This window comes from Primulina eburnea, chromosome 1, assembly GCF_022965805.1.
Source record: "Primulina eburnea isolate SZY01 chromosome 1, ASM2296580v1, whole genome shotgun sequence".
Lineage (NCBI taxonomy): Eukaryota > Viridiplantae > Streptophyta > Magnoliopsida > Lamiales > Gesneriaceae > Primulina > Primulina eburnea.
In genome coordinates, this window is record NC_133101.1 from 8,394,655 (window position 1) to 8,526,068 (window position 131,414).

Consider the following 131,414-nt stretch of genomic DNA (forward strand, 5'->3'; position numbering starts at 1 on the left):
ATGTGTGCATGGCAACAGGTGGGGCAGGATCTGGGTCTCGAGCTAGATGAGAGGTTGAGGATAGCGTGGAGATCTCGGGCGTTGAAGATTTCTAGTGTTTGCTTATTAGACTTGTACTACTGATATTTGTAGTTGGTATTTAAACACTAGCGTATGATTGTACTAGACAGACTTGTATGTACATTATGTTGTTTAATTAATATAGAGACATGTTATGCTTTAATTATACATTTGAGTTCATGTTAAAAGCAAAATTTTGACCCACATTTTCGAGCAAAGATCCAATAAATCCCAAAATAATTGAGTTAGAGCCCGGGTCCCCACAGTACAGTAGGTCCCTTCAACTCATATATCTTAATCGAACATGCAACCATTCATAGATTGATAATTGCAAATTATTTCGATAATGATGTGATATATCTTTGAGCAATAACAGTGACATGATATGTGCAACCGAGGAAATATCTTTCTAAAATGCACATGTCTTATAATGGTCAGAGATTCTTTACACTATTAACTCATCAGATCATATAAGATATTTTCACTCGTAGATGAGCAGTGAACCCCTGATTACAATACATTGACTCCTATGTATTTCGAAAATACACTCAATCTCGCGACCTGATGACCCTCAATGGAGTCGATACACGGATCAAAGTGCATGCTAGTACGTAGAGCCTCCACAGTATCTCGTTTCAATGGACTAATGGTGTACAACAACAATCATAGACTATTTCACTCGATAAATGATAACCACTTGAAAAGTTCGAGTGAGAGTTGTTTAGTGCATGATCAAATGATCACTCATCTGTATGAATAAACATCCACAAATCCTTATCAATGAAATATGACATTTACATCAACCGATTCCGATCTCAAATTCGAATGATCTTTCAAATTCGAACGATCTTTACCATTATTTTAGGCAGTTGAATCAATTAATAACCTTTAAAAATATACAGTATGCTTCCTAATGATTTTCATGATCTTACTTGAGAGACAGATATCATGGTACCTTTTGTATATTCAAAACCTTTATATATCCGCTTGCATTTTTATACAGATAAAGTAAATACCATAATTGAATAAAACGTCAAATATTATTAAAATAACGATTGTTTTTATATAAGCATCAATAAAACTCAAAGCAAAAGTTGGCTTACTGGACACTTATTTAAGAGAAGTGGCCAACTTAGCCATAAGAAACAAGAAACGTCAAAAGCGTATGAAATGCTTCGTGTACATGTTAGCATTCATCGTGTTCAAACATGCGTTTTTCTTATCTTTGGCCTCACCATTGTGAAAGTCCGGTCACCGAAATTCAGGGTCCGGTCCGCTACCTTTGACACATTCAAAGTCGCTACACTAGACCCAAACTCGTCGTAGATCATCAAAATGATATCCGAGTTGGGAGTCAAGAACCCAAACTTCGGCAAGTATATAATCACCAAAATAGCACGATCAAGTTCCACTATCATGGCGTGTATAAAGTTGGTGAGGCGGTCGTGCCTGGGGCAAGTGCTAAGTCCTGCTCGACTAGGAAATTCGAGGCCGCAATTGATTTGTCATTGCCGAACATGCCGTCGGTGGTGATCTCAGGCCAGTTCAGGTCTCGTGCTATATAATTCCATTGAATAGTCTATGTCGTGTGAAGGAATGGTGGAGATCATGAATTGATGAAGAAGAATAAGTCCTCTAATATGAATTGCACAATGGGCATCAATATATCTTCCAAGAATATCGAAAATCTCTCCTGCAAATGATTTTCCATATAATTCTGATTTATTTTTATAAAAGTTATTATATTTTGTTGTTTATTCATTCTTATTTTATATTATTTTATTTTTTTTGGTATTGATGTTAGTGTGATGTGTTCAGGCTGGCCTTTTTGATGTCTTGCACTTTAATTTTGTATTTATATGTTAATAAATAAGAAATGTAAATCTTTGTACAAAAAATAATTTTTATTCAGTAAATTGTTTTATTTTATTAAATTTTAGGTATAAATAACATAACATGTAAACTTAAGTCAATAGTGTATGGATTTGAATTTATTAAGCATTGTATAATGGATTTTTTCCTTTTTTAAAAAAATTGGTGCATGTATGCTAAATTTTTATAGGTATAGAATCTTATAAAAACTTAGATTAATTTATGGTATGGATAACAATTCCAAACAATTCTAATTTCAGGTTTTGGTAGACGTGTCAAAATGAGACACGACATATCAACCCGACGCGATTCGGGTCAACTAAATTTTAATTTTTTTAAAAAAATTTATAATTAATAAATATTACTTACATTTTTATATATTGTATGTCTGAAAAAATATTTATTGTATATTTATATCATAAATTTACATAATTTAATATTTATTTTGAGCTTTTTTTTATTTTTTAAACAAATGTTTATTTGACTTGGTAAACATACTTTATTTTTATGCGGTTAATATTTCAAATTTAAATCTTATATATGATGAAGATTTTTTATTATGTGTTTAAATTAAAATATATTTTTTTGAATGTTATTTAATTTTTTTTGTTTAAATTAAAATATATTTTTTTGAATTTTATTTAATTTTTTTAAAAAAAATTCAAAACCGGGTTGATCCGGGTTCGGGTTCAAATAAAGAGTTTTCGAGTTGGCTCGGATTCGAGGGTTAAGCAATTTTTGAATAGTACTATCGTTCAACCTGATCCAACACATCCGAATTAACACCCCTAGTTTTTTGGTTTCGATTTAAGCTCCTATTTTGGAACAAAAACTCGTTAAAAAAATTGGTTTGGCCTCTACTTTTTTAAATCATCATTTCCCAAAGCTTTATTGACGATATTATTGGATCAGCAACTAATATAATTGAATATATACTATGTTTTTATACCGAGGATGAAACTCACAACTACTATCTTTCGGTCTAAACACAGTAGCATGCAAATCACGTTAGTCAAATAAACCACACTGGAAAAATCATTTTCGACATGTTCACCCGATAAAGTGTCGATAGGAAAATAAAACTTATGATTATTGATAAAATCGCTCGCCTACTCTATGAACTTGAATAGTCACGTCATTTAATTAGTAGACATGATGACTAATGAAGAAATGGACATATATGGCTGATGAGTGTGAAGTGGATTGTTTCCTATAGTTTGCTTGTCTCACGGGTTGTGTCGCCCTTTTGCAAAAACTCGCTAATAATTGCTTCTGAGTTGTCTCTTGTGACAATATTGGTCGCCATGTCAACACTTTCACGTGAGATTTAAATTCTTTTAGCAGGATTAGTAGGGGCGAAGCTAAGATATTATATTTGGGTTATCAAGCGAAAAAATTAGTATGGTTTCAATTCATACTTAAATATAAAATATGTCTCGAAATTATGACTTAGGACAAAAGATATTTCGCTAACTCCCGCTTTTTTTTTTTAGATTTTTTTTTCAAGGTGAAAAATAAATTTCCTTCTGTGTTGCATGAAAAATCTGTGTCTAATAAATATATGTCACTCACTAGAACCAAAAAAATGGGAAAAAAATCTCCAAAATAGAGCAATCATACTACATATAGGACATAACGTTTGTCGCTTTATTAAAAATTATAATTAGTGGTAATTATCAAAAACTATAATCAATGGTAATTGTGCAACTCAAATATTTTAAATCGGATAGCAGCTCAAGCCACATGGTTCAACCGTTCTATTCAGCAGACAATTATTGCACATCAACAATCTCCCCCTCCCCCAATAATTATATTTCTTGCAATAAATGAGAATTGAACCCACGCATTTAGTTATGATACAATTGTAGGTTTGATCGATCTACTCACCAGAGACGATTATTTCACCTCAACAATACTAATCAAAGTCACGTACATTGGAGCAAATGTCGTGGTTTGATTAATGAATTTGCTGCCCCAATTATAATTTATGTGCTACGAGAAAAATCATTAATGGGATGGCCCGGTTGTATTGTCACTTTAGTCAATATGTTGCAATAATGTCTCCTCGGAGAATGTCACGCATCATGTTATATTAACTTGTCACTTACGAGAAGAGGATATTAAGGACAGGGAAAAAAAATTTATCCAGTCGTGTGTTATTTTGAGTTTTGGTTTATTAAATATTCAAATTTTGATTTGGTACAATAACTTTAATTTTATTTTTCCAGAGTCCTAACATGACAGTAGAAAATTGATGAGTTGAGGTTAGAAACAGACGACGTGTCTGGGCCATGTTAGTAATTAGATTAAAATAGTTAAAAGTTAGTATAACTGTAGACAAATATAATGAACTAATTAAAACTCGAAATACGATAAGTTGTTAGAGAGAAAAGTTATTTTTCATAAAAATTATATTGCTAAAAAATTATATATTTTATTATTCTATTAAATTAAAAGGGACGAAATTACAGCTTAAATGTTAAGAAATTATCATGAAATTTGAGAATTTTACGTCTAAATATTGGAAGTAATTAAACTACATCATAACCACTTGGCAACATGGCTTTTGTGTTTGATATAAAGAGAGACATGGAGAGCCCACTAAGATTTAAGATCACCAACATTTTGTCAAGTATAAGGTTTTATTAGGATTTTGAGTGTAAACAGGGACAGCTTTATTTCCTTAGTTGCGGTTTGCAAAAGGAAAATAAAAATATCATAAGTTCAATCACAAAAACTTTTCAAAAACGGTTTGACGTATCAATTTTGTAAAACGAATAAATCTATAAGACCATCTCGTAAGAAAACTACTAAAGTTTGATTCACCTTCACCTTTTTCTCTTTACTGTCTGTTTGTTTGGATAATAAACCAATTATGTCTATAAACCATTTGCTTGAGAGAGTGGGGATAGTTATAGTTTTTTTTTTTAATCCTTTTTGTGGCCCAAATTTTTTTTATCCTTCTTTTTTATATTTATAATATTATAGATCTGGTTCAGATATTTTTAGTCCCCAAAGTTAAGTATATATATAACATGAATATGTAACATAGGACTTTTGTATAATTATGGAGAGTATCTGCTCCCATTGGGCTAAAAAAACAACAAATATTATATATATTATAATTTTTAGATCAAATTTTTTAAATTTTACTCACTATTATTATAGGTCTAGCACCTTGCATTGGAATAAAAAACAATAATTTTTATTTTATTTTATAATTTTTAGGCCCAAATTTTAGGCTCAAAATTTTAAGTTTTTGAGTGCTATTACTGCCCAATAAATATTTATAATCTTCTTTGACTAACAATCATTTTAAGTTACATTACTTATTTTTTATCTTCCATATTCTCTGCAAAATTCAGAATCTCACCAAATTTTAGTTTCGCTTTTTTCCTTCTATGTTCATTGATCATTCAGTTGTTTTTAACAATTTGGTTGATTTAATATATCCTTGAAGAAATTAAAATTATTACACTAGTTTAAAAACTATATAATATAGCAGTCATTGAAACAATGATATTGTCATGGATTGGCCATACACGGGAGAATAAATTCTGTGCATCAATTAGGTCACATGAAATTTCGATAGATGTAGGCTCTCGTTTCCCTTGCATGCAACAAATTCGACGTCCCCTATGTTTTCGTGAGTGTAATAATTGTCACATTTTCGTTCCATTTGTAATCAATTTTGTCGTTGAATCATATGGTGCACGCTCCAAAATAAAGAGCAAACATCGTAAATTTGTTTCACCATAAATCTCGGGCACACGAACTTGTGGAGTTTGATACACTCCATTCATTTTGAAAGACAAAATTTGAATCTTTTTAATCGTATTTATCGTTAGAAGAAAACATATAGTTGATTTTAAAGATGTGACTCAAAGTTTTTAAATTTGAAAACCAAATGGAATACATCACATTCAAGTTACTTTGTCGATAGTGGCAATTGTTAATCACCATCAATCCATCTACTAATACTTTCTAGCTTCTAGTAACAATTGCATAACAAGACATTTTCTAGTTTTACCAAAATCTAGAAAAAAATTTAAACTATACTACAACTCAAATCTCATATATTTATTGTCGTACAAATCACATTTCGATTACATTCTCAAGAGACTCTTAAGTCAACATTATTTCACTAATAATTTGCTTGTTTCTAACTATACATTTTCTAGTTGCTGGAATCGTTTTAACAGAGTCTCCATGGGTGTAGCAGTAACGTCCATTGGATCCCCGGATGTGCTACCCTGTTCTGGTGCTGTGGGTCGCAAAGGCACGGCTGCTCTTCTAGGAGGCATGTATCTGATATTCAACAAATTAGTATACAATCTATACCAACTGTCTCAGCCCTCCTCTGATCATTTACCTCTGATCCAGAATCGGTTCTGATTCAGTCTTAACCAATACATGCTGCAATCAAATCAGATAACACAACACGTAATAATGAAAGCAATAAATCATGCTAGCACATCATAAGGCAAGGAAGAAGACTCGATCTATCCCGCTCATTCTATCTTATCGTAATCTAAAGGATCTATCGCTCTGATACCACCTGTTGTGGGGACCCGGGCTCTAACTCTGTTCTTTGGGATTAAATGGATCATTAATATAAAAAGTGGGTCAAATTTTTTTGCTTTACAACATTACTTCTAATGTATGTATACAAGCACAAGTCTTATTTATATTACAACATACAAGCATATCTTGTTCTAGTACATTCATCCAACTAGTGTTTAATACAAAAGAGCAAATACAAATAGTCCAAGTCTACTAAAACAACCACTAGTCCTCTGCTGTGCCCGTAGTCTCCACGCTATATCAATCTCGTCTCTGTCTCGACCCAGATCCTGCCCCACCTGTTGTTATGCACACATACAGACATAACAACAGCCGGAAACTCCGGTGAGAACAAATCCCAGTATAAACATGTATACATGCATATATCAAACTAAACATGAAACATGCTATAATGAATGTCATCCATATAAACATGCAATGCAATGCGAATCAAACCATGTCTGGACTCGACTCGACTAGAACTCTAGGGATCCCGGTGTGAATAAGACGATCTATCACCTACCCTCCCAATCGGGGTGACGGTATGTCTTATTCCTAGACTTCGGCCTGATCTGTATCCACATCTACAATAGGAGAATGATCTTCCCCTAAGCTGTGATAACACCGAACATCTAGAAGTTTGACGGATCTGTCAAGACTCCCTATCTTAAATGCAATGCACAACAATATGTAAACAATGCATAATCATCTCAAAAGATTTGAATACAAGTCTATAAACAAATCACAATCATAATTCAAGATAAACAATAAATCTAGTATGTGATTTTGGTTGGGAAACTCAAATGTGATCTCATTTGAGTTGTATCTCCCCAAACAAAACATGCATTATACCTTGCGTTGTTAAACCTGTATCAATGTCGAGGTCTCGGTGTCGAAGTGAGGCACAATGAATCTGAAATGGCAATGATCAATATACCTTCTATTAATTCTTAACCCAATTCAACACTTCTACAACGCACTAGTACATCTAAACACAATTTGACGGCATAACGACGTAGTTTCTCGAAACCGATCAGTCCAATTCTTAACATACATTAGTATCTATTTTCCACAATACATAATCAACCTCATAGAACATCATACTCTCAAAAATCTGCATAACTCAATACTACACATGCTGAAAAAATCATAACAATCACGTAACATATCCGTTTCTCGATCCCGTTCCGAATATATGATGCTTATAATCATAAGATCATATATCTACAAGCATATCCAAGTTTTCCCAACACCAGTATCTCAAATCATGTTGAAAATGAACAATACTTACATCACCTTGTAGCTTTGAGTGAGAGGAGCTCAAAACCGCAATCGAATTTAAATTTGGATGTATGAATCTTACAAAATCACAATTCTAAGTGATGGAGAAAACTTTGAAGCCTTTTTCTCTGAATTTCTCTCGGTTATCAGCTGAACAAGAGGAGAGGAAATAAGGCCAACACTATATATATCTTGCATGGTCTAGGACAAATGGCTTATCCTTTGGTGTACACGTCTCGCGCATATGCGCGACATCACCCGCGCATATGCGCGAGACCTACTGGTCTCGGCCAAGTTAATTACATCAACCCGCGCATATGCGCCAAAGCTTCTGGAGGTGTCGCGCATATGCGCGACTTATCTCGCGCATGTGCGCCAATGTCTCTGGACGTGTCGCGCATGTGCGCGCCTTTATTCGCGCATATGCGCCGATGCTACTGTAGTTCTCATGCATATGCGTGCATTTCTTCGCGCATATGCGCCATAGCTTCGGCCCTTAACATTTATTCTTAACATTTCTCATCTTTTCTCATGTCTTTCCTACTCCCATTCTACTTAGTTTTTCTTATGCAATGTCATGCACTCTCACATCTTCGAATATCGTATTAATGAAGACTAATAAATCTTGAGCCTTACATTTCTCCCCCTCTAAGAAATGATTTCGTCCTCGAAATCGCACACAATCTATCAATTCATACATGAAATGTAACATAAACAGAACTGAAAATTTACTTACATCATGTAAATAATTCGGGATATTTCTGTCACATATCCGCTTCTGTTTCCCAAGTCGCTTCTTCGATGCCATGACGACTCCATTGGACTTTCACTAACGGAATAGTCTTCGTCCTGAGCTTCTTTTCTTTCCGATCAAGAATTTGTATCGGTTGTTCAACATAGCTCAAGGTCTGATCAAGTTCAGCTTCGTCAGGCTGAATGACATGGGAAATATCTGGCATATACTTACGTAACATTGACACATGAAAGACATCATGTATCCCGGATAGCGAAGGAGGAAGAGCAAGTCGATAGGCTCGGTCGCCAATCTTCTCTAAGATCTCGTAAGGACCGACGTATCTAGGAGACAGCTTTCCACGCTTACCAAATCTGACAATGCCTCTGAATGGGGAAATCTTTAGAAATACTCGGTCTCCTTGCTCGAATATCAACGGTCTACGTCTGCATTTATCTATGAAACGTAGATAAATGTTTATAGCGTTCGGAAGGCGTATAACTTTAGCGAGGCTTAGTAAGAACATTGTTTGCATTTATCTATGAAACGTAGATTCTAATTAGGAATATTTGAATCGAAGTTGATAGATACACTTTATTCGTCACTTGGGAAAGGGGGAATAAAACAATCTAAGTGTTCTTGGCCATTAATTGATTGGAATTCAGGAATATAAATTAAACTGTGAATAATTATCGTGAAAACTTTGTGAAATCATTTCTCTAGATATTTTCTCTCATTATTATCTCTCAATTCGGTGACTTAATTAATTTATTGTTTTCAGTTAATTCTTTCAAACAAACCAACCGTTTATTCAATCTCTCTAAATAAAGTTGAGACTATTTTAATTACAAGAATTGATATACAATTTTACGCACACTCCTCGTGGGATCGATATATGTACTCTAACCAGTACTAAAACTTGACACCGTACACTTGCGGTAGGAAAACGCGTAACAATGATTCAAAGGTACTTGTGAGAGGAAAATTGGTATCGTTTGATTCTCAGACGATAAATACGATATATCAGATGCCGAGCCTCGAAGAGGACGAGTACAGTGCATTCTTAGACGATGGGGTCGATTATTCAGAGGTAATCCGGACTGTGTGTCAGGCAGGCGCCGTATGGAAGATGAGCGCGAGTGGTCCAATCTCACTGAAGAAATCCGAGATGACTCCTAATGCAAGTGCGTGGACGTCATTCGTGTTGGCTCTAGTTCTCCCATCCTCACATTACCATGACGTAACCAAAGACAAAGTTGCGCTTGTCTTTGCGATTTTGATGGGCAAATATGTGAACTTGGAAAAATAATATATGGATCGATCATGAGAGCTGGCATTGGATTATCTCCGGTCGCCCTGCCATGCCCCCACATTGTTACCGAACTCTGCAGACAGGCCGGCGTCTCTTGGTCACCCGATGAGCAAGTACTTAAGCCAAAGGCTCCCATCGTTGCGCCTTATCTGCCTTCCGTTGATTCAGATGACGAGGACCTGCCACAGGCACCGCTTCAACCACTACCACCACCGGCAGCAGCCAGAGAGCGCAGGGGAGACAGATTGAGGCGATTAGAGATGGAGATGCAGGAGCAGAGGAGATTACTAGTTGAGCAGCGCCAGGTGCTGGATTCGCTTCAGTACCGCACGGACTATGCCATGGGGTATATGATGGACTTCACGTCCGTTCTTGCTCAGCGGTTCCCACCTTTAGGTCCAGATGATCTCATGTTTCCCCAGACACCTGCTTGGCCACCACAGTATCCACCACCACCACCACAGTATCCAGGACCACCACCGCAGGCCCCACCCCAGCACATGGATGAGGACGTTGATGATGATGACGGCGAGCACTGACGCTCGTCGTGTGAGGTATGCTTCTCTAGTTTATTTCTTGTTTATACATTGAGGACAATGCATATTTTAAGTTTGGGGGGGTTGATTTTATCTGATGATCTGAGTAGATTATTTGCTTTAGTTTTTAATTTTGATGTTCATTTGTTCATTTTATTTAAAAAAAAATCGTTTATTTATTTTCATTACATGTTAGAATTGTTAGGACTAGTCATGGATAAGCTATTGTGAGGCCGATGATGAAAATAAAATCGTGAGTATGAAGCATGAATATATTCGTGACTACTTGGGAGTCACATTTTATTGCACTGTCATGTTTGTTGATATTGTTAGTGCTCCGAGACTATTTGCGTGCCTGTGATGCCAATTAAACAAGAGAAGTCTGATTTTAGTAACCCTTACATGACATTAACTGACACTTTTGCGAACACAGAAATGATCTAGGCATTCTTTCGCAATATCTTTGGGGCCTATCTTCTTTGCTCATTATCAATTGTTAGCCCATCGAGCTTCGAATAGATTGAGATGCTTAACTTTCCTTTGTGCACCTATATCATATATCATTTTGATTGAAAATTGCATGGGACTGGTTTGTATGAGTTAATTAATGGATTGACGAAATCTAGAACTTGTTTGCACACTTTTTGAGGTGAAATACGGATAATATGTGACATAGGAATGATTTAGGCGATCTTTGGAACCGTTCAAGCCTTCGAGCCTACCTAACGAACATGAAATATCCCTTGCGTGTTTTCACTACCGTAAGTATACGGTGTCAAGTTTTAGTACTGTATGAGTACAGATGTCGATCCCACGAGGAGTAATTATTCAAAGTTATATATTAATTACTATAATTGACATAGCTCAACTTTATTTAGACAAATCGAATAGTTGGTTTGTAATCAATTCAAACAAAATAGCAATTACTGTAATTCTAGCACGCAGTATAGAATTCACTGAAGAATTAAATCTAGAGATATGATTTCGTCTGGCTTCCCCTATGCTAACTCGGCATTAACTAACATGTTATTAAATTACATCGCGTTTATAACTAAGAACTCGCAATGTTTCTACTCTCTCTGTCGAGTGATAAATAGAACTGTATTACCTATAACCGATTTTAATATGTCTATTCAAAATCAAGCAATATGTAATAACTGCAACCAAGGTCCTCTTATGGATTCGTCAGAATTATACGTCTTTTGCATGTTATAAATATCTAACGATGTGATTTCTCATGTCCTAATTTTAATCTCCTCTTTCGAGTGTTAGATTTTAATTATTCAATCAATCGAATTATGGTCAGTAATCCAAAAGCATTAATAACAAGAAATCACAAATAAACACGACGAATTAATTAGATGAAAAGTTAAAAAGTCAATAACATAGGTTCAACCAAGACTACATCAATCTCTAGAAAATAGAATTAGTTCATACTCGTAATTAAATCAATACAAAACCTGTTTCTAATCATTAAAAACGTAAAAGTAAGAAACCGAATTAAGAACGTGTTGGCAAGAGATGGAAGTGCGTCTCCGTGTCCGGATTCAGCATCTTCTATCTTCGTTCTTCGCGTCCCGTGCTCCGTGCGCTCTCACTTTTTCTCCGCTCTGTCGAGTGGTGTGACGGCCGTCTCTGCAATATTTCGGAATGCCTTTTAAGATCAACCCCGAACCCTTTTTATTTCTGAATCTCGCGTCGCGCGCATATGCACGCCATGAGCGGCGCATATGTTCGCAGCTCTCGGCCAATGTTCTTGGGGCAACTCTCGCGCATATGCGCCACTCATGTCATGGTTTGTTTTCTGTAGATATATTTGATTATGACTTCCCAATCTCTATTCAAGAGATTCATAAGAAACTTTTCTAAAAAAAATAAAGAAAAAAAAAAGATTCCAACATTTTATATCGTGGATAAGGAAATATGTTGTTCATAATATATCTTTAAAAAAATTAAATTTTTAATTTTTAACATATTTTATGTGTTTTTTTTAAAAAATAAAATAAAATGATCCTTGTAGTTGTTGTCTATTTTGGATTGGATTGGGTGTTGAAGGAGTCGAGTCAAACCTTTAAATAAAGGCAAGACTCGTTCTGCCCGCCCACATTCCAAAGTCTGACCCCCACAGGATTTTTATTATTATCAATTTGATAGGGAAAGACAGGTAAAAAGCAAAGCTGGAAAGCACAAACACTCCACAATTTTTTCTTCGTTATTTCTTTAGTCCTTTCTCTTTTTGGCTCTTTTTTCACTTTCTTTTTGGAAGCATCCCATCACTTTTACCACTGTTTTTTTTTTTAAAAAAAATCAAATTAACAATCATATGCATTTTTAAAAAAAATTTGTGTGAGTTAGAAGAAAAAAATTATCAGGACATCTCGTTTGTAAACATGATTTTAGTTTGATTACATTAATTTCAATTGAAATAAATAAGAGAAATTCTATTTTTATGTTTAATGTTACTCACACGGTTTTTTTAAGGTTAAACACTAAATTTTAAATTATAAACTATCCCAAATGCACTTTAATTAAATCAATTTTTTAAAAAACTGCACTTCGAGTAATTTTATAATTTAAAAGTAGTGTGTTTTAGAAGATAATTTTATTTAATTAAATCATGCTTTTATTGATGTTTATAATTTTTTTTAAAAAAACCCTTCCTTAATTTAAGTCATTTTCAAGAATATTTTGGGGAAATGATCATCATATCATATAAGGCTTGTTTTTGGATGATGGTGAGAATTATTTGGGGAATAGGTATCTTCTGAGACGGTCTCACGAATTTTTATCTGTGAAATGGGTCAACTTTATCGATATTTACAATAAAAAGTAATAATCTTAGCATAAAAAGTAATATTTTTTCATTGATGACCCAAATAAAATATCTGTATAAAAAAATACGACTCGTGAGACCATCTCATACAAACTTTTGCGTGGAAGCATAGTCGTCAACCTAAACTGACCTAAAATTCAAAAGCCTGAGGATTGAGTCATACAGTGTTTGGCAACATCTTTTGTTTTCTCCAGATTTTTACTTTATTCTTATGTCTCACATGTTCTTCCTTCTTATCTGCATTCGTATACTTCCATATATGATATGTATACTTTTATATCAAATTATATTTAATTCTTTATTTTATTTTTGAAAAAATTGTTTTTTGTCCATCATATTTAATTTTTTTTCAATTTTAATCATATGTGATATTAAAATTGATTTTAGTAATACGTGTTCCATTTTTTGGCATTTTGGTAACTTTTTTTGCACAAAAATTCTTACATGATTTGAAACATCATCGTTATGCCAGTGCTAGATCTGTCACACAATACGATTAAAATTGTGAAAAAAATTCAAAATAGTGAATAAAAACATAAATGTGACCATATAAAATACTAAAATTTTCAGAAGACAAACATAAATGACCTACTATAGAATTTCCATTTTATTTTATATGTGACCGATAAAAATGGAATTTTTTAAAAATTATTGAATCTGAAAAATCATATGAGTAGTTCTTAAAATTATGTAAGATATGCACAATTCAAAATCAAAATAACTGAAATCACATTAAAATCGAACTAATCAAATCGAAATGCACAACAATTTAATTTTCACAAAATAAATTCGATGTATTCGAATTAATAAAATTGTCCAATTTTACAACACAAACCATTATATAAACCAATTAATTGATATTATAAAATGTGTATGTTATTTTATAACGACTTGCATCGATACCGTTCAATATGAATTAAGTAAACTCTTGGATTAATGTAGTAGGCAGTATGGTAAACAACACTTAGTAAACGTTATACAACACGCTCACATGATATAAATGTTAATATAACAAATCAAAATGATCATTGATCAAATACTCACATATTCTATAAACTTGAACATTTAATATGAACAAAATTTGTATAATAGTTGAATAAAATAATAAAATTAAATCAAATATGAGCACCTCAAAGTATTTAAATATACACAAAAATTCTTTTGAGACCATCTTATGAGTTAATTTTCTGAGACGAATTTTCAATCTGGTCCGACCTATGAAAAAAATTATTTTTATGTCAAAAATATCACTTCTCACTCCATATATGAACATAATCAACTCGTTACACATATACAGATTTGTGGTACTGTATTGAATGAGACCTACTTATAATAAATATATATGTGTTAGTCTCTTATGAAATAGTCCAATACAGTTATACGTTTGAAACCGATCAACCCAATTCAAACTATTGCGAAAATTAATGGTTTTGATATAAAAATAATAATTTTTTATAAATTAATTTTTTTTAATAATGAAATGACGTCACTGTATTTTTATATTTATATATAGTGGTGTTGGCTTTTCTTCAAGTCGTCTTTCAAACTATTGTCAGTAGCTTTTCTCCGTTTCTCTCTCTCTTCTCCATGGAAGGAATCGGGATTCTGAAATTCTGGCGGAATTCCTCCGCCGGAGACGAAGTTCATGACGCGGCATTCGTCACCGATGAAGAAGAAAATGATGAAGACGACTCATTCTTCGATTTGGTTTTCAAACCGCCTACCAGCAGCAAAGGAGGCAACGCCGGTTCGAAGAAGGATTTCGAGTTCATTGAATCTCCTAGAGATGTTTTTCTGAGCAAAAGTGAGTTCATGATCTCTAAGCCTCCGTCACAGGCGGTTACTCTCGTGCGATCGACACCGAAGTTCAGAGTCTTCATGTTAGGTTTCAAAAGAACTACGAAATGTGGGAAGGTTGATCAGCCCTGCAGCGAATCGAAGGCGAGTACGTCGAACTCGAATCAATCCTCGAAGCCTTCGAAAAACGAACGGGGAAATCGTTTCTCCGGAAAGTTCGGGGCGGAGGAAATGTCAATCGCGCCTGTTTTAGGTAGAGAGAACAGTTTGAGAAGCAGGCTGTTGAGAGACGAAGACGATGACGATGACGAAACTCTGTCCGTCGGTGCTTCCTCGGTGAAGTCGATTCCAAAGTATCTGAAACTGATTCGACCTTTCCAAATGAAGGCATCGAAGAAGGCGAAGGTTGCGAATTCCATAACGCCGTCGCAGTCTCCGGAGACAGCGCCGGTGAAATTTTCTCCAAGCAAATTCTCCGTGGGGAGCAGATCTGTCGGAAGTTTAAAGATCGCGGCAAGGAACTTGGTTAAGAGCCGATCAGTTTCAGCCACAGCTTCGACCATGTCTCTAGCTCCGCCTTCTGTCCGCCGTAGAGATGACTCGTTGCTGGAACAGCATGATGGCATCCAAGGCGCCATACTTCATTGTAAAAAATCCTATAATTCATCCAAAGGTACATTCATAATAATTCAATAAAAAAACTATATAAATTTTACTTACTAATTTAATTTCATCAAAATTCACTTCTCTGATATTAATTAATATTCTATAAAAAAAATTGCAGAATTTTCATAATTATTCTGGCCTCCAAAGTGGATATTTAAGAAAATGAAAAGTACAGTTATGTAACAAAATATCCTCGAAAGAAAGCCAAAAGGATGCAGCATTTAATTAACTGAACTTTGAACGAGCATAGAGAGAAGCAGCAGGGGCACACGAAGAATGCCTACCACGAGATGACGTCATATTTCAGAGAGCTATAATAATAATAATATCGTCTTTTTGTAAAAATCTGAAATGGCCGGTGGGCAATATTGAACATTCAACGAGTAGAGATAGGATTTTTTGTACAAAAAAGAAAAAGAAAAAAAAGAAATGCAAGTGATGTCGTTAAACTGAAGAGAATGATTATGGACTTTGTGATAATATCACCAATCATATTGATATATTTAAAATTGTTATGATAAAATAATGTAGGATGAATGATATTTATTTTTATTTTTAAACTTAGTCATACATTGATTGAACAAAAATGTGTTATATTATTTCACTTTTTTTAGTCAAAATACATAAGATGGATATGGACTTAAAGTTTCTTCATGTATTACGTTCTTAGCGAAATTATTTTCAAACTTTATTTTCTACAAGATACTATTATTATCTTTCACAGATATAGTTCACAAATGAGATTATTAAATATCTCGAAAAAAATAAATTCCTCTCGTTATAACATGAAATTACATTAAATATAAAACGCAAAAACTGATTGTCTGTCCTATCATATTCAGCATGTGAAAAAATTATATTTTTTTCACATGCTGATAACTTTTACATTCAAGCTGGATCGAGTTGACCTACCTCACGAACATGAGACTTAATCGATATAAACATCTTATGAAAGTGAAAAAGTGTTAAGATTGGAACTTAGACATAACTCAACTCAAGAGCTAGTTTAAGGGGGAATTGTCCAAGCCCATATATACAACTCCCAGGTTATTGATCCAACCGATGTGGGCCAATTAACACACCTCTCTCACGCCCTAGAATGAACATCTGGAGCGTGGAGTTTACAAATGACCCAATTATGGGCAAAACATGTGGCCTAATTATAGGTAGTCCAACACATAACGGTGAAACCTGGGCTCTGATATCATGTTAAGATTAGAACTTGGACTTAACTCAACTCCAAAAGCTAGCTAAAGGGGGGAGGATTGTCCAAGCTAATATATACAACTCTCAGGTTATTGATCCAACCAATGTGAGACAATTAACAAAAAATAAAGTATTTTTGAAGATTTTGTGATTGTGTGTGTGTGTTTTTCTTTTTAGAAAAAAATTGAAATCGGATGAGTTTGATTGTTATGGTAATTGAATAGTGTATATTCGAAGAAAAGCCACGATCATATCGTAGAGACCGACGGTGAAATGGTAAATATAGGCGTCGCGTCATCTATGAAGTCAAGTCTAAGTCGCTGTGCAAATGCAGGATTGAAAAATGCGTTTTTGATTGGGACTATTGTGGGAGAGAATCAGTCAAACGCGATTAATTACTTTTAGTTGAAATTTTGGTTGGATTTCAAATTCCAGGAAATTATTGGTTGTCTTTTTCGTGAATTTCACATAATTTTAATGGATCGAGGACTTTCCGGCCTAAATTCAAGAAAACAAAAGGAGAGTAAGTCTCTTATGAGACGGTCTCACGAATCTTTATTTGTGAGACGGTCAACCCTATCGATATTCACAATAAAAATTAATAATCTTAGCATAAAAATAATATTTTTTCATGAATGACTCAAATAAGATACCAGTCTCACAAAATACGATCTGTGAGATCGTCTCACACAAATTTTCGTCAAAAAAGGAATGTAACCTTGAATACTTTTCATTTTATATAGTCCATGCAAAAAAATTATTTCTATATATTTATTAAATTATAAATAAAAAACAATAAATGGGTGGAGGTTATATATTTTTGCGTTCCTTAACCCAAAATTTTGATTCTAATTTATTCTGTTTAATTCAAATTCATGAGTTGGTCTCAAGCAAATTCTAATTATTTAAAAATAATATGATGTTCTAATAAATAAATGAAATTTTTTTCACTCTTACGTTCAATATTAATTCAAAAATACATTTTACAACAATGCATCATTCAGATCTATCTTTCGGAAACACTTCAAAATGATTTTTGGTATTTTGATTTGTTTTCCACTTCATCAAAATCTATATATAAATTTAATCATTTCTCTAAAAACACAATCTTTAACAAATACCCATTTATTTGGTTTTCACAAGTTAAAATACCTTATTTTTATCTTTTAAATTTTATGAAAATTTCACTCTTCTATTTTACTAATTTTATTTATTTTTGAGTAGGTCTCTTGTGAGACGGTCGCACGAATCTTTATCTGTGAAACGGGTCAACACTACTGATATTCACAATAAAAGATAATACTCTTAGCATAAAAAGTAATATTTCTTCACAAATAACCCAAATAAGATATATGTCTCACAAAATACGACACGTGAGACCGTCTTACACAAGCTTTTGTCTTTACTTTAAAACCATTTTGTTTTTAAATGAACAAGATAATTTAATCATTTGAATAAGTTTGAATATATTATTAAATAAATTTTATTTGATTTTTTTAAAAAAGATAGACTTATAAATATATCCTTACATTTGCCATGAAGATAATTAATATAAGCTAATATAACATAAATTTTGGAATTATGGTTAAAAAATTAAATATTTTATTTTATATAAACAAAAGAGGTTTACTTAATTTATTATTATTATTATTATTGAATATGATATATTATATGTAGTTAACATGATAATCGTAATTATTTTAATCCGTGGCCCAATAAATGCTCCTCAAAATTCCGACCCAATAACATTATAGGCCCAATTCCGACTCAAAATTCAAACTTTATGCTGGTGGAAAATTTATGCAGAGAATATTAGGAGTGTGGTTGGAATTTCACGAGAATCTGTGGATTTTTTTTAAAAAAATTTATTGAAATAATAATTTGTAATTTATTTAATTTCAGGTGATAATAAGGAGAAAAACCCTATAGAATTAGGCCTACGAACTCCATAAAATAAAATAAAGGAGTGAGTATCATGTGAGACCGTCTCACGGGTCATAATCCGTGAGACGGGTCAACCCTACCCATATTCACAATAAAAAGTAATACTCTTTGCATAAAAAGTAATACTTTTTCATGGATGACCCAAATAAAAGATCCGTCTCACAAATACGACCCGTGAGACCGTCTCACACAAGTTTTTGCCAAAATTAAAGTTGCCAGAGGATCGAACTTGGATTGCCCAATAAATATAGGCAGGCTTCCTACATGATTTCGGGATTTTTTCCAGAGTGGCCCCCAATGAAATCAAGAAGAAACTATGTAATCATAGTCATTATCATGAAATAATAAAAACGATATTAAAAACAAGATTGATATGTAATCGGATCCAAAAAAATATTACTTTGATGTAAAAAATATTATTTTGATGATTTGATATTTATACCATAATAATATATAAACACGATATTAATTATATTGGCCAATATAGATAAATTGTATGTGTTACATTATAGATTGAATAAATTAAGTATATGTGTAAGAATGTATAAGTAATTAAATGCATTAAAAATGAATCATTACAAATATTTTGAAACCATATATTTGGATATTCAAAATAAATGGTAAAATTCGTTCCTTCTAAATGTATAGAGATATTTTCTTGGATAAGCTTGACTGGCCTTTGTTTTGAATGAATATATACTACTTATAAATATTTCCATGAAAGATGTGGAAACTCAATTCTAATATTTTTTTTTTTGTGATGATAAATTGATAATAATCGATATGTTATGTTCCCCTAAAATAATTATTCATAATTCATCACAGTTATTATGTATAATTATTCATAAAATTGAATTTGAGTTGTACTAATTAATTATCATGTCGAAATATAATCTCTCAAAAATAAACTTTGTTACTAAAGAACCTATAATTCCATCAATTACGAAATCGCGAATAGTTTCAGTCGCTTCCATCGTAGTATCTCCATAATTCCATCAAAAAGCTCTTCAAAATTCCAAATTACATACAGAAAATTTATCAAATTGGTTCCAATCGAGCAGGAAACACTCAAATTCAAGAATATTTTATTAATCACCTGTCGAGATGGATTATGATTTCAAAACCCTGACATACGATTCGCCAACCCCGTCGTTCAGTAGCCCAGCGTCCGGCCCGTCATCGGCCGCCGCCGCTCATCCCATGTATGGTCGACCATTATCTCTTTATCCCAAGATCGGAGGCGGATCAGCTCAATCTGCCGCCGGTCATGGAGGAGTACCGGCCCGGAACCCCCCGTTTCTGAACACCCCAGCTTCTCCATCTAGCTGTGTTATTCTTTTTCCTTTATGTTGTTTGAGGATTAATGCTGGAAAATTTTCAGCTTTAATTTGTTTTTTGATGGTATTTGTCCTGTTTTGGTGGTATTTAATTTGCAGCTGGAATTGGGATTAGGGTTGCTATAAAACCTGAGTATAAAATTACGCCGCCGGTATTTATTTCCTTGTCATCTGCTCACACTAAGACGTAGAAATTTTTGTAAAGTGTGCTTGAATTTGAGTTTCTACTGATTTATGATTTCTTAGCCTCCGTTGTTGCCTGGACTTGGGGAGATCCCTCGAAGCAATTTCCACTTTGATTTCGAATTTGAGAGATATGTTATAGCTGAAGCAGTGAAGGAAAACCCTAATTGGAGCAGACTTGGGTTGGAAAATTCCATGAACAAACCAACCGAAGCCGCATCTTCACATGTAAGTTTTGCTTTATTAGTTCATTTCAACAAATAAATAGTCAGATTGCTCAGTATTGTTATCTTTGTTTGAGTGAGTATTATGTGAGACCGTTTCACGGTTCTTAATTTGTGAAACGGGTCAATACTACCCATATTCACAATAAAAAATAATATTCTTATCATAAAAAATAATATTTTTTCATGGATAATCCAAATAAGAGATCCGTCTCACAAATATTATCCGTGAGACCGTCTCACACAAATTTTAGCATGGCAAAGTTTTATAGTTTATGAAGTACTACTCTGTATATTTGCGTATTCCAATGTTTATGTCTTGCAAAGTTCGGATACGCAGGCACTTGATATAAAAATTTGGTTTCTTAAAGAGTGGTTTTTTAAAAGAAAACAAAAAAAATGTATGCTTGGATACACCTGTAAAACAAGCTTTTATTATTTTTTTTAAGGTGAAACTGAAGAAAAAACGAGAAAAGTCCCATGTTTGGCATTTGATCATTTCTATAAAACATTATTATCGAAACGCGAATTATACTGAAACAAAAATGTTTTTAAAATCTGGCTTTATCCCTTAATAATTAACGGGTATGTGAAAAAATATTCGGAGAGACGTAAATGATTTGTTACTAATTGATATAGTGGAGAATATAGTCTCAAGTATAGTAGATAACTTGTCATATTTCAAATTTGAAAAATTGTTGTTGAGTTCAATGAGTTAGAATTAATTGTGTCGAAGGTTTTTTTTCACATCTCAGGAAAAATGCTACATGATTTTTGGTAAAAGATTTGGCATACTTATTTTGTACTTGAGTTGGATGAAAATGTTTTTCATAATCAAATTGATACCCCCAAAGGAGCCCGGGCCCGGGTAAAGCTCCGGACCCGGAAGGTTCTTGGACTCGGATAAGTGGAGAGCAGGGAGGAGATACCAAAGTATGGTTACATGCGGCGAGCCGGTGTGAAGGAAGGATCCCGGGTCTTCACTGGCCCGGCGAGTTGTGCACCACGTAGCAAGCGACTACCAGGGGAATAACCAGTCAGTACCCGGGGTTATAGCTTCCCGGTCCCAGAAGTTCCCGGGTAAATAATATCCGGGAAGAAAACCCAATCTCTCCCTGGTCACCACGTTCTCCGGAAAACTCGGAACATGTACTCCCACGTTCTGTGACCAAGCCAACATTCAACACGTGGCCCACTACTTTACAACGTGGCCCACCACCCACAATCGTGACCATCACCCGAACTTTGTGGGCAAGTCACTTACCCGATTCACCTATAAGTACCCATCGCAGGTATTCTCAAGGGGCATCGATCCTTTTCTCTAAAAAACACACAAGCACTCACGAAGATTCTTATTTTCTTCCCAAGTTTTCCTTTGCGTACGTCACTGACTTGAGCGTCGGAGTGGATACGCCGGAACAACTTCCGGCGCTCCCCTAACGTTCTGTGGTTTCAGGGTTATTACTCAAATCATCCCGGGCGTTGTCTTTCAGGTGACAGGGAGCTCAACCACCCCGGGCCATCAGTAACTCGCATTAACATTCGCACATATATCTAAACACTCGACTTGGCAAATCGCCCACCCGGCTACTACCCGATTTGCCCGGTTGACATCATTGGCGCCGTCTGTGGGATCCGAAGCTCGAGACGTAGATATGGTTTCCACTCGCAAAACTACTGGGAACAACTCTGGTCCTCAGAACCCTGGGGGGGTAGGGGAACTCAAGAAAATCCATTATTCAGTCACGTCCCCGAGGAGCTGTCACAACTAATTGCTGCCGCTGTCCAAAAAGCCCTCGATGAAAGGGTCCCACCCGAATCTAGCCAACCAAGGGACAGTGAGGCTATGGGAGAATCTCCTCTCGAGAAAGAAAGAGACAGGGAAGAAAGTTCTCAGACGTTTTCCAAAGCTCCTACATTCACTGTGGCCCAGGAGCTGAAGGATTTGAGAAAGAAAGTGAAAGAATTGGAGGCCAGGGCCGGGTCCTCTCATGCGATAACCCCGGTCAGCTCCCGGGGATGCCCTTTCTCCCCGGAGATTGTAAGCGAGCCCCTCCCCGCTCACTTCAAGATCACCAACATCCGGGAGTATGATGGAAATTCCGATCCCGAAGAACATCTCGCCCGGTTTGAAAATATGGCGATGTTGCACTGTTACCCTGACAAGATAAAATGCAAGGTATTCCTCACCACCTTGGTGGATTCTGCCCAGAAGTGGTTTGAAAAGTTGGAACCTCGGAGCATCCAATCTTTCGAAGGTTTCAGGGACACCTTTGTACATCACTTTAGCAGCAGCAAGAAATACAAGAAGACTGCCTTCAGCCTGTTCGAAATAAAGCAGTTAGGCGATGAATCTCTCCGGGCATATATTCGCCGGTTCAACAAAGCATCCCTGGAAGTCCCGGCTTGCGCCCCGGAGACCAAAACTACAGCATTCACTCAAGGGCTCAGAGAAGGAGATTTTTTCCAATCCCTGGTAAAGAAGCAGCCGGGGGATTTTGAAGATCTGTTGTCCCGGGCAGAAAAATACATAAACATGGAAGAAGCCCAGAGACAGAAAAGAGAATCTACCCGAAAAGAAAGAAATTTACCACCTGGAAAGCCAGACGATAAAACTCGGGGAAGTGATCTCGAGCGTTTTTCTCGATACACCCCAATGAGGTCACGTCGGGACGAAGGGGTCCATATATGTGACGGCGATCGGGGAGCCTTATCATCCCGGTCACCCCTAAATTTACCACCTGTCACCAAGATGTGCTCTTATCACGGAGAATGCGCACACAGTACAAATGAGTGCAGAAGATTGAAGAGGGCCCCTTCCCAGTCGGGCCCGGGTGAGCCATTACCATTAGCAAAGAAGTCCCGGGGACCACCGTGGATACCTAAAGATGCGAGGTGCAGGCCGGGGGATATAGGCCCGGTAAGAAAAGAGAAAAGGGATAGTCCCGGGCAAACATACCAGGGCCGAGTAATTAAGGACGGAGGAAGATCACCAGTCCTTGGGGTGATTAAAATGATTTCTGGGGGTTCAACAGATGGAGATTCTAACCGGGCCCGGAAAGCACATTCCCGGCATGAGAGTCTTGGGGTAGATAATACACCAGGAGATGATGTACCGGTCATCAGTTTTGGCCCCAGAGATCTTCAAGGAGTCAGCCTGCCGCACAATGATGCCTTAGTCATCCAGGCAAAAATAGCGAATTATGACATTCGCCGGGTCTTCGTCGATTCGGGGAGCTCGGTGAATGTTATTTTTCAGGAGGCCCTGGACCAAATGAAGTTAGAAGATTATCAGTTGCGACCGGTAGAAACAGCATTGTTTGGATTTGCTGGCCACACTGTCTACCCTCGGGGGGAAATCGTCCTACACCTCACTGTAGGAACCGAGGAGCTCAGAAAGACAGTGATGACGGTGTTCACTGTGGTAAGTGCCCCTACCTCTTATAATATCATTTTGGGCAGACCTGCTATGAATGCTCTCCGGGCCGTGGCTTCCGCCTATCACCAGAAGCTTAAGTTCCCGGTGAGGAACAGAGTGGGAGAAGTAAGGGGAGACCAGCCATCTTCCCGCGATTGCTATGCAGAAACTGTCCGGGTGGAAAATAAAAGAGCCCGGCGAAGCGGCGAAGACCGGAGGGCAGGGAAGGAGGAGGTACACTCTATCCAACAAGTACATGTGGTGGAAGGGGAGGAGCAGGAAGAAGTAAGCGTCTTACCCGGGCAGCCCGAGAGGACGATAAAAATAGCTCGAGATCTGGAGCCAATCACCCGGGCTCAGTTGATAAGGTGCCTAGAAGAGAACGTGGACATCTTCGCATGGCTTTCCTCAGAGTTGGTGGGGATCTCACCCCACATAGCAGAGCACAAGTTGAACATCGTCCCGGGTTCCCGGGCAGTGAAGCAGAAAAAGAGACACTTTGGTCCTGAAAAGGATAAAGTGATTGCCGACCATGTGGCAGAACTATTGAAGGCCGGGCAAATCAGAGAGGTTCAGTATCCCACCTGGCTATCCAATGTAGTCTTGGTTCCCAAATCGGCCGGCAAGTGGCGGATGTGCGTTGACTTCAGGGATTTGAACAAAGCTTGTCCAAAAGATTGCTACCCCCTACCCCGGATTGACCAGCTGGTAGACTCCACATCGGGGTATGAGCTACTGAGTTTCATGGACGCATACCAGGGGTACCACCAGATCCCCCTAGCCCGAGAGGATCAGGAGAAGGTTAGTTTCATTACCACGGGAGGAACCTTCTGCTATGTGGTCATGCCCTTCGGACTGAAGAATGCCGGGGCCACATACCAGAGATTAATGGACAAGATATTCACCAAGCAAGCCGGGCGGAATATTGAAGTTTATGTGGATGACATCTTGATAAAGTCCCGGGCACATACTGAGTTCATCCCTGATCTCGAGGAGACTTTCGCCACTCTCCGGGAGTATGGGGTTAAGCTGAACCCGTCCAAATGCACATTTGGGGTTAAAAGTGGCAAGTTCCTCGGGTTCATGGTCACCGAGAGAGGAATTGAAGTTAATCCGGAGAAAGTCCGGTCGATTACTGAAATGGCATCCCCAAAATCGGTCAGGGAGGTGCAGAGACTCACGGGGAGAATCGCCGCCCTGTCACGTTTCATTTCCCGATCTGCACACCGAAGCTACCCTTTCTTCCAGGCCCTGAGGAGGGCTAAAGAATTTGGCTGGGACGAAAAATGTGAAAAAGCTTTCGGGGAATTGAAGAATCATCTAGCCGGGCTCCCTGTCCTTGAGAAGCCCGGACCCGGGGAGAAGCTCTGGGTATACCTTTCTGCCACCGAGTATGCTGTCAGCTCTGTACTAATCCGAGAAGAAGATACGGATCAAAAACCGGTCTATTTTGTAAGTCATGCACTCAAAGGGCCAGAGATCAGGTATACAGAGGTAGAGAAAGTGGCCCTGGCCCTGGTTATCACAGCACGAAAACTACGCCCATACTTCTTGTCTCATCCTATCACTGTGTTGACTAACTCCCCTCTCGGGAGAATCATGACTCAACCCGAGGTCTCAGGAAGGTTGGTAAAGTGGACTGTGGAGTTGGGAGAATATGACATCGAGTACCAGCCCCGGCGGGCCATTAAGGCCCAGGCCTTGTCAGATTTCATCATTGAGATGGTGGTCCCCGATACCGGGGAAGTTTGGAGGGTATTTGTAGACGGGGCTTCCTGCAAAGAGGGTAGTGGCGTGGGGGTCCTGCTGATACCACCTACCGAAGAAAAAAATACGGTTGGCTGTCAGATTGGACTTCCGGGCCTCTAACAACGAAGCAGAGTACGAGGCTAATGTCAACGGGATAGAAGCAGCCCGGAATGCCGGAGCTAGCCGGGTCATTATCTATACGGATTCACAGTTGGTAGCCCAGCAGGTAAAAGGAGTGTATGAGACTCGGGAGGAAAAATTTGGGAAATATCTAGCTCTCATTAAAGATTTGTCAGCACATTTCACAGACTGGAGCATAGAGCAAATCCCCCGGGAGAAAAATACTGAAGCCGATGCCCTGGCAAAGATGGCAGCTTCACTTTCTGGTTGTCAAGAGCCAGACATATCTTACCACACCAACCTGGTCTCTTCAGTGGAGGCCGGGCCCCCTCCAGCCCGAGGAGAAGACTGGACTACCCCAATCCTTGACTATATCTCCCGATTTGGTCTACCGGAGGATGTTAAGGAGGCCAGTAAAATCAAAAGGAGAGCAGCTCGTTTTGTTGTAATCGGTGATAATCTATACCGACGATCTTTCCAGGGTCCCCTCCTCAAGTGCGTCGCCGGGGATGAATCCAATTATGTCTTGAGGGAGATCCATGAAGGCTGTTGTGGAGATCATATAGGGGCAACTTCCCTGGTCAGGAAGGCTTTGCTTGCCGGGTTCTGGTGGCCTACCATGCATCAAGATGCCACCCGGGTAGTCCACTCTTGCGAAGGATGCCAAAGGCATAGCAGCATTAACCACCACCCGACGGCCTTGATGAAGCCTATCTGGGCATCTTGCCCCTTTGACCAATGTGGCTTGGATATTGTGGGCTCTTTCCTTGTAGCCCGAGCCCAGAAGAAGTTCCTGCTGGTAGGGATTGACTACTTCTCTAAGTGGGTGGAAGCAGAGCCCCTGGCTAAGATTACTGAAGGAGAAGTTCTCAAATTTCTATGGAAAAATATTGTCTGCAGGTTTGGCATCCCCCGGAAGCTTGTCTCTGACAATGGCAGGCAATTCCAGGGGAATAAGGTCAGAGCTTGGTGCGAGGAGATGAAGATTACTCAAGCTTTCACCTCAGTTGCCTACCCCCAAGCCAATGGGCAGACTGAGGTGACCAACCGCACTATTGTCCAAGCTCTCAGAGCCCGATTATTTGGAGTTGGTAAGGATTGGGTGGAGGAGCTGCCTAGTGTTCTTTGGGCATACCGGACTACGCCTCGAACAGCTACTGGGGAAACACCATTCAGCTTAGTGTATGGATCTGAAGCAGTGCTCCCAGTAGAGATCGGGCAGACATCAGCCCGGATAGACACCTATCCGGAAGGCAATGACAACGCCCGTGCCAGTGAACTTGATTGCATTGAAGAAAGGAGAGAGAGAGCGGCGATCAGAATGGAGGCCTATCGACGCCGGGTGATGAAAGCTTATAATCAGAGGGTCCGACACCGAGAGTTTCAAATTGGAGACATGGTCCTCAAGAAAGCAAACCCGGCGGGAGATGTGGGCAAGCTTGAGGCCCGGTGGGAGGTCCTTACAAAGTAGTGCGCAGAGTTAGCTCAGACACCTATTATCTTGAAGATGGGCAGGGCCATCCTCTCAAAAGGCCCTGGAATGCTTTTCACCTTAAGAAATATTTTCCTTAAAAGTTCTTTTACATCTTTTAATTATTTGGTAATAAAGATCGTTCCTGGAAAGATCATTCTTAAAGCCCGGAAGGTCCGGAACTCCGGCACATATTAAGGGCCCGGGTGATACCATGCCCCGGCTTCCCTCCGATTTATTAAGGGCCCGGGTGATACCATGCCCCGGCTTCCCTCCGATTTATTAAGGGCCCGGGTGATACCATGCCCCGGCTTCCCTCCGATTTATTAAGGGCCCGGGTGATACCATGCCCCGGCTTCCCTCCGATTTATTAAGGGCCCAGGTGATACCATGCCCCGGCTTCTCTCCGATTTATTATTAAGGGCCCGGGTAATACCATGCCCCGGCTTCCCTTATTACTAAGCCTAAGGAACCGAAGTCTCGTTTGCCTATAAATTCAAGTTGATTGATCCCCTGGTACTTGGCGTTAAAATGTTATCGTTCAGATATTGTTAAAAGCCCGATTAACTTCCAACACTTGTGAATTTTTCTTATTGGCGAAGATAAGACAAAGACGCAGACGAGGTGAAGAAAATTTTTCATTAAAAGGGAGATTATTACAACTACCATAAGAAGAGAAAATATAAGAATTTAAGGGGCAGTCTCTGGCTCGGAGTCCTCCTCCACCTCGGACTCTTCCTCATTCGGGAGCTCTGCGCCGTCTTCCGGCAGGGAGCTAACAGCCCGGGCTAAGTCTATGGGGCTTTTCTTTCCCAGAGGCAGAAGGCCGGTTTCTTTCACTTGCCCTTTGCATTTGTTAAAGCCTGCCTTGAAATAAGGAAAGGCTTTATTAGTCACTAGCTGCTGGAATTCCGCAGTAGCAAGGAAAGCGGCCCGCCACTCCTCTTCTAAGGTGGCCCGAGCCGTAAGATTCGCCTCCAGTTCACTCACCCTCTCGGTGGCCAGCACGAAATTATCCAGGGCGTCCCGGGCATCCAAGTTTAGCTTTTCAGCTCGGGCCTCCGTCTTCTCCAGCTGAGCCTTCAAAGAAAGGATCTCTGCCCGGGCTTCTTCAAGCTGGCCCTGCAAGCCATTGATGGTAGCTTCCTGGCCCTGGAGTTCCCCCGCATGGAGGTTTTTAAGGTGAGCAATGCGGGCCAGGGAACCTTCATGAAGAGCGGTGACAGAGGCGACCCGAGCCTCTATGTTCTCTTGCAGGGCACCTATCTTCTCAAAGGCCACCCTAGCCAGCTGCCCGCTCTGTGAATAAACAAAGAGCACATAAGGAAAAGTATTACCGGTAGAACAAAGAAGTAGAAGTAGTGGAAGAAGAAACTTACAGCCAGCATAAGGTTGAGGCTCTCCAGCATGAGATCCCCGGCCTTCGAATCCTGAAGGATGGTCTCCTCGGCAGGAGTCACCACCTGCTTCAGTATTTGGAAGCCCATCTTCGAGCTCCCGGCCGAGAATATAGTCCCGGCTATTGCAGGAGGAGTAGGAATGATGGCAGGAAGGACCTGAGAGGATCCTCCAGGGGACACCGGGGGGACGGGCCCTGACCCCTGAACCACCCGGGGCTCAACACGAACCAGCTCCCGGGAAGCTTTCTTTTTTTTGGCAATCAGGAGGGGCTGATCCGAAGATTCGTCCTCCTCCTCAATTGTAATAACCCCGTGTTCCGGGGGCCCGGTGACTTTGGCAGCCCGGTGACTTTGGCAGCCCGGGCACTTGGAGGGGTACCAACCTGCCCCACCTCAGCAGGGGCCAGGTCTCCTTCTCACCAGGCACTGGGGGTACTGACTCCTCCCCAAACGGGCCTTCAGTAGCCATCCGGGATGAAGACCCCTGGCGCTCTCGGGCCTCTCTCTCAGCGGCGGCGGCCTTCCGGGCAGCCTTCTTAGCTGCCTTTTCCTCAGCCATTTTCCGGGCAAAGGCCTCTTTCATCTCGACGTCTGCAGAAAATCAAGCAACCCGTTAGTCACAGGTAAAGGGTGAGTTAAGGAAATATAAATGGCAAGCAGAGGAAACCTACCGGAGCGGGAGGGGTCGAACTCCTCGATGATGCGATCGGTAGGGTCCTCTACCCTGGGACTCAGCCCGAATGCCATCAGGAGCTTTTCACTAAGGAGGGCGGAGGAGCTATACACTTTTCCGCCCACCACCTCCTCGCTCAGGGTGTAAGAGTCTAGGGTGCGGTAATTTTCTGGGAGACCGGGCTGAGCAGGGAGGGCAGAAATAAACCCAGCCGGGCACTCGGGAAGACGGGGAAGACGGATATAAAAGAACCGGCGTTTCCAGTCCTTGACGGAGGAAGGGATATCTCCGAAAAGTTTGTGGTGAGACCGGGTCTTGAAGGAAAAGGCGTAATCGCCGATATAACAGATAAAGAAAAAATTGAAAAGGGAAGGCTCAAGGGCGATGTCAGGGTACATAGAAATAAGAGTAAAAAAGCAAGTCATCATCCTGATAGCATTAGGATGGAATTGGTTAAGGGGAATACTCAGAAGGGAGGATATCCCAACAAAGAAGGGGTGGAGGGGAAACTTGAGACCATTGGCCACCTGGTCTCGGAAGAAGGTTAGACACCCTTCTGGTGGCTGGTCAGCCCGGTTGCTAGGGCCCGGGATGATGATGTCAAAATTAGTAGGGATGGAGCCAAGGAGACGGATCTCCTCGGCTGATTTGGCTCGAAGGGAGCTGGCCATGGTGGAAAACCACGGCAGGGGGCCAGTAGCAGCAGCCTGGGCTGGAGAAGAAGCAGCCCGGGCTGAGGGTTTTGAAGAAGTTGCCTTCTTCTTTTTCTTCTGGGAGCTTGAAGACCCAGCCCCATGGGAAAATTTTAGTTTTTTGGGAGGAGGAGAGGAAATTGGATTTTGGGGGCGGAAAGCAGAAATGGGAGAAGCAGAAACCGGTGGGCTATCAAGCAGGGCCTCTTCCTCAAATTCCGAGGAGCCGTGGTAGATCCTACCCGACGTAGAAGAGGTATGAGAAGAAGACATGACGAAGAAATGGACTTACAAGGATTGTTTTTGAAGAAAAACGGTGGTCGGAACGCCGAGGATGCAGCAGAGTTTGTGCAGGGTTTCGAGACGCGAGAGCTTGAGTTTGCTAAAGAGTGGGGAGTGATGGAGAAGGAGACATATATATAGGAACGGGGAAACGATCTGGGCCGTAGATCTAGCCGTAATCCGAAGGTCCGCATTGGTTCAGAAGAATACACCCGGATCGTGGATCTCCGCCATTGATCTGAATGGATACGGACGAACGGGATGCACCTTGTCAGCTGTGCAGGGCAGGTGAAAGGACGTGTAATCATGAGGGTGTCAGACTGATCGGCTCCTCGGAATATGGAACATCGCCGACCGTTGGGATGAGAGAGAGGGGCACGTGTCATCAGGGCGGTCTGAGTAACATTCCAAGAAGAGAGCCAGCATGTCATCTTAAGCCCGGGAGGTTTAAGGCCCCGGCATGTTATTATCTTAAGCCCGGGAGGTTTAAGGCCCCGGCATGTTACCATCTTAAGCCCGGGAGGTTTAAGGCCCCGACATGTTATTATCTTAAGCCCGGGAGGTTTAAGGCCCCGGCATGTTATTATCTTAAGCCCGGGAGGTTTAAGGCCCCGGCATGTTACCATCTTAGGCCCGGGAGGTTTAAGGCCCCGGCATGTTATCATCTTAAGCCCGGGAGGTTTAAGGCCCCGGCATGTTATCTTAAGCCCGGGAGGTTTAAGGCCTCGGCATGTTACCATCTTAAGCCCGGGAGGTTTAAGGCCCCGGCATGTTATTATCTTAAGCCCGGGAGGTTTAAGGCCCCGGCATGTTACCATTTTAAGCCTAGGAGGTTTAAAGCCCTGGCATGTTACTTTAAGTTCAGGAGGTTTAGACCTCAGTATTTTATCTTAAAAGCCAGTGAAGTTTGAGGAAAATACAAACATGCGCGAAGCAAAATATTATTAATGAAACCGGTCCCATATTACAGCTGCCATCCTAGAGCCTACATGATCTTGCCACTCTGACATCCAACTGTGCAGCTCGGGAAGGGGAATAGAGGCAAAAGACTCGGTGGCAGCAAGCTTGTTCAGCTGATTCCACTCCTTCCGCAACATGGCCTGTAACAGAACTGGATCGGTGGCCAGCTCTGCCACGTGCGTCACGCGGAGTTCCCGCCTGTATCTCCGCGCCAGTGCCCTCTGGGGCCTGGTGAAAGCCAGGCCACCCTGGTATGATTGTATAAGATCCTGAATCTTATACCAAGTGGACATAACCCTCGTCAGAATAAGTTCCTCGACGGTTCTCTGCAGAGATTCTAGATGGGCACGCGTTGAGGGGGGCAGGTGTCCATACGGGCTGTACGGGCTGTTGCAGACAGTTGACTCACTTGAGCTCGACATGGCAGAATGATCGTTATCCTCTCATCTTCATCTATTTATAAGCAGATGAGATTCGAAACGGAAGAAGCCGAAAAGTTTCTGGGCAGACGAAGCGACTTCGCATTTATGCAGGAGAGAGGTTAAGTGCAGCCATCGATTTGAGCACACGTATGGGGTCAAGAGACGCCTAATAAATTGTTCCAGGTAGTCAAAGGGACGCGAACAAATATCAATGTCACAGTGTCATTATTACCTTGGGAAATGGAGCGTCCCTCGGCGGAACTTTAGTATCAAAAATCGAAATTTGTGTAAGGGACACCATACCAAGGGGCGGGGAGTCTTAGGGTATCGGCACTTATCCAAGCCCGGGAAACACGAGTCCCCGGCATTTCATGGAGCCCGGGAAGCACGAGGCCCCCGCAGGTGATTTACAGCCCGGGGAGCGCAAGGCCCCGGCACTGGGGTTAATCGCCCGGGAGATATCAAGTCCAGAAGTTTTTAGTAAATTATTTCAGATGGTTTTACGCAGTTCATGATGTGTCAGTGGATTTACAGTGGTTATAAGCCGAGTGGTGATAGAGAAAAAAGAACTAAAATAAATTCTTATTCAACCATATACATTGGTGCATACTACATCGTCATATTTCTCTTCTATAACAAGTACTCGCATCTTCAACCAAGCAGACAGAGGAGGAGTGGAGCCTTGCCAGAAACTGGGAGAACCGAAGATACGTTTCAGTAGCTTCAATTCTTTCCGGAGCATCAGCCGATAGACGCGGCCATCCGTGAAGATGTCCACCCACTCAGCTATGTGTAGTTGTCGGCGCACTGTCTTTAGTTTGGATACCAGGGCAGGGGTGGTGGCTTCCCCAGAATCATAAAGAAGTTTCAGCTTTTGAAGCTCTTCCCAATAGCGGAGAACTTCGTTGAGCACTTCATTTTCTATTATGGATTTTTGAGCTTCCAGGTATGGTTCCCTAAGCGCTTCAATCATCCCTGGAGTTCTTGAGCTGCTTGCGCCGGCCATGTCTATTGAAGTAATCAGCGAAGGATAATGGAAGGGTGGGAGGATATCATATATATAGGGAAGAGGAGTGAATCACAATCGTTGGTTCTCGAATATATCAACGGTGGGAATGAATATTGGAAGTTGCACCAAGCAGGCTAAAAGACAGGCGTAAATATCGAGGGAGCATAACAGTCCTCGAAACACGAAACCTTGCGGATAAGTTCGAATTTTAGGGTTTTGTAGCAGCACCAGCAATAGTGTCCATCTCTCTAAAATTTCTATAAGGCTTCGCTCAGGGTGTGTGGACCATTTCTTTTACTAATCGGGACAGCGAGATAGACTCTAGCCCGACTTTTTTAGGAGGGAGTGGTGATACCCCCAAAGGAGCCCGGGCCCGGGTAAAGCTCCGGACCCGGAAGGTTCTTGGACTCGGATAAGTGGAGAGCAGGGAGGAGATACCAAAGTATGGTTACATGCGGCGAGCCGGTGTGAAGGAAGGATCCCGGGTCTTCACTGGCCCGGCGAGTTGTGCACCACGTAGCAAGCGACTACCAGGGGAATAACCAGTCAGTACCCGGGGTTATAGCTTCCCGGTCCCAGAAGTTCCCGGGTAAATAATATCCGGGAAGAAAACCCAATCTCTCCCTGGTCACCACGTTCTCCGGAAAACTCGGAACCTGTACTCCCACGTTCTGTGACCAAGCCAACATTCAACACGTGGCCCACTACTTTACAACGTGGCCCACCACCCACAATCGTGACCATCACCCGAACTTTGTGGGCAAGTCACTTACCCGATTCACCTATAAGTACCCCTCGCAGGTATTCTCAAGGGGCATCGATCCTTTTCTCTAAAAAACACACAAGCACTCACGAAAATTCTTATTTTCTTCCCAAGTTTTCCTTTGCGTACGTCACAGACTTGAGCGTCGGAGTGGATACGCCGGAACAACTTCCGGCGCTCCCCTAACGTTCTGTGGTTTCAGGGTTATTACTCAAATCATCCCGGGCGTTGTCTTTCAGGTGACAGGGAGCTCAACCACCCCGGGCCATCAGTAACTCGCATTAACATTCGCACATATATCTAAACACTCGACTTGGCAAATCGCCCACCCGGCTACTACCCGATTTGCCCGGTTGACATCACAAATCATTATTAAATATTAAAATAATTTTTATTTATTATTTATCATTAATATTTTATTATTATTATTATTATTATTGTTATTAATGTTGCTGCTGTTAAATAAGAACTAATTTTATTTAATTTTGAAATATCATTATTAAATGATAATTTTAATATTATTATTTAATTTATTTATTATTATTAATTTCTTATCATTTATTTTTATCATCAAATAATAATAATAATAATAGTAGTTTATATTTACTTTTCTTATAAAATTATTGTTATCATTTTATTTACTAATATTATTTTTGCTACTATTTATTATTAGTATTATTTTATTATAATTGTTTATAAACAAAGATAAAATTTCTATTATTAAAAGATTTAAAAAATAAAAATGATAGAATATATTGATAAATATGTACAATAATAAATATGAAAAGTAAATAATAGGAAACTTTTCTATTTGAAAATTAAATTGGAAAGTTTGGAGGATGGGAATGGGTAAACTCAACCCAAAAAGGTAGGAATGCCTATTAGGAATGAGTATTCTCATTCCAATGGAGAACCAAGCATGGAAATGAGAATGAGGTTGGGAATGCCTATTCCATCCCACCTCATTCTCATGTACCAATCGTGCCCTTGGTGCTCAAATGTCATACATAGATCATTCAGTTTTGGTCATATATTAGAAAACCCTGACTTGGGGTGAAGTCATATCTTGTTGCGGCATAACAATTGGATTTGATGCAGGGTCCATCTGCAGATCCCATAGTGAGCAAATACATAGCAGCGGGTCTTAGCAGAGATGCTGTGCCACTTGCAGTAGCAAACTACGGAGACAATCCGACCAAGGTGATATATTCTTAAAGTTCTTATTATGTTTTCCTCAAGACTCATGGTTTGGATTCATTGAAGACATGTGAAATGAATAAAGAAAATTAAGAAATAAAGAAGTATATGGTTGTGTTAGCTTTACTTCTTGAGCTGAAAATTAGCCATGTCTATGCTTGTAACTGATGGCGATTGTTGCTCCTCAGGTTGAGGAATTTGCAAATGGATTTACTCTCCTGCGGGAGATGGGATTCTCATCAAACAATGTTGCAGAAGCATTGTTCATGAATGACAACGACACGGAGAAGGCTTTGGCTCACTTCCTTAACAATAATACATCTTGAAATACTTGGAACATTATGGATTTGCATCAAACTCAAGTTCATTTGGTAGCATAGTTAATACGGTTCTTGTACTTGTAAAGTTGATTTGTGAAGATACTTATTGTATTGTTTGTATAGAGATTTTGGTGAGTGACGACTGTTTGTTTTTTTCTTTCTTGTGTTCGATGTTTGGATGCTCCAATGTTGTTGCTGTCCGTTGAAAAGTTAAAATTTTGTTGCCATGACCATTGATAGTAAGCAACCTACACATTATTTATCATATGATATAGTTTCTTTTATGGTCTAAATTCAAAAACATGACTTTTAGTTGAGGCTTATTGACACAACAAGGCTTGCCCCTCGATTTAGGATTGCTGCATTCGAGTTTCATACTGTGCCCTTGAATAACTATGACCACGAAAAGGTTTTGACTAAAAGTGCCGGGACAAAATTGCTTGGATATGACATACGTGTGCGTTTATTGTTGCACCTAAACACCCGAAACTCTTCTATCTCGCCGCTAACTATTGTCCTTATTACTTAAAACCAGAAAGCAACGCATATGTAACTCGACAATATAGCTCAGATGCGTGGAAACTCTTCACGTGTTACAAGTTGAAAATATGATCATTCGCACCAAATATAGCAGCACTAAACTGCCTTGTGTTTAAATCTCCACCTTCCAGAACTGAACCGAACCGGTCAAGCCATTGAACCGGGCTAGGAATTTCAGTCTCCTCCACCCACTCTGAAGTCATATCCAAGTCATCTAGTTGAAGAGGATCTGCTTCTGAAGAATTTGATCTCAAATACTTTTCCAACTTCAGATTATAATTTACGTAAACCAAGTCGTTTAATGTTTCCTTATCGATCTTGTTTCTTTTTTCAGAATGGATTTGCTGAAATGTGCTCCATTGCCTCTCAAAAGTCGTAGTGCTGCAGACTTGACTGAGTATTCGTATTGCCACTCGTTGCAACGTGGATGCAGCATCACCAAATTGCTCCCACCATATTCCTACACATCGCACCAAGATTCATTTGAATTTGGAGAAGTTTAACATAACGGACTGGTAATGGTATAAATCTAGTGAATAGAACACACTATACATGGGTCACGTGGTTCGGTATAAATACCTACATCCACTGGACGATGGCCAAAGAGCTAAAACTCTTAAAATATTAGGATACAATCATTAATCCTGAATAAAACTGATAACGTAATGGGATAAACATGGCAGGAAATTTTTATCTAATCATATCAATATATATCATATCAGTCGTAATTTTAAATTCTATCTAGCACTTACCAGGTGAAACAGAGTCAATTGCCTCCTTAGCAAGGTTACAACCAAACATCCCACTTTTCCTTGAAAATAGAATAATCTGGTTTGTCATATCTCGCCTTAAATCGGGAGTGGGAAGAAGCTTTTCAAGAACTCTGTAAAATTCTTCTTTGATAGATCCAATAAACTTGATCTCCGGATTATACTGGATGCTTGGGTTCAGAAAGGCGGCAGCTGAATGCAGAGGAGAATGGAGATGGTTTTGCCACTTCTTATCGACTATGTCCACAAGCGTCTTGCATTTGATCTCGTCCATAATGTAATATGTCCTTATAGAATCCTTAGCTCGGGTCATCAGCTCGTAAATGAAACCCACAGAAGGCTTTCCTCCCGACACTTCCCTCAAAACTTTCAAGAACGGCTCAGATACAGCAACGCTTTCTTCTACTGCTCTCCAGAACTCGTTATCATCTATGATTCCGATGCAAGTTGCAGCTTGAGGCTTATTTGAGTATGTCGAATTTGCAGACAATTCTGGGCTATTGAACATATGTTTCAATCTTGATTTCTGCTTCAACACAGACTGTAAGGATAGAAAGTTTGAAACAAACTTGGTAATGCCACTCCTGATGATTTCTTGTCCTCCAGTGAACTTTTTCATCAGATCAAGCATCAATGAATTGTTGTATACGAACTTCGAAACAGCTTGCGCTTGTAAAATACACCGGTTGATCCAATCCACTTTACAAAGCTCCTCCAAGATCCCATTCATGCAATGTGAGGCACAGGGGGTCACGAAGATAGTTCCATAACTCTGTATTATGTGGTTGGCTAACCCAGGACAATTCAGAGAATTATCCATAACTATCTGCACTACATTTTCTGGGCCTACATCTTGAATAATAGAGTCAAATAAATCAGAGAGATACTTGATATTTTTATAATAAGAAGACACATCAACGGACTTGTGGAAAAACGTTCTAGAGGGGGATGAAACTAAGAAATTAATCAGAGCCCTTGATTTGTTATCCGTCCATGTTTCTGCAATTATAGTACAACCTGTCATACCCCATTCCCGCTCACTATCTTTCGAATGGAAAGTCATTTCAGATTTGATCTTCTCTAACCAAGCTGTTTTCAAGGTTTCAGCAGATGGGGCTAAAAATCCGTTCCCGCACTTTCTTACAGCACCGAACATTTGCTGATAAGACGAGGAACGAGCTACACTGAAGTCCAATTTATTTTCAAAAAAGAAAAGGGCAACGCTTCTCTCTGCATTTTCTTGGTCATTTCTTGAAGAAGAGCTAGGCGAAGTGACAGAAGGGAATACTTTACCCATCACAGGCACTACTTCAGCAGCCACCATAGCCTTTCCAGTAGATACACAGACAGCCACCGGAGATGTAACCTCTGGCATCTTTTGCCTTTTAACAATTGAAGTTTCTTTATCATCTTCTTTCAAGGATAGGATTTCCCTCACTCTATCACTTACATCATCCCTAACTTTTGTGCAGGGGTTTACACCTTTACTAGGAAGTCTAGACAAATGATGTTTTAGCCTACTAATGCCGCCATTGAGTATTCTATCACAAAACTTGCATCTCACCTTGTTTCCTTCCAACCTGTCAGCATATTCCCAGCAAGCATCTTTTTCTCTAACCACTGCCAGAAAGAAAATGAAAAATCAGTCCCTAGTCAAACCGGTCGTAAAATTGGTATTTGAAACTATTGATTACTGCATTGTAATTGCATTCTTACAACAAGTGTTCTGAATAAATAAAGTGATCACATTGGAAACAAATAGCCAACTTGATCAAGAACCTCAAATATCCTTATTATGACAACCTATTCTTCGGTGGCTAACTTCTTTGGGGGCAAAGCCTTAGAATAGGACTTTAGCCTTAGTAAGAACAAGATAAGGCATGTCCCGAGGCAAGTCAGGTCTTAGCCTGAATGATACTCAACTCATCAAAGCAGCTTTGATTAAATCCATTAAAATTTCAAGTCCCTTTCAAGAAACATATCTGCACACTCTTATACTGCAGAAGTAGCCAACTTAAACAGCAAGATCAAATTTTTAGTAGAAATTTCTGGTGGTTGTATTGTAAGGACAGACATCTACCGATATACCAAAACTATAGCTAGTGATAAATCAGCAACTCAAATTTCTACACCTTAAAATAGTCCAATCACCAGTTTCAATCAATGTATCACCTACGTAGCCATATAGAACAGCAGGAGAATTTGTTGCTCCCGAATCGTTATTGTGTACACTCATAACTTGAAGAACCGCAACCAATAAGCAGGACTATCATGTATAATACTGACCAGTCCAATGAGCAGGACTCGGCAGATGAAAAATGCAATTAAATATGAATGATAAAACATGATAATCAAGTAAAACCGTTTATATAACAACAATTCAATGAAGTTCAAGTTGTGAAGCAAAATTCACCACTCACTTGTTATAGAAATGCCCAGCTGATGATCACCTGAAACAGTGTTTAAAAAGTTAAAAAAAATTAAATTAAATTAAACTAAAAAAACATCCAAAATGAGTAAGAAATATTATCCATAACAGTAAATAATCATATCCCCAAACACCCATTTCCACAATTTTCAATCACCGACTCAATAAATTCGCTTTCTTTACCCCAAAAAACACACGCACGCACGCACACAAAATCATCTAACACTAGAAACAAAATTGAGTCCAATTATTTTTTTACTACAAGTATGGTTTAACAGCTAAAATCTATAATCTGAGAAATTTCAAAGGGCTGCAATTTGTTGTTTCTGCGATGAATCCACAGCCCAATTTTTATTACGCAATTAATTGATTTAAGATATTTTCAAAACTTAGTCAAAATTTGATAGTATTTTGGAAGCAGAACAGCGAGAAATTGAGGAAATGGGAAGAATAAAAGCTTACGGAGAGATGCTCGGAGGTCTTGGGGATCTGGAAACTCGCTTGAGTTCTCGCGATAATTTGGCGATTTTTTTACATACATATTTCGTTATTTACCAATTTTCATTTATTATTATATATTTTTTATTTTATTATTAATTTTAAATTAAAAAAAAAACTTATCTTCTCGTTCACATTTTTTATCATAAAGTTTTATTCTAAGTCGTATTTGTTTGAGTTCGGGTCAATGTATTATAAGTTCTACTATTCGACAAACGCTACCAAGAGCTCGGCTCGATAAACTTTGTTTGGAGCTCAGATGTTTAGACATTTCTAACTTGTGAGACTTTTTCTCGAATAGAAAATAACTTAAATTATGTGCAATGTCTTAAGCTCTTACTTGCATCACTTTTGAGTCGTACATTTCTGTGTATGGACACCCCTAGTCTGGAGTAATTAGGATAGAACCGGATTTTGGCTAGATTGAAGATTTAATATGCATAGAAAAGAAGGGTTTTGCTTGGGGAAAGACCAGACTTGCTTACAATTTATAAAGGCATCAATAAATTAAAATTTTTAATATATATTAACCATGTTTGACATGCATATATTACCTTTTGATGTTAATTACAATTTGACCAGAAACAGTTTTAATAAAATATAATAATATGTGTATTTTTTTAATCTAAATATTTATTAAATTTAGAGTTGGTCTTAGACGATCTCACGACGAGTCAACCCTACCGATATTCACAATAAAAAAATACGTAATATTTTTACTATAAAAAGTAATATTTTTTCATGGATGGCCCAAATAAGATATCCGTCTCACAAAATACGACCCGTGAGACCGTCAGACATAAGTTTTTGCCTTGAATTTTTAGTAAAAATAAGGTTAGAATTGTAATCTCGTGTTTGGTCATACCAACTTATCAATGACGTTATTATGATCTGGTACATAACATGTCTCCGAACAACTCAAATTGCAAGATATACCGATGAAAAAGAAACATAAAATCCAACCATTTCCACATGATAAATAATTTTTGAGTATCCAGTGGTTGATGCGAATGATAAGTTTCGGTGTTTGATTCAAGTTTTACAATAATCAAAATTAAAATATAGTTTTGTTATTGAACCCAGTCTCGTGCCACTATTAATAGAAAAAAAAGGCAAAATCTTGTGTGAGACTGTCTCACGGGTCGTATTTGTGAGACGGATATCTTATTTGGGTTATCCATGGAAAAATTATTACTTTTTTATGCTAAGAGTATTACTTTTATTGTGAATATGGGTAGGGTTGATCCGTCTCACAGATTAATATCCGTGAGATGATCTCATTTGAGACCGAGTCTAGAAAAAATGGGTACAGTCTGGTTTTTTAACGGAGGGTAGGGTTACAAGATTAAATTACATATTTAAGGGAGAGAAAGAACAAAATATCACTTATCAAGAGTAGTTAGACCATCTCCAACCCACTGCACCACATTCTGCACTACATTCTGCACTACAATAGTGTAACACTAAATTCATCTCCAACCTATCTACACTACATTCTACACTAAAAAAGAATATTCTCAGAATATTCTTATAATATTAATTTTAATTCAATAATAACTATTTATAATTCCATTACACAATTATACATAATAAATATAATTATATTATTTCATTATTTATTAGAAAATTGATTAATTATTTATATTCATTATTTATTAGAAAATCGATTAATTATTTTATATACATAAAATAATTATTTAATGATACAAATATTTTATTTCAATATAATCTTTGAAAACGATATATATATAAGTTAAAAAAACATTGAAAATGATACAAATATTTATTTTAAGAAATAAATACGATATAAGCACAATATTAAACATTAGAATTACTATATTCTTCCCATAAGTGCTCAATTAACGCATTATGGTGATCTCATCCTTGTAACATCCGTAGGATTAGATTTCGGTAATCTCATCCGACGGATGGTACACAGATGAGATTTTGGTTTACCAATTACTAAATATCATTTAATAATTTTATTGTTTGTATCATAATTTTTTTGTTTGTTTTGTTGTTGTTTTTAAAATTATTTCGTATTATGTTGTAAAATGTATCATTTTAATGTACTAGTAATATAATTTGGTTGTTTATTAAATTAATTTAAAATCTATTTAATTTTAAAAAAAAAGTTTTAAAAAAATAAAATTAAAATTTAGTTACAAGGGAAATTATTTTAAAATTTTAAAAAATAAAAATATTATTATAAATTAATATAATAATTATTAAATATTTATATTAATTAAAAACAATTAAAAAAATAAAAATAAAAAAGAAAAGAGATGTTTGTGCTGCGCCACATCTAGAGTTGTATTTAGTGCAACTCCAGTCCAGCACCATTTTTGGTGCTGGATTGGAGTTAAAATCCTTGCTCCACAATGGAGCAACTCCATTGTGGAGCAAGGGTTGGAGATGGTCTTAGCACTAAACAACATGAAATAGTTAGCATGGGACCCTTAAATTTCTTGCGGGCTTATTTGAATTTTTTCAAAAATGTACAGTCCAATTTCTATATATAATTTAATTTTATTATATATTTATATTAATATGATTTTATTGACTAAATATTGCAAAATATACAATATTTTTTAATGAATTAAATAAGAATAAAATATAATTTTTTTTTGTAAACTTGATTTTTTCTAATAATTTCTTAAGATGTACTTAAAAACAGACAAAATTATATATTTAAGATCATAATTTTTTTAAAAAAGATTAATGTGAGATTGTCTCACGTGTCGATTTTGTAAGACTGTTCCTCAACCCGATCTATCAATAACAAAATATTATTTTTATGTAAAAAATATCACTTTTCACTTTACGTATATATACTGTTCCACGGATGTAAATTTGTGTGATCATTTCTCACGTAAAGGTGGTGTATCGTATCGTACCGTACCGAAAAATGCATACTGAATATCGTATAAAAAATTAAGGTGTTGAAATTATTTATACTGATACTGTACCAAATTTTTTTTATATACCGATAATTTTTGTATGTGTAATTAGCTTACTAATTATACCGAAATGTTGCAATATACCGAAATTTTAGTACGGTATCGGTATATAATATTTTATATCGAAAAAATACCTGATTAAAAAAAAATATTAAGTTTATTATTTTAAATTTATATATATTATTTTAGTATTTCGGTATATAACAAAAATTTTGAATTACATATAGTTGTCTTGTCAAAAATTTTGATATATCTAAAATTTCGATAAATTTGATTTTTTTTTTTTTGTTATGGTAATATGATTATGTGGAAAATTTGATATTTTTTTAAAAATCTTTACTCACATAATATATAGTTTTTTTTAAGTCAAACCAAAATAAATTATGTATCTACCTCTGTCATAGATCTGTCCTTTTCTAATTTCTATAATATATCTACTTTACTTATCCTCACATGGTATTAATGCTTCGGATTTCCGAGTGAATTGGTGAATTTCTCAAGTTTTCATTTACTAAATTCATCCTCATACCCATCCCCATACCCATCGGGTATTGCATTTCATCAACATCCCCATACCCATCGGATTACCGGATACCCATACCCTACCCAAATAACCTATTATCATATACAATTGAATTTTTTCAAATTTAAATTGTTTCAGTGAAGTTATGAATATTTAAAAAATTATTTAAATGAACAATAAGAAAAATTATTATTGATAAAAATTTGCAAAGTAAACTTTATATAAAAAAAAAATAACAAAAATATTAAAAATAGTTTATATTAGTTGAACAAAAGTACGCAATTTAACAAAAAAAATTAATTTTCAATTTTTAAAGTCAAACATGGAATAAACTTACCAATGAAGAAGATGATAAATTGAATGAAAAATAAAAGAGCGGTAAAACCTTGAAACGTAAAAGTGAAAGTGAAAGGGAAGAGAAAAGAAAAAATATCGATTTACTTTAATTTGAGAAAATGAATCTTTAATATAAATAAATATAATTACTATATATATACATATATACATACATATATATATATATATATATATAAAAAAAAAAAAAAATCTATTTACTTGGATTTGAGAAAATGAATCTTAATATAAATAAATATAATTAATTATATACATATATACATACACACACATATATATATATATATATATATATATATATATATATATATATATATATATATATATTAATTTAAACGGGTATTCGGGTAGGGCGTTGGGTCGGATTATATCAAACCCGCCTCCATACCCAAACCCGAAATCCCCATACCCGATTACCCAATTTTAATCGGGTCTAAAAATCCCTCCATACCCTCTTTTATTCGGGTCGGTATCGGATCCTCCAACGGGTTCGGAGGAAATTGCCATCCCTAGTTCAGACCAAATCAATCAACTTTTGTTTTTGTTTTTTATTTTTATTTTCCCCCCGAATAATTTATTTATAAATTCAAATCAATTAAAGATAATTACAATAATTCTTGTCTCTCTCTGTTTTCTAAAAAAAACTTTCTCTCTCTCTATCTTTTAGCAATCATATTGTATAAATTAGTACATATTAATATATTATTCGTATTAGTCACTTTCTACATATAAATCTCCTTTTTAAAATTAAAATTCAAGCTATATGTCAAATTGCTTTCAAATTAGTCATAAATTTTTTTGGAAAATAATTTGTTATAAAATCTTTAAAACTTTGAAGTTGAATAAAAAGTCAATAATTAATATCATGTTGAAAATAAGAAACTGAGTGTTGAAAATAAAAATTATAAATATTGAAAATTAGTGTGTGATAATGTAGTAATGATATATTTATTTTTAGATTATTTCCAAAGAAATTTTATAAATAGGTCTCTCAATTTGTGAAGAAAAGCACAATTGAGTAGAGAAAATTTTATGAAGTGTGTGGTTTAATATATTTTGTGAGTTTGAGATTTTTACTTTTTACCATAAATTGTTATTTTTAACATATCATATATTCTTTTTATTTATAACTTAGGTTGGAGAGCAATACTCACTCGTATAAAAATATGCACGAGAACATAACATACATATTGAGTATCTATACGATTTAAAAAAATTGAATTATACATATATAACTTTCAGTAAACCGACAATTTTTATAAGTTCTTTACGACGATGATATACATAATTCACTCCTCCCACTCAAAAACCAAAAATACAGTATTTTTCTCTTAGAAGTAAATCAGTCCACCATTATAATAATCGGTTGCACATGGTGAATTAATAAAAAGATTCAACCTCCTATCCAACTCAGACGATAAATCGTATATTTAATGACAAAAACTTATGTGAAACAATCTCATGGGTCATGTTTGTGAGACAAAACTCTTATTTGGATAATCCATGAAAAAAATTATTTTTTATGCTAAAAGTATTAATTTTTATTGTGAATATGAATAGGGTTGACCCGTCTCATATATTAGGATCTGTGAGACGCTCTTACACGAGACCCATTCTTCTTTAACTAAGTAATTAGTTTTTCTTTCCTTGTTGCTTTTTTTAAAATTGCATTACTATTGCATTATCATAATTAAATTAAATTTTAATTTCTGAAATCTCATAAAATTCATAATGTCCCTTCCAGTTAATAATTATAATCTCTAAATAAAAAATGTCAGGCAAAAATACCAAATATTGGTGGTATTTTAAAATTATTTACATAATTAAATAACATAGAAGTATCACATATGATAAACTAGTAAAATTGAATTTTTCCTTTATAGAAAATTAGCTAAAAGATTTATAATCAGATGGTTCAGTAATATGTAATTTGATATTGATTCGAAGCTCAATTATATCAAATCTTAATCATAATTAAAAATGAGAGATAATTTGGTTAGTGTCGGTAGAAAAAAATTAGGCAAAAACTTGTGTGAGACGGTCTCACGAGTCGTATTTATGAGATAGATCTTTTATTTGGATCATCAAAGAAAAAATATCACTTTTTATACTAAAATATATTACTTTTTATTATGAATATTAGTAGTGTTGACTCACGACAAATAAATATTCATGAGATTGTCTCATAAGAGACCTACTCAAAAAATTAATGTCACGTCTAATTTCATAATAAATGTAAAATCAAATATATATATATATATATATATATATATATATTTTATTTGAAGTTGTTACAGTAAATAATATTAGGTGGACTAGATCTGGAAAAAATTGACACTGATTATTTAATTTAATAGTCTTCATTTTCTTCTCTGCAGTAGCTGGTAGCCATTACGATACAGCACGTGCAGTTCCCATTCCTCCCGCGCCATATAAACAAACAACTCCCCTTTGCATTCTGAGAAGTAATCATTTATTGCCTTGTCCCCTCAGTACCACCCACCCTCCCACCATTTCCGCTCCCCCAAGCAAGAAATCACCCCTTTTCTTTATCACCAACCGGAGTGTTTGGATTCTTGTGTTTGGTGTTTATGTAACTCGATTTTACGTTTACTGATGGGTTCTTTTTGAATCCTTTGGATGTGTTGTTCTTGAATTGGAACTTTCGCTGTATAGAGTTTCAGATTTCTTGGTTGGTGACATCGGCTGAGAGGGGATTTATTTGATCACTGGCTTGAAGGTACGTTTTGGATTTCAGTGTCGTTTTTGGGAGATTCAGACGTAGGATGGTGAAGTTTAGTTGTGATTTTCGAAAAGTTTTGAGTTTTAATCCAATCTATGTCGCCCAACAGCTACATTTCAGCATGTTTCTGCAGATTATGCTTCGTTTGTTTGTTATGAGATTCGTTCTTTGATTTGTTATGAAAGATTGAAGATTTAGAAAATAAAGAATGAATTAGTGTTACGTACAGTTTTGTCAAAGTCTGGCAGAAAGAAACAAATAAAAGTTGGATGAACAGTGTGTCTAGAGTCAGTGAAGGTGGGAAGAAAAAGATCTGTGTAATTTTTTATTCAATTTATTAAATTTTTTCTTTTGAGACGTTACTAATTAATTTGGTTTGTTGACCTAACATGTCTGTGGAATTTTCTACACGTGGGGCTACATTCTTGATAAATATTCATTATGTAATAATATTTGGTAATGCTGGTTCGTTTTTTAATTTGGAGTTTTTTTTGTTCTGAAATGATGTAGTGATGGCAGATAATGGGAATATTGTGTGAGGCTATTTTGACTTGTAAGAGAAGGAATGGGCATCAAGATTATTTTTTTAGCAATTTTAGTATTTGGTACACTGTACTTATTAGCAAGAGCTGAACCTATTGAAGATAAACGGGCGTTGCTGGATTTTATTGATAACATTAATCATGTTCGTAAGGTGAATTGGGATGAGAGAACTTCTGTATGCTCTAACTGGACTGGAATAACATGTAATCATGATAATTCGAGAGTCATAGCGGTTCGCTTGCCTGCTAGTGGATTCAAAGGCAGCATTCCTTTGAACACACTTGGCCGGTTATCGGGGCTTCAGATCTTGAGTCTTAAATCAAATGGTATTAGTGGGACGTTTCCTTCTGATGTTTTGAAGCTCGGGAACTTGACGAGTCTTTATCTCCAGTTCAATAATTTGCGGGGTCCTTTGCCGATGGATTTTTCGGTTTGGAAGAACCTTTCTGTGTTGAACTTGTCCAACAATGCTTTCAATGGGAGTGTTCCATTCTCCCTTTTGAATTTGACTCAATTGGTAGTTCTGAATCTTTCCAATAACTCGCTTTCTGGCGATATTCCTGATCTGAACATCCCGACTCTGCAAGTGTTGGATCTGTCATATAATAATCTTACAGGAGTTGTACCTCAATCCCTCAAGAGATTTCCAAGTTCTGCCTTTCTTGGTAATTTAATTTCACCAGAGAATCCGATCCCTCCGGCTCTTCCACCAACAATTCCACCAAAGAAACATAAGTCAAAACTCAGTCAATCGACCTTTCTGGGTATCATTTTAGGCAGTTGTGCACTAGCATTTGTGTTAATTGCCTTGCTACTAATTGTTTCCCACACAAAGAAGCGAAAAAAGAAACCAACCACCGAGGCTTCCCATAAGAAAGAGAAAACTGTTTCCGAGCGTCAAGGGAATGGTGGCCGGCTAACATTTTTTGAGGGGTGCAATCTTGCATTTGACCTTGAAGATTTGTTGAGGGCTTCGGCCGAGGTTCTTGGGAAGGGAACATTTGGTACTACGTATAAAGCAGCATTAGAGGATGCAACAACAGTAGCAGTAAAGAGATTAAAGGAGGTTATTGTTGGAAAAAAGGACTTTGAGCAACATATGAAGATTGTTGGAAATATGAGGCATGAAAATGTGGCTCCATTAAGGGCTTACTACTATTCCAAGGATGAAAAGCTTGTGGTATATGATTACTACAATCAGGGAAGCGTGTCGGCATTGCTACATGGTATGCTGTTTTTAACTTATTGTGTTCGTCATTATGGTGGCATTATTGGTTCCTTGATTCACTTGCAAAAGGGCAGATTTTTTTTTATATAGAAGCTAGATTCTAGTGCCAGCTTGAAATAAAATTTGGATTTTTTGACACATTGTTGGTTTCATGTGCTAGAAATAATAGCTGTAATGAGATCATCCTAGATTTGAGATGTATGTAATGAATAGGAGAAATATAGTGAAGAGAATGCAATACAAATACACTGAAGGAACACTTCCATATAGGATTTACGCATGATAAAAGATGGGCAAACTAATGACACTCTTGTTGATATTTCTCATCTCCTCTACGCAGAGGTGACATAGATTGGAATAATATGGCTGGAAAATCTTTCTAATTATAAAATCGCATCACTGTTACATTAATGTTGGCCAATAAAACTGACAAATGTATGAGTTTGCAGCAAAACGAGGTGAGAACCGGATCCCTTTAGATTGGGAAACTCGACTCAAGATAGCAATCGGTGCAGCAAGAGGCATAGCTCACATCCACTCGCAAACTGGTGGGAAGCTCACACACGGAAACATAAAGGCCTCTAATATTTTCATTAACTCCCAACAGTATGGTTGTGTTTGTGATCTTGGTTTAGCGACATTAATGAATCCAATCACACCACCAGCAATACGGGCAACAGGGTATCGTGCCCCGGAAGTCACCGACACTCGGAAAGTGACACAGGCATCAGATGTCTATAGCTTCGGAGTTTTCATACTGGAGCTCCTTACCGGGAAATCCCCTGTATATTCATCAGGTGGTGAGGAGATAATCCACCTGGTCAGATGGGTTCATTCTGTTGTTCGTGAGGAATGGACCGGTGAAGTTTTTGATGTTGAGCTCTTGAGGTATCCAAATATAGAGGAAGAAATGGTGTCAATGCTGCAAATAGGCATGAGTTGCGTGGAAAGAATGCCTGAACAGAGGCCAAACATCGAGGATGTGGTTAAAATGGTGGAGGAAATTAGAGGTGCTAATACAGGGAACAGCCCATCTGGTGGAAACAGATCTCCAGCTTCCACTCCACATTTGGCTGAGATTGGACCCTCAAATCAGTTCCAAAACTAGCTTGTTACCTAATTTTTCCTTTTATAGTGAATGGACAAATTATTCAGTAGATATTTTCATGGTTTTGTTATTTGCTCAGTGCTGTGCTTGTATTTGGGGTTCAAAAAGTTGTCAACCTCTAAGTGGAGAGTCATGTATGTCTAGGTCGAGTATTTTGTCCGATTAGCTGTAAGCCGACGCAATTTTTTACAGGAGTTAATGAGGGACAAATAATTGTCTTGCTAAGAGAACGACAGTGATACAACATTTGATCGAATGATTTAATCGATCTAAGTTGTATAATTATTATTACTTATATATTTGATAAAACAAATGCTGTCATGCTTAGATTATGTTTTATGAAGTAAAAATGTTTCCACGGTTTGGTATTTGTGTTCTACTGACGTTTTTCTACAGCATGTGATTAATATGATTTTGTTCCAGCAAATGCTTACTACTAATTATGCAAATTATGATAGTGGAACGATTACTGGTAAAAAAAGACTAGCAAGCTACTCGTAAGAATTGATGACATGAGAATAGCATATGTGATATCTATATGTGTTAATGGACATCTTCATGTTCTTACCGATGAAACATGACGTTGACATCACATATGTCAATCTCAAACTCGAGCAGTCTTTATCCTTATATTAGACGGTTGAATCGACTAAGAACCAGTTTAGAATATACAATAAGTTTCTTAACTAGTTTCATTATCTTACACGTTGAGAGACGTACCTTATGATACTTGTTAAGTATTCAAAGATTTTATATATGCTCTTTGCATGGATATACCGATAAATTAAATGTCATAATCTGATAAAATCGTAAAATTTTATTAAAATAAAGACCCAAGCCACAAGTTGACTCGTAGATTGAAAAATTCACATCTAACAAGATGTTATGTTGCTTGATATCAAAATGAAGGATCTGTTCGCCACATCCCACTTGAAGATTTTCGATCCCTTTGGCTATTCCCAGAACTATATCCTGAAGTCTCATCAAACCAAGGGGATTTATCTTACGGCCCTCTTGGAAGATGAACTTCTCTAGTGATTCGTTTGGTAGAAATTCGCAAATGAGAGCTCGTTTAAATCCATCAGCACAAAAGCCCACCAAGCGGTGATGAATTTTTCCAATTGTACCAATTTCATTTATGAATTCCTCACCATTTCCCTGAAAATTATTGAAGACCTTTACCGCAACATAAATTTCATCGGGCAGTATTCCTTTATAAAAATACCATAACTTCCCTGACCCAATTTTTCACCAAACTCATTGGTCATCTTCCTTACATCAGTGTAAGGGAATCTAGTAGGTTTAAGAGCTCTATAATCTACCAAAAAAATTTCAATCTTCTCTTGATTTTCTTTGTCTGTTCTGATTGAACTGTGAAGAAGGTAGAGAGCTGCTAGAATCACTGCAAAAAGAAATTCGCAAATGAGAGCTCGTTTTCCATCTACGTTTTATGATTATTCAGATTCAGACAGTGACTTAATTGTTGAAATAAATTGTGCTTTTTAATATTTTTTGTTATAAAATTCTTTTACCCATGTAGTGTAATTAACTCGTGTGTGTATAGTAAATTATGTTTCTAAAACAACATACTTTGTCATAAATATATAATAAAATCATGTAGGTACTCGTAACAAAATCAGTTTATATAACGACCAAGTAAAACCAAACTGCAATAAATTTTTTTACAATCGATTCAAATCATCTCTCGATTTTTGCCATGTAGTAAACCAAGAAGTCAGTTTTTAAATATCATCTTAGAAAGATTTATTTTGACATTGCAATTGTAGTGACACGAGGGATTGAGTATTTGCACCGAGATTGTGACATCCAGATGCTGCATTTTGACATTAAACCTCAAAATATACTTTCGGATGAACATTTTACCCCGAAAATATCTGATTTCGGGCTTGCCAAATTTTACTCCACGGATAAAAATACTGTTGGATAAATGAAATGATAAAAGAGAAGAGCAGTAAAACAAGTGGGAGTTGTCCCACATTGAAAGATTAGCCTAGGTGAGTCTCTCTCATTAGCTCCTAGTTTGAGGTATGGGTTTCGGCCCCAAGGGGTACCAGAAGTTTTTAGACGGGGGACGACCCTAGTAGTCTAAGTCTCGGTGAATTAAACACACGCGCCCGCCCGGCTCGGTGCGGTGCGGTCTTTGACCAATATTAATCTTTTTGGACCAAGTTTACTTGGAAATTAAATTTTATGGGTTTGGGCCCCAAAGGGTACCAGAAGTTTTTAGACGGGGGACGACCCTAGTAGTCTAAGTCTCGGTGAATTAAACACACACGCGCCCGCCCGGCTCGGTGCGGTGCGGTCTTTGACCAATATTAATCTTTTTGGACCAAGTTTACTTGGAAATTAAATTTTATTGGGAGTACTCGCGCCAAGATGATGCATATGGACAGGAGTATGCGCGCTGGTCTCTGGTTCGGTGGCCAACGAACAGAGTAATGCGCGCGGCAGCGCAGCTTCCCGCGCGCATTGTTGTGCCTAGAGGTCTGCCACGACAGAGTAATGCCGCAAGCGCAGCTTTCCCCGCGCGCATTGTTGTGCCTAGAGGACAGAGAGCTGCACGCGGTCGCGCAGCTCTCGCGCGGATTGCCGCGATGTTCTGCCCAACTGTTGGGCGAGAACAGTAGGTCGCGCGCGGCCGTCGAGTAGTTGTCCGTGCGGCTGCTGCGCAGCGGCGATGTTTCAGAAATTGTGCGCGTCCCCTTGGCATTCAAAGTATCAGTTCTTGACTGATTATGACCAACCAATGTGTTTTGTCGACTAAAGTTGTGTCTCTTCTTCTACGACATCCGGTCCGGAAAGACGCATTTCTTCTATGCAACCGGTGGTCATTTATAAATAATCCTCTACTACATCATTGTTGGGGTTGGAAAATTTGGAGATCTCATATTGTTGCATTTTTCTCTCTTCTACACTTGAAAGTTGTTGCATAACTTTGTTCGTTGCAATCTAGATTTTGTTGTGCTACTACTCTAGATAGGAGTCGTTGTATCTTAGGGACGATTGTTGTTAACGTAAAGCACTTGTATACGGGCAATATCGTCTTGCGGATAAAGGATTTATCCTTGCCTCGACTTAAAGACTAGTTGTTGTTTCCAAAATTTCGAGAAGGACACAAGGTACTAACAACAAATACAGCCACCCTCACTGCCATTCGTGGCACGATAGGATATGTGGCTCCGAAATTGATCCATGGAAGTGTTGGTGGAGTCCCTTACAAAGCCGATGCCTATAGCTTTGGAATGCTGCTAATGGAAATGATCGGCCTAAAGAGAGACTTGGCAGCGATGGATCATATATACTTCCAGCCAGCATTTTCCACACTGGATTTATGTTTGTTTCAACAAGGTCGAGATATTGAGATTGGAAATGGTGATGAGAATGAAAATAAAATTGTGAGGAGGATGACAATAGTCGCATTATAGTGAATCCAACTAAATCCAGGAGATCGACCCTCGATGAGAAACAAATTCAACTGATTCAATGGCCTTGCTGGTTGATGATCTTTCGAGAGGTCAGTAAATTTAAGGACATCTCTTTTCTTGTTCAAGAATCTTGCGTAGATGCTCATGAAGTTGGGAATGATACTATTATGCATTTGGGTAGTAAAATAACTTGAAGTTGCATATATGGACTTGGACAATCCTCCCCTCGAGCTAGCTTTTGGGGTTAGTTAGGTAAGAGTCATAATCTTAACATGATATCAGAGCTCAGGTTTCACCGTTATGTGTTGGACCACCCATTTTGCCCATTAGTGGGTCATTTGTAAACTTTACATTCCAGATATTCATTCCTGGGTGAGGGGGTGTGTTAGTTGTACCACATCGATTAGATAAATTCTCCGAGAGTTAAATATATGAACTTGAACAATCATCCTCTTGATCTAGCTTTTAAGGTAGAGTTAAATCCAAATCTCCTCCTAATATATTGAACTATTCCGAATGGAAGTAATGTGTCTATACACCTTTGAGACAATTTGGGATGGGACATGAATTGATTTATTGAATAATTGTAGTGACGACGTGACTCTTGGATTAGATGTTTCCTCGAAATTTTGCTATCAAACTTTGCATGTATATCACGAGACACATTTTAAATACAAAAATAGTCAGATTTGAAGTGTTTATGTGAAGTGGGAAATTAAAATAATTTATCGAAGTATCATTTTAGTTATCGAATTTTTATATGTTATATCACTTGGGGAAATCGATGATATTTATGATATTACATGTTTTGTATATCGAAATAATTTTTGTTTGAGTGTTATACTTATTTTGCTAAAAAAGCGATCAAAATACTACACTTATTGTTCTTGTTGTTATACTGTATATTGCCGGATATTTATAATATATTCTTTTTTTGGATGCTGATTGAGGGGGGGACACCCACGGCTATCGCCTATCGTATAGCTATTTTCCTCCAAGTTCCTACTCCCCGCTTGTCTTTGTCCAAGATGTTGAAAAGTGCTGTTGGGGGAGATGAGATAGCTCTGCATCCTCTATTGAATTTCAGTGCTTCGGTGGCTAAGAAGTCAGCAGCTTTATTCCGTTCCCTGAATATATGTTGAACTTTAACTTCCCATTCTCTAGCAAGGAGGCTACTACACCTGGACATCAAATTGATTACTGGTGAGCAGGGTGATCCCTCGTTTTTCAACCATTTGACTATCATCTCTGAGTCAACTCCTAGCAAGAGTCGTCTGTGCCCTGAGTTCCATGCTAACTCTAGCCCCTTATAGACAGCCCAAAGTTCTGCTTCCTCACTCGAGCAGTACCCAATATTGTGCATGAAGCCTATCAGCCAATTGCCATACTCGTCGCGAATTAAACCTCCTCCCCCTGTCATTAGGATTCCTTGTTTACAGCACCCATCCACATTTAAAGATACCCATCTAGGGGTGAGCAAGATTCCGGTTAAACCGAATTAACCGACCGAACCGAGCTAATTCGGAAATTCGGTTCGGTTATTTCGGAAATTCGGTTTTCAAATTAAAAAAATTCGGTTATATCGGTTAATTCGGTTCGGTTACGGTTTTCAAAATTTTAAAATCGGTTAACCGAATTAACCGATATAATAAATATTATTATTTAATAAAAAAATTATTTATCAATTTTTATAAATATTTTAATTTTTAGTTTTAAATTCGATATAATATGTATTAAATGTGTTCAAATAAAACTTATACATTTGTGATGTGTGTGATTTTATGTTTTTATGCATTTGTGTAAAGTGTAGTGTTAAAAAAAATTATATATATAATTAAAGTTAAATCACAATTTTTTTTTATAAACTAATCGGTTAATTCGGTCACCGACCGAAATAACCGATTTTAATTCGGTTCGGTTTTCATCGGTTATGAAAATTAATTCGGTCGGTTCGGTTATGGCTAAATATTTCGGTTCGGTTCGGTTATGGCTAATTCGGTTCGGTCGGTAACCGAATTAACCGAATGCTCACCCCTATACCCATCCACTAGGTGGGGGTATCCATCTCAACATGCGGTTCTCGTACTCCACTTCTTGACTTGGAATCACCTTTTTTGACTTGAAGGCTGCTTTTGTTTCCCAGACTTTGTTCTTTATCCATGCCACTTTAGCTCCCAGATTTATTGTCTTCTCCTTGAATACATAATCGTTGCGCCACTTCCACATACACCATAAGGTAATTGCGAAGATGATATTCCCGTCCTTCGGCAGGATGCTGTGTTGCTCTTGGGATAAGTTTGTTACTAGCCACTTATCAAAACTAAGTTTCATGGAGTTTCGGCCAATTAGCTCAGGCTTGATGGTGCCCCATACTCTTCTTGCATTGACACACTTACGGAATATGTGATCAACATCTTCAAGGTGATTCTCACATAATTTGCAATTTCCATTAGTGGTGAACCCTCTTCTTGCCCTTTCCACGTTTCTCATGATTTTACCGTGTCGAACTTGCCAAATAAAGGCTCTTATTCGATATGGTACATCCATCTGCCATATTACTTTCCAGGAGTTGTCTCTCGTTTGATCTATCATGTTGGTAATCAAGTTATAGGCTGAGCTCACTGTGAATTTTCCATTACTGGTACATCCCCAACAGCAGGTGTCGTCCAAGTCTTCCTCATCATTCAGGATAAATGCAGTCAATCTGCTTTGTAAAAGTGTGGGGATCATCCCATTAAGTGCATCCCAGTTCCATCCAACCCCTTTTATCCAGTATTCCTCCACCTTCTTGTGCCTTTCGGTGGAGTTTATATCCCTGAGCAAGGAATTACTCAAAGGTTCGCATCCCAGCCATTTGTCATTCCAGAAGCAAGTAGATTTCCCATTCCTCACCACAGTCTTTATTCCTTTCTCTAAGTATTGCGCAGCCTTGGTAATTCCTCGCCAAGCATTAGACGCCCCTGCTTTGGGTTGGATGGTTCTATTGGTACGGTTGGTATGCATGTATTTTCCTGCCATAACTGTTGCCTATAGACTATCCATATCAACTGTTAATTTCCACCCAAGCTTTGTCATAAATGCAAGGTTCATAGCTTGCAATCTCTTGACTCTGAGGCCACCCATAGATTTTGGATTACATACGGTATCCCATTTAACCAAGTGGCATTTACGCTCTCCATTTTTGCCTCCCCATAAAAAATTTCTGATAGTTTTTTCAATTTCAGAGCATATGCCCACCGGTAGAATACTCGTTTGCATAATAAAAAGTGGGATAGCATTAAGAACTGATTTCACTAGCACTTTGCGTCCCGCGAACGTCAAATACTTAGTCTTCCAGCCCTCGAGTTTGAGTTTCACCCTCTCTAAAACCTGCTTATACAACGTACCTTTGACTCGTCCATGGACCGACGGTACTCCCAGATATCTTCCCAGGTCGTTAGTTAAAGGGATTCCTGACATGTCTGATAGGCTTTTGGCGACTATATCAGGCACGTTTCTAGAGACAAAGATGTGAGACTTCTGGAAAATTAACTCGTTGGCCTGAACATGCGCAGAATCTGTTTAAGCAATCCAGTACAACATGAATCTGGTCTAGGGAGGCTTCGGCAAATAAAACCATGTCATCAGCAAATAGCAGATGAGATAGCTCTGTACCGTGTCGAGATAATCGGATTGATTTCCAAGACCCTTCCCTTACCGCTTGAGTAATTATGTGACTTAATCTCTCAATACATAGGACAAAAATGTAGGGAGATATTGAGTCACCTTGACGTATGCCTCTGCCCAGCTTGATCCAATCCATCTGTTCCCCGTTCCACAGTACCGAAAGTCTAGGGGATTCAATGCAGCTCATGATGTTTCTGACCCAAGCCTGATTGAGCCCGACATCTTCGAGAGTTTCTCGAATAATGTTCCACGAAAGTCTGTCATAGGCTTTCTCAAGATCTATTTTGATGGCCATAAATCCTTTTGCCCCCTTTTTCTTTCTCATGGAATGAAGCACCTCTTGATAGACCAGGATGTTGTCAGAGATCTGGCGACCAGGGACAAAGCTGCTTTGAAAGGGCCCAATAATATCGGGCATGATACTCTTCAGGCGGTTAGTCAAGGTTTTGGTGAGGATCTTGTAGTTAACATTACAGAGGCTGATCAGCCTGAATTGTGTGACATGCTCGGGGTTCTAAACTTTGGGAATTAAAGTCAAGAGTGTATCATTGCTTCCTGTCGGGATCACACCTGACTCAAAGAAATGGAGGGCATATTCACTTAGCGAGTCCCCTACAATATTCCACATTTTTTGATAAAATCCAGCAGGTATACCATCCGGTCCAGGGGCTTTAAACGGTGCCATATCATCTAGGGCCTGTTTCACCTCCTCTGACGAAAAAGGTGCATATAATGCACGGGATTTAGAATCTGCTAGCGGAGGAAAAACACCTCTTTCCAGCGATGTAAGATTACATGTATGATCCGATTGAAAGAGAGTTGAGTAATAATTTTGAATCGTGCTTTTGAGCTTCTCCTCGTCTGTAATCCATTCTCCATTATCGGTTTTTAGTGCTTCAATCTTATTCCTGCTTTTTCTGATGGTAGTGGATGCATGATAGAACTTTGTATTTCTATCTCCCAAAAAAATCCAATCCTCCCTAGACTTTTGGTACCACAAGAGTTCTTCTTGCTCCAGCACTTTATCTAGTTCTTGGCGAAGTTTACGAGCAAGCTTAAGAATTGTGTGTCTAGGTTGATTGCACAGGATTCTTTGGATGCCCTCGATTCGTGCTAACAGATTTTTCTTCTTCTTATGAATGTTCCCGAAGGTGGAGAGGTTCCATTCAGGTAGCACATGGGCCATTGTTGTAACATTGTCGCAGAGAGTCTTACCGGCTTCCCATTTATGATGAATAAGGTCTTTGAATTTACAATGTGTTAGCCAGGCTGCCTGGAATCTGAATATTCCTTTCTTTATGTTAGTTTTGGTGTTTCTCAACTTGACTAGCAGCGGAGTATGGTCTGATTGGATTGGTGGGATATGAGTCACTGTGGCTTCTGGGAATAGTTCCCTCCAATCCATATTACACACCCCTCTGTCTAATCTGGCCCCTTTAAAAGTTGTGCTGTTCAAGCCTCTAGTCCATGTGAAGGTTGGTCCAACAAAGCCAAGGTCAATGAGTCCTTGTTCAAACATCCAATCAGTCATACCCGCACTTCTTGACTGATCACTGCCTCGGTTATAGCTTGTTTCCTGATCAGAGATAGTGCAATTGTAGTCCCCGATAGACATCCATGGACCAATAATATTCAGTTTATCCGCCATGAGATCTTCCCAGAGTTTTTTCCTGAGTGTTGCATTGGGGCTACCGTAGACGATAGATAAATTCCAGGGACTAGAGTTACTTGTTTCAACTCTAGCCAGCACAAATTGGGGGTGGGTGTAGATGGCCTCCAGCATTATTTCTTCTTGCCAGAAAATCCAAATGCCACCACTGAACCCCACGGCTTCAACTCTCAGCCAGTTCTTGTATCCCATCTTCTTGCATATATCGTCGGCGTGGGCTCCTGAGACTCGAGGTTCAAGAAGTCCCAAGATTCTTGGATTGAGTCTCTTGATCATATCTTTGAGGGCACGATTCCATTCAACAGAGGCCGCGCCTTGACAGTTCCAGACTATAAAGTTCATAAAATAATTAGAAATAAAGTACTTGCACCTTAACTGTCAAATGCAAGACCGTCGATCTACCACAAGGGATTGCAGGGCTGTTGGGGCAAATGTGATCCCAACACAGTCTCCTCGACTATTTCCTCGTCACTAATGACATTGTCATGGTCCATTGGTTCATCCTCTACCCGTTTATTATAGCTGGGGGGAGGATCTTGGTGATGCTCGGTGTCATCGTTGCTTCCTAGTAGATCACTGATTTCCAGAGAATCCGTGGTCTGCACTTTGTTGAGCACTTTACGGTAGATGGTCTTGCCCCCTTGAGAGCCTCGAATTACCACATGTTCCTCCGCTGCTGCAGCTTGCCTCGTTCCCCCTTGGTTTTTTTTCCCCTCCCTTCTTATGGTTCAAATTATGATTCTGTTTCTCTGTATTGAAGTTGTGTCCTCCTTCCTTCGCTAACCATTGGTCCTCCTTTAAGTTAGTTTGGACATTAGGCCTTCTTCCCTTTCCATCGAGCTTAGTTACCAGACTTTGGTCGATATCTAATTTGTCAGGCCCTTCCTCATTCAGGCCCAGGTCCATGTCAGCGTTGATATCTTGGCCCAACACCTCAAACATTGACTGGCTCGTGTGGTTTTGATTCTGTTGAGGATTCTCGTAGAAATTGTTGTTTGGAAGCTTTCCATAACCCTCCGTACGTCCTTTTCTATTCTTGTCAAATTTGCGAGAGGATCGCGCTACCATCATCCACGGCCCGAAGTTCTCCGTGATCTCCGCTGGAATTAAGGCTTTCCTTTTGTGGTCATCAGGGTCCCCGCTGCTCTCCCTTCTTTCTCCTCTTACTTCCTCCATGGCGTTATCGGTGTTTTTGGCAGCCTCTTTACCATTGCATTCGCCTTGGCGGTGCCCATAGACTCCACAATCAAAACATATTAAGTGAATACCCTCATACTCGATTTTGCGGACTCTTCTTCTTAACTTAAACTTTGCCAAGAGGGGTTTTGTAATGTCCACCTCTACACACATACGTGCAAACTTGCCTCTGGATACCATGCTAGTTGCCTGATCAACTCTGATGGGTCTACCAATCTTATTTCCAATTTTCATTAGGAACTCTTGGTCATAGTATTCGATCGGGAGACAAGGGAACCTCACCCACACCAGTAGCTTTTCTGTACTGTCCGAGCGTGGGTCAAAATTAGGAGACCATTCTTTAACGATCAAGTAATGGTCCAAAACCATCCACGGGCCTTCATACTTCGCATGCTCATAGTCATCCATAGAATAAAATCTAACTATAAAGTAGTCATTCTCAAGGGCAACTAGATCTATCAGGGACTTTGGCTTCCATAGGGTCTTGATCCTTCGGAGAAGGTAATTATATCCGATTGATCTACCCAATACCTTGACAATCAGTGTTTGGCGCCATGGTGCACGTAATCTATTCTTCTCCTCCTTCGAGAGTTTGATGACTGGGCATCCTTCTTCCTCCTCGTCTTCGCCATAAAAATCATCATCCGAGATGAGTCCGTCTTCATATTGATAGGCGGTCGACTCGCCTGCATTCTTCTTTCCCTTAAGTGCTTCCTTGTACGAAGGTTGGTTCTCAACATCCCATATATTTTGGTGCTCTCTGATCTCTTCTTGATTGTTCTCTGTCATGGGGTTGTCCATGAGCACATCATCGGAGTCGGTCTGATGTGATTCCGATGTTTTTTTGGGTTTCTTCGTGCTTCGTTCAAGGAGATCTGCTTCCTCTTGCGTCCTTGTCATTTTTGCACCTTCAGCATTAGTTGGATTTTTTTTTTCTAACGCTATGCTTGCATTATTGTACTGACAGTGTTATACAATTAACTACTAGCTTTGGAATGCACAGTTCCTGGTAGGGATGTAATCGAGTCGAGTCGAGCCGAACTCTTGAATATTTGAGCTTGGTTTGTTTATAATCGAGCCAAGCTCGAGCTTTATTTAACGAATATATGCATGGCTCACGAGCTTATTCAAGCCTTTATCGAGGCTAAACAAACTTAATAAATATGAATTATACATTTAAATTTTCATTAAATTATTTAAAAGTAAATTATATATGTAAAAGAAAAATATATTATTCTTATTCAAATTTGTAAATTTATTATAATAAATAAATTTAATAGATTTATATATATATTTCATAAATAATATGCAAAATCAATAAATCAAATATCAAAACTATTATTTTTTCATCTAAATGATTACTCATGAACTTACCAACGAACATGTTCACGAGCCGAATATTGTATAGCTTGAGTTTGGTTTGTTTATCTTAACGATCCTCGTTAAACAAGCTCAAACAAGCTTTTATCGAATCGAGATTCGAATAACTCACAAACGGTTTGGTTCGTTTACATCCCTAGTTCCTGACAGCTTCAAATATTTTCCGAGTAACAATTCAAATCCGAACTCGCAAACTTAATTTTGTAATTACCCTTCTAAACGACCCATAACCGTAAAATGAATTTTACGTCAATCTTGTAGTATATATAAACACATTAGATTATGCAATTAAAACAATTTGATCTATATGAATATTTATTTATAAATAAAAGACAAATATAATTTTACAATATAATTGTTAAATGATTAATTTCATAGTAAATTAAAATAATAAATTTTAGATCAAGTCGTAACCGCGACGAGAAGCGGAACCATATCCAAGCAGTTGTTATCGGATTTATTGAAATTGGAACCTAGTCAGGCCTAACTTGAACTACTCTTCAACTTTTTTAAATTTTTTATTTTAATAAATATTAATAAACTTTTACAGCGCATTTCCGAACGCAGCAAACGTTTCTCTGCAATTTGTTATTTTCACTTGGCCTGTAGGGGGATCCAATCTTTCTCCGAGGTATGATTTCAGACTAGTTTATTTTGATTTTTTCCTCCCACAAAGTTTGTGAAGAAAACGGATCTGTGTTTTTTCTTTAATAGGAAAAGCTCATGGCTTCAAAGCGGATCCTGAAGGAGCTCAAGGATCTTCAGAAGGATCCTCCTACGTCTTGCAGTGCTGGTAGATTAATTTTCTTTTTGGAAAAATTATTACGCTGAAGAAAAAAGTTTCGATTTTGATTTGTTTATTAACTTGGTTTTTGGGTAACAATAATTTATGATTTTTTTTTTTTTACTTGAAGCTACTTGAGGTTATTTAATCAGTTCTCTTTTTAGTTTTTTTTTTTAGGAGAAATGTAAATTTTTCTATGGAGGGTCTTGGATAATTCGTTGTCGCATTTGCGAACATTTGATATTCGTGTTCAGTGTGTTTTATTTATGTATTTTCTCGTTCAATTTGGTCCCTGAATGACTTTGATAAATGCTTGGATTTTTTCCCTTGATGGTTCAAATTTAGATAACTTTGTTCCTAATATGCACCATAATAAAGTCTGAAAAAAGAAGTTATGAATAACTAGTTTATATGAGCTTCTTTTTTTTATGATGGATTGGTTCTTTGGAAGTTTGTAAGTTCTTTGTCCAATTGAGAAAGAAGCTTTTCAGGAAAACCATCTCAATCTGATGCATTGAGTAGATTTATGAACTTGGGTTGTGGCTTTAACATGCTCTGTGCTAGTTTACTCTCTGTTGGGATTTTGTATATATGTTTCTTAGGTGGGCTAATTAATGAGTCTGCTAAAGGTTTTGATGTGACCAGTTTCTTTCATGAAATGGCCAGTCATATCGAGCTTTGTGATTTATTCATAAGGGATTGATTGAGGCTTCTTTTTAGCTATTGCTGTTGTGAGATTTTGATAACATGGATTTTATCTTATAAACAATCCTTGAAGTTATGGTTGTACAAACCATCTCCGAATATCATCTCTTCATATTACCACATCATTTGTCCATTTATCTTTCATGGTACCCAAGTCATCTCATGTTTTGGCCCAAATTAGAAAGTGGAATGAGATTCTGATGAATTTTCCAAATTTAATATTCTATTTTTTATTTCTTCGCTGCTAATTGAAGCCGGCAAACTACCCTCTTCAGAATCATGAATGACTTACATGTGCGAGAAAACGTAAAAAAAATCTATTTTGTTATGCTAATTTTTGCTTTCCACTTGGCATATATCTCAGGTCCCGTGGCTGAGGACATGTTTCACTGGCAAGCTACGATCATGGGTCCTCCAGATAGTCCATATGCCGGTGGGGTTTTCCTAGTTACCATTCATTTTCCTCCTGACTACCCTTTCAAGCCTCCAAAGGTTTTGCACGCTGACTTGTCTTTCTACTTTCAGTTTCTCTTTCCTTTTTGAGGGCTGTGTTATTTGTGTATTCAAATTAAAGGTGGATTTACGAATTCAAGAGAGATGGAATGTGGGGTGGGGTGAAGTGGGGTGACTTAATGGGTTTCGTGGTAAAACTTGTGGTATTATAAAAGTTGCACTAAATTACAGCAAATAATTCATTCCCCTGCGAACCACAGTACTAGATCTGCCCCTGATCCTAATGATTCGGCCATTAGATTTGCTCTTCTGTTATCATTCCCTAACTTTCACTATGCGGCTTTTTGAATACATTTAAATATGTTGTGTATTCATCTTGTTTTCACAGGTTGCTTTCAGGACAAAAGTTTTCCACCCAAATATAAACAGCAATGGAAGCATATGCCTTGACATCCTGAAGGAGCAGTGGAGCCCTGCCCTTACTATTTCCAAGGTTGTATTTATTACCTACTCTCTTAATTTTGTTTGATCAATCAACTTTCACCAATAATAACATACCGCCGAATGAACTCTCACTTTTCTTATAGTAGTTGAAATGATTTTTTTCCAATTCTAGGTGTTGCTTTCTATCTGTTCTTTGTTGACGGACCCGAACCCTGATGATCCTTTGGTGCCTGAGATTGCTCATATGTACAAGATAGACCGGAGCAAGTATGAGACCACCGCAAGGAGCTGGACTCAGAAATATGCTATGGGGTAACAACTTTTCTCGTTGTATTTTATGTATGATATAGTTAATTTAAATCTATCTTTAAAGTCCTTGATTTGGACAAAATAGAGGTCCAAGAAGTGCCCATGGATTCTCATCCTTCATGTTTAGTTGATCTTTGAAATGTCTCGCACTATTTCTATACTACGTTTGTTCTCTTGTATGATCTTATTCTTGTCTCGAAGCAATTTGTGGGCATGTTATTAATTATTCAGAACTATTCATATTTGGCAAGAAATTAAAATTTCTGGAATCACAAAATGGAATTGATTATGATTCCTTACATTATATTATCCTTAATTTGTTTGTTCTCTTGTATGATCTTATTCTTGTCTCGAAGCAATTTGTGGGCATGTTATTAATTATTCAGAACTATTCATATTTGGCAAGAAATTAAAATTTCTGGAATCACAAAATGGAATTGATTATGATTCCTTACATTATATTATCCTTAATTTGTTTGTTCTCTTGTATGATCTTATTCTTGTCTCGAAGCAATTTGTGGGCATGTTATTAATTATTCAGAACTATTCATATTTGGCAAGAAATTAAAATTTCTGGAATCACAAAATGGAATTGATTATGATTCCTTACATTATATTATCCTTAATTTGTTCCATACATAACGTGCATGTATTGATTCATACATTACTATTGCTAAAACTAAACAGAAACAAGCAAGATCAAACGCCAATAAGCCCTTCTAACTCCCTGTCGTGGACTCCATTCCTTATATTTCATACAACATACCAACTTGCAAGAAATTGTCGGGAGGAATTCTGAGTGATGTAACAGCCGATACACTGTTCTTCTGCAAGAATCTATAGAGATAATTTATAGTCCAACGGATCAGCCAACCATTGCTTTCTTTGGATTTGAGAATCGTTCTTCCCGTAACAAAGACGACCCCTTTCTCGAGTGCGGAATCGAGTTTATTGGCTTCTTCTGTACTTTCTGATATCTCTTTCAGCTTCTCCACGATCAATCCAACAGCATTTCCTGCTAAACTTTGCTCATCTTTATAGCCGAACTGAATCAAACATTTGTAAACTCCATCGAACCCCACTTTCCCGACCTCAAACCGCTCTTCCGGTAGCACAGTCTTGATCGGTAGAGTTCTAATGGTTACGATGATGGTGATTTCCCGAAGAGAATTCGTGTTATGAATATAGTGTCTGATAATTGGTGGGATTCCATTTACAAGATCAGCACAGAACAAACATATACCGGAAGGATGGTGAAGGTCGCTTTCGTATAAGATTTTGTGGAGTTCTTCAAATCCGAGCTTTCTTTCAGAATCATATTTTGTTTTCTTGCTTCTTCCACTGGTCCAAGATAACATGATGATCATGAAGAAAGCGGCAATTGCGAATGGAACCCATCCCCCTAGTGGAATTTTGTTTACCATTGCTGATAAGAAGCAGCTTTCAACGAAAAGAAACGGGATGAAAAAGCACAAGATTAAAAGGAAATTTGTGTCCCAAATGACCAACATCACTAGTGTCACCAAGCATGTGGTTATAAGCATCACACATATGATTGCAACGCCTGCACTACAGAAAAAATACGTTAAAAAAAACTCAGGAAATCTTGAATCAGATGAATCATAATGTTAACATGAATAAAAGATACTAGAGAAAATTTTTCACCATATGCATTGCCTATTTGAACACCTTGTTTGAATCCCACAACAAGAGCAATACAAAGAATCCCAACAATGAAATTGACTTCTGGAGAATAGACTTGACCCTCGTGCGTCGAGGACGTATGGAACATGTTAACTCGAGGGAAGCATCCGAGAGCAAGAGATTGCTTAACGATAGAAAATGTTGCAGTTATCATAGATTGGCTGGCAACAACAGCAGATAAGGTGGCGATAACGAACATCGGCCAGTACACCGGAGTGGGAATGGAGCTATAATATGCGGTGCTTAATTTTTCTGGGTTCTGGATCAAGTAAGCCGCTTCTCCAGAATAACATAACACCAACGAGGGATAAACAAATGTAGAGAAAGCCAACTGCATCGGAAAATCGTTATTTTCTTAACTTGATCTGTAACAATAATCCAAACGTAAATTTTGAACCCGAAATATTGATGCATTAGGTGGGAAAGCCTTGCAATCTTATAAATCGCTCCACCATGACTTGTAGAACTTATGTGAGATTATAATGAATACACTGAGCGGTGCTATTTGGTTGTTATCATTCTAACCTGGATCGATCTTTTGTTGAAGTGGCCTAAATCAGCGAACATTGCTTCAGCACCAGACGTGCACAGAAAGGCTGCACCGAGGAGCTCCCAGCCGGTTCGGCCTCGTTTTTGAAAGAACTTGAGCATGTAGGAAGGTGAAATGCCCTTTAGGATTGAGGGATGGTAGTTGATAATGTTGTAGAGTCCAATTGCAGCATTTGTAGCAAACCACAAAAACATTATTGGAGAGAACGAGCAGCTAACTTTACTTGTTCCAAATCTTTGGAAATAGAACAGAATTAAGAGAAGAAAAACTGCCATGAGAACAACATAATCTGACAAGGAAAAAATAAATATTAGGATTTGCGCCATTATCATGGTACTGTATAATGTGAGTAAACACATTATATATCTTACTGGTTGTAATCTTTGGGGAAAGTGTCTGAATTCCTGAAAGAGCAGAAAGAACTGCAGCAAAGGGGAAGAACACATTCAAGATGAAAATGAGAGAAGGAAACAAAAATTTCAAATATATATCAAGACCGATCGATCAAATGCTAAGGGTTAATTCTATAGGGTTTCGAATATAACTCTTCATATTTGTCAGAAACAAGTTTCTAAGAAATCTCGAGTTTGGAGATAGTTCTACATTTTAACAGATACCAACACAACTACATTCTGCTTTATATTTTGCACTTCTTATTGGTAACTTTCTAACATAAAAAACAAGATCCTATTTCTGTCCATTTTTAAAAAATCAACAAGATTCAAACACGTATGATGGAAAATTTCCGTTATGATTTTCATATAATGCATACCACTAGTTGCTGGTGTAAGAGCTCCATCTCCAATGACCATGCAAGTGCCGAGAAGAACAAAAAACGTTAGAAGAAACTGAGCAGTGTTACTTTTCTCAATAAAAGCCTTGCTCTTATTCTTTATGGTGCTCCCTTGCTGATAATAAATCAAATTTGAGTCAGATGGGAGCTTTGTATCCTGAATGGTGAGGTTGTTTCGGAACTTTATATGGCGACATAGGTACGAATACAAGGCGAAAGTACCGCCTTCTCCATTATCATCAGCACGAAGGACGATGAAAACGTATTTGATCAAGGGTATAACGGTCAACGTCCAGAAGATGATGCTAAAGATTCCAAGAAAATCTTCTCTTGTGGGATTTTCAAGTAGAGAAGAGGGAAGCACATAAAGCGGAGAAGTCCCTAGGTCTCCATACACGATTCCAAGTGTTTGATAAGCTAGGAGCAAAGTTTTTTTTGCATCATATTCCTACACCCAAAAAAAAACATGGAACTTATTATAATCTGCATTTTCATTACATCAATGATTTAATTACATAAATAAACATATATACATAAAAATAATCATCTGAACTAACAAATGAAAAATGAGATGTGCACTACATTGTCAGATTACATTCAACAACTAAAATTAGTGCACTTGACCACCTTCTCGGGGATGGAATTCAATTTCTTAAATCGCGGGACCTCCTCGTCTCCCTCCATGTTCATTAAGATTGTATGTTGTTGATATATGTGAGTGGAGAAAGGTAGAAAGAAAGAGTATTAATATAATCTGAAAAGGAAAGAAATTGTGAGAGAGAACGAGGGAATTAGGACTTGTAAAATTGCTGTTGCATGCATGCTTTGAGAGGGGTGTGGGTGAGTGTTTGCAAGCCCCCCAAAAAATAACAATAAATAATTAAGACAAGAAGTATATGGAGAGGGGAATAAACATAGGAGTTTTAGAAGGGATGTCGATAGAATAAATTAGAGGATGTAAGAGAGCCAGGAGGAATTACATGGGACGACGTGTACATTCAAAGATCTTCATATATTACTACCAAGAGTCATGACTCCACCAAACTTAATTTTCTACCAATCCTAATAATAAACATTTCTGCCGATGACTTACAACTCATCGATCCATCTCGAGAAACTCGATCGAAATAACCTCGACTCAAAAAGGATCGTAACAATAAACATTTCTTGAAATTCATAGAAATGATAAACAAATGTATTTTATTCATAATATTTATATATATAATCATATGTATCCAAAATGCTAGTTCATCCTATATCGGAAAAAAAAAGGACATGCCTGAAATGCTGTTTTTTGAACATTAAAAAAGGCTAATATGCCGTAAATCAAGTGACCCACGTCTGAAAATTCAGGTTACGAAAAAAAAGGATTAAAATTTCATGATACCTTTGATTGTGGAGTATAAGGCAAATATTTTCTGGGTAAATAGTCCACTGAGATAATTTTATGGGCATCACCATTTTCATTCTCAGCAGAAACTTCCATTTCAATTTCATGCGGGGAACCCATAATCCTCGGAGAAACCTCACCAACCCACCGGGTTATTATTACACAAAAATACTTAATGATTTTTTCTACACACACACAAAATAATATATATATATATATATACACACACATTCTCATGCGTGTACGGTCATACCCTAAACAAAAAAGTTTATTACTAAGATCTATTTTTACTGTAACAAAAATTTATTTATCATACAAAAATTTGATCTTACAAATAATAATAACAATAATAAATAGATAGGCGAGAATATGAAAGGATGGAAGTGTGAAAGCAACGGAATTTTGTGTCTTATTAGAGCAATCGAAGAGAGTTGATAAAAAAAAAGTTTGACTTTGTGCATCCAAACAAACATTGGGAATACAAGCCATTAAATAAAATTTTGCCTTTTAAATTAACCATAGAAAAAAGTCATTAATCATCCAAAGTTTGGTGTGTTAGCCAATAATATTGAAGTTTTCTTTAAACCGTGTTATATATATATATATAGTATTGAAATTTTCTTTTAATGTTAGAGTGTGATATATATATATATATATATATATATATATATATATATATATATATATAATATTGATACACAAGCTATAATGATATCGAAGTTTTCCTGAGACGTTCCAGTGTGATATATATGGGGTTAAAAATTGTTTTGTTACATTAAAGCTCCGTTGGATAAATATTTTAAAAACGTTTTATAAAGGTAAGAACTTAAATATGTTTTTTGAAAAAAAATGTAAAATGTTTATTTAAAAAAAAAGTGTTTTCCAAAATATAGTTCTTATAAATACAATTTTTTTTTTAAAAGTGTAATCCAAATATAATTTTTATAAATAACAAATTTATAAGTATTTGTGGGAAACTAACTATTCATTAAATAACAAATTGGTACTTGTAATTTTAATTGCCTCAGATATTGGTACACGCGTGATCCAATCATTTTTTAGTAAAAATTGAATGAAATGCCTATTTTAACCTCATGTATAAAAAAAGATCATATTTATTAATATAATTGTATACTACTTTTAATTAGTCGAGAAAAGCACATATATTGATCCATATTGCATTAATTATCATGCTTGCATACATGTTAAATTAATGGGAAAATAACAATTTTCAACATTATGCATCTTGTTGTTTATTATAAGATAATTGTGGTGAAATTGTTTATGCTTTACCATCTCTGTAGCTAAATGGGCCACTATATATTGGGTCAAGGAGGAACGGGCCGGAAACATAGAAGGGCCCAAATTGAAAGTTGAGGAAATCGTCTTCAACAAACGACAACCTGGACTCGTTGTTATTTTCAGTTGGCCAGTGTTGTTCTTAACTAGGGCATGGTGTGTTGAGCAATCTACACATTGAGTCTATTTTCTCTCTCGAGTTTTTTCTTCTTCTTCTTGTCATCCAAGCTAGTAGTCTAAGAAGATATATGAGTGATTCATTCTGACTCCATATGCTTCTTGTGTGATTCGTTTTAACAAACTGGTATCAAAGCACCAGGTTAGCGAGAAGATAATTGGTTCAGCAAGATTTGATATCGAAATATTCACGGGCAAGAATGATTTCGGGTTATGGCGCTTGAAGATGAGAGCTCTGCTCGTTCAACAAGGAATTGAAGATGCACTTCTTGGAGAAGAAAAATTGCCCTCAATGCTCCACTACAAGAAAAACACCCAACGACAACGCACCTACGACAAAGATTTTTGTGAAAAATCGTTGTCGTATAGTTTTTAACAATTGTTTTAGTGAAAACCGTTGTCGTAGGTGCATTTTGAAAATGGTTATGTAAAAACCGTTGTCTTTTAGGAGGTCAACGACAACGGTTTTCCAAAAACCGTTGTCTTTTAGCATTTTTTTGGGCAAAAGACAACGGTTCTATGAACCGTTTTCTTTTGGTGTGTTTTTTTGGAAAATCGACAAATGTTTTTGAAAATCGTTGTCGATTAGCGTTTTTTTTGGACAAACGAGAACGGTTTTTTTTAAACTGTTGCTATAATTACCATCGCAAAACCGTCGCTAAATTAAATTAAAACAGTCACGAAATAACTATACGTAAACCCGTCGCATGTTTTAATTTAGCAATGGTGTTGCTAAAACCGTCGCTAATTTAGCGACAATTATAGCAAAACCGTCGCTAATTATAGCGACGATTGTAATCTAAACCATCGCTAATTTTAAATAAGTGACGGTTTAATAAAAACCGTCGCTAAAATGAGCGCATGTTTTCAAATTTGAGACGATTAAATGAAATACCGTCGCTATTTTAAACATAAACCGTCGCTAAATTGTCTATAAATATCAGCATACTCAATTCATTTTCTCCACACCACTTCACAACACTTAAAATTTTTTCTCTCTTACACAAAATTAGTTTCGATTTAGGATAAATATTTTCGCTTTAATTTTTTTTAAAAATTTTTGAGTGTTACTTAAGATCATGAATATTGTTAGCACAGTCAGATTATAAGTATTTTTTTTAGATTTATTAAATTATTAAAAGTAATTTTTTTTTATTTTAATAAAAATATTAGCGACAGACATCATTAAAAAACAGTCGCTAATGGGCAACTGTTGCTAATATTGACGATGATTTGGGTTGATTTTCGTCGCTAAAATTAGCGACGTATTATGAAAAACCGTCGCTAGTGAATTTGCAACAGTTTTTTAAAAACCATCGCAAATTGAGCTACAACAATGGTTAAAAACTGTTGTCGTTGAACGGACTTTCAACAACACCCTCAGTTACAACAGTTTTTAAAGGCCTACGACAACAGATAACGTTTTTCTTGTAGTGCTCAAAGATTCAGAGAAGAAAGATCTGTTGGAAAAAGCGCACAGTGCATTGATTCTAAGCCTCGACGACATGGTCCTGCGTGAAGTCTCTAAGGAGAGGAGTGGAGCTGCAATTTGGGCCAAATTTCAGCAACTCTACATGACCAAGTCACTGGAAAATAGACTCTTCTTGAAACAGAAGCTTTATACCTTGAAGATGCACAATTCGAGATCGATTGAAGATCATGCAGATGAGTTTAACAAGATCATATTGGACCTGGAAAATATTGATATCAAGATCGATATCGAAGATCAAGCCCTGCTATTGATAAGTGCAAGCTTTGCACTTAATTTATATAAGAATCCATTTTGAATTATGTTAGTTTCGAATGGTATTATGCGTTTTTTGTTCGTTTTTGTTGTCATTGCAGGAGTGAGAAAAATAGTGCAAAAATAGCAAGAAAACACACCAAGCATAGCAGTGCGAGCACGTCTCGGCCAGAAGGGTGTGCGCGGCCGCGCCACACCACGCGCTACTGCGTGCCCACATGCAAGAAGATCGACATAAGCTTGTGCGGCCGCGCGACATCACGCGCAACCGCGCGAGCACAGAAGCAAGAGAAAACCCGAGAGGCGCACCGACCGCGCCATATCACGCGTAACCGCACGCGCGCAGAAGAGTGCCAGTGACCAGAATGATGCACGCGACCGCGCGAGTTCACGCGCAACCGCGCGCGCCGTGCGTCCAGAAAAATATTTAAATCCGCGAATTAGGTCAGAAACGGAGAGCCGTCATTGGAGAAAGAAGACGCACGATCAGCCGCCTTGGGAAAGAAACACACGAGAAAAACGCTGTTTTGGAGAGAAAAACACACGAGAGAGAGGCGCAGACACGAGACGAAGATCCAGAGTGCGAAGAACGATCACAAATACGAAGAGCGACGTATCTGGGGACGGAGACGACACTTCGGATTTGTCATCTATTCTCTCGCCTTTATATGTTCTTGTATTTCGATGTCTAAACCTTTGAATATGTGTTGTTTTTATTTAAAATTCATCATGAACTAAATTTCCATTTTAGAGATTGACGTAGCTTTGTTTATACGATGATTTGACGTGGATATTTTGATGATTGAATTCCGTTTTTGTTTAATTGTGTTCTCTACATTTATTTCACTGCAATTTACTGGCCATAAATTGTGTGTTGTCTGATTAATTCTAAAACTCGGGAGAGGGACTAGGATTATAGATCATTAGAAACACATCGTTGAATGTTTAAACTTAGATTTTTATTAGGAAAAATTGAATCGAAGTTTGATTGATACAATTTATTCGTCACTTGGGAAATGAGGAATAAAACACGTAAATGTTCTTAGCCATTAAATAATAGGAATTCATGAAGTTAAATACAACCAGAAGAATTATCGTAGAAACTTAGTGAAATCATTCCTCTAGATATTCTATCTCATTGTTATTTCTCCAGTCGGCAATCAAATTAATTCATTGTTTTCAATTAATTCGTTCAAACAAACCAATCTGGTTATTGATTTTTCTAGATAAAGTCTTGACTATTTTAATTACAAGCATTGATATATATTTTATTTACACTCCTCGTGGGATCGACACTTGTACTCAAAAATACATTTTACTATAACTTGACGTCGTGCTCTTGCGAGCATTCAAGAAAATATGCAACAGCTATTGTTACGGTCTCTTCCTGATATTTATGAAAATCTGAGAGATACAATAATATACGGAAGAGAATCCCTCACGGTTGAGGAATTACATTCAGCTTTAATGTCCAAAGAATTGAATAAACGATCTGACATCTTCAATGAGGGACAAATCGAACGGCTGTTCGTAAGAGGACATATCGAAATGAGGATATTTAAACCAAAAATAGATCTCAATCAAGATCTAAGACTAAGTTCTAAAGGAAAGTTCTTCTTGTGTCATAAGGAAGGACATTTTAAAAGGGATTGTCCACAATTAAACAAGAAACACAAGGAGAAAGAGATGGATTCAGGTGATGTGGTTGTAGCCCAAGATGGGTATGAATATGCAGATGTTCTTTTGGTCACTTAGAAAGAACAGAAAGTGAGTGGATTCTAGATTCTAGAAGTTCTTTTCACATGAGTCCTCATAAACACTGGTTTTATGAATTTACCAACATTGATGGAAGTTACTCATTGAGAAATGATGTGGCTTGTAAAGTAGAAGGAGTGGGATCCATAAAGGTTAAAGTTGTTGATGGATGAGTCAAAACACTATCTAAAGTTAGATAGATTCCAGGCCTCAAATGGAACTTGATCTCACTTGGAGCTTTGGACAAACTTGGCTACTGCTTCAAGGGAAAAGGAGGGGTACTCACTGTGGCCAAAGGTACCTTGGTATTCATGAAAGGAAGCATAAGTAATGGCCTCTACATCCTTGAAGGAAAGACATGTACTGATAACATGGTTCTCACTGTCACGAATACAATTGACAAAACTATACTATGGCACCTTAGGTTGGGTCATGTGAATGAACGTGGATTACATGAATTGTGTAAGAAAGGAGTCTTTGGAAAGGACAAGTTAAGTAACCTGGACTTCTGTGAACATTGTGTTCATGGAAAACATAAATAGGTCAAGTTTTCTCTAAGGCGATTCATAGGACAAAAGCTACCTTAGACTACATACATTCTGATGTTTGGGGGCCCTCCAAAACACTTACACATGGGGGTGCCAGATACTTCATCACATTTATTGATGACCTCTCAAGGAGAGTATAGCTCTACACCATGAAGCATAAAATTAAGCACATCAGAAATTCATTGAATGGAAAAACTTGTTGGAAAACTAGATAGGAAAAAAGATTAAGAGGTTGATGACAGATAATGGTATGGAGTTTGTGGAAAAAGAATTCACGGAACTGTGCAAGAAGCATGGAATTTCCAGACAATTTACAGTAGAGCACACTCATCAACAGAACGGGTTGGCCGAGCGCATGAACAGAACACTATTGGAAAGAGTGAGATGCATGCTCTCTAATGCCATGTTGTCAACGAGTTTCTAGGGAGAAGCTGTCAATACAGCTGCGTACATAATTAATAGGTGCCCATCTACTGCCTTAGATCTCAAAACACCCATGAAAGTCTAGTCTGGAAGACCAGCAACCTATGGACACCTTAGAGTGTTCGGTTCAACTGAATATATGCATGTGAGTGATGGAAAGCTTCAACCAAGAGCCAAGAAGGTGATTTTCTTAGACTAACCAGATGGGGTAAAAGGTTACAGAGTATGGCTTCAGGATGGGGTCTGGGAAAGTGTGTGATAAGCAGAGATATTACATTCAATGAAGATGATCTACTGCAAAAAAAAAAAAAAAAAAAAATCATTGAATGAAATTACTGTATCGCATGGAAACAATAAAGATGGTTTTCATTCTAAGGTGGAGCACACAACACAATCATCGGGAGATGAAAAGTCAGAGCAAGGTCAGCAAAAAGAGACAGTAAGTGAGGAAAATCTAGAGAAAGAGGATCTAGACAATTATGTACTGTCAAGGGATAGAGAGAAAAGAGAAATAAGACCTCCAACAAGGTTTGGCTATGCTGATTTGATAGCATATGCACTGAATGTGGCAGAGAAAATAGGTGGAGACGAACCAAGAACTTATGATGAAGCCATTAGGTGTCAAGAAAGGACACACTGGATTACTGCCATAGAAGAAGAGTTGACCTCTCTGTACAAAAACAAAACATGGATATTGGTGAATCTGCCAAAGGGACATAATTTGGTGGACTGTCGGTGGATTTTCATGAAAAATGAGGGGATTATTGATATTGAGAAACCAAGGTTCAAGGCTAAGCTTGTTGCAAAAGGCTTCACACAAAGAGAGGGAGTGGACTTTAATGAAATTTTCTCCCCGGTTGTAAATAACACTTCCATTAGAATTTTATTGTCCCTGGTGGCAGCTCAAGATTTGGAGCTTGAACAGATGGATGTGAAGACTGTCTTTTTGCATGGCAACCTCGAATAAACTATATACATGAGACAACCGCAATGCCATGTGATATCAGGTATGGAGGAAAAAGTATGTTTACTCAAGAGATCACTCTATGGACTAAAACAATCCCCTCGACAATGGTACAAATGATTTGACAACTTCATGATTGAATATTGTTTTACCAGAAGCCAATATGATAGTTGTGTGTACTTTAAGAGGACATCGAGTGTATGCAAATTGTTTTTGCTATTATACGTCGATGATATATTAATGGCGTGCAAAGAAATGAATGAGATTCTGAGGCTGAAGGATCAATTGAGCAATGAGTTCGAAATGAAAGATTTAGGACCTGCAAGAAAATCCTTGGCATATAGATCCAAAAGGACAAACTGAACAAGAAGATGTATTTTTCACAAAAGGGATACATATAGAAGGTACTTGAAAGGTTCCAAATGGACAAGTCAAAGGGAGTCACAACTCCGTTGGCAGCTCATTTTAGACGTCCAGTGATGAATGTCCAAAGACCTCAGAGGAGTGTGCTCATATGATGAGTATTCACTACTCAAGCACAGCAGAGAGTCTCATGTACGCAATGGTTTGCACCAGACCCGACCTAGCTCATGCTTCAAGTGTGGTTAGCAGATTTATGTCACAACCAGGAAGAAAGCATTGGAGGTTGTGAAGTGGCTACTGCAGTACCTTAAAGGGTATGTAAATCATGGTCTAGTATATGGTGAGAGACGAACAACTAGTGAAAATGAGTTGGTGGGATTTGTTGATGATGATTATGCTGGAGACCTTGACAAGAGAAGATCAACTTCTGGTTACACTTTTATTTTGTGTGGAAATTTGATAAGTTGGAAAGCTACTTTACAGCATGTTGTTGCATTATCCACTACGGAGGCAGATTACATTGCCGTCACTGAAGCTGCAAAGGGAGCTCTATGGTTGAAAGGTTAGAACTGTTAAGTGATAAGGTGGAGGTAACATTGTTCAGTGACAGCCAAAGTGCTTTACACCTGACCAGAAATCCGAAGCATCATGAACGTCAAGACACATTGATGTAAGGTCACACTTTATCAGGAATCTAGTGGAAGAAGGAAATATTGAAATGAAGAAAGTATCCACAAAAGAAAACCCAACTGACATGCTTACAAAACCTGTGACAAGTGCTAAACTCCAACATTGTTTAAGACTCATCAATGTTGGAAGTGTGCCTGAGCTCTGAGACATCAGAGGAATTGATCAGGGACCATAAGCTAAACCAAGGTGGAAATTTGAGGTGAAATAATTTATGCTTTACCATCTCTATAGCTAAATGGGCCACTATATATTGGGTCAAGGAGGAATGAGCCGGAAACATAGAAGGGCCCAAATTGAAAGCTGAGGAAATCGTCTTCAACAAACCAGTGTTGTTCTTAACCAGGGCATGGTGTATTGAGCGATCTACACATTGAGTCTATTTTCTCTCTCGGGTTTTTTCTTCTTCTTCTTCTTGTAGTCCAAGCTGGTAGTCTAACAAGATAAATGAGTGATTCATTCTGACTTCATACGCTTCTTGTGTGATTCGTTATAACAATAACAAGCATATTCATCATGCTAAATACAATTTAATAAATTTAATTTAACATATTATGAACTCTAAAAATTGTTATACAATTTTCCTCCAAAATTCATAACATCTAAGTATTTTGTCAATTATAATCCGAAAAAGTATTATTCAAGGTAAAAAATATTAGCTTCAAATTTATACACAAACACTATTATAAAACAAATTTGTAAAAATTATAAAGCCAGTATATTATAAAACTGTTGGGAAGGTGGAATGAATAATTTGTGTGGCGATAAATTAAATTAAAAAGAGCGTTATTTATCATACATGTAAAAAATAAATAACATTTGTATTTTATGTTTATTGATAAAATTATTGCTTAATTATAGCAATGATCATAGATCGTAGGCTGACTCAACATGAGTCTCAACTCATATTCATGCACCACTATTAGTCATGAGTCGTATGTTAGTCCAGCTTGAGCAATAACTCATAGCCATGCATTGTCACTGATAGAATATATTACCCCTAAAAAGTGGTTTTTTCCGTCCCAAGCACTCGAACTTAGGGCTTACAGGATTAATTATCTAGATTCCTAGAGTTTTTGGTATCGAAAAGAGTCCATTTTTCAGGGATTATGATATTCTATAACTAACGGTACATGGAAAATCCCGCAAAGGAAAAAATCCTAAAGAGAGTCCGTTTATGAGAAAAGACCCCAAGAAATCCAAATCGAGATATCACATGTTCGTTGCATTAGTATTTGTCATTCAATTTATTTTAATATATGAATGGGCTTTATAATATTTTACCTCCTAAAAATCAATTAAAATCAGATACAGATGCGTGCTCCTTTTGATTCTTGAAAAATTACATAAGATCGATTGAGACATAGTTATTGATTTACAATAGCTCGGTTTTTGAAATATGGAACATCGATTAATTAAATCGAGTTTGGTTTTCAAATCAAGCAGGAGAAAATCAAAATAATTTTTCGTAAAAACCGATTAAATATTTTGATAAAACATTTAAAAGATATTCAAGCTAAATGTAAAAAAATTTTGGTTGAAGAACTTTATCAAACATTTGATATGCAATATTTTGATATTTGAAGAACACTTAAAATGTTTCAACATTACATCTTAAAAAACAGTAGCAAGCAAATAAATGCAATAGATAAATAGACGTGCATTTTTTTATGGGTGTTTTGAGATTAAAACTCCAATGTCACCACTTTTTCATCTAAGGAAAGATCCGCTTGAACACTTTGTGTAAGAACCGTGTATCGTATTATCATAAATTCTATGTTGATTATCGATAATTCATGAAATTGTTATGCTATTAAGTGTATGAAGTATATGATTGACAATGAAAGTGAGAAATAGGTGGTGATAATGAAATATTGTATTAGAAATTGATTTGTGTTTGAAAAGTATGATGAACCACAATGGAAAAACGACACATTTTACATTTTTCAGCATAATTATTTGTGTATTAGTCCCAATGAAATGAGACTAATTTCATTAGAAAACGAATACATAATACTAAAACTTTCATGTTTTGAGTTTTGTCCAAATCCATTTAGAAATAAGGGCATAATCATCCCGAAATGTAACGTGTGTATTGCAGTTTCTGCACTGACACATTTTTGTAGAATGACCATAACTCTCGTGTCCGATATCCAAATTGTGTGAGACTAGTGGCAAATGAAAGCCAAGAACTTTCATGTTGGTCACGTTTGCTAATTAGAAACTTAAAATATAGTTTTGGACATAACAAGTCATGTTAGTGTGCAACTTAATACGCGCCCCAGTGTGTGACCAAGCCAAAATGTGTTCGGCCATACCAGGCACGCCCGAGCGCCAGATTTCTATTGCCTGGGCAAGATTGCACATTATTTAAGTTGATAAGAACGAGTTTTTGCGTTAAATCCTTTCTTCTTCCTTTGAAGTTTCGAGAGGAATAAGTTGGAATCGAATTCTACCGTCCGAATCTACCTCGAAACATTGTACAAACTTGAAATAAATTATATATTCAGAATCCTCGCGTCGAGCGCTTTCTTTTGAGGTAAGATTCTTTTGGTTTCAGCAACTTTAATTATTGAAATGCTGTTATATCATGTATTTGAAGTCGAGATCAATATATGCGATAGAATAACCGACAAGAAACTCGAATTCGAAGTCGGAATTGAATTATGTTATGAATTTAATTTGATATGAATTTTCAAAGTTTCAAAATATATTTGAAACTTATATTGTTAATTTTGAATGATTTTATTGATTGAAATGAATATGTTATTGATTTAGATAGATTTTTATGCTGAAATCTAAAACTACAGTGGACTGGAAACGAAGAATTAAAGTATGTTGCGATCGAATAACATACGACATATATCTGTATCATATGATATATGTTACATTGATTTGACTGAGAATATATATATCTATATGCCTTATTTGTTGAGTTGATGTGGCATACATGACACACACGTTGGGATATGATCCTTGGATACCTTGATATGATTGGATTTGATTATGGGGTTTGTAAACACGATGCTATGTTTGACATTAAGTGGCCCTTAAAATATAGTCATTAGTGGCCCCGATGATTGATTGAGATTTGGGATTTGATGGCGATTTGTCGACGCTATCATATGATCATCTCTTACGGCCGGTGTGTCAGCTCGAACAAAGATTTGATAGCGATTCGATTGATTCTGATATATGTTCAGTGGATGGTCATTTGACCTGATACCTCCACGACATACATGCATTGCATATCATAAATCACTGTTTAGATAGTTGTTGTATATATTATGGTTGTTCCATACGGAGCTTTGCTCACCCCCAAGGGGGGTTGTTGTCTTTGTGTGTGGACAATGACAGATACTTCAGGTTATCAGGAGAATACTTCTAGAGGGAGTCACGGTTGATTTGAGGTTCAGTGGTCTATCCTAGTATATATATATACTGGAGCATGTCTCGAGGGTATGAGTTGTTTGTATGTAGTTGGTTTTGATTATGTGTGGGCATATTTTATGATGTGAGATGAAATACTATTTTTGTAACGTCCCGAAAATCAGAAATTCTACGTGAACCACATGCAATCAAATTATTAAATTTCTTTGGTATTTTATTAAATTATTTTAAAGCATAAAATGCATGTTTATTTTATTAATTTGTGTATAATAATTTTTATGCATAATTCATGCATGATAGAATTTATTTAACGAAATTTTAAACGTTCATGCATTAAAGATTTTTAAGTTTCATTTCCTGTTCGAACGAGAAACGGAGACCGGAGAATTTTCAGAAAAATTATTTTAACTACATGATTCATTTTATTAATTAATATAAGATGTTTTAAAGGTATTTTTCTAGAATTGGGATTTATTGGGTATTTTTACCCGCATGATTTTAATTTTTAACGGTACGTAAATTTTATCGAATTGAGGGACTTTTTGAAGGTTCGGCGATTATTTTCAAAAACTTTTCAACACGAAATATTTTTCGGGAGTGTGTTTGGATTTAATGGACCTATTTTTAAGATTGTTGGGCTTAAACTCTTGTAATTTAAAATAAAAACTAATTAATATAATTGTTAGTGAAACATTAATAATTAAATAACCCTACATCTTTTAATTTGAGATTCAACAACCGGCACACTTCCTTTTCACTTCTTTTTCAAGCCAACTATCATTGTTCTTTTCTTTCCCTTCATTAAATAAATATGGGTCTCGGTTCTACACTTGCATTTCAAAGAAAAACTTCATCTTGAATCCTTCACATCGGTCTTGCTCTCCAAACATCTAAGGCACGCATTGTATCATTTTTTCTGCTTCACACTCGTTTTATATACTGCTGAATGTTTTTTTTTATGCAAGTTTCGATCCCATCATGTGCATAAAGGATTTCTGATTTCTTGTGGGTTTTCTTGCAATATATGTTGGTGGTTCACGTTTCTTTTGTGCTTGGTTGCAAGGGGGCTGCCGATTTGTGGTTGTCTAGGGACAAAGTTGTTGGGTTTATGGTGTTTCGATGGTAGGAGCCTAAGGAATACACGGCACTTGGTGAAAGCCGAAGGGATCACGCATGTGGCTAGAGTGTCGGGTGGTTTGGTGTACGGTTTGGGATAGTTCAGTCGGGTGATCGGGTTTGGCCGCGAGTGAGTGTTGTTGGGTGGATGGCGAGTGCGAGTGCTTATCGATTTGCATGGGACTGTAGGCTATGTTTAAGTGAGTCCTCGGGCTGGTCACGGTCCAGTAGTGGGCTGGTACAGGTTGGGTTCAATCTAGAGAGGGCTAAGTTCGAGTTGGCTAGGTACGACACTAGAGTTTGAGGCGTTCGTCAAGAGCGGGTTCTGTCCAGCAGCTTTATGCTACCGTTAAGCTGGTTTAGGAGGTTAATTAAGGTGTTTTCGGTGACCCTTAGGGGCTAGACAAGTGAGGATAGTGGTGGGTAGGAATATTAAATATGTTGGAGACGTGAATTGGGAAGAAAGGCTTGCATGAGGTGGCAATATAGGGTAGGACCGAGTGTTTTGGACACATTCTGAAATTTTAAGCCGTGAGTAGGAGGATCTAATGACATTGATTTAGGACCTTTAAAGTGTTTTAAGATATGACAATAAGTTGGAAAAAATTTGGTTGTGTTTTGATTCGATTCGGGTTAAAACTAGGACCCGGTTCGAGTTTTAAAACAAAGCGATTAAGTTTTGTTTGTGGGCTCGAACTTACGTCTGAAATGCTTTTAAAATATTTTGGGATATTTTAAGGAGTTTGGTAAGCTTTGGGTCAATTTTAGAGGTCCAGGGGTCGGGTTTCCAGGGACAAAATGGTCATTTTGCACCCAGGGCGAGATTTTGGTCCTGGCAGCGCACTGAGCACATTTTATCATGTTTTAAATGTTTATGCATCATGAATATGATTTTTATGAAATTATGAAAATACGTTGCATGCTTGATTTTAATAAAAAAATTTACGTATATGCATGATTTTGATAAGTGATGAAAATAATGATGTTTTTGAATGATGGGAGTTGGTTGTGACTGACGATATATGTTTACGATGATATGATTGGAGATATCGTGAGGGAAAAGGCCCCAGAGGGAGCCCGTTTACGGGAGAAGGCCCCAGAGGGAGCCCGACGATCGTATTTCCATTGACATGATATGATGAGCTGAGGCCCGGGCTCAGTGGGCGGGTAATGCTGTCGCTGATGTCCCCTGCCACCGGGTACCACGGTTTTTATAGATGGATCAATCGATAGAGCTGATACGATAGAGCTGATACGAAAGTCACAACTAATGAACTGAATTCAATTGAAAAAAAAATGTATACGTATATGGTGACATGAGATGACATGATTTTACACGATATGATTTTACACGACACGTATACGTATATGATGACATGATTTTAATACGATATGATTTTACACGACACGTTTACGTTATGCTTTTAAGTTCATGAAAGATATGTTGAGTATGATATTTTTCACTGCTGTGTGCTATGTATATGTACTTGTTATTCCTGGTACAGGTGTGTTGAGTCTTTAGACTCACTAGGCGTGTGTGTTGCATGTGAGCTAAATGTTGAGGAGACTGGAGGTGCCGAACTCTGAGTAGGCAGACCTGGTGCGGTGACACGACCCGAGGACCACATGTTTTCCGCATTACGATTTATGAGATTGAGAGGAGATGAATATTTTCATACGTTGATGATTTTAAGAATTTTATAGGTTTATGTTTACGTATGATTTTGGATGAATTTGGTTAATTTAACTGAACTATTTTTACGGTAAGATAAATACGATGATTTTAAATGTTATTTCGAAAATGAGAGCTTTATATTATAAATAATAAATAAAAAAAATTTCCGCACTTTTAAAATGAGTGAGACGTTACAGTTGGTATCAGAGCAAGGTCCTGTATAGGGTTGTGCCACCGTCAGCTTCTGCCGCTCAGTCTTCAAGCCTCAAGTCTGTAAGCTTTTATGATTTAAATGTTTTAAATGATTTACTGTTATCACCTGCATTATTTCATGATTTACGCATTATGATGATTTACTGCTTATGTTTAACTGTTTATACACCGTAAGGTCCACTAATTTCAAAACTAGATTAATTGCATGATGGGTTATGTTTTAATTGGACTGTAATCACATATGCCTCCCAGACGCGAGCCCAGGATGGTTAGAATGGATGATATCCCTGAGGATGGCAGAGGGCCTCCACCACCACCGCCAGGGGACCCAGCTACCCGAGTTCTTGAGGATATGGTTAGACTTTTGGAGCGGGTGCAACAGGCTCCTAGGCAACAGACTGACATCTTTGAGCAGTTCCGTAGGCTCAATCCGAAGGAGTTTGGGGGTACTACTGATCCATTTGTTGCAGAGGGATGGATTAGGTCGTTGGAGTTGCATTTTGATTATCTGGGGATGAGGGATGGCAACCGGGCCAGGTGCGCCATTTATATGCTGAGGGATGACGCGTCCCTGTGGTGGGAGGGAGCCGCACATGCTGTGGATGTGGCTACCCTCACATGGGCCAGGTTCAGGGAGATGTTTTTCGGGAAGTATTTCCCAGCTGACGTCAGGGGCCGCCTGACGAGAGAGTTCATGGGCCTCCGACAGGGGGATCTATCTGTGGCGGAGTTCATCCGCAAGTTTGACAGGGGCTGCCACTTTGTGCCCATGATAGCAGGAGATGCCGCCCAGAAGCTGAGGCATTTTATGGATGGACTGAGACCCACTCTCCGCTGGGACGTCATGCTGATGAGGCCGGCGAGTTATGATGAGCCCACTGCCTGCTACTAGATCTGCCCTTGATCCTAATGATTCGGCCATTAGATTTGCTCTTCTGTTATCATTCCCTAACTTTCACTATGCGGCTTTTTGAATAAATTTAAATATGTTGTGTATTCATCTTGTTTTCACAGGTTGTTTTCAGGACAAAAGTTTTCCACCCAAATATAAACAGCAATGGAAGCATATGCCTTGACATACTGAAGGAGCAGTGGAGCCCTGCCCTTACTATTTCCAAGGTTGTATTTATTACCTACTCTCTTAATTATGTTTGATCAATCAACTTTCACCAATAATAACATACCGCCGCACTTTTCTTATAGTAGTTGAAATGATTTTTTCCAATTCTAGGTGTTGCTTTCTATCTGTTCTTTGTTGACGGACCCGAACCCTGATGATCCTTTGGTGCCTGAGATTGCTCATATGTACAAGATAGACCGGAGCAAGTATGAGACCACCGCAAGGAGCTGGACTCAGAAATATGCTATGGGGTAAGAACTATGTTTCAGTTTGGACAAGGGGATGGCCAGCTTCAACTACTTTTCTCGTTGTATTTTATGTATGATATAGTTAATTTAAATCTATCTTTAAAGTCCTTGATTTGGACAAAATAGAGGTCCAAGAAGTGCCCATGGATTCTCATCCTTCATGTTTAGTTGATCTTTGAAATGTCTCGCACTATTTCTATATTACGCTTGTTCTCTTGTACGATCTTTTTCTTGTCTCGAAGCAATTTGTGGGCATGTAATATATTAATTATTCAGAACTATTCATATTTGGCAAGAAATTAAAATTTCTTGAATCACAAGATGGAATTGATTATGATTCCTTACATTATATTATTCTTAATTTGTTCCATGCATAACGTGCATGTATTGAATCACACATTACTGTTGCTGAAGCTAAACAGAAACAAACAAGATCAAACTCCAATAAGCCCTTCCAACACCCTGTCAAGGACTCCATTCCTTATATTTCATACAACATACCAACTTGCAAGAAATTGTCGGGAGGAATTCTGAGTGATGTAACTGCCGATACACTGTTCTTCTGCAAGAATCTGTAGAGATAATTTATAGTCCAACGGATCAGCCAACCATTGCTTTCTTTAGATTTGAGAATCGTTCTTCCCGTCACAAAGACGACCCCTTTCTCGAGTGCGGAATCGAGTTTCTCGGCTTCTTCTGTACTTTCTGATATCTCTTTCAACTTCTCCACGATCAATCCAACAGCATTTCCTGCTAAACTTTGCTCATCTTTATAGCCGAACTGAATCAAACATTTGTAAACTCCATCGAACCCCACTTTCCCGACCTCAAACCGCTCTTCCGGTAGCACAGTCTTGATCGGTAGAGTTCTAATGGTTACGATGATGGTGATTTCCCGAAGAGAATTTGTGTTATGAATATAGTGTCTGATAATTGGTGGGATTCCATTTACAAGATCAGCACAGAACAAACATATACCGGAAGGATGGTGAAGGTCGCTTTCGTATAAGATTCTGCGGAGTTCTTCAAATCCGAGCTTTCTTTCAGAATCATATTTTGTTTTCTTGCTTCTTCCACTGGTCCAAGATAACATGATGATCATGAAGAAAGAGGCAATTGCGAATGGAACCCATCCCCCTAGTGGAATTTTGTTTACCATTGCTGATAAGAAGCAGCTTTCAACGAAAAGAAACGGGATGAAAAAGCATAAGATTACAAGGAAATTTGTGTCCCAAATGACCAACATCACTAGTGTCACCAAGCATGTGGTTATAAGCATCACACATATGATTGCAACGCCTGCACAATAGAAAAAAGACTTAAACAAAAACTTAGGAAATCTTGAATCAGATGAATCATAATGTTAACATGAATAAAAGATACTAGAGAAAATTTTTCACCATATGCATTGCCGATTTGAACACCTTGTTTGAATCCCACAACAAGAGCAATACAAAGAATCCCAACAATGAAATTGACTTCTGGAGAATAGACTTGACCCTCGTGCGTCGAGGACGTATGGAACATGTTAACTCGAGGGAAGCATCCGAGAGCAAGAGATTGCTTAACGATAGAAAATGTTGCAGTTATCATAGATTGGCTGGCCACAACAGCAGATAAGTTGGCGATAACGAACATTGGCCAGTACACCGGAGTGGGAATGGAGCTATAATATGCGGTGCTTAATTTTTCTGGGTTCTGGATCAAGTAAGCCGCTTCTCCAGCATAACATAACACCAACGAGGGATAAACAAATGTAGAGAAAGCCAACTGCATCGGAAAATCGTTATTTTCTTAACTTGATCTGTAACAATAATCCAAACGTAAATTTTGAACCCGAAATATTTGATGCATTAGGTGGGAAAGCCTTGGAATCTTATAAATCGCTCCACCATGACTTGTGGAACTTATGTGAGATTATAATGAATACACTGATCGGTGCTATTTGGTTGTTTTCATTCTAACCTGAATCGATCCTTTGTTGAAGTGGCCTAAATCAGCGAACATTGCTTCAGCACCAGACGTGCACAGAAAGGCTGCACCGAGGAGCTCCCAGCCGGTTCGGCCTCGTTTTTGAAAGAACTTGAGCATGTAGGAAGGGGAAATGCCCTTAAGGATTGAGGGATGGTAGTTGTTAATGTTGTAGAGTCCAATTGCAGCATTTGTAGCAAACCACAAAAAAATTATTGGAGAGAAAGAGCAGCTAACTTTACTTGTTCCAAATCTTTGGAAATAGAACAAAATTACGAGAAGAATAACTGCCATGAGAACAACATAATCTGACAAGGAAAAAATAAATATTAGGATTTGCACCATTATCATGGTACTGTATAATGTGAGTAAACACATTATATATCTTACTGGTTGTAATCTTTGGGGAAAGTGTCTGAATTCCTGAAAGAGCAGAAAGAACTGCAGCAAAGGGGAAGAACACATTCAAGATGAAAATGGGAGAAGGAAATAAAAATTTCAAATATATATCAAGACCGATTGATCTCAATTGCTAAAGGGGTTAATTCTATAGGGTTTCGAATATAACTATTCATATTTGTCGGAAACAAGTTTTTAAGAAATCTCCAGTTTGGCGATAGTTCTACATTTTAACAGATACCAACACAACTATATTCTGCTTTATATTTCTTATTGATAACTTTCTAACATAAAAAACAAGATCCTATTTCTGTCCATTTTTAAAAAAATCAACAAGATTTATACACGTATGATGGAAAATTTCCGTTATGATTTTCATATAACGCATACCACTAGTTGCTGGTGTAAGAGCTCCATCTCCAATGACCATGCAAGTGCCAAGAAGAACAAAAAACGTTAGAAGAAACTGAGCAGTGTTACTTTTCTCAATAAAAGCCTTGCTCTTATTCTTTATAGTGCTCCCTTGCTGATAATAAATCAAATTTGAATCAGATGGGAGCCTTGTATCCTGAATGGTGAGGTTGTTTCGGAACTTTATATGGCGACATAGGTACGAATACAAGGCGAAAGTACCGCCTTCTCCATTATCATCAGCACGAAGGACGATGAATACGTATTTGATCAAGGGTATAACGGTCAACGTCCAGAAGATGATGCTAAAGATTCCAAGAAAATCTTCTCTTGTGGGATTTTCAAGTAGAGAAGAGGGAAGCACATAAAGCGGAGAAGTCCCTAGGTCTCCATACACGATTCCAAGTGTTTGATAAGCTAGGAGAAAAGTTTTTTTTGCATCATATTCCTACACCCAAAAAAAAAGGGAACTTATTATAATCTCCATTTTCATTACATCAATGATTTGATTTCATAAGTAAACATATATACATAAAAATAATCATCTGAACTAACAAATGAAAAATGAGATGTGCACTACATTGGCAAATTACATTCAACAACTAAAATTAGTGCACTTGACCACCTTCTCGGGGATGGAATTCAATTTCTTAAATCGCGGGACCTCCTCGTCTCCCTCCATGTTCATTAAGATTGTATATTGTTGATATATGTGAGTGGAGAAAGGTAGAGAGAAAGGTATTAATAGAATTTGAAAAGGAAAGAAATTGTGAGAGAGAACGAGGGAATTAGGACTAATAAAATTGCTGTTGCATGCATATTTTGAGAGGGGTGTGGGTGAGTGTTTGCAAGCCCCCCAAAAAATATCTAAGGTGAGATAGTTGCGGTAATATCTACAAGAATTTTGTGCATTTACAGTGACAAGTTTACATAATCAGATTTTGTGCATTTACAGTGACAAGAATTTTGAAGCCTATTTACAGTTGGTTATATTTTTTCCTCTCAATTTTTGATATAATCTATCTAATCCACTGAAAGGGGTGAATATAATTAACCAGCCCATTTGATCATCTTTGTGTAGATTTCTTTTTTTATGTGACTCAGCCAAGCCCCACAAATTTTGATTGTTTCTAGCTGGTCTTTGTCGGTGAAGAAGACACCGAGTTGATTTTTCTTGTGGGCGAGAAAAATCTTGTTTTATTGAATTTGCTTTATATTTGGGTTTAGGATAAGAAGGAATAAAGCATCTGCCTAAAACTGGGATACATGGCCGTAAAATAGTCTATGATTTCATTTTCTTGCTGTTTCTTTAGATTGATTATACATGCATAAGTGATTAGGCATGAGTTCTTAATTCACAGGGTTGTCACCTGTGGGGAAACTGATAGATTTGATTTTCTGAAAGTTTCAAATTGTTATTTGATTTGTTTTTACTTTTTAACTATTCTTTTTCATTATCTACTGATCAAGCCTGAGTTTATTGTCTTTTAGAAAATTAAAAGGCCTGGGACGGAATAATTGTTGATCTTCAATAGTTAAGTTTGTGACGGATATTTTGTTCTCTTTTCTGAAGTCAATGCCTGAGTTAGAAAAATTTCAGTCTTTTAATGTATTTTTCGTTGCTTTTGCATTTTTCTTCATGACTTTTAATCATCAATTGATATGTTCATTTGTCTTTGAATGGATTTGATCATTTTTTCCTAGTGATCGTTCATGGAGATTACCTTGCAACTATAATATAGGAAAAAAAAAAGGATTAAAAGTCCATACCTTTGATTGTGGAGCATAAGGCAAATATTTTCTGTCTGAGATAATTTTATGGGCATCACCATTTTTATTCTCTGCAGAAACTTCCATTTCGATTTCATGCTGGGAACCCATTATCCTTGGAGAAACCTCACCAACCCCGCCGGGTTATTATTACACAAAAATACTGAATAACTTTTGCTTCATACATCTATATATATATATATATATATATATATATATATATATATATATATATATATATATATAACTTTCACGCTTGCAACCTTTCATATTTTCGGCTATTTATTTATTATTACTAATATTATTTGTAAGATCAAATTTTTGTATGATAAATAAATTACGTGAGATTTGTTAAATAAATTTTTATTACAGTATAAAGGTATGACCGTACACGCATGAGAATAAAAATTTATTTAACATGCGTGTACGGTCATACCCTTCTACTGTAATAAAAATTTATTTAACATATCTCACGTAATTTATTTATCATAAAAAAATTTGATCTTACAAATAATAAGATCTTACAAATAATAATAATAATAATAATACTAATAATAATACTAATAATAAATAGCCGAGAATATGAAAGGTTGCAAGTGTGAAAGCAATTATTAGAGCAATCGAAGAAAGTTGATCAAAAAAAAACAGGTTTGACTTAGTGCATCTTCTGTATTGGGAAGTTTTAATCTTAAATAAAATTTGCCTTTTAAATTAACCATAGAAAAAAAGTCATTAATCATCCAAATTTCGGTGTGTTAGCCAATAATATTGAAATTTTCCTTAAACCGTGTAATATATATATATATATATAAGAGTAAAAAAACGTTTTGGTACAATAAATATAATAATATTGAAATTTTCTTTTAATGTTAAGAGTGTGATATAAATATATATAGAGTAAAAAAAGTTTTGATGCACAAACTATAGTGATATTGAAGTTTTCCTGAAACGTTCCAGTGTGATATATATGAGGTTAAAAATTGTTTTGATAACCTCTGTTTGGACAATTATTTTAAAAATGTTTTAACGTTTTATAAGTAAAAAAATTTAAATATGTGTTTTGATAAAAAAAATTTGAAAATTATTTTTTATTTTTAAAAAAAAATTCATTCAAGGAAGTCCGAAATCGGGATATCACATGTTCGTTACATTAATATTTGTCATTTAATTTGTTTTAATTTATAAATTGGCTTTATAATTAACCTTTTACCTCCTAAAAATCAATTAAAATCTGTTACAGATGTACGAGAAGCCATTTGTAAAAATTAATGTATGAATTTATTAATTAATAAATATTATGTATACCCAAAAAAAATTTACTCTTACTTTTATTTATAAAATGACATTTATAACCTTTTATCTCTTAAAACTCAATTGAAATTAGATGGAAATGCACCAATTGAGTCATTTATAAAAGATCATGTATCAATTTGCTATTTATATAATAGTTCGTGCACCAAATATATACATAGATATATATAGTTTAATTTTATCTTAAACGAAATTTGATTTTTCGTAATTAACAATTTAAACTTGGTAAAAAGCCATAATGCATGTTTGCCAAAGTTGGGTCGTGTATCATGCAATGATCTTTTAAAGATTTCATTAGATACCTGAAAAATTACATAAGATCGATTAAGAGATACTCATTGAATTACAATAGCTCGATTTTCGAAACATTGAACATCGATAAATTAAATCGAGTTTGTATTCAAATCAAGCAGGAAAAACTAAAAATAATCTTTTGCAGAAACCGATTAAACATTTTAATAAAACATTTAAAAGATATGCAAGCTGAATGTAAAACCGGTTTGTTTGAAGAACTTTATCAAACACTTGATATGCAATATTTTGATATTTGAAGAAAACATAATATACTTCAACAATGCATCTTAAAAACAGCATCAAGCAAATAAATGCAATAAATAAATAGACATGCATTTGTTTATGAGTGTTTAGAGATTAAAACTCCTCTGTCACAACTTCTTCATCTAAAAAAATACCCATTTGAAAACTTTGATTTATACAACTCCTTGTACAAACCCATTTCGAATTAGGACTTAACCATTGTCTAATCAAAACTTCGAACACACTCTCTATTATATGTCGCAACCACACAATCCGCAAAATATTTAACGTCTCTTATGTCAAAAACTACAAACACAATCTTTAATATATTTATATGAAGACCCACTCATATAAACTTTGAAGCTCAACTATTATGTACATGTGAGTGTTTCTCCCTTTATCCTAAATTCATGAATTTCTTAAGTTATAGGAACTCCCACTTAATGCCATGTATGATGATTTTTACCGTCTATGTATATATTAAATGTATCCTCACATTTTGGCTTGTTATTATTATAGCTAATATCTTCATGTAGGCTACTCATACTTTGAATTACCTTCAAAAGTATGTGTTTGTTCTTCAAATGTTTGGGAATATTTTGAACAGTTTTTGACATTAAAACTGGCATTTCCACTTTGTTGGATGCTTTTCCCGAGCCTGGCTGATTTTGAGGTCAGGTGTCAGTTAGGATCGTCAGCTAGAGTACTGATCATTCAGTTTGGCTCATTAGCTAGCTAGACTGAATCAAACTAATAAAATATGTTGAAATCAACCTTGCTGATTTTCAGCATGTGCCTAATTTATTTTAAACTCCGATTAAGATTTTGAATTGTAAATATGATTTGTATATAATCGTATTCACTTTGTTTTTGAAACCATGTATTAGACGGTATATTAGTTTCTTTTAATTACGTGTACGAGAATTGTGAAAAATGATATACATTTCGTAATATTTTGAGTATTGATGAGTAAATCGTGACGGTCAGTAGGCTCAATTGACTCAAGTACTTATGTTTTAAATCTTATTTTAAAATTAATTAATTAGTATGTGTGTTTACTTCAACTCTATCTAAGTTTAAATATCAAAGACGACCATCGTCCGAAAATTACTGTAGAACAACACTTTAGTTTTTTAAATATATTTTACTAAAAATTTATTATATAAATTAATCATTGAAATAAAATTATTTAATATTAAAAAATATTATATATACACACGTCTCCAATTGCGTTTGGATCTGATATTGTTCACAACATTACTATTAAATAATAAAATAGATATCATGTAGGATCAATATGATCCAGCGACTTTACAATGCACAACACTGTACTGTACACTATAGAAGATCAAGTAGCGTTTGATTATAATAGTGGGGCTTGCCATAATATCCCACAACTACCAAATATTAATTTCAGATAGAGATGTCAATGGGGCGGGTATGAGGCGGGTTTGGCTAAACCCAAGACTCTTCCCAAAAAAAAAAAATTTGACCCATTACCCGCCCCACCCCGTTAAATATTCTTCGGACCCACCACACCTCGAATACGAAACGGGGCTGGGTAGACCCGTGAGACCCGAATTTTTTTAAAATAAAAAGTAATCTTTCTTCTCACATGACTGAATTATGAAACAGACAAGCCTCTAAATACAACATTGTGGAAAATTAATTCTTGTTTTCGACCACACTTAATAATAACAAACAAAGTATTTTCACGACATAAAAAATTATATAAAAAAAGAGTTACTAGCTCTCCAAAAAAATCTTGACATCCCCAAAAAATAAGGCATAACATAATTTAAACAGATCAATATAAAATTAGCGAGTAGGCAATATTTCAGACACATTCTTCGGGATCATTTTCCTCCTCATCGAGAATGTGGGGACAAGTTGGTAAACTACTTGAAAAATTAACAACAAAATTAAATAGAGAAAGTGCATTGAAAAAATAAAACTGTAATTTCAAATTTTAAGAAAAATGTAATTTAATGAAAGAAAGTACATTAAAAAAAAATTAAAATGAAAGTACAATAACAAAATAAAACTGTTATTTATTTACTTTTCACCTCACACCACAACCATCTTTGCGAGCACATCAATACCTCTAAAGTCGTTGGATTAAGTCTACTAAGATGAAGACCAACTATTCTTCCATTATTGCTAAAAGCATGCAACAGTTGACATATGAATAGCTTTGATCGTTACGGTTGAGGTGAGCTACTAAAAAAAATTAACATTAATAAAACTAAAACCCTATAATATTTATATCCACATATATGGCGCGGGTATTATAGGACTTATGACCCGTCCCATATCCGGACGGGTCTGAAAAATTGGACCTGAAACCCGTCCCAAGACCCATTTAGTATGCTCAAACACACCCCATACACGCGTGGTCCATTGCGGGTCTGGGTAAAACTCGGACCCATTGACATCCCTAATTTCAGGTAGTGTTTGCCAAATATTATATTTTTGTACAAATTATTAAATTTATAGATTACGGTAGTGCTTTTACAAATTTGCATAACTTTGTAAAGAAAAAGTCCATAATCATTTTTTAATCATTTGCAAATGCTAAATATGAAGAAGAGATGCGTTAGTAATGTTTGGAAAAAAAATGAAAAGTTGAAAATCAGAAGCACTTAGTGTTCGAAGAATAAGTAATTCTAATACTAATTTATTTTCACTAGAATTACTTTTAAAAAAAGCAAAATCAACGTCCCACCAGGCACCAAGCTTTTGGATTCGATTAAATGAAGTAGAATCTATGTTTAAAAACACACAAAAAATGAATTTCTTTAAACCACAAGCCGATAATCATTTTTTTTAGTTATCACAAACATTCCTCTTATTCGTAACGCATGTATAAAAGTGAAAAGTTATTTTTTTTTTTTTTTAAAAAAAAAAAGAGAAATAAAAAAAACAACTGGGCTGAGTTTCACAATCCTTTTGTCGGAAAGTTGAAGAAATAATATTGGGTCTACAACATGGGATTTGAGCCCACTAATGGCTTCAGCGTTCTCAACCGAAAAATGTGTGAATGAAACCATGCGGGTCTACTAATTATGACTCCCAATAAGTAAAATTGAACCAATCATTAATGTATACTTTCATCGTCTCATATATTTAATTTTACGAGTGTTTTAGATAAATAAAAAAATTTATTGGGAAAATATATTGTGAAACAAAATTCTAATTTTATTTTTTTTAATGAAATAAGTTAGAGTGGAAGAACGAATGAGATTCTCAAACACAGAAAAGGATCTAATGAATTCGAAAGAATTGAATGAAGAGTCATATTTTGAATCGCGATCTTTGGCTCAACTTTATCCAAGTTTTTTTCGAGGGAGCAACCCCTGGCCAAAATTTTATGGAAATAGCTAATGTATTTGACGATGGAGTATATTGGTTGTAACATGACCCCAAAATTTAAAAGTTCATATAGACCGCATACAGGCATTTAAATGTTAAATAGTATTTATTTAAATTCAAATACTGTTTAAGCAAAGAGTTTTAATGATGTTTTCGTTATATCTTGATTTTTCGGACTAGATGGATTTTCGGATGAAGACATCTGAGCACGAAACAAGATTAATTTTATTAATTTATGAATAAAATTATTAAGGTAAATCGGCCATTTAAATACTTTTGAGAGAACAAAATAAGTGTTTTTGTTAATTCTAGGATTTAAATATCAGCATATTGATTTTTAATTGAAAACGCACATTTAAGAAAGGTTTAGCACTTTTATTTAATTTTTTTAAACATTTTATTGCTGATTTGTTTTCTACATATTAGACTTGTATTTATTTATTGATGATTATAATTGGTATGTCGAAGAAATACATTATTTTTGACTGGTGAAAGATTACGTATATTTTTAGAATTTTATTGATGAAACAGACTTCCCCAATTTAAGTTTCATGATAGAATTAATTTATCAAATAACATATTATTACTGTTTGAGGGTTCGTTCGATGCTACATGTGGGGCACTGGCCTCACATGGTTTTGATGGACAAGATTCATACACATATGTGATTTTAAAAAAATTAGTGGACCCCATGTATATATGGCTAAATTTGAGCCTTTGATTCTATCATGGGGTAGTGCCCCTACATGTAGGATATAATCAACTATATATGTTTGAGTGATATTTATTTATTTGGGAGATAACGACCAGGGAGAGATTTATTTTATGACTTACGAGGTTATTTTATGTTTTAACGTTGCTGAAATTTTATTTCGATTTTTTTATGTAGGATATTGAAGGTTTCGGCTTCGCCTTAATTAAAAAAAAGTTCATGTTTGTAAGAACATTTAGGACGTTTGAAAAACATCAAATAAAATAATATCTAAATATAAAAACTTGACCATATATACTTGAAATATTAGATGAAAAAGAAAATATGATATTTATATTTGAGACTTAGGGAATAATTATTGTGGAATCTTTTATGATTTCATTAATCTGATAAATCCTTGTCTTTTTTCCTAATCGAGTTCGAATTCGAATCCAAAATAGTTGAAAAAAAATTATCAAGTTCGATTTCATATTTCATGAGCTCGATTACGACCTCAAATTATTTTTAATCACTGAACTATATATTTGAAAAAATCGAAAAAGAAATCGAAATAATTGAGACCAATAATGTACATATTTTTTAAAACTTTAACTGTAGTCTGTAGACGTATAATTTGAATGAAACAAAAATACTACTGTGCGGTGTAGATAGATACCGATCAATACTAATAACTAATTTAAATAGTATCTTATATTATAATATAAATATATATATATATATACACCATGCACAAACAGTAAAAGACACGTGTTACACAAGTTGCCATTGGTTAGACATTTCATAAATACACAATTGCACTAAAGTCGTTAAATATCTGTGACACAGCAATAAATTATGACCAACCTACATTAATTTTAACGCAATTTAACTATTATTATATACTATTCTAATTTAGACAATAATAGTCAGTAGATCCACGATGCATCCATTAAAAATTATGGATTTTTTTAAAAAAAATAAAAATATAAGTTTCAAAATGAAATGATATAAGATATTATGAAAAAACAACATATACACTAGTAAAACAAGTAACCATAATTTTAAGTTTGTATATATATTATAAATAACTTATTATGTTAATCCAAAATTGCAATATTTAATTCAGATATAATATACAACCTGCAAAGAGAGATCTACGTGAAATGGACGTGAGAGAACGAGGCTACAAATGATGCATGCATGAGCAGTCCGGGTTGCATGCATGCGTGGCTGAGGGGGACCAAAACCAACGACCTAGAAATTATCATTCATAACTGTTTTTGTTTTGTGTTACAAGAGGAATAAATTTATTAATTTTTTTTATATCTTATTTCCAAAAATTTCAATTTTCACTTACGCAACGTGTGTGTTTCGGTCACGAGTCTAAACTTGTAACGATTGTGTCTTATTGTGTTCATTAAATTACGCAACAAAGTTAAGCATTCTTGTTACAGTGCAGTGCGGCTGGGCAAAAAACTCGGCGCTGGCAAATTTTACGTCGAGCTCTCATTTTCCTTTCTGATACATTTCTGTGTGTATAATAAAATTAATTAATTAAAGGGTGTTGCAGAAACACAATATTAAAATGTCACCCCAACGTCACTCTTTCCTTTCATCGATAAAAGATTTCGATGCATTAATATTTGCTCATTAATGTATTTGTCGGGTCCTTAATTTCATTTTGTACGCATATTTTTTGTTCTAACGAAGACAATTCAATAGATTTTGAGGGATACAATTTCGAATTTCTACATATTTATACACGTAATTTTTGTATTTACGGGTCATTAATTATATATTTTACCAAAAAATTCACATTAATTTAGAGAATTAATATGGGTTGATAATGAATATTATATATATATATATATATATATATATATATATATATATATATATATATATATATATATATATATATCTGTGTGTGTGTGTGTGTGTGTGTGTGTGTGTGTGTCTAGTCTTCCATTAATTGAAGACATATCACGTGAAGAAAGTGTAAAAAGTTAATCAAAAAGTAAAATTAAATTATATCGCTTTTGGAACATATTAATCATATCATCATGATATAAATAAAATTAAACCCTACCAAATTCGAAAGAATTATTTTTTTAAAAAAAATGATTAAATGATGATTGTTGGGTGTAATAATTGTCTCTGGTTGGTAGAAGGATCGAACGTGGTGCTTGACCTATTGTGCGGTTTAAAATATTTGAGTTACACCATTACCACCAACTATACATTTTGGTAAAACTATAAGTATTTGGTCATATTGCTACCGGAGCGAGGTCATGGTTTCAAGTCTCCCAAAAAGCATATTTCTATACTTATTGGCGAGGGAATGTTGGGTTAAGCATGCATGAATGATAATAGTACTGAGATTGGTGACCTACTGAGAAGTTCTCATGTGTCAAGCTGCTGACGTTGCGCCGCTTGATCAGGTTGGCTAACACACACCCAAGTAGGTGCACTCTGCACTGTCACAAGTATAAGAAAATAAAGTTGCCCCTTGGCTAGCTAACAGCTATAGCTTTTGGTTTAGTGGTAAACGTTTGATCCTAAAATTTGTATCAGAGTCAAGGTCACGAGTTCGATTCTCATTGATTGCAATTAGTGCAATTATTGATATAGAGATTGTTGGGTGCAATAATTGTTCATGCTTGGTAGAACGATTGAACCATGATGCTTGAACTGCTGTACGGCTTAAAAGATTTGAGTCGCGTCATTGCCACCAATTATAGTTTTTGGTAAAATGATAAACACTCTATCCTACAATAATTTTGCTCAAACTTTAATAAACATTGCATGTATATGTATGAGCCCAGCACTTGGGGAAATGCAAGTACTCGGTTCCCTTTTTCTTCATGTCATCCTATGATTAGTAAACCTCGTCCAACGAATTCAACCAGCAAAATATTTCTTGAAATGTTATCGTATTTTTAAAACATCTTTTATTCAAACAAAATTTAAAATATTCAGTAATGTAATCATCTTAAAATAAGGAAAAATTACAATTTTAATCTTATAAATTGTCTGTTTTGATTTTAGTCTTATAACTTAATATAATTCAGTTTTCATACAGTAACTCAGATTTTTTTTTTTTTGTTTTTTTTTATGGCTAAAACCACTAAATCAATCGAATATGATTTATTTGTTTCAGATTTTCTCCTACGTGGCACATGTAGCGTGAATTAAACTCATACTACCAGAATTAAAATCCATCTCATAAAAAATAAAAAAAAAAATAAAGCAAAACGACCCTCCGTACTTCTAAATGTGAAGGAAAAAAATTTTGTTTCCTATTATTTTTGTCCATGTATATTTAACGTGTGTGATATAAATTTTATTCTTGTCATATCAGCCACGTATGAGAGTATCAGTGTCAAATAAGCAATAACCGGTGAATGCAGTGATTTCGAGAAAAAAAAACAAAAAAATCCAAATTACTGGATGAAAACCTAATTTTGACTAGTTAAGAGATTAAAACTCAAAACAGCTCAACTACAAGACTAAAATTGTAATTTTTTGCACGAGAAAATAACTAATCTACATTTAAATTAGTTAGGCATAATATTGAATTAAGATTGAAAGAGTAGATTATGTGAAATTTCTTGGAAATATGAATAATTTTAGACAATTATAAATATAGATTGTTGTTATAATTTTTTTAATTATTTAAAATGAAGGAATAGTGTAACTGGCAGTAATAGTAAAATTATAATATTTTTAAATCGTGTAATTCTTAAATAATATATATCTCGATTGCTCTCCCAACATTAAAATTATTATAACGACAGATGGCTTTACTTGACATCGATCCTTGAGAATATATCACTAAGGTTCGCTTGCTTTATGTGTAGTATAAATATATATATAATCGGGTGGATGAAATTTTCAAATTGGTTCTTTTTCGTCACACAGTCACAAAAATTTAACGTGGTTCTTTCCTAATATGTGAATGCATTCCACGAGTATCTCAAAAGTTTTAGACTCGGGAAAAAATATTATTTTTAATATCAAAAATATTATTTTTTCTATTATAAATATGGACATGTCACGTGATAGACTCATCTCACGAATAAAAATATGAAATACCGTCTCACACGAGTTTGTGAAAATTATATATATTTCAACAATTCTATGCACTTTACAACTCAACAAAATTTGACTATATATGTACACATTACTTTCTAGAGAAAAATATTATTTCATTTTCTCCGGCATGCAATTACAGTATTTGAATGGACCTTTTGAAAAATTCTCTGAAGCAAAAATTTGTGTGAGACGGTCTCACGGGTCGTATTTGTGAGACGGGTCTCTTATTTGTGTTATCCATGAAAAAATATTATTTTTTATGCTAAGAGTATTACTTTTTATTGTGAATATGGGTAGGGTTGATCAGTCTCACAGATTAAGATCCGTGAGACGGTCTCACATGAGACTCACTCTTTTTCTTACGGGACTAAGAAGATGTTTGGCATATCTTATAAGCTCTAAAAAATAGTTTACAAGTTGTTTTAAAAAACGTTTAGATACCCTACGTTTTTAAAAAAAATATATATATTATTTCTATATTTTATTTCTCCAAAAAATCCGTACATTTTTCTTAAATTGCCATTTTATCTCCATTTCTTAATCTCCAATTTATCACCTTTTTTTTTCAAATTTGAAATACGATTTGTTATATATTTTTAATAAGATCTAAAAAACTAAAGTGTTAATATTTTATTGAATAAATTATTATATAAAATTTTAATCAATATTTTATTTACACATATTAATAATAATAAATACTTTTTCTCCAAAGAAAATATTTTTTAAAAATATAAATTAAAAATAGATTTATTTTTTAAAATATTATAATTATAAAACTATTTTCATATGAGAATTGTTACCCTGCACCCTTGGGTGACGCGTGCATTTTATTTTTCTTTAAAAAAAATTTTAAAATCGGCGCATGGAAGGAAACAACGTTATTAGCGATGGTTTTCATTAATCCGTCGTTAATAACGACGGATTATTAAAAGTTGTCGCTAATAACGACAGTTTTTAAATAACCGTCGCTAAATGTCTAAATTTTTAAAAAAAATCGGACAGATATAAAAACAATTTTACGAGGAAATGGGCGTACTTTCCTTCCCCAAAATTTCTTGCGCCCAAATTTCGTCACCGAAACCCAACTTCGCAAGTAGCTTCAATTTCCTTGCGGTATTCCGGAGATCTATTGCGGGTTATTTCGAAATCAGAAGGTAAATTTCATGTAATTTAAATTTCATATTCCCAAGATATTTGTAATTTAGGATTTGTTGATAATAGATCTTGTGTTTGAAAAACCAAGGGTCAAGCTGTTGGATTTTAAATGGGGTTTCGGTGGTTGTTCTGTAAATTTCATATTAAATTAAGAGAGAAGGTTGGCAAAGGGGAACACACGAAGCTAAAGATGAAAGAAAGACCATAGAGTTTATCTAAGCGATTAGCTGCGTCTCATTCTCGTGAAACACTACTAAACTTTTTAAAATAAAAACAAGATTGTAGATTAGTGGTGAACATGTTTAATTTGTGAGTGTATTCACGTCACCTGAATTTATTATTAATTGATTTATTGGAATTTTGCGGGCAACAATGGAACCCATGAATGTTATCTTTATGGTTAGTGAATGAAGTCAGCTTTTAAAAAGTTGGGCTAGGGGGTTCGTTGGTAGTGAAAACAAGAAAATACAATAAGTTTTGTGAAACAAAATTGAATATTTTTATCAATTTTAATGTTTGCCGAGCTAGCTAGCATATTATGTGGATCAATTTTAATTTTGCTATTTTCATATTTAAATAATGGACGAAAACAGCGGCGATGAAATGTCATACATTCCCCAAGTTGGAGACAATCAAAAGCCAAAGATTGGGATGAAATTCGAATCTTTAGACGAGGCGTTTTCGTTCTACAACCAATATGCACGAGAATCTGGTTTTAGTGCAAGAATGAGCAATAGCAAAAAAAGTAAAAAAACAAAAGAAGTTATCTGGAAAAAATTTGTATGCTTTAAAGAAGGATATACAGATGAAATCAGATGGAGTAAACAATCAAAAAGTGATGAACCAATAAAGGAAAGAGCTCGTGGTGAGATTCGAACTGGATGTAAGTCAAAGATTTCAGTTGTGAAGGAACAAACCGGTCTTGGTTGGGTTATTAGTACCTTCATGGAAAGTCATAATCATCCACTATCAACTCCTTCAAATGTGCATTTGTTGCGCTCACATCGTACTGTTTCTGCAGCAAAGAAAGCACTGAGTCAACAGTTTGCAGAAGCGAATGTACCTACTTGTCAACAAATGCGATTGTTTGAAATAGAGTCTGGAGGACCTGAACATGTTGGTTGCACAGAAAGAGATATAAGAAACTACGAGAAAACGCTTAGGGATGAGCACAAGGGTATTGATGCCGAAACATTGATTGATTTCTTTATGTTTGAGAAATACAAGAGCTCAACTTTCTTTTTTGATTACGAGACTGATTCAGACAATAGATTTATTCGTTGTTTTTGGGCGAATCCTGTGTCACGGAGGGCATACACTGCATTTGGTGATGTAGTGGTGTTTGATACAACATATAACACCAACAAATATGGGATGATTTTTGCACCATTTGTAGGAGTTAATCATCATCATCAGACCATTGTTTTTGGTTGTGGATTTTTAAGTGATGACAAAACCGATTCTTTTGTTTGGTTGCTTAATAAGTTTCTGGAAGCCATGCCTAAAGGAGAACTAAACTTGATCATAACTGACCAGGATCCTGCTATAACGAAAGTCATAGCTGAAGTTTTCCTTAAAACAATACATCGATATTGTTTGTGGCACATTCTAAACAAATTCCCAGATAAATTGAACCCCGTGACTTTCCGTGACCACTATCAAAGCATAAAAAATGTCATCGTACATTCTACGACTTCTATTGAATTTGAGAGATCATGGGAAGATGTCATGAATTGTGCTAACTTGGTAGAAAATGATAGGCTGTCATTGATGTATGAGTTGCGGCATAAGTGGGTGCCGGCTTATTTCAACCATGTATTTTCTGCAGGAATGTCAAGTAGTCAGAGGTCTGAAAGTTCACATGCATTTTTCAAGAGGTACGTCTGTAACAAGAACTCATTGATGGATTTTCTAATTCGTTTCAATAAAGCACTTCGACACCAAAGACACAATGAGTTAGTTTCCGATCATACTGATATGAACGAGCGGCCAAAGGTTAAATCGAACTGGCCAATGGAACTGAAAATGGTGAATGTATACACGAAAAACAAATGGTTGGAGTTTCAAAATGAAATTAGTCTGAGTCATGGTTATTACGTGCAACAAGCATCTATCGGAATTGAGTTTGGGGTTTACAATGTCATTAATTTTCAAGGTTCTTCTTCTGCCAAACATAGGCTGCTTACTCATGACATACAAAGAGACGATATATCATGTAGTTGCATGAAATTTCAATTTGAGGGTATTCCGTGCAGGCATATGTTAGCATTCTTTTGTATCAACCAAGTGTTCCACTTACCTGATCAGTATATACTCAAACGGTGGACAAAAGATGCAAAATTTGGCGTACTATACACTATGGCTGAGCAAAATTTGGTCGACGATCTAGAAAGGTGTTTGATGTCTAGACATATGAGGTTATCTTGTAAAGCTTCAGCTTTAATTGATGTAGCATCTTTCAGTGATGAGGGGACAAACTTCTTGGCTGATGAGTTTGATTCTATTGATAGCAAAATGAAGGAGATGAATATTAATAGAACGTTAAGCAGTGGAATTCAAAGTAGGAGTACCTTCGATGGAGCCATTGGTAACATTGATCCTTCAGAAATAAGAACAAAAGGACGTGGGAAGAGACTAAAATCATCGAAGGAGAAATCAATATCAAGGGGCCGACAGTGGCGTGGATGCGGGCGTCGAGGTGTGTCACATGACAAACGCAACTGTCCAAATTTGAAAGACGGGTATGTGTGTTTTTTTTTTAAAGTTTATAATTTCTTTAATAGTAATAAGGATGACAAAGTTCGTTTATCAGGTCAACACTAAATAATAATAACACAGATGAGAACTCAGATGAAAAAGATTTTGGATCAATAGATGGTAACTCAAATACATAAATTAATTTTTGCATTTAAATATTGTTTCTTTGATAATATTTCACTAATAATCGTTTTCATATTTACAGGTTGTACAAACACGTGGACAACTGGAATGGACTTCGACGACTGAAATTAATTTGTATGTTTTTATGTTGGATGGTGCAAAATTTTAATAAGATAATGCTCTGCTACAATGTTTGAGCTATATTAAAGTTAAATTTTAATTACATATTTTGTTGGAAAAATATTGTGAAGTTGTGTTCATATGCCTTGAATAATAATAAGATAGCGCTATGCTGATTTCTGATGCAATATTTTCTGCAGGAATGGGGCTGATCGAAGTTGCAATTGGTAGGATTCAGGGTGCTTGTCCGTAGTTATTTTAATAAGATAATGCTCTGCTTCAATTCATGGTTACAGTCATTGCAAATTTATTGCATGTTAGCGCAACAGCTTTTGACTATATTTAGAAATGGACGAGTCATGACTTGTGAGAATGTTACCTTCTTCCCTTTTGGCATCATGGATGATTATAATAATTTACTATTGATGGTTTTCTATGCAGCTAGATGCACCTCTCTCAGAACTCATGTGTCACAAGTTCAACATCTATTGGATATGTCATTCGTCTTATGCTACAGATGGGACATAGGAGTTTTTACACATGCACATGTGAATAAGCTTAGCAAAACTTCATCATCCATGTTACCTGATGAATTTTTTTAGCTGTCAGAAAGCAATGCAAATTCTTGAGATAGGTTCTATTATCTGCTTTAATTAGCCATGCCTTTTGGATTGTTCAATTAATTAAAACTATTGTCATATATTATTTTCCATGGAAGAGAAAGGGCAGACGGTGATTGTAGGATATATGGGTCCAGACTGGGAATGCTTTTTCTACTACCAAAACGGGAATTTTGCTTCAATATGCACGCATTAAAATTGTATTAGCTTGAAACTGCTCGAACGAATTAGGAATGATATTTTTTCCACATAATACATACATAGATACCATGTGTAAAAGATCTATTTGAGTGCCACAATAGCAACAGAAACAAACTTCCTCCAAATGTAACTTCACTAATATAGAATTGCATAGCTAATATTGATATTTCATACCATGAGTGCCACAGCATAATAGTTAAACATTGGAACATAATCAAAAATTGTTTTTATACCTGGCCGATTATTTTTTAAAAATTTAGACATTTAGCGACGGTTATTTACAAACCGTCGTTATTAGCGACGGTTTTTAATAATCCGTCGTTATTAGCGACGGATTAATGAAAACTGTCGCTAATAAAGCTGTTTTAAATTTTTTTTAAAAATAAAATAAAATGCACTCGTGGGCTGGCGCCCACGGTTACCCTACACCCAAGGGTGCATGGTAACAATTCTCATTTTCATATATATATATATATATATATATAATATAGTTATATATATATATATATATATAACTATTTACATTAACTCATAATATTATATATTTTTTGGTAATGTTGTCAATAAATTTAGTCAAACATCCTCTAAGTGTAGTCGTGTTTTCGACTTATTTGATCGATTAATTAAGTATCAAGTTTTTTTTTAATAAAAAACCAAACAAGCCATAATTAGGGTTCATTGATCGTGATATATTGTTTATTTTTTAATGTATTATTTTGTCGGAGTGAGATTTAAGATTGCAATTTGATTGTTAATGTTCGTCTCATCTCATGTCAATTTCAGTATTTCATACATTAAACTTTACATATTAATGATTGTTCCTTTGGCTATTCAGGAGTCACTTTCATTGTCGTCAACATGAAACGTTTGGCAAATAACATTGCACGAGGTTCCGAAATGATTATAGTAATAGACTAAGGCATAGTTTGGTACATATGATAGGATAAACATGTGATATATAATATAAGGATAAATTAAGGATAAATAAGATGTAGGATATTATATTTAATGTTTGGTATGATTTTAATAAGAGTGATTAAATTTATATATTAGATTATAATGACAAAATTAATCTTATCATAATAAATTTTATAATTTCAAAGTTGTTGCTTGAGTTCACATTTTTTATTTGTTCATACGCCGATAGTGCTTGCATGATTTATTTATTTTTACCGAATTTTATATATTATATTATATGGTAATTGAGCTCTTGATTTTGTGAGTCAAGTCAAATATCAATTTTTAATGTTAATCGGGTGATACTAATAATTTTATTAAGATTTATAAAAATTATTTATATAATTATCTCGAATTCATTTATATAATTATCATATTATATAATATATAAAAATAAATAAAAATATTTATTTGATTTTAATTTCTACCTACTATCATATATTTATAAAAATCATTTATAAATTGAGGGTAATTAAGTCATTTGTAGTGTATTTTATCCTTAAATAAAAATTATCACACATAATAGAAGGGATATTTTATCCTTCTAAAAAATTATTTATCAAGGGCCCATGATATTATCATGAGCTTTTTAAAAATGTACCAAACATGGGATAAGGAAGATTATTTATCAATCTCTCCCTTATCCCATGTACCAAACAATGCCTAATAGTTTGGGTAGGATAATAGGTCTCTTGTGAGACAGTAAACTATATCTATTTTACAATAATAAATAATATTTTGACATAAAAAGTAATAATTTTTCATTAATGACTCAAATAGAAGATCAACTACACAAATATATTTTATTTAAATTATATTATCATTAAATAGCATTAAATATATTTCATTTAAATTATATTATCACAAAATTGACTCGTGAGATCATCTTTCACTTTGAATTTTATTGTAAATTACTAAAATATAGGGGTGTCAAAATGCGACACGACCCGTCAACCCGACACGACTCAACACGAAAAAAATCAGGTTCGGGTTGGGGTTTTTCGAGTTCGGGTTGGGTGGATTCGGGTTATTGTCATGTTAGACGGGTTTCGGGTTGGGTCGGGTTGGGTCGCGAGTTGACCCGTGAACTTTTTTTTTGAAAATATTACCTATATTTTTATATATAGTATGTTTGAACAAAATTTATTGTATATTTATATGATAAATTTTCATCATTTAATATTTATTTTGCATATTTTTTTAACAATTTTTTATTTGATTTAGTAAATATATTTTTAATTTTCTACGATTAAATTTTCAAATTTAAATCGAAAATTTTGTTATTATGTGTTTAAATTAAAATATTATTATTATTATTATTTATTTTTTTCATTAATTTTTTAAAAAAAATTAATAAAATTTGGGTTAGGCGGATTGAGTCGGGTTATACGGGTTCGTGTTTGGGTTGGGGGTTTTCGGGTTGAAAAAAAAAAATAAAAAAAATTCAAGGATTGACCCGAAACCCGACCCAACCCACCCGATTGACACCCCTACTGACATACTATCATTCAACAAGTTTAGGGTAAGTGAACTTAAATGTGTCGCGCCTTTAAACCACTTCCACTACCGAAGCTAAAAATAGACTCGAAGGGGTTGTCTCCCTTTGGCTTAAATTATTGCATAGAGTCATATACTTTAATTTATGGCATCCATATAAAATTATAATTCATATCCAAACAACCAAATTTTGGCAATTACAGTCGCTTTTCATTGACATTATACACGTAAACACCACATCGATGACAAAAAAAAAAGTAAAACTAACCAAAACAAAAAGAGAGCAGACAAATATTTAAATTTGACAGCACATAAAATCAAAATCACAACTAAACAAATACACATGACCAAAAATTCAATTTTCCAATAATAATTTTTCAAGAAAATTCCTTTTTACAAAAATACAAATTTTATAACCCAAAAAAAGTATAATAAATAACTTTCAACTAAAAATGTGGTAAAAGGGGCCCGAGTAGGCTTGGAAAAATTACAGCCACCCACTGCCGGGCTCCCAGTTGGATTCACCAATATTTATGGGAGTGAACACTATTCTAAAGTGGAAATATTTATTCACGCGACATCATGAAAATCTACTTATTTAAATACAATAAATATAGAGACACCAAAAAATAAATTCTATATCTACCACAATTAAATGTGAACCATTCCCCATTTTCCACAACTTAATTTAAATGAGTGTGTCTCATGTGAAACCGTCTCACGGATCATAATCTGTGAGACGAGTCAATCATACTCATATTCACAATAAAAAGTAATACTCTTAGCATAAAAAATAATAATTTTTCATGGATGACCCAAATAAGATATCTGTCTCACAAATACGACCTGTGAGACCGTCACACACAAATTTTTGCCACCTTAAATACCTAAGTCCATAATTTCCCTTCCCGACCCTTGAATTATCACCTCCCTAGCAATTACTTTTTGCACCTCTATCGAATGCAAAATGTTATGTTACCAAAAATCTTTAGAATATTAACATCCGTTCAATTATGTAACGAACATCTTCCACAAGTTAGTGGGAGGAGATTTTGAGACATAAATTTTTTTTTTTAAAAAAAAAAAAACCCCACCCATTTCTTGTCAGTACAAGTATCTGTAATAAATTATTAATCACGGCTTTTTACGTAAAAATCCCACGAAAAACTAACGATTGATTACTTGTATAAAACTAATTATATGGAAAAATTGTCTTTTTTGGTTCTGTAACTTATATTTTTTTTATTTTTTGTCGAGTGGGACGAATATTGCTAACGTATCTAATACTATATCGACATTTCGCTTAAAAATGATGAAAATTGGGAGAAAAAAGTGCAAGTTAGTAAAACTATAGATTAGATGATTAGAAATGAAAAACATATAAGTTATATGACTACAAATTAATTTCTTCTAATTATTTTTGGTTTTCTGAGTAGTTATTTGACGGTTCCATATTTACTAAAATATATAAACCAATTATGAAAATCATTATATCTAATTTTCAGAATTTACTAAATCCAATAGAATTTCAATCTGACCGTGTATGAACTTTCTACTCATTACTATTACAAGGATTCACACACAAGATTAAACCATAATGAAATAATAATAAAAAAAGCTCAGAAATAGCTGGTGTGTTTTTTAGAAGATTTACCTTCCGAAAGATCGAAACTAAATTCAACACCGAAAAGGAAACAAGTGATACCAAAATCTTGAAAAGGGGCAACTTATTTTTATTGTTAGAAACTAAATTAAACTCAATCTCCATACAAAAAAATAGCTCTCCTTAGACAGTAATACACTCCGAAAATGCTAAAAAGCAAATGTAATAAATATATATAAGTCGATCCACCGGTGACAAAAATTTGCCTATGAAGGAAGAGACAAGCCGGCGATGTAACACTAGACATTTTTATGCACTTCATAGAGCCAGAAGTGCATCTACGCCGGCGAACTCGCTCATGTCTTGGAAATAATCATCAACTTCGAGTGGACTAAACTCTTGACATTCCTTGAACCCTTGGAATTCGGCTTCTTGAAAACCGATGTCGAAGGGCGGGATGTCGTCGAAGAGCATCGATTCAGGGAACCCGTCGGAGAAAACTTGCTCGTTTTCGAATAATTTTTGATCTTGAACCTGAAGATTGAAGAAATCGTCTAAGAATGGAATGTCAACAGGCCAGAGATCACTAGAGTAATCTGGTGCCATATTTGTTTCCCCTTGACACTCCTCCACTTCCACCACTGGTCTATTGTCAGAACCGATTTCAAGAACGAGTTCATTTGGAACATCCACTGACCCGATAAGAGAACCTTCGGCAGACCCAATTGGGTCGCATTCCTGACCCGAGCCGTGGACAATACCAGACCGACTCGGCTCACCATCTTCACTGGAGTGACTGCTCCTGAACCGGAGAACAGATGTAGGTGATGTGAGATTATGGGACTCATCGACCGAATCATAGCCGGATAATGAAGTCACATTGATCTCCGGCGACATCTCCTTCACAGTCGGAGTAGAAAAGTTGGTTAAAGCATCCGGTCCCCGGAGCTTTATCGCTGCGTTATCGTACACCATCGCGGCCTCCTCCGCCGTTTCGTACGTACCCAACCAGAGCCGAACCTTCCTTGAAGGGTCCCTTATCTCCGCCGCCCATTTCCCCCACGGCCGTTGACGGACACCGCGGAACTTCCGGGCGCCGCCAATAGCCACCGGGGGAGCCTCCTTGACCTTCATGGGCTTGGGCCTCGCCTGTAGAATCTCCGCATTCCTGCTTCTCCTATTCATACAGCAAGCATTAACTCCCGTCACCATTTTTATCTCGCTTATGTATTTCTTCACGCGCCGCCTCGTGAAAAGCTCGTTCTCCTCATCGCTGGAGGAATCAGTGGCATCAGGATCGGTAACCGAAACTCTCACGGTCCTCGGTGGATCCAAGTTTCTCTGTTCCTGAAATCTTCTGGGGCTCTGTTTAGAAGGTTTGATGAACTTTTTGGTAGTCTTTTTGTGCTCGGTGTATTTCACAGGCCACAACATGCTTTGATCCATCGCTGCAAATCTTCAAAAACTTAAGTTTATCATACAAAAACAAGAAGATGAGATTCAAAAGAAATGGTTAAAACCACTGTTTTCATGAATCAAACGAAGAGCTGTTGGAAGACTGTAAGCAGTAATGTTAGATTTAAAAATGAGAATTTGGATGAGATTTTAAAGAAGGTAAATGTGTATCTGTATCAAGCGGAAAAAGGTAAGCAAATAAATAGTTAAAACTGTATTCTTTTGTAGCAATCCCAGTTGTATTTTCTCGGAAGATTACAAAGATATCGAAAAATGGACGATTTTTGTTGGGGAAGGAGAGGATATTTTGAGGCTTTTTGCGAGGAGGCTCAACACACAGAAATCGTTATCTTATAGGATCCCCGAACCAGTTGGTTATTATTATTAATTTTTTAAATTCACCATTTATCATTTCTTTTTAAAAAATAATTCTGTAAATATCAGTGTCAAGTGGGGAAGTCTTAGTTGGTGGACACCGACCCGCCGGAGGAGAAAGATTCCGGGACGTCCAACGGCGGGCACGGCTCGCCGCATTTGGCGTTTGTTGAATCCTGACACATGGCAGCGTGGGTCCCAGTGGAAAGTTGGTCCAATGAGTGAGCACGAACTGGGCTGAGTCACAGCGTATAAATTTCATTTCTTTTTAAAGTTCTGGGAGTACGTGTGGCCGGTCACGTGAGGCCCAGGATGCCCGGTCCACAGTTAAAATATGTCGGTCAAATTTAAAAAGCCATTTCACTACACAATAATATATTAAAATATTTGACATATTTAAAAAAATTAAAATAAATATGTCCATGAAAAATAATACATATTTTTATTTTCAATTTTTTTTTAAAAAAATACTAAAATTATCATATGTTGTGTCCCTTCCCATGTCCTCCCATGTACATAAGAGAGACGTAATGTTTTGCGTGATTGCGACAGATATTGCATTAAGTTTAATATTTCATGTAAAAAAAAAGATGCAATAGCTTATTTATATATAAATTGTGTGAAATCTCATATTCTTTGCATATTATTTTAAGAACTTTATATGGGTTTTGAATATTTGTTATTTATGTTATTAACAAATAATATGTAAAATACATAATACAAACCATAAAATAATTTTAATAGCTCAAGTTTTGTTTCAAGATCATATATTTGATCTCTTTGTATTGGATGTAACGAGTGTGAATTTTAAATAAAATAGTTATAGACATTGTGGTAAAAATGTTGAATTTTGAAAATATAAATTATTTTTATTTAGAAAAACAACTTTTTTTTACAGTTAGGAATAACGTGGCGAGAAACCTAAAAATCGCCGTCGTTTATAATTGTATTTTGTACTGTCTATGGGTTTTACAGTTAAGTCGATGCTAGCTAAGGGGATATTACCTCCACATGATTTGGATGGACAAGATTCACACACATATGTGATTTTAAAAAAAATGAGTGGAGCCCGTGTATATGCTGCTAAATTTGAGCCCTTGATTCTATCATGTGGGTAGTGTCCTTACATGTAGGATGAAATCAACCGGGTTTTACCTTGTTGTCTAGTAATTCTCATCCTCGACAAAGTTACCCCCACGCGAGTTCCCAAGTTTTCATTTCACGCACGAGCCCTCCATGGTATATCTCGCGGTTCCATTTTTTAGGCGTGATATATGGGTGGGTGCTGTTATCGCCGGCTGACACATCCACACTACGATGTTAATTTATTTAATTACCTAATTATATTTGATTTTTTCCCTTTTTTATAATTATATTATAATAATAACATTCATTATTCCACTATTAAACAATAATTTAAATCAATTTAGTTTATTTACTTATAGCATTTTTTTTCCATTTTTTACCAACGGGTCAATGGTAACAAAGGAAATAAATAACCTGTTTATCAATTTTTTGTTTCTATAAAAACTCAGGATCTTTGACCATTTACCGAGTAAAATTTAATTTTTTGTTTGTTTTTAACGTCAACATGATTCATGCGTTTTTGAGAAACTTGCATTTCGTGAACGGTTTGATAGAAATTAAGGCTTGACATATGCTATTTATATGAGTAATGTTAAAACAAAAATTGTAAAACGGACCCTCTTGTTACAGTAATAAATATAAAATTCAATTTGCATATAACAAATATACTAAAAAATACATAAATATACCAAAACAAATATATTACATCAATAACAACTCAATAAATATTTTAAAAACTACATAAATATAACTCGTCTAGCTGTTTATAGGCGAAAATATTTATCAAATCTGTGTAATCCAATTGTCGGACCATTACTTTCTCAATCCACAACATAGCTAGCTCATTTCGTTTATCTTATGACATTGTTGATCGAAGATAATTCCTGATTAACTGAAACTTCGAGAAGCTTCTTTCTACCCATACAATTGTTACTAGTATGGTTATCAAAATATTATAAGCAATATAAGTATTTGGAAATAATTCATGTTGTTTCGTCAAACATTGCATCATATTATTTGCCCTTTTTTCATTTGTTATATAACATCTCATAACCAGCACCTCCGAACACAACTCATCACCATTAATGGCTCATTCTATAACTTGTTCAAATTCGATAAAAAACCAAAAAACTTTTAACATTGTTTAAATTGTTCAAACCGAACTTTAAGAGAAGATCGAGGTTGATCAATTATAAACAGAAAATATTTCAACTCTAAAGCCTCTTCAGCTGATTGTGTCACATTATCATTGTCACTTTCATCAAACTGTTTTTCTTCGAATGATGCGTTTTTTCTCAAAATTTAGGTTCGATCCTCGTTTTACTTGCCATTTGTGTAACTTTATACATGGCACTAGCAAACCCCTGCTCTCTAAACTCGTCAAGAAATTGAACAACTCCTTGTAAAAGATCGATTGCAATATCAATATCCATTTTTTCATATTGAATAAACTTTACTCACAACATTTATTGTATGTAACAAGTTATACCAGATTATCATTCTAAGCAAGAACTCAAAACTCTCAAGATCATATAGTGCCAATGTCTCATCATCACTCTTTGTTCTAGAATTTTCATGTTGAGAGTCATCTTCGAAGTTTTCGTTCGATTCACAATTGACTTCTTCATTGCCAGATAAATCACCCAAATTGAATTCTTCAGTCGATTCATTCAGATTTCTAGCCTCAGTCACTTCTTCACGTTCATTATGATTTTTTGTTCTTCAATCAACAAATTATTCACTCATTCCTCTCTTTCTATTGTGCTAGTTCCACTAAAATATTTATTAATATCTCAAGCTGGACTTTGAATTAATGACATTTTCCTTTGTTTTTTTTTCTTTTTTCAGCTCCAGACCGATAATTAGGAGGCATTTCAAATTTCTTTTTGTTGTATCTACAAGTGATTAAAAATTAATAATTATTAAAATTTTCAATCAACAATAAATTAAATTATGTTTTAAATTTTTTTAGATATCTAAAACAAAATCAATCATTCTCAATTAACATATAAAATCAAAACAAACAGTACCGCATGGAATAAAAAAATTCTAGTTTTATAATTTTCATGAATTAAAGACAAGTATTTTCTGAACCAAATCACCAATTACTTGCAAGTTTTAATTTCTAAAATAACACAAATCAAATTAACAAGCGTCTAACCAAAATATTCCTATACTTTTAGCCTATATAATTGTAAAAACTACAAAATCAAAGAATTCCTCGAGTCGAAATAACAATTACAAAATCAAAGGACAAAAAAATCCAAAAAATAACGAATTTCATCTTTCAACGGTCTACACATTCAAACTCTATTCACAATTTATATTATTTCCTTAAACTATCCACTGATTAATTACACAAGTCACACATAAAATTTATATAAAACTCATAATTCAATTATAACTAATCAAAGACTTTAAATCGTGTGATGCATGCTTTAGTTAAATATTTAATTAATATGATCTCTAAGCACATTACAGTCCTCATATCACAAGTAAATAAAGCATAATTTATGAAGCAAATTACTTACCTTCCGGCTTAAGAGAAGTAAGGGACCATAAACTTTATTTTTTGAATAAGGACAAGAATTAAAGTTGAGACTTGGAGTAAGTTAAAAAACAAATAACATATATATATCGCTTGGTTGGCCTCATAAGAGGCCCGACTATGCGCCCAACACATAAAACATGTGTTGAGAGATGAATCATGACTCAACCATATATCAAGGTTGATCTAGTGATCATGATCTATCTACTCAGTATACATGTCTTATATTAAATGTATAACAACACTACCCACGTGAGTAGCATAAACAAAACCCGAAATTAACAGGTTAATATATAAATTGAAGTGGAGGAGCCAATTTTGGGATGAACGATCATCTATGGTGCATATTTGGATGGAAATATTTTCGTAATGATCTAATCTGTCTCCGTATCTAATATACACCTAATTTGTGAATATATTTTTTTTTTCTTTTAACAAAAATACATGTATAATATTTTTATATTTTTGGAATAAATCCCTTGAAAAATTTATTAGCGAGGTGGTGGGGGTGGGTCTCCCATAATATCTTGAATTTGAAGCTTTTGATAACTGCAGTCCAATGTTTACTTATTTGTGTGAAAAGTGAAAAAGAGCATACGTTGTCTCTCCTGGCATGCTTGCATGTTAAAATGAAAGCAAACAAAAAAAAAAAGAAAAAAACTTTTTGCTCTGAAAGCGTCGACTTCAACTTGCACAATACCTTTGAACTTATTCCTTTAAAAAAAAAAAAATTGAAACATTGTAGTAAATTAAAACTTTAAAAAGTAATTTTAAACTTAATAATACATTTGACAAAATCTATCTTTGAAATAAAAATCTCAACTTCTATAAATGTACATGAAATGTGTTTTGAAAACACCCTTCTTCAAATTATTTGAGACACAATTAGTACCTGTTACATATAACTTTTGGGAGAACGTCAAACATCTTATTCTACGATACCGTAGTTTTGGAAGATTATATTCCGTGAATCAAAACATTTTTTTTTATAAAAAAAAAACTCATATATAACAAATTGTTATATATTATTTAACAAAATTTATGTATGCTGCATGAACCTCACCGCCCATCTTCGGCAGCGCATTGCTCGCCATCGCCATTTTTTCCTCCACAAATTCCAAAGGCAATCACACTTATTAGCACACACTCTCGGGTTTGGGGCTTCCCATTGAGCCAAGTGAATTTAAATAATCACCAAAATATATATATATATATATATATATATATATATATATATATATATATATATATATATATATATATATATATATATATATATATATATATATATATATATATATATATATATATATAACAATCAAATCATCGCACATAAACACATCGAGCTCGACAAATATTAATAATAAACTTTGGTCTAAGTTCAATTTATTATATCTTATTAAAATATTATATAAACAAAATAAAATCGTACGTGAACAACTAGCCATTGATAATTAACTATATATTATATGAATTATTAATTTGTTAATATGTGTGTGGAGGTATATACAGCTAGTTTGAAAGTTAAGTAGATAGAAGCCAATGAACATCAAGTCCAAGATTGTTCTTAAATAATATCTTAATATACTTAATAAATTGGCCCTCAAATCTTTCTCCTTTAATCATGAATTACTTAATTGTCGTCAAACCCTAGATGTTCTTGGTTCCTGGGAAAATTCAGCAACTTCTACTCGTCATGTCTTTTATACAAAGAAACTCGTGAAAATATGTGCATTTTTATACATGTTTAAGCTACCAACTAGTCATCACCAATCTTTCATATATGGACCACTTCCAACCTTTCATCTTTTACTTCATATTATCGCCAACTTGTGATTTTAGTCTTTTGTTATATCGAATTTCAGTCATAGTCTTGTATATATATCTTTCGATTTCTTACACTTTTACTCATTTTAATTTAGAGTGCTGATATGACACTGTGCAAGTGAGCGCCACATTGGTGTTGCATCATTGCTGAGTCGGCTAAATGAGTAAAAAAACAAATATAACGAAGGAATACTGATATTTTAACATGTAAAAAACCAAAATCGTAAATAAGGAAACATGTACCATAAATTGATCAAGGTTTGATGCTTAGAATGTTGTAAATTTTAAAATTTTAAGTCGCAACATTAATGAACATTAATAATTTTGTTGGGGCATGTCCTTGAAAACCCGAAACATTATTAAATTACCAAATAGTTATAATTTGAAAAGTCTAATCATATGATTTTCGAGTTATTATTTTGAAAACATAGGCTAAAATATAATGGATAATTATATACCTAAGATCCCACGAAAGTAGCAAATAGTTTTGCCTAACGATTTTGTTTTTGCTTTTTAAATAAATATATGTTGGAAATTTGAATTTCGAATAAAAATTATGTCTTATGAATGTGAGAATGTCTTTTGGCTCTCCACATTCTTGAGTTAGTTGAAGAGTTTTGGCTCTTCATATTCTTGAGTTAATGAGAAGATTAATCGAGTTAATTAATCTTGTAAAACTCTTGGTGTGCATCTTGGGGCTTATAAAAATTGTGTTCATTTCTTCATTTCAAATATATGAAAATTTTATCTCTTTCAAGCACTCTCTTGCATTTCATATTGTTAACTTTCCATTTGGCTTCGTTAAATCTCGTTGATAAAGTAAAGGTACATTTTTCAGTTCGCCGTAGTAGTGTCTCGTGCTAAGTCACTGGTGGTTGTTCCGTTGTATCCTGGGAAACATACTTCCGCTGAAACCTCGAAACACATTCCGGAGAGGGCAAATCTGTTTTAAGGAAACTGTACATGCTACATGCCTCGGTTTGTTTTTGCTTTCTTTTTCACAATAGTCATAATATAACATCACACTTGTTTCAGTTATTGCTTTATCTCTATATGTTAACAAACTTAAAACAGATTACTCATTACGTAGTTTGTTTCAGATATGGCTACTGAAACCAGCGTGCAAAGGGAAACCGGTTATGTTGTCCTTACTATGGCTCAAGTTGTCCTTCATGTTATCCCACATGCTGTTGCGGTTGCTGTCCTAGCCAGTCATGGTGAAAAGCCTGAAAAGTTCACTGGTGTGGACTTTAAAAGGTGACAGCAGAAGATGCTGATCTACTTGACAATACCGAACCTGGCCAGATTCATGTCTGAGAATGCTCCTAAACTCATAGAGGGTGAGGGAGATGTTGAATCTGTTAGTGCGGTGGAGGCATGGAATTATTCTGATTTCTTATGCGAAACTACGTAATAAACGGATTGGCCGATTCGATCTACAACTGTTTTGCGAAAAAAAAACAGCTAAAAAGCTGTGGGAATCCCTTGATAGAAAATACAAAACCGAGGATGTCGGGGTCAAGAAGTTTCTTGTTGGCCGCTTTCTGGACTTTAAAAGGTTGGATTCAAAGTCGTTTATCAGCCAAGTTCAAGAACTCCAAGTGATTCTTCACGAGATTCACGGTGAGGGGATGACTTTGAGTGAATCATTCCAAATGGCTACTATTATTGAAAAATTACCACCTGCTTGGAAAGATTTCAAAAATTATTTGAAACAGAAGCACAAGGAGATGAATGTTGAAGAGCTTATTGTTCGACTTCGCATCGAGGAAGACAACAAGAGTTCGGAAAGACGATTATTTTCTCCTGTTGTCGCTAAGGCAAATGTTGTCGAGCATGGTCAAAGCTCGAAAAAGAAAAAAATTTCCTCCTCCAACAAAAGGTTGAACATGGGACCCAAAGGAGCATTTCGAAGAAAAAGTTCTCTGGAAAATGTTATAACTGTGATGGTATGGGTCACAAGGCATCTGAATGTAATAAGGCAAAGAGAAACCGAGAGGTGAATGTGATAGAAAACATATCTCAAAAGATTTCGAACATGAATCTTTGTGTTGTAATATCAGAAATTAATCTGGTGGGTTCTAACCCAAAAAAGTGGTGGATTGACATTAGTCTTTTGTTATATCGAATTTATGTCATAGTCTTGTATTTACATCTTCCGATTTCTTGCACTTTTCTCATTTTTATTCGGAGTGATGATATGACATTGTGAAAGTGAGCGCCACATTGGTGTTGTATCTTTGGTGCGTCGGAGAAATGATTAAAAAAACAAATATAACGAACAAACACTGATATTTAAAAATGTAAAAAACCAAAATCGTAAATAAAGAAAACATATACCATAAATTGATCAAGGTTTGATGCTTAGGATTTCGTAAATTTTAAAATTTTAAGTCGCAACATTAATGAACATCAATAATTTTGGGGGGCATGTCCTTGAAAACCAGAAACATTATTAAATGACCAAATAGTTATCACCACGTTCTCAATCAAAAGTATAATTGGAAAAGTCTAATCATATTATTTTCAGATTATTATTTTGAAAACATAGGCTAAAATATAATGGATAATTATATACCTACGATCCCACGAAAGTAGCAAATAGTTTTGCCCAACGTTTTCGTTTTTGTTTTTGTTTATATATATATATATATATATATATATATATATATATATATATATATATATATATATATATATATATATATATATATATAACCATAGCTTCCGTACCTTCACTTCTAAAATTATTTATCGGCCAGGCCGATTAATATTCAAGAGAAATAATGATTGGCGGCTAACCGAAATACATAAATAATTTCTATTTTATTTTATAATTAAAATATATTAAGTTTAATCTTCGTGGGACGATCAATGCTCTCAGTTCTATCACATCGGTGAAATATATTTCGTCAATTGACAAAATTTTAAGCACACTAACATTATAAGCCATAATTAAAAAAAATATTAATTTAAAATATAAGTTATTCTCATGCATACACACACGCATGCTATATTGACACATATTAAGAAAATTGAAAAGTAAATTTACATACAAATATCTTATTTTATCCCCCATTTAATCCGTTACCATCTCAACGTCTATATGTACATATTTTTTAAAATTAAGCTATTATCATTTTTTTTAAAAAAAAATTTAAAGCTGTTATTAAATATATATGATACAAAATAGTTGCAAATAATTAGGAATGTTCACAAAACTTGTTAATGCTCCATGATATACATTCTCGTTTAATGGAAAACGAAAATAAACAGAAACCCACGCGAAATATTTCGAAGTTTGAAATGTTTAACGTTCGATAATTATTTTAATTTTACGAATTAATTAATCCCAATGTTTCTAAATTATTTAAAAATAAATACGGAGAGATCTATTATGAAAAGAAGGGTCACATTTATTAACATGTACTATTTATATTATTGTTGTTGTTGTTATTTATGGCTTTGGTATTTGCAAATATAGAGATTAATAAAATGCCAAAGCTCGCATTTTCACGTGGACAAAATTAAAACAAATATACGCAACAACGACCAATTATTACTAAGATACACGCTTCTTATTATTTTCCACAAGAAACGTGTATCAAAGCGTCCAATGAAAGCAAGAGATGTTGGCCGGTCTCATCTTTAGATGACCCTCATCCCATTATTATTTGATATTGCTGAAAAATTTATAATAAAAGAAAAAATTAATTTTTTTTATTCGATATTGAAATCCAGAATGGAGCTAGATCCGTAAAATTTCGGTTTCCTAACTTCTAGGAATCACATCACGCACAAACATGCATATATATATATATATATATATATATATATATATATATATATATATATATATATATATATATATATATATATACTAATAACCGTGGCACACGTGTTACGTGTGTCCTGAGTACATGTGACTAATATATTAAATATTCATGATATTACAATATAATGACGTCACAACATAAAGAAGAGAGTTTATTTTTCACGGTGGCTAGTTTGGAGAAGAAATAATATTATTTTTCACGTGAACAGTTTTCTTATGACGGTGAATATAATATTATTTGTTAAGAAAAAATGAGAAAGTGTAAAATAGGAAAGAAAGTTGGTGTCCTCATAGAGCGGTTATATTTAGGGGTTCAACTATAATAAAATAGTAAATATAAAAAATTAAAAAAGGTAAAACATGAAAGAAAGTTGGTGTCCTCATAGAGCGGTTATTATTATGGCCTCATACTTAATATGATAGTATAGATATAGTATGTAAAAATAGATATAAACAGGCATATAGAAAAAAATTTGATATTTTTTTTTCTTTGAAATTTTTGTCATTTATGTTATCAAAATTAAGTTGCAATTCTATATTTTCCGATTTTTGACAAATTTAATTTTTGTTCATTAGAAATGCTGATATATCATTATTATAAATGTTTGAGGCTGAAAATCTATATATATTTATATATATATATATATATATATATATATATATATATATATATAAAATAAACAAATATAATGTTTCTTGGAACTATAAATTGTGTCCAAAAATAGGAACTTACATGCTTTAGGAAATAGGATATGGGTGACCGATTGATTTTTTTTCCACTAATTTTAAAATTTTCCGTAGAAACCGAAAATATAAGTCAATATTAATTTTTCATTTGTGTTATTTAATTTAAATGCATGGTTATTTGAGTATGGTATAATAAAATCCTTAAATTAATGAAATTTGAAATAAAGTTTGGTAAAACTTTTGGTGTAAGATTTTCGGGAGAAAGAGGGGTCGTAACGTTAAAATAAATATTTGTCGGGGAGAGTGGGGGCCCAGTCTTTGGTTTTGTGGACCACACCTGACACGTTTACCTTTCCGAGCCCAAATCCACGGCTCAATCGGTCTCACCACCTAACGCCACGTGGCCTACCACTTGGACTGACGTGGCTAGTTAATCTACCGTTAATTTGTGTTATGTACATTTCACTTCGTATTTTTATGTGTAAAATATGTGTTAAATTTATTCATAGAAGGAGTTTAAAGAACAAGAAATACAATGAAGTTTAGTTATCAACTTTTTTAAAAATAAAAAATAATTATTTTGTGAAATATAGTTACGAAATTTTATTCTCGTCTCTTCGATAATGATAAAAAAGATTGAGACATGAGGAACCTTAGGGCCATGTTTATGTCCAATTCCATTATTTATCAAGAAAATTAACACTATTATATAGAAGGTTATTTTACTAGAAAAAACGAATTATATTAAGTCCCCTTGATAATTAATCCAATTCGTGTCAGCTAGTGTTTTTGTGTATCCAATATAATGTTGACTAGGGTTTTTGTTATTTGAAAAATAATGAATTTTTATAGTAATTAATTTCTCAACAATTTGTATGATTTTATATAGTATTTCGTTAAAATGTTCAAAACATTTATTCATAATTTGATTTATTTTTTTTCTAATTATCCACATATTTTGTATTGTTCTTATGTTAAAAAAAACATGCATCCTTCCTTGACAATAGACATCACGTACCATTTATATGATCAAAATACATGGATTAGGAAATTATAGTATTTTTCAAACGATAAATAAAATTGATCGATTTTTATTATTAATTTCCTCAATTCTTGGAGCTGGCCTATTTATTAATTCACAATATATATTCGAATATGAAACCTTGTTTAGGAGAAAATGAATTTCTTGCTATTAATTCCAAATTATTAACACATATTATTCTCAAATTCGATTTTATATATGCGACCCCCCGACTAACTAGTATGGAAGAATGAGAAAGAATGTGTTGTGTTAGGTGCCTTTTGTCTTTGGTGTACTGGATCTTGTGTGGAATTCCAACGAGGAGATGTTGAAAATTCAATTTAAAATAAAAAGTGTTAGGATTGAGCATTTATCATTAGGTCAAAGACTAAAATTGTTAGCAAATACATAATTTTATTTTCTTATATATGACAGTACATAGTGTACCTACTCGGGTGCTAATTGGTCAGACTATTAGGTTCATGAGTCTGGGGAGGTGTATGTCTATCTACTGTTGATGTCTCATATCCCTAAAGATCGGTCTTATCATTTTCTTACCGTCGACTGTGTCCCAACAAAGACAATATTATTCATTAAAATCTGATATAATTCTTTTATGAGAACTCTCAGGAAGTCATCCATCTCAATACCACTCTCACTAGGGGTGGACGTCGGTCGGTTCAGTCCGATTTTTTTCTATAACGGTTCTGTTTTTTGGTTTTCGGTTTTGAATATATCTGGTCCAAACCAGACCATTTTACTACGGTTCGGTCCAGATTTTTGTAATACGGTTCGGTTATATGGTCGGTTTTATAATATTTTGTTAAAAATAAAATTATACATCACTTTATGCTTGATTAATGCAACACATATGTAGTGACCCGTTCCAGAATCACCTACTAGTCAAAAACTAAGCATGCAAATAACCTAATCAACAATAATCAGAGATAACAGCGGAAAAAGTCAACAACAATACCGATTATACAACCCAATCGAAGTCTAGAATAACTCAAAATAAAATATCCAATACAACCATATCGAATCAAAACAATACCGATAAACTAAACCAACCAGATACTCAACGTCCTCCTCCTGCTCCTCCTGAGCTGTCCAACCTGAGGCCTGCCCCGTGGGAATGGGGTGTCCAAGAATAAACAAAACCGAGGACGTGAGCGATAAGAACGCCCAGTACAAAAGTATGAGTATACAAACCTATATGAAATGCACATGCTATGATATGATACCAGGGTAGTCAAGAAACAGGAACCACAAAAGGATCTCAACAATGCTCAGTCTAGAGGCGCCAAGTGGATAGTGCCGCGCGGTACACCTCTGGGTCACTGCATCCACTACAAGACAGACGTGGACCTAAAATGTCCCGGACCACCGAAGCCCTCCCGACCCGTCGGCCACTGTGTACTCTCGGTGTCCATGCGTCCACAAGACAGGGCTGAGCGGCCCCAAGATATAGCTTATCTCGAAAGAGATACAGCTCAACAGTAAAGGCTATCTCGAAGGAGATACGGCTCAACATGAAATGCAACGTGCAGTAATAAACGTGACATAATAGCATGCATCATATGACATATATCAATGCACCACATAATCATGCAACACATATATGAATGTATACTCAACCAGGATATCTCGGATAGTACTTTCGTACCTCTATCACAGCAATCCTAATCCACTGGAACAACCAGACAACAGGTCTAATCCAAGCCTATTCATCAAGTGAAAACCATCACTAAACTTATCTACCAGACTTAACTAGATAATCCTGAGATAAATACTGATAAAATTCCAAACCTTCGTCCGTCGCTAGCCCGCTGATGCCGCTAGCTCCCAACTAGAGCACAGCTCTGCTACAAGACCAGCAGCTCCCCGCTAGTGCCCAAATCTCGGAACAAGACTAGAACCTGTCAGAAACGACTGAAATGCTATGGAATTCTCTGAATTGGCGAGTCAAAATGAGGAAATCCGACCACTATTTATAGGCTATGTTCGGATCCTCCGAACACCACTTCGGAACGTCCGAACGCTACGTGTCCATCGGCTCTTGACAGCTCATGATCGGATCCTCCGATCATACACTTCGGACCGTCCGAACTTGCACGTGTCCAGCTGCTCTTGACACCTCATGATCGGATCCACCGAACCTACACTTCGGAACGTCCGAACTCCCACGTGTCGATCAACTCTTGACACCTAATGATCGGATCCACCGAACTCACTTCGGACCTTACGAACTCTTCGGTGCTTCCGAACCATCTTCGGTCCGTCCGATCATGACTCGGTCAAAATTACACATTAAACCTTCTTAATCACCATTAATCCGTTAATTACCCAATTTGGGATTCGGGCTACTACAACATATAAAAGAAACAATTATAGTAGATGAGTAAAACATATATGATTATAATATACTTATGACTTAACAATCTAAGCTTCAATAATAATTTGAAATACAATTTCAAATAGTAGCCCTTCAATAAAAGGATACACAAGCATTAAATTCCAATTCTCAGACTCTAAAATATACGTAGATTTTGCATCTCAAATCTCAATACATTTAACAATATGAGCTTATATCAATTTGAACTTCCACTTGTCAATATTGGACTTGTCACATGACTAAAGCTCATTTATTAGCTCATTATACAAAAAGCCCTATAATTAAATATAATATGGTCGGTTCAGTTATTTCAGTTTTCTCGGGATCAAAACAATAAACCGAACCAAAAAACCGAATTTCTTTAATTTTGAAACCATAACCGGCCGAAAAACCGATAAATTCGAACCATTTAAACCGAATTTTTTGGTTCGGCCGGTTATTTCGGTTTTTACCAAATTATGTACACCCCTAACTCTCACATATACACGCTTAACCTAACAAAAAGTTTATTTTCCATTTATGTATTGAGGTAAGCATTTATATAATATAATATATGTTTTTATATGTATTTTTGTATTTGGTGACTTGCTTCATTTATTTGGCATGTGAAGATAAATACCATAGTTTTCGTGTGTGTAGTTAGCAGACCTTAAATTTTGGTCCAAAAAGCCTCAAATATTGGAAAATTTGAAAATTTTCTCTTTAAGTTATATCTTTCCATTATATTAAACTCGATTCAAATAATAAGAATATTTTAGTCATATACATTTAAAGTTCATTCGGCTTTCATTTCATTTTAAAATTTCAAATTTTAAACTTTTTTTTTAATTGCAAAAACAATTTTAAAAATATTTGATAATAAACGGCTTGCCAACAAAATTTAATGCCTAAAATCTTCTTCAATGAACATAAAAATTTATAGGGAAAGTTATATATTTTTAATGTTATAAGTTTTTCATTTTTAATCGCAATTCACAGTTTTTGTTAACTAGCTTTTATTATTCTCGATTTTTGTATTTTTTCACCGGAGTGCTAATGCAACATCGAATTCATAAGTCGTCACATCAACACTTCCATAAAAAAAACTTAAATAAAAAAATACAAATTTGTGGACTGCAAAAGTGAATTAATCGATAACAAGACAAAAATGAAAAACATATATGTTACAAGACCAACATTATAATTTTCAACATTTAATTTTTTTTATTCAAGAGATTTCGTTTGAAATCTAATAAATTGCAGGTGTTGTACATAATATTAAAATCCAATTACATATATTCTCTCATTTAATAAAAAATAAAAACCAATTTTACAGCTTAAAATGTAGGAAATAAAGCAAAAAATAAAACAAAATTAAAGCAATATGGACCAAACCCACTACAAAATTTCATTCATGTGTTCGTTTTTTCAACAACACACAAACCATGAAATGTGCTTCCCAACAATTTATGTTCTCACAATATTTAATTATTATCACAAAATTATTGAGTTAACATCATCCCCACCTGATGGCCGTTTCCCTCCCGGCGGCGTAGTGGCAGCTCAACCACCGCCGCCGCCGACACGTGATCCTCCACTCACAACTTCGTTAGTGGGTGTCAACTTGTCATTAATTCCCATGTCTCCACTTAAGACAAATACTACAAGTAGGCCAATGTTCGCTATCGAACGTGAAAAAAAAATATTCGTTATCATTCAAACGAAAAAAAAAATTTAATTTTTATATATATTTTTTGATATTGTATATTTGATTTGTCATATATATATATATATATATATATATATTCGCTTTTATTCGAATTTCTTTATTTTTTTTGTTTATAACACAACTTTTACTTTACTACTTACTATAGTATAAAAATACTTATACATTCTTATTACATCGTATCAAACTCAACAAAAAATCGAAACTACGCATCATTTCAGAACTTCGTGTTAATATAAAACTATATATATAGTAAATAAAATTCGAATCAAACTAAATTGTTGATAACTTCGTAATTAAAATCGTTTTATGTTGCAATATATTTCAAACGACACATATTTGACTGATTTGAAATCAAACACAATTATTAATATATGTGTATGAAATAAACGAAGGTGAATCTGAAATTAATACAATATCATCTATCCAAACGCAATCTCGGTTCAGTCCGAAATGTTTTCGAATATATTAGAAATCTAAATATAATGTGAATTCGAGTTAGATATTATTTAAGATGGCTTAGCTTATAAAGCATAGTATAGATTTTTTATTTATGGGTGTCCCCACATGTACAAAAATACAGACAAAAAATCTGAGAAAAGAAATATAAAAAGAATATAGGGTTTAGGTTTAAAAAATTAATGAAGCTGATTTTCAGGGTCGATGCCTCTCCCCGGCTTCCACTCGTGGGCACGATCTTTTTCCCGGGATTTAAATTAATCCAATTTATAAGATTCTTCATTAGATAGGAACTCGACACGTGTAATTTTTCGGATTTAAAAAACGTTAATTATACACGACATGGGTCATGTAATATTTACTGTTTCATTTAATAAAATATGCCCCCAGAGTTGAATTAGACCATGGGGAACAAGAACATTGTTAATTTGGTTTAGGATTACTAGGAATTGTTTTTTTTTTTTTTTGTAAATCGAAAGATGGTATTTGACTCGGCTAATTCGATACCTCGGTCCGGTCCGGTTCGGGCTGACCCAAACCCCATAATACCAATATAGGTTTACCTTAACTTGGTCGCTCTGGATTCAGGTACTTGTGGGGCGTAGCCATGATTTTAAAGTTAGTTAGATGGGTAAAATCTTAAATAAAATTTTATAGTGGACAAATAATACTTTTATTGTTTAAAAAATTGACAAAAGTTCAAAAATAATACAAAAGTATAATCTTATCCTTTTTAAGATTTTCTGTCAATATTTTGAGTTAGAGCGGAAGGAGTTTAATTTTTAATTGTATGTAACTATTTTTGTGTCTATTCGTATTTCTAATCATAAAAAAACATATATTTGTATATCGACTTTGCACAAATGATAAGTTCTATTGATTTTTCTTAATGATAATGTAATATTATATGAGTGGACTTTATAGTTAAATATTCCATGGATTATTACACATTTGTTACATATAATTACACGGAATACTCACTGTCGGCACACGTAAAAATCCATAAAAAATAAACTTGATTAAATATTAATCAATGACTTATAAATCTTGATTGGTCAGCCAGCCACGTTATTAAACATACTGTTACATATTATACGTAAAAAAAAATTCCCGATGTGACAATTCTATTCTACATTTGGAGTGCGATTACGAATGAATTGAGATTAATTATATTAAAATCGTGCTTTGTGTTTATTTAAGAGTGGAAATTCAACGTGAGTAATTTATAAAAGTTGGCCGACAAAGACTTGCCATTTAAAAAAGTATTATTATGGAGTAGCATTAATATCATGTTCGGCCCTTTGGGTATTATCTTAACAATATTCTATGCAATCTCAATTTCGAGGCAACAGTAGAACTCATAAATATTTGTGATGTGAATCATCCGTGGTTACAAATTCTAAGTTGAATTTTTGATCATGATCGTGTCAAAGTGAGGAAGATAAACTCCAAAAAATAATTGAATAAAAAACATTATAATTTAGTGGAACTACTACTTAATAACAACAACAACAATATATATATATATATATACATTATAATTTAGTGGAACTACTACTTAATAACAACAACAACAATATATATATATATATATATATATATATATATATATATATATATATATATATATATATATATATATATATATCCACCGGATCGGATGAAAGTTTTGTTTGGGAAGATGAGCAGGGAGATATATCTTGTGGTGAAGGTATATCTCTGTATAATATGGTTGCAACCGTGTCCTGCAAACAAGGAAATGAACTCGTGAATGAGCATCAGAGGGGTGTCCGACGTAGCCACTCCGATGCTTAAGTCAGCATGTGAGGATGAAGGAAAAAATGGCTATATATGTGTGAATATACCCGAGTGCCAAGAGCTTAGAAACAATAATATCCGGATCCTTCAAATGTAAATATATCTGCTATTTATAGGAGGAAAATCCCATGATTACCTTGTTTTCAATGCCCACCTTCTAATTAGGGTAATGTGGCTGCCCATACCATACCTCTGATAACTTCTAGACACGCCAAACCCATGTAGTTCTGACAGTAATGATTATCAAGCATAAGTGAGCCCATACCATACCTCTGATAACTTCTAGACACGCCAAACCCATGTAGTTCTGACAGTAATGATTATTAAGCATAAGTGAGCCCATACTAGTGCACTCGAGTGAAGTGTTATTTTCGAGGTAGCCCGGGTAGAATGTCTCCTGAGAGCTTATATGAAAGTGGTGATAGCCCGATGAGAAAATGTCTCGGACATCTCCTGCCCGGGTTCTGAAGAACTCTTCCTGCAAAATTAGCCCGATCCAAGCTATCCATGCATTGTCTTGGGTTATCGTCCTAATAATTTCACTCGTAACAATTTATGAAAAATCAAACATGTGATCTTGATTCCAATACTAATTGTATGACCGCATGTTTATGATTTACCAAAAGTTATAGGTAATGATAACAATACGACTCTGATTTTTTAAACAAAAAAAAAAAAAACTACGTTTTGTTTCGATTTTCCTAGCAGCAAAAGTAATTAAATTATTGCATCTCTAAATAAAACTTGTAAATAATCTCCAACTTAATTTGTATATGTAGACGTGTGTGTAGTATGTTGAAGGAAAATCACCATAGTATAATTATAATTACCGATGGTCGATTAAATATCTAAAACCACGTTATCGCCATAACGTAGCATAACTAATGTGAACGAGCCTAGTTGGTGAGATTAAACTACAATTAAGTGATACTTAAGAATCATTATCTTGAGATTAAATAGTTAATCATACTTGAGGTCACTAATCATGTCATTATATAAAATTTAGAGTGTTGGGTGACTCTTTGTAACGTTGAATAGGTACGTAGTAGATTCGTGCCATTAATGCTGCAGATATATTTGACTTTGACCATTAATTTTTACACATTATTATTTTAGGAAATGTGCATGCATCATCGTCTTTTGTTTATGGCCTTGTCTTTCCCTTAATGGATCCATGCATGCATGCTCTGTTTTTAACTCACAAAAGGTACGCCTAATTGTACCGAATAAGTTTATTGCATTTTTAAAATATATTAGAGATCGCAACAAATCTTTAATAACATGATGATACGTGTAATGATTATTTGATAAATTGAAAATTAATATATGGTTTTTTGTTCAGTGTATAATTGTGTTCTTGATTGATGATCGATTCAAATTCATGATGTGATCGATGAACTTGTTGAAATGAGCTTGAAAATTCATTAGATTCGAAATAAAACCAAGAAATTTTATAACTTTGATTGGATTTGATTTAAATCTACCTCATTTCCTTTGATTAGAATTATGGTACCTTTAGGCCTGCTCTAATTTCATCTGCGGACTAAACAGTAGAATTACAAAATTCATGTAATTCTGATACTTATCTTAATTTGTTATACATATAAATAATAATACATCAATAAAATAATAAAATTGGAGAATCGCGAAAGCATTGAACAAACATTTTGGGCTTAACAATATACAGAAATCCTTTAGAATAGTTCCATCGATCTGGTCTAAATCCAATTCTAGTAATGGCCCAAATTTAAGGCTGTTACATTTTCAATTTAAGCCCAAAACCTGATTATCAGAAAAATTGATTTGAACCGGGAATATTTTATCCTATTAAAACCCCTTTTATGAAATCCCAACTTATATCCGCGGATAGTATTTCTCTTCATTGAAAACCTATCCGATATAAAATTGCCCTGAAAGACACTTAATTTTTACAATGTAAACTATTTTCTATAAATATATACACACACATACATACACACATACATAACCGCGGTAGTAAATCGATCGAGCTAAAATTTGCCTGTCGGAACCACGGGTTTTGATAGTGAGCAAAATAAGCTATTTCATCAAAGAAACTGGATATGTTTAAAAGAAAAAACTTCTTGGCAATTTTCTCATTGTCTACTACTACTAGGGTTGGGATCGGGTAGGGACCCGTCCCGTAACCCCCTAGCCCGATCCCCGTCCCGATAAGAATTGGGAATAAAAAAATATTCCCGATCCCGTACCCGACAAATATCGGGACCCGAATGTTCGTTATCCCGAATGTTCGGGATCGGGTCGGGAAGGGAGACAAAATCCCGATAATTTTTTTTAAAAATTCGGAACCTAAAACTATGAAACCACGGGCCTTATGATGTGAAACTAGCATAAGAGATTGAGTAGAAATATGGCTTCCTTTCCCAATTCTTAGATTACACTTCTAACCCTTTAAAAATGTTATGGTTCCAATGGATTCACTCATGAAATTGTGCAACAAAAACCACAACATTTTTGCAACCAAGTGCCGAAATTGTATGTTCAAATTAAAATGTAACATGAATGCTCAATATGAAAATTATCTACCATCTATCAAACTACTATTTCCATTCTGAGAAAGCAATCACTAGTTGAGAAACATCAAACATCCGTCCAAACCGACATTTAAATACTAAAGCAAGAAAGAAATGTATCCAAGCAAGAAAGAAATGTATCCATATGCAACTTTCGCCTCCTAACAAAATCATTCATCCAAACTTTCACGAGGATGAAATTTTTAGTCCCAAAGGTCTTCAGCAAGAGTGTCTTCCGAACAATCATTCATCTAAAAGTTGATGAAAGAAAATGATAAAATCATAATTCAATTAAATAACATATGGACAAACAACATACACACTTTGAGTCTTTAGCATCAGGTTTTTAAAGTCAAGATGACTTCATAACATATCATGCCAATCTAAATATAAAAATGTATCCAAGCAAAAAAAATATTAGATTCTTACCATTAATCCATTATTCTTCCACCACGAGACCTTTGGAGCTTACACTTGAGGGATGCATTACTTTGTTGTGTGCATGAGGGTACCTACAAACAACATATATTATATAAACATAATCTAAAAATATAAAATATAAATATATATCAAGCACCAACCTTTTTTTAAAAAAGAAATATACCAAGCACCTACTTACCATTACACAAAACTATAAATATATACCAAGCATGAACTTACTTCGCTCCAACTTACTGAGCCACATTCTTCCTCATGAACATCAATGACTAAATAAAATAGATAATAAAATCATGTGAGTATTTTCACAATTACAAATAGGTGATCGATAATTGAACATAAACATCCATGATCCATCCACTAGTGCACACGAGTGCTTCATAAAAACTACTAAAAAATTTAAGAAACATAATTTAAGTAATCATAAAAGTACTAAATGGATCTTTATAAAACATAAACATAATTTAAGTATTTATAAAAAGTAATAAAAAATTAAATATTTACTTACTTGTAACCACTTCTTCACAATTTTTATAAAAATTTAATTCTTCTTCTGTCGGTTCTTTGTATAAGTTAATTTCTTCACCTCTAAGCCAATCAATAGTGCACACAAGTGCTTCCACCATTTTGGGATGCAATGATGCCCTAAATGGATCCACGACCCTCCTCCCAAGGCTAAAAGCGTTCTCACTAGCAACAGTAGATGAAGGAATTACAAAAATATCCTTGGCAATTTTTGAAAATACTGGAAATCTTGTTGTATTCCTTTTCCACCAATTGCCCAACTTCGACTACACAAGGAGACAACAATTTCATAATAGTAACCATCTTAATATCTTATTCCTCATCTTTTAGCTAGTCATTATGCTCAAATGCCTGATATAATTTATAAGGACAATTCGAAAAATTGCCCAACTTCGACTAGCCAAGAGACAAAAAGTTTGCAAACGGTACGTGACAACAACAAATAGCAAATGCAATAATTATGCACATCTACAAGTAGTAGTCAGCATTAACCTTGACTGAGCAATTCTCTGCATAAGTAAATGAAATATAAAGGATTCACCTCGTCTGGCTTCCTTATTGGTTGTAAAACAAGACACTATTAAAAAATTAAATATATTTAGAGAATTTGAGAACTTCGAATACATGCTAATACTTACAAAAAATCAAAGAAAAACTAACAAAAAAACAAGCAAGGATTCACGAGGAAGACATCCAAGACTCACGCAAAAAACATGGCTCGTGTAATCGGCTCCAGGCTGCACAAATGGAGCAAGGTTCTCTCGATTCAAGCCGCTACAGGAGATGTCTGGACCTCAGCTGTAACCCACAGCGGTCGAGCACCGATTCACGATGACGCGGCGGTCGGATTCGGGAGAAGGAAGAGGGGCGGTGGGTTTTTACGTAAATGTATTTGGTTGAAAGCCTGGGACGAAATGAAATAATGAAATTGGATAGGGGCCGGGCCATATTGTGGTGAATAAGGAGCAGTCGTTTCATGAATTATACCCACAGATGTGCAGAATTCATCAAACGGTGCTCCGTATTCGCCCCCTCTATCGCTTCGAACTCTTTTTATTTGTTTGCCTAGTTGATTCTCAACTTCGGTCTTATAACATTTGAATGCTTCAAGAGCTTCATCTTTTGACCTCAAAAGATATACGTAACAGTATCTTGTATTATAATCAATGAATGTCACGTAGTATCTTTTCCCTCCTCTAGTTTGTACAAACTTTAAATCACCAAGATCGGTTTGTATTAATTCTAGAGGAGTTGTACATCTTTCAATCGAGTGGTAGGGCGCTTTGGTCATTTTTGCTTCAACACATATCTCGCATTTGTGTGTTGGATCGACGTTGTGTTTAGGCAATAATTCAAGTTTCATTAAACGTTGCAAGGTATTAAAATTTACGTGTCCTAAACGAACATGCCATAAATGAGAACACTCAAGCAAGTAAATAGAACTCTTGTTTTTATTACTTTCAACAACATTTTGGCTTATAAACATTACATTCAACTTGAAAAGGTTCTCATCGAGATATCCTTTTCCAATAAAATGACCATTCTTTGTCAATACAACCTTGTTAGACTCAAATACTAGTCTAAACCCGTGTTTGACCAACAAAGACCCCGACACGAGGTTCTTTCTTATGTCCGTTACATGAAGTACATCAACAAGGGTTACTTGCAAACCCGATGTCATCTTCAGTACGACATTTCCGGTGCCCACCACCTCAGATGTAGCGGAGTTCCCCATGTATAATTTTCTCCCGGTCGATGGAGTGTATGTGGAGAACATCCCTTTGTTGGAGCATATGTGTCAAGTTGCTCCCGTATCAACCCACCATTCATTGGAGTTTTCAACCAAGTTGGCTTCCAATATAACTGCAGTCAAATCAAGTTGAGAAAAATCAAATGGTACCGACCTTTCTTGAACAACGTTGGCTTGAGGATTTCCCTTCTTTGGCTTCCTACAATCCTTGGCCATGTGATTCGGTTTTTCGCAGTTATAACAAGTGCCTTTGATTTCTTCTTGTTTGATGGTTGTTGGCCTTGTTGTGGTTGCTTTTCAAACTTCCTTTTCTTCCCTTGAGAACTTGATTCAACAATGTTCAACCTTGGTGCCATCTTACTTGCCTTGGCCTCGGTGCTCTTGTTGTCCTCTTCTATCCTCAATCTCACAATGAGAT

At 35.5% G+C, this 131,414-nt stretch overlaps 11 protein-coding genes across 18 annotated transcripts; 6 read left to right on the plus strand and 5 right to left on the minus strand.

The window, feature by feature from the left end:
• Positions 1 to 14,739: 14,739 nt before the first annotated feature.
• Positions 14,740 to 16,129, plus strand: LOC140811061 (uncharacterized). The gene is made up of 2 exons (XM_073168936.1): positions 14,740 to 15,660; positions 15,772 to 16,129. The coding sequence occupies exons 1-2, from the start codon at positions 14,778 to 14,780 to the stop codon at positions 15,780 to 15,782; spliced, it is 894 nt and encodes a 297-aa protein (XP_073025037.1). The 5' UTR covers positions 14,740 to 14,777; the 3' UTR covers positions 15,783 to 16,129.
• Positions 16,130 to 19,725: 3,596 nt separating this feature from the next.
• Positions 19,726 to 35,180, plus strand: LOC140826136 (uncharacterized). Its single transcript, XM_073188288.1, has 5 exons — positions 19,726 to 20,130; positions 20,240 to 20,292; positions 20,387 to 20,551; positions 34,605 to 34,706; positions 34,892 to 35,180. Exons 1-5 carry the CDS (start codon positions 19,908 to 19,910, stop codon positions 35,027 to 35,029), a joined length of 681 nt encoding a protein of 226 aa, XP_073044389.1. The 5' UTR covers positions 19,726 to 19,907; the 3' UTR covers positions 35,030 to 35,180.
• On the minus strand, positions 29,952 to 33,866 carry LOC140811068 (uncharacterized). The gene is made up of 2 exons (XM_073168944.1): positions 33,182 to 33,866; positions 29,952 to 33,126 (listed from the first exon to the last, which is right to left on the minus strand). Exon 2 carries the CDS (start codon positions 31,168 to 31,170, stop codon positions 30,184 to 30,186), a length of 987 nt encoding a protein of 328 aa, XP_073025045.1. The 5' UTR covers positions 31,171 to 33,126; positions 33,182 to 33,866; the 3' UTR covers positions 29,952 to 30,183.
• A 361-nt stretch (positions 35,181 to 35,541) lies between the features above and the next one.
• On the minus strand, positions 35,542 to 39,300 carry LOC140826127 (uncharacterized). The gene is made up of 4 exons (XM_073188277.1): positions 39,224 to 39,300; positions 38,754 to 38,783; positions 36,316 to 37,953; positions 35,542 to 36,023 (listed from the first exon to the last, which is right to left on the minus strand). Coding segments are annotated over exons 2-4 (2,046 nt in total). The 5' UTR covers positions 38,755 to 38,783; positions 39,224 to 39,300; the 3' UTR covers positions 35,542 to 35,616.
• A 6,146-nt stretch (positions 39,301 to 45,446) lies between these two features.
• On the plus strand, positions 45,447 to 49,000 carry LOC140826144 (probable inactive receptor kinase At4g23740). Its single transcript, XM_073188300.1, has 3 exons — positions 45,447 to 45,836; positions 46,350 to 47,608; positions 48,060 to 49,000. Exons 2-3 carry the CDS (start codon positions 46,405 to 46,407, stop codon positions 48,716 to 48,718), a joined length of 1,863 nt encoding a protein of 620 aa, XP_073044401.1. The 5' UTR covers positions 45,447 to 45,836; positions 46,350 to 46,404; the 3' UTR covers positions 48,719 to 49,000.
• Positions 49,001 to 56,344: 7,344 nt separating this feature from the next.
• On the minus strand, positions 56,345 to 59,596 carry LOC140803420 (uncharacterized). Its single transcript, XM_073159296.1, has 2 exons — positions 58,159 to 59,596; positions 56,345 to 57,828 (listed from the first exon to the last, which is right to left on the minus strand). Exons 1-2 carry the CDS (start codon positions 59,594 to 59,596, stop codon positions 56,345 to 56,347), a joined length of 2,922 nt encoding a protein of 973 aa, XP_073015397.1.
• A 939-nt stretch (positions 59,597 to 60,535) lies between these two features.
• LOC140826196 (ubiquitin-conjugating enzyme E2-17 kDa-like) lies at positions 60,536 to 63,096 on the plus strand. The gene is made up of 5 exons (XM_073188380.1): positions 60,536 to 60,707; positions 60,791 to 60,869; positions 61,930 to 62,057; positions 62,407 to 62,511; positions 62,635 to 63,096. The coding sequence occupies exons 2-5, from the start codon at positions 60,800 to 60,802 to the stop codon at positions 62,776 to 62,778; spliced, it is 447 nt and encodes a 148-aa protein (XP_073044481.1). The 5' UTR covers positions 60,536 to 60,707; positions 60,791 to 60,799; the 3' UTR covers positions 62,779 to 63,096.
• Positions 63,097 to 63,437: 341 nt separating this feature from the next.
• LOC140826152 (potassium transporter 26-like) lies at positions 63,438 to 87,682 on the minus strand. 8 transcript variants are annotated; one of them, XM_073188326.1, is made up of 6 exons: positions 87,482 to 87,682; positions 65,798 to 66,266; positions 65,397 to 65,447; positions 65,001 to 65,314; positions 64,437 to 64,806; positions 63,438 to 64,335 (listed from the first exon to the last, which is right to left on the minus strand). In XM_073188326.1, the coding sequence occupies exons 1-6, from the start codon at positions 87,590 to 87,592 to the stop codon at positions 63,518 to 63,520; spliced, it is 2,133 nt and encodes a 710-aa protein (XP_073044427.1). In that variant the 5' UTR covers positions 87,593 to 87,682; the 3' UTR covers positions 63,438 to 63,517. The 8 variants fall into 8 exon arrangements, with proteins under 8 accessions (XP_073044427.1, XP_073044412.1, XP_073044468.1 ...); XM_073188311.1 differs by lacking the exon at positions 87,482 to 87,682 and adding an exon at positions 67,206 to 67,357; XM_073188367.1 differs by lacking the exon at positions 87,482 to 87,682 and adding an exon at positions 66,446 to 66,645.
• On the plus strand, positions 82,553 to 83,198 carry LOC140814299 (ubiquitin-conjugating enzyme E2-17 kDa-like; the record flags this gene model as incomplete). The annotated part of the gene is made up of 2 exons (XM_073173242.1): positions 82,553 to 82,681; positions 82,794 to 83,198. Coding segments are annotated over 2 exons (273 nt in total), but the record flags the coding sequence as incomplete, so codon positions are not given.
• Positions 87,683 to 99,221: 11,539 nt separating the features above from the next.
• On the plus strand, positions 99,222 to 101,536 carry LOC140803427 (protein FAR1-RELATED SEQUENCE 5-like). The gene is made up of 2 exons (XM_073159305.1): positions 99,222 to 101,383; positions 101,455 to 101,536. Exons 1-2 carry the CDS (start codon positions 99,222 to 99,224, stop codon positions 101,534 to 101,536), a joined length of 2,244 nt encoding a protein of 747 aa, XP_073015406.1.
• Positions 101,537 to 106,617: 5,081 nt separating this feature from the next.
• LOC140811075 (pathogenesis-related genes transcriptional activator PTI6-like) lies at positions 106,618 to 108,282 on the minus strand. Its single transcript, XM_073168952.1, has one exon. The coding sequence runs from the start codon at positions 107,964 to 107,966 to the stop codon at positions 106,839 to 106,841; it is 1,128 nt and encodes a 375-aa protein (XP_073025053.1). The 5' UTR covers positions 107,967 to 108,282; the 3' UTR covers positions 106,618 to 106,838.
• Positions 108,283 to 131,414: the final 23,132 nt, after the last annotated feature.

Bases quoted from the DNA above. Each gene is read 5' to 3' on its own strand.
- LOC140811061 (XM_073168936.1), top strand. From the start codon at position 14,778: ATGGAAGGAATCGGGATTCTGAAATTCTGGCGGAATTCCTCCGCCGGA.
- LOC140826127 (XM_073188277.1), bottom strand. The intron at 36,024-36,315 runs GTAAGTGCTAGA...TGCGATGTGTAG, and splicing joins AATTGACTCTGTTTCACCTG to GAATATGGTGGGAGCAATTT.
- LOC140826152 (XM_073188311.1), bottom strand. From the start codon at position 67,328: ATGGGTTCCCCGCATGAAATTGAAATGGAAGTTTCTGCTGAGAATGAA. The intron at 66,267-67,205 runs GTATCATGAAAT...TTTTGGGTGTAG, and splicing joins CTTATACTCCACAATCAAAG to GAATATGATGCAAAAAAAAC. The intron at 65,448-65,797 runs GTATGCATTATA...CCTTTGCTGCAG, and splicing joins TCTTACACCAGCAACTAGTG to TTCTTTCTGCTCTTTCAGGA.
- LOC140826196 (XM_073188380.1), top strand. From the start codon at position 60,800: ATGGCTTCAAAGCGGATCCTGAAGGAGCTCAAGGATCTTCAGAAGGAT. The intron at 62,058-62,406 runs GTTTTGCACGCT...TTGTTTTCACAG, and splicing joins ACCCTTTCAAGCCTCCAAAG to GTTGCTTTCAGGACAAAAGT. The intron at 62,512-62,634 runs GTTGTATTTATT...TTCCAATTCTAG, and splicing joins CTGCCCTTACTATTTCCAAG to GTGTTGCTTTCTATCTGTTC.
- LOC140803427 (XM_073159305.1), top strand. From the start codon at position 99,222: ATGGACGAAAACAGCGGCGATGAAATGTCATACATTCCCCAAGTTGGA. The intron at 101,384-101,454 runs GTATGTGTGTTT...TTCGTTTATCAG, and splicing joins TGTCCAAATTTGAAAGACGG to GTCAACACTAAATAATAATA.
- LOC140811075 (XM_073168952.1), bottom strand. From the start codon at position 107,966: ATGGATCAAAGCATGTTGTGGCCTGTGAAATACACCGAGCACAAAAAG.
- LOC140826144 (XM_073188300.1), top strand. From the start codon at position 46,405: ATGGGCATCAAGATTATTTTTTTAGCAATTTTAGTATTTGGTACACTG. The intron at 47,609-48,059 runs GTATGCTGTTTT...ATGAGTTTGCAG, and splicing joins CGTGTCGGCATTGCTACATG to CAAAACGAGGTGAGAACCGG.
- LOC140803420 (XM_073159296.1), bottom strand. From the start codon at position 59,596: ATGACAAGGACGCAAGAGGAAGCAGATCTCCTTGAACGAAGCACGAAG. The intron at 57,829-58,158 runs GTAATTCGAGGC...TGAACTTTATAG, and splicing joins CAGCAGCGGAGGAACATGTG to TCTGGAACTGTCAAGGCGCG.
- LOC140826136 (XM_073188288.1), top strand. From the start codon at position 19,908: ATGGATTATGATTTCAAAACCCTGACATACGATTCGCCAACCCCGTCG. The intron at 20,552-34,604 runs GTAAGTTTTGCT...GATTTGATGCAG, and splicing joins CCGAAGCCGCATCTTCACAT to GGTCCATCTGCAGATCCCAT. The intron at 34,707-34,891 runs GTGATATATTCT...GTTGCTCCTCAG, and splicing joins ACGGAGACAATCCGACCAAG to GTTGAGGAATTTGCAAATGG.
- LOC140811068 (XM_073168944.1), bottom strand. From the start codon at position 31,170: ATGGTAACATGCCGGGGCCTTAAACCTCCCGGGCTTAAGATAATAACA.